At 40.5% G+C, this 142,571-nt stretch overlaps 2 protein-coding genes across 3 annotated transcripts; one reads left to right on the plus strand and one right to left on the minus strand.

Moving 5' to 3' along the window:
• Positions 1-23,273: 23,273 nt before the first annotated feature.
• Positions 23,274-85,339, plus strand: mad1l1 (mitotic arrest deficient 1 like 1). 2 transcript variants are annotated; one of them, XM_040045996.1, is made up of 19 exons: positions 23,274-23,406; positions 23,908-24,052; positions 24,154-24,294; positions 24,369-24,548; positions 24,645-24,769; positions 24,892-24,973; positions 25,970-26,100; positions 27,923-28,037; positions 28,793-28,854; positions 36,124-36,210; positions 36,961-37,105; positions 41,319-41,459; positions 42,310-42,366; positions 44,438-44,529; positions 44,726-44,816; positions 55,928-56,153; positions 63,020-63,213; positions 84,607-84,822; positions 85,027-85,339. In XM_040045996.1, the coding sequence occupies exons 2-18, from the start codon at positions 23,909-23,911 to the stop codon at positions 84,754-84,756; spliced, it is 2,163 nt and encodes a 720-aa protein (XP_039901930.1). In that variant the 5' UTR covers positions 23,274-23,406; position 23,908; the 3' UTR covers positions 84,757-84,822; positions 85,027-85,339. The 2 variants fall into 2 exon arrangements, with proteins under 2 accessions (XP_039901930.1, XP_039901998.1); XM_040046064.1 differs by having other exon boundaries at positions 44,444-44,529.
• A 23,908-nt stretch (positions 85,340-109,247) lies between these two features.
• On the minus strand, positions 109,248-119,011 carry LOC120742695 (protein ELFN1-like). Its single transcript, XM_040046161.1, has 4 exons — positions 118,704-119,011; positions 118,466-118,619; positions 115,810-115,976; positions 109,248-114,268 (listed from the first exon to the last, which is right to left on the minus strand). Exons 1-4 carry the CDS (start codon positions 118,991-118,993, stop codon positions 112,180-112,182), a joined length of 2,700 nt encoding a protein of 899 aa, XP_039902095.1. The 5' UTR covers positions 118,994-119,011; the 3' UTR covers positions 109,248-112,179.
• Between the last annotated feature and the right edge of the window lie 23,560 nt (positions 119,012-142,571).

Here is a 142,571-nt window from a genome sequence, read left to right on the forward strand (position 1 = left end):
AGCATGATTATAACAAATATGGCTGTGCTGTGCGATCATTTCAAGAAGAGGAAACATGATAAATGGACTGGTTTAGCTTTGAAATTATTAGATAATCTTAGCCAACTTTTCACAGATGACTAAAGAACTGGAAGATCTGGAAGGTTATGCACAATGGTACAGTGGACTGCTTTAATCCGATGAGGTGAAATATGATTCAATATAATATTTAATCTAATATAATCTGTGAACAATTACACTTTGCCCTGTTCTATAGGCCTTATGTGCACATAACTGTAAATAAAACCTAAATTATTACTAAATCCTTTGAATGCAATGGCTGCCCAAAGTCTGGAACCAAAACCCAATGAAGCATTTCCTCTTTTGTTTTTTGCCATGTGTTTTCTACAGCTGCCTTTGCTTGTTGTTTGTTTGTGGATCATTTTGTTTTATATATAGCAATTAAATTACAGCCTGATTGAGTTAAGATGAAGTCACAGCCGACTTGGCATATTTCAAGCCTTTTCCTTCAAAAACTCCAGGCTGGCTTTCCTCAGAATGTTTTGGGCCCGGGTCCATGTGGGTATTGAAGTGCCGCCCGATCAACTTTGGCTGAAAATGAACAGAAAGCTCTACACGCTCCATGCTCCACTTCATCTTCTGTATTCTGTTGTATCATAAATGAACACCAGCAATGTTCTGTGAAACCACGCATTCCTGTGCTTTACAGCTTCATCAGATGATATTGAATGCCTCGTTATGCGTCATTTACAAACCTTTTTCTTCCAATCAGTCTGGTACAGGTTGTGCTTAAAGAGCTGGACTCAGTTTAAAAAAACCTGCTGTTATTGAAACTGCTCAGTGGTTTGCAACTTGTGTTGAACCCCCCATTTTAGGTAAGCATATTATAATTAATGATGAACGTACCTACTGGAGACTTGTCGAGCTGTTTTTATTTAACACAGAAAGGATCCTGTAAGCAGTGTTGGGGAGTAACGGAATACATGTACCGCCGTTACATATTTAAAATACAAAATATGAGTAACTGTATTCCGTTACAGTTACCGTTTAAAAAGGTGGTATTTAGAATACAGTTACTTTGTTGAAATAAATGGATTACACTGCGGTACTTTCCTGTTTCATATTGTCGCGGGTCAGGACTGTTTGGGTTTTGTTTGACAGCTACGTTCTGTTGTTCCAGGCGGCAGCGTTACGGTTGCCATGGTTACAGGGCGACGCTCTCTCTCTCTCTCTCTGCGACTGTGTGTTTCCTGGGTGAGAGAGCGCCTTTTCTTGTTGTTGTTGTGCTAAGCTAACAGGCAGAATGCTACAAGCATAGCTCTAAAGAATGTAGCATCATGGGCAGTGTAGTCCGTGTTGCAGGGAGAATGGACTGCCATACACGTTATGTGTCTGTGAGCGAGGAGGGAGAAAAAGGGGAGTGGAAAGGCAAGGCAAGGCAAGGCAAATTTATTTGTATAGCACAATTCAACAACAAGGTGATTCAAAGTGCTTTACAGAGACATTAGAAACAAAAAAAGTATGATTTAAAATTGATTAAAACAAGCAAGCAAACAAACTAACTAAACACACACATTTCACACCTGTTCGCGCGATCTGAACCCTTATCGTAAGGGGAGCTACCAGTCCTTCTGTGGACGAGCTACTTTCTATTTTAAATTCCCTGAATTTAAAATACTCTCTAGACCCAGTCTAGACCCAGCTGGGGAGCTACCCAGAGCTCTAACAGGTACGAGTTGTCATCGAGCAAAAACGGGAGCTGGAAGCATGTAAATATAATAATAACCACTTCAGCCAAGAAGAGAGCCTGACGAGCCCAGTTGTAAGTAAGCTATTAAGACTCGACTGTACACCGTGTTCGTGTTTTCCTCCGAAAACAATAAGTTCCGTTGGAGCAGCCTTTCGACGCCTCTCTCTGTCTCTCGCAAGAAAAGTTGACCCACACAACAAAGTAAAGCTATTTTTCGGCTACGAGCCGACAGGGACCCCGCCGTATTAGTCAGAGGTCCCTTTACTACAGTTCGGAGTCGCGGACCTTCAGTAATAGTAATAAATCACACAGCAATAGTACATTCACGTTGTTGTAAAAAGCATGATAATATATTAAGTAATCTAAAGTATTCAGAATACGTTACTGTCATTGAGTAACGTAACGGAGTACGTTACAGAATACATTTTGGGGCATGTATTCTGTAATCTGTAATGGAATACATTTTAAAAGTAACCTTCCCAATACTGCCTGTAAGTATACCCCATTGTCGTCTTGTATGGACATCCTGACCTTGTTATGTTGCTAAGCTCATCATTCTGTTTGCTATTAACTGAAAGTATCAAGCATTTGATTTGGGTTTCCTTCAGTCTCGTTATTTCTCTTTTATTTTGTTCTTGCAGTCTAAAGATAGCCTGTTTTAACTTGTATTCAGCCTTTCTTTGGCCACATGCTTTCAATGACATGAGTGCAACACTCAGAACCAACTTCATGTAAGACCATGAAGACATGGGACTGCATTGGACATATAGAGCGGCCCTATTTTAACTTAAGAGCATAGCTGTTTCTGAAAGTCAGCCTCATATTAGATTTTGTGATTATGCTAAACTATTTCCATTTTTCATTGCTTCTTCTTTTTGTTTTTATTGGTTTTTGTCTTTAAACTTTTTTTTTTTTTTTAAAGCTGCAGATGATCATCAATACGTTGACAGAAAGGGGAGGGTGAGGACAGTCTTCGGACAGTCAAAGGACATTTCATTTGGTCTGCTGATCCTTCTGTGTGTGTGTGTGTGTGTGTGTGTGTGTGTGTGTGTGTGTGTGTGTGTGTGTGTGTGTGTGTGTGTGTGAAGGAAAAATGTCCTCCACCGAAGCTTGCAGCACTGCTCTGTGCTGGAGTGGAGTGATGATGAATGGACCCACTGCTGACTAGTAAAAGTGGTGTATTACTGAAAACCAAAGCTACATACATGGAGACAAAAGGTTAGCCACATAGAAAATGTGTGAGCAGCACTTGAAAAGATTATAAAATGTGAGCGAGTGTACTGCAAAAGAAAGCAATGCAAGAAATGACAGAATGTCCCCAGATGTGGAGAGCCTGTCAGCATATTTCAGCTGATTGAATTCACTGCATACAACATTGATGTTTTGATTCACTTTCACCACTCTGTTCTGCATTATTTTCAGCAGCTGGGTGATACATTGACCTGCATTTTATAACGTTCACTTTCTGGATAGCATGGCAAAGTCAAAAATGATAACATTAGATATTAGCAGCTGCTCTAGCTACTAAAATAACAAATTCATTAGCTGGGACCACATCCAGTGTTTCTAGTAGATATGGCAGATAGGTTGGGCATGAATTGAGGCTGCGGTTTGGGGAAGGCCTCTGAGGGGACTGGTGGTGGCTCCCGGGCAGGGCAGATACAAATGAGAAGTAAATGAATTGATTAAGGGAGGGTGGTTAAAGAACAGAAAGATAAATGATCTCCAACAGAGATATTTACAGTTATTTTGACAAGATGAAATTCCTATATGGTTCCTAAAAATACATCAGATGTCATTTGAACCTTTTTTGGTTATTGACAAGACTGAATTTATATTAAATATCTAGATGAAAGTTAGGACCTAAATATATACAAATTACTTACATGCATTTAGTGAATATTAGATTATCACTTTTTAATTAAATTGCCTGTTTTCATCTGCATGCTGTGAGTTTTCCTAGACGATAACCATTTATCTTCATTTTGGTCCCACATTTAATCAGAATCAGAATCAGAATCATGTTTATTGGCCAAGTACATGTGCAGACACATACAAGGAATTTGGTTCACACACACACACACACACACACACACACACACACACACACACACACACACACACACACACACACACACGTGTCTATATATACACATTACATATACATACACAACGCTGTGTAAACCAACTATAAATAACTAATCTAAACTTATATACATAAAATACAGAAATGAAATGAGGTGGAATGAATACTACAGAATGTAAATTAGGTGCAGTTGCAGTCTGGCAGTGGGAGCAGCGTGACAGGTCAACTGTTTAGAAGGGAGATGGCGAGGGGAAAGAAACTGTTCCTATGTCGGGTGGTCCTGGTCTGCAGGCTTCTGTACTGTCTGCCAGAGGGCAGCAGATCAAAAAGTCTGTGACCAGGGTGTGAGGGGTCTGCGATGATTTTCCCTGCCCGTTTCCTGGTTCTTGAGAGGTACAGATCCTGGATGGAGGGCAGGGGGGTGCCGATGATCCTTTCTGCTGCCCGTACAGTCCGCTGCAGTCTGCTCCTGTCCTGTTTAGTGGCTGCACCATACCAGACTGTGATGGAGGAGCACAGGACAGACTCAATGACCGCAGTGTAGAACTGGATCAGCAGCTCCTGTGGGAGACTGTACTTCCCCAGTTGTCTCAGGAAGTACATCCTCTGCTGGGTCTTTTTGAGGATGGAGTTGATGTTGGTCTCCCACTTCAGGTCCTGGGAGATGGTGGTACCCAGGAACTTCACAGTCGACACAGGGCTGTCTGATATGGTGAGGGGGAGCAGAGTTGAGGGATGTCTCCTGAAGTCCACTGTCATCTCTACAGTCTTAAGAGTGTTCAGCTCCAGATTGTGCTGACTGCACCAGAGTACCAGCTACTCAACTTCCTGCCGGTATGCAGACTCATCACCATGCTGAATGAGGCCAATGACAGTGGTGTCATCTGAAAACTTTAGGAGTTTGACAGCCGAGTTCTTGGAGGTGCAGTCGTTAGTGTAGAGGGAGAACAGTAGTGGTGAGAGGACACATCCTTGAGGGGCACCAATACTGAGGGACCGAGTTTCAGAGGTGATCTCCCCCAGCCTCACTTGTTGCTTTCTATCTGTCAGGAAGCTGGTGATCCATTGACCGGTAGCTGGTGACACGCTGAGCTGGGAGAGTTTGGAAGAGAGAAGTTCAGGCACGATGGTGTTAAAAGCCGAACTAAAGTCCACAAACAGGACCCTGGCATAAGTTCCCGGGCAGTCGAGGTGTTGCAGGATGTAATGCAGCCCCATGTTCACTGCATCATCCACCGACCTGTTTGCCCGGTAGGCAAACTGCAGAGGGTCCAGCTGGTGGCCTGTAATGTCCTTCAGATGGGCTAGCACCAGTCGTTCGAAGGATTTCATGACCACAGACGTCAAGGCGACAGGTCTGTAGTCATTCAGTCCTGTGATGGTGGGTTTCTTGGGAACAGGGATGATGGTGGAGCGTTTGAAGCAGGAGGGAACTTCACACAGCTCCAAGAATCTGTTGAAGATGCGAGTAAAGATGGGAGCCAGCTGTTCAGCACAGGTTTTGAGGCAGGAGGGTGAGACACCGTCTGGTCCGGGGGCTTTCCTGGGCTTCTGTTTCTGAAATAGTCTTCTCACATCCTCAGTGTGTATTCTGAGTTTCAGGGAGGAGGAAAGGGGGGTGAGAGGTGTGATGGAGGTTGTTGAGTCTGGATTGGAGAGGGCGGTGGTGGTCATTGAGTCTTGATTGGGGAGGGTGGTGGTCGTGGTCTGGATTGGGAGGGTGGGGTGGTCGTTGGGTCTGGATTGGGGAGGGTGGGGGTGGTCGTTGAGACTGGATTGGGGAGGGGGAGGGTGAAGGGGAGAAAGGTGGAAGGTGTGTTGGGGGTCAATGTCTGAAGCAATGTCTCTGGGGAGGGGAGGGTGAGGCGTGGGAGTCTGTCCGTCTCAAACCTGCAGTAGAAAGTGTTTAACTCGTTGGCCAGGTCTTTGTTTGCTTCAATAGTGGGTGGGGGTCGTCTGTAGCTGGTGATTTCCTGCAGGCCCCTCCACACTGACGCTGGGTTGTTGGCTGAAAGCCGTTCTTCCAGCTTCTGGGAGTAGATCCTTTTAGCTGCTTTGATCTCCTTGGTCAGTGTGTTCCTAGCTTGCTTGTACAGGGCCCCGTCACCACTTCTGTAGGCGTCCTCCTTGGCCTTACGAAGATGTTGGAGTTTAGAATTGAACCATGGTTTATTGTTGTTGTATGTGCAAAAGGTCTTTGTTGGCACACACCCGTCTTCACAGAAACTGATGTATGATGTCACAGTGTCCGTGAGCTCATCTAGGTTCTCAGATGCAGCTTCAAAAACAGTCCAATCAGTGGAGTCAAAACAGTCCTGCAGTTCCTGCTTTGCTGCGTTAGTCCACTTCTTCACAGTTTTGACTACAGGCTTTGCACAGTTGAGTTTTTGCCTATAAACTGGAATAAGATGGTCCATGCAGTGATCAGAATGTCCCAAAGCTGCCCGGGGCACAGAGCAATAGGCATCTTTTAGAGTGGTGTAACAGTGATCCAGTATGATGTTGTCCCTGGTGGGGCAGACTATATGCTGTCTGTATTTAGGGAGTTGGTGGTTTAGGTTTGCTCTGTTAAAATCCCCAAGAATAATTGTAAAGGAGTCCGGGAATTTCCTCTCCAGGGTAGTAATCTGGTCAGCCAGCTCGCACAGTGCGTTGTTCGCGTTGGCCTGTGGAGGGATGTAAACTCCAACCAGCATGAAGGAAGAAAACTCCCGCGGTGAATAAAACGGTTTACAATTGATGAAAAAACTTTCCAAGTGTGGGCTGCAGTGTTTCTGTAACACTGTGACGTCAGTACACCAACCTTCATTAATGTAGAAGCAGACTCCACCACCCTTTGTTTTCCCGGCAGATTTCAGGTTTCAGTGAAGCAGAGGGCAGCAGAGCGTGCAAAGTCCTTATTAGTCTGGTTTAAGAGCAGTAATTCGTCGACTTTGTTTGGAAGAGAGCGGAGATTCACGAGGTGAATGGAGGGGAGTGCCGTGCGGAATCCTCGCCGACGTAGTTTCACCAGCGCACCAGCGCGACTCCCCCGTCTACGTCTTCTCCAGGAGCCACAGAGAGCTGCTGCGCCTCCAACTAAAATCTCCAAAAAACTTTCCGGGTTTGTGAAAAATGGATAAGAACTATAGTGAGACGACTGCCTGATGTTTAGCAGTTGATGTGCAACTAACTCCAAAATGCTCCGTGAACTAACATCATCACCATTATTCATTCAAAGTTATTCATTGCCTTTGTAGGGCCTGTGACCACAGCTACTGTTTCATCTGCATGCAACACCCACATATAAACATTTAAGCAATGCAACGAAGGCCTTCTTTGGTGTAGAAGAAAACATTTTAAGCAGAGAAGGAGTAGAGTAAAAGTCTTTTCAGTGATCTGTATTTGAAGTTGGTCTTTCAACATTCCCTTACACCTCATTGTGTTGTGCTCTGACATGTCTACGAGTAAGAGCACATTGCTCTTCAGCCTCTATCTTCCATGCACCAAATTCAGTCAAAGGCATTGAATCTGCGTGGTTCATGGATGAGTCCTTCTCTACATAAACAGATCATGGAGCGCAACAGAAGAAACTTTGGAGGCGTCGCAAAGCAACATCCATTGAGTAAACTTGCTTGTCTAGTTCACCATATGTTCTAGACCACTGCAGGATCACACTAAAGCACTGAGGAATGGTTTTAATGCTATTTAGATTGCTGCAGATAAGCACTGACACATCTTTATGTGTCATACTAAAGTGTTCACCACTAGTGTTGGAACAAACATACTGGGGGGAACACTGTGAAAAAGTAAAGGCTACAAATTGACAATGATCCAGCCAACATACGGTTTGCAAACTGTGAGTACTCTGCACGTGGAGAGCAATTGAATTTCCTGTCACGTATATGCTACATATGAACATCAACATCTGGAAAATAACATTAAACCAAACGTGGCCTTAGGCCATGTAGATGCGCTGTGTTTAAAAGCAGGATTTGTTTCATTAAAATGGAGCTCAACTTCGGGTTGTCTCTGTGAGTGGATGTAAAACACTGCAAAGACCCTCAGAGAATATTTCTTTAGCGTACTTCTCTTTGGCTGCCTGATGGCTGTATTCGCCATCATTTTCAGACTAGTTATCCTTTTTTCCCCCCTTTTCAATATACATGTCCGCACACATACAAATGTATACTCACAAATCAAAGATTTTAACATGATTTACGTGCATGAAGCTTAATTGTGCTGTTTATGATCACAGCTGTAAAAACAACCTCCGCTAAAGCTTGCCAGATTTATTTTACCGTTGCAGTTTTTTTTTCAGTCTCTTCCTCCATCCAGCCGGTTGTACTTAGCTTGTTCCATCCCAGCCGAAGCTGTCCAGTCAAGGTGACTGAACGCAAACAAAGCCCGAAAAGGGATTACAAATAAGCTCACTGAATATTTATCAAATGTGTTTGCCATTTTTTTTGGAGATTGCTCTGCTGATTCTCAAATTCTTGTATCATGTCAACAGTTTGTGTTGAATGTACATTTCCCCCAAAATTACTTAGGGCCGAACACAGCAGATAAAGCTCCCCACAGGAAACCTCTGTGGGACTCCAGGGAACAAATGTTATGTATCTTTGTCTACAGTCTCTGAAAACAACATTCTTTCCTTTTGAGCTGAGTGAACAGGGAGCAATAATTCTGGTCTAATTTATATGCAGACCTCATTTTACACAATAACAAATATGCTCGTGTGACATATTACAGGGAACATATGGAATAAAAACTGCAGTAGTCCTTATTATTATTTTTCTGAGGACTTAGAGACTTATTTTACTGCAGATGGATGTGGTGGACTGAGGATGTAATTCATGATAGAACTGCACTGTTTGGTTACCTCTGAAGGAGCCTTCATAGCATGTGATAAGTTCAAGTCTCAGGTGCCTCCAGTGTCTTAACAGTGTGACTGTGGAAGTTGCCAAAAATCCTTTACATCCAATTTCCACAGGGCGGTCTTTTATTGGCTCCAGCTGCCAACTCTGCAGTATTCCCACCCACCTACCCGTCTCCTTCTACACACACACACACACACACTAAAATGCCCCCCCCCCCCCACCCACCCACCTCCTGCACTGTCTGTATTGCAATCTAGCTGATGCAGGCATCTTGAAGAACAGAGCAATAGGTCTGTGTGAGTGCAGAGGTTTCTTTGCATCCCTAAGTATGTATAGTTTGACAGAAAATAGAAAAAATAGAAAATAATCTTGATGTTTGATATTTTTAGATGTAGAAGTGGGACAGTACCAGACATCTCCGTTGTAGTTTTAATTAAATGTTTGTGATTATGTAAAATAACCCAAAACAAGTTCTTTTTTCTTTTCTTTTTTTAGTAAAGATGAGTGTGTGTGGTTTTTGATTGAAAAAAGGCCAATATGCTTTAGATGATGCAGTCTCATCCATCCATCGATTTTCTTCCACTTAAGGTTAAAACCTATCCCAGCTGTCATAGAGTGAGACGCAGGGTACATCCTGTACAGGTCCCCAGTCTATTACAGGGTAACACAGAAATAGACAACTATTCATGCCTACAATCAGTTAGCTTAGCGTGCATGTTTGCAGACTATGGGATGAAGCCATGCAGAGTACCAGTGCAGGTAGAGTTAACATTTGTTCCTCTATAAAAAAACAAATGTTGTTTCTGGGGATGTTTCAAACCCAGAAACATCTTGCTGTGAGCCGATGTTGCTAACCACTGCACCGATGTTTGTAGTTATTCATCACACGAATAGAAACTACAAGGACAAAGTCTCAAGTAATCTCAACTTTGAGCCTCACATTTTTTATCACCTAAAAAAAATCTGGTCTCAGTTTATAAAGCACTTAAATTTTGAAGTGCGTCACGCAAGGAACAAGACACTCAAACCCTTTAACAGCAAGTAGAAAATGAACCACCATACAAGACATAAAACCAATTTAGTATAAAATGATTTTAGACAACATAACACTCCGACAGGGAAGCATTTAAAGAGAATATAAGGGGATCAATAACTATTAAATAAAATCAGCAAAGGATCTCTGCTAAGTGTGTGTCTTGTACAAGAGGTCAAGAACTTATTTCATTTGATTTTCCCAAGTGGTTTGTGGTGTTGATTTAGTTGCACTTTTAGATGCAGTTTTTCTGCTGGAGGCTCTCAGGTTGCATGCAGTCTCCTGAGAGACAAGAGCTCTGATATAGGAGTCTTTAAAGTGACAAGCAAAAACCAAATTCAGCTCTGAAACATACTCGCAGTGCAAAAGCAAGTCTTGTTGGTCTAATATTGAAAGAATAGGAGTTGATTTCTGCCAGGATCACTTTCAATGGATAAATTCATGCTTACAAAGTGGCTACACTCGGAGGGAATCCAGCTTTAAAATTTCAGAATCAATTGGTCGTGTCCATCAAGCTGATTTGCAATAATTGTGATTAGAAGTGTCTTAAACCATTAAAAAAATCCAAATATGAATCTACAGCTATAAAAACGGTGGCCAAATTAAAATTACGAGAACTGTACACATGGTTAAACAAACTGATTTATAGACTGTTTTCAAACAGCTGCCACAGAACAAATAGTAACAACAATAATTAAAAAATAAATATGTCTGAAATGATGGCACACATGTACTAATGTATGTGAGGTTTAAAAATAAACCAGGCCTGAAGGCCGAGGTGAAAAAGGAAAAACACAAAAATGGTAAAGTTGAATGCTTGCATGTCTTCCCCCTGACTGGCAGCAGCTGTTACACTTGCACCGCTGGGTTAGGCAGGTAATGGGCTGTGGAGGGCAGTGATGACATGCAGGTGATGTGGGATAGTTTGATGCTCATGACCTCCTTAGGTCACTTAGCTGCAGTGGATGAGGAGGAAATCTGTAATGGTCAAAGGAGGAAAGTAAAACACAGGAGACAGTGTAAAAGTTCATCCAGGCCAAAAGCATGCACGAGTAGGCAGTCAACCAGGCAGACAAAGCAGCGAAGGAGCTGGCAGAAGGCAGAACACATAGACGAGTCCAGAAGTCATGCAGGAAAAGGTCAACTATCAAGAAAAATGAGGAGAAAATAAACGTAGAACACTTGGAAATGCCTGGAAGTCTGACTTGTGAAAAGAGAATCCAGGAAGTGACAGAAGGAAACCAGCATATTTATGGATGATCTGATATCGTGGTGTTGGTGTTGTTCCCAGATCATCGTGAAAATGTTGTTCCAGGTTCAACATTGCAAGTGACCAATCACATTGTTGTGACGTTATTCTTTTGCGCGCCACGCCATTCGTGCATTTATGAAATTCCAATGTTGCAAGGACAATATCAGTTCTGCTTACCGTTTATTAAAGGGTTACGGTTAGGGTCAGAGTCCGTTGATCGGCGGACAGAGGCGGTTTCTTGCAGCTTAAGTACAGTTTTTTGTTTTACGGCGGTTTTTCCCGAAGTCGCAAAAGTATGACATCACAACATTCTGATTGGTCACTTGCAATGTTGATCCTGGAACAACATTTAGTATGATGATCTGGAAACAACACCAACACCACGATATCAGATCGTGCCATATTTATTAGGGGTGCAACGATATTCGTATCGATATTGAACCGTTCGATACAGTGCTTTCGGTTCGGTACGCATATGTATCGAACAATACAAAATTTGTAATTTATTTTATCAACTTTCCTTCTGACGATGCTGTCTGTGTTGAGCGCTCAGTGAATCTGCGTTCGACTACTCCGCCTAGGCTGCACTGTCGAGCGCAGATCCACTGAGCGCTCAACACAGACAGCATAGTCAGAAGGAAGAGCGCAGGGCAAGCTAGCGAGACAGAAGTTAAGCTCTCCTTGCAACATGGCAAATTGAACCTCCCCCACCCTCATTCAGATCTGGCGTTTGGAATTATTTTGGTTTTCATGTGACGTATGACCCTGAAGGTAAGCGCGTCATGGACTAAAGTAAAACAGTATGTTGGATGTGCCATGCAATGCTTAATTACATGGATGGGAGCTAGTGTGTTAGCGCAGTTAGCTCGTTAACGTGTTGGCCGTCTAGCCCCATGCACGGGGCGATCAGGGGTAGCTCGTTAACAGAGATTTGCCGTGTTGTGGCGTTAAGGTCATTTCAACGAGATTAACCTGAAAGCACTAGTGGGAACACAACGAATATGACTGCACATTTACATCATCCTAGTGCAAAGACAAGTGGAAGCAGACAAAAACGACAAGCATGCATGCTACAAACTTTACCCGAGTCATTTAGACAGCCGTTAGCACATGATTCTCCTTATGGGGACCCGATATGTTTAATATGCTGCTGAGAATATAGCCCAGAAGAAGCGTATAGTATAGCTTTTATTTTGGAAAGAGACATTTCTCTGTAATAAACTCTCTTTTCCAAAGATGAGTGATTCCTCAAATCGCTAGCGATTTTTCCAGTCGGGCTACCAAAATCTATCTCTGCCCTGCCCGTCGGGCTATTGTAGGAAGGAAAAATATATGTCAATGCTTTTGCATTCTTTCGGAAATGTAGCTGGGTAATTATGTCATTGGCATCGGTGAGCCACTGTCAATATGTGACATATTGAAATCGCGTTTGAATTTGCGCTTGTTTTTTTGCTTTCACTTTGCAATCGCGCGAACTGTGTATAGAGAGCGACAGCACTGATTGGTGAGTGATGATAATTTGCGCACCAATTCCTCTGACATCGTCATATCAATCGTTAGCTTACTATGCAAACATGACAAGTGAAATCTCCCGCAGCAGCTTAAACATGTGAGAGGTTGATCGCGCAGAGAATCGCTGAGCTTATGTGAGTGCGTGTGTAAAAGCAGCAGGATATATATTTTAGTTCTGCTGAGCCAAATAAGACAAGTCAGGGTGAAGAAGTGACAGCCAAAGAAAAGCTTACCGCAAAATGGAAAAGTTATGACAAATCAGACTATAAGGCAAAAAGAAAGTGCAGCTTTATGGTTTCATGGACAAAATAATTTCTGTGGCTGCAATATGATGAGCTAAATAACCAGGGCTGCACATAAGTGGTCCGCAGGTGCGCATTCGCTGTCAAAATAAAAAACACGCACAAGGGTTAGGGTTAAATTTAAAAACTGTACTTTTGAGTTAAAATATATATTTATAATTTTAATAAATGACAAATTAAAAAGGCATGAACATTTTTTTTTGTATCAAAAAATATCGAACCGTGACACCAAAGTATCGAACCGAACCGAACCGTGAATTTTGTGTATCGTTGCACCCCTAATATATATATACCCACACTGGAGAAAGATCTGATTGGATAATTGAACACAAGTGATTGAATACAAGCAAATCCTAATGAGAGCAGCGTAGATTATTACAGGAGAGTGGGGTAGAGACTGAGTGGGGATTACAAAATAAAAATAGAATGATTTAAAACAAACTCAAAACCATGACAGACAGGTCAAAGAAACAAGCCAACCCAGGTTTTGGCTGTGGACGGATTAAAGGAAGACTTTTTAATGAGAGTACAGCTTCAAGTCATTGATGTGCTCACTTAAGTAGCAGTCGGAGTTGTTAATCAGTTTCAGCTGCTTTGTTGTTAAAGAAATTAACAACAAGGGCATAAGAGGGGCAACAATGAGGCAAGCACCAAAACAGGAATTGCTTTTTCATCTTTTCTGACTGTTCTTTTTTATTTATTTATTTTTTTTACTAATTTTGCATTTGATACGTGCAATTTCCAGAATGTTTGCTGTGTCTCCTGCACAGTCTCAAGAGCAGGGAGCAGATTGCAAGAGACACACGGTTGCTTTAGGAGCGCTGGACATCACCAGGCCCGGTGTCTGCTCCTTTGTTCAACTTAGGAACAGGATGAGCACTGCCAGAGCTACAAAATGACCTCCAGCAGGACACTGGTGTGAATGTCTCGAACCAAACAATCAGAAACAGACTTCATGAGAGTGGTCTGAGGGCCCGACATTCTCTAGTGGACACTTTAATCACAACCTGACACTGTAGAGCTCAATTGACATTTGCCATAAAATACCAGAACTGGCAGGTTCATCACTGACACACTGTGCTTTTCACAGATGAGAACAGGTTCACCCTGAGCACATGTGACAGGTGTGAAAGGGTCTGGAGAAGCCATGGAGGAAGTTATGCTGCCTGTAACATCGATCAGCATGACTGGTTTGGTGGTGGGTCAGTGATAGGAGTTATATACACAGACCTCTACAGAGTGAGGAACAGCAGCCTGACTGCCATTAGGTTTCAAGATGAAATTCTTGGACCCACTATCAGACCGTACACTGGTGCAGTGGGTCCTAGGTTCCTCCTGGTGCGGTACAGTGCCCGGCTTTATATGGCAAGAATATCCAGTCAATTCCTGGAGGATGAAGGAGCTGATACCATTGACCCCCATTTTCCCTGAACTAAATCCAATAAAACTCCTCAAAATGTACTAGCTCAGGGGTCAGCAACCTTTAACAACCAAAGAGCCATTTGGACCCAGTTTCTACGCAAAAGAAAACACTGGGAGCCGCAAATACTTGAAGATAACACTGTATATATTGTTTTTTCTACCTTTATGCTTTGTGTGAACAACTAAAGTGTGTTGCTTATGAAATCCATGAAGTGCTACAGAGAAAATTACATTTTATTTATGTAATGAACACATTTTGAACTCTTAAAGAAATATAACAAAAGGAAAGACACCCAGCTGAACTAAAATGATCCACGTAGCAAAGAAAAACTGTTGTGAGCTGCCAGCCTTATATCGCCTTTGGGCTTTTGGAGCACAGCAGAGCCTTGACCTGAATTTTAAAAAATAATTGGAAAAAAGCACTATGCTACAAAAAAAAAAAAGAAAAATAAATATTTGCAAAATTCTGCATAAATATTTGTTTATTTACTTATATTTATTTTACATGGTAAATGTGTGTGGCGGGGCTTGGTCTGCAGCGCCGCTGCAGGGGAGGCGTACGCACCTGAGCTGCACCCGCAATCACGCCTCGCCGCCTTAAAGTCTGTGCTCTCTTTGCTGTTGTGTTGTCGGGCTGTGAGCTGAAAAGCTACAGCCGACTGTATGCGCACAGCAACCGTGTGTGAAAAGTGGTCAATAAAGAGATGCCGAAAAGCGTGTTCATGGAAACATCGTCAGGTCTGCCGTGATATGTTTACAATGGGACTTCTGCTCCTGAACCTCTGCGCACAGTGAAGTCACTTTCATCTTTACGCAGGACTGTAAGCTGTCATCTGTGAGGCGGGAGCGGTGTTTGTTTTTAACATAGTTCGCGGTGGAGAATAGCTGCTCACATAATGTGGATCCGAAGATCCATAATTGGCCTACCTGGGGTTGAAAGTCTCGGTAAATGCACGGCGTTTCGGCGAGTATAGGGCTTTGGAGCATGATGTCACGGGAGGTGGCCCACGCCCCCTTCCGCCATGACAGTAGGCCAGATACAGGATACAGCTTCAGCTATGGTTCGTACGTGTTGTGTTGTCGGTTGCAACGTTAGATCACACGATCGTGAAGGCAAGAAACTGGATAATGGGTTCTCTTTTCATCGTTTTCCATCCTGGAGGCAACGTGAGGGATCCCATGTATCCGATATTACTAAACAAAGACGTCAGGCTTGGATTGCAGCGGTGAGACGAGCGGATATCGAATTCTCTGCAATCCCCAGCTTTTTGTTGGTTTGCTCGCCGCATTTTCTTTCCGGTGAGTTCTAAATGAATTCATATCACTATTAAAAGGCTTTTAGTGTTATTTGCAATGCGCTGAGGTCATAGATAATGAGATAAAACATGCTAATGTGTGATGCTGCAGAACCACGTCATGTCGTCATGTCGACTGAGTAGCTTATGATTTGGCATTATTGCAGGCAAACCAGCATATGAAATGCATGTAACAAATCCAGACTGGGCACCAACACTGCACATGGGCCTCTAAAAACATACTAAATTGCTATCGTTGTACACTAATCTGCACATAACTTCCATATGAATCACACACACCTGTCATTGGAATATTGGTGTACATTTACCTTATGTGTATGCACTAATTTTAACTTGCAGGCTTTCGTTAGGCAGCTGCAGAGTCTGAAGGTGTGCCCCGTGCAGAAGTGATCGATGAAGATCTGACAGAAGACCAACAACAAAATCACAATGTCATGGAGGCAGTGGACAGCAGTTGTGTTGGACAAGTGGAGGTTGAGGTACCAGCTGCAAATGTGGACAGTGGTGATCGGACAGACAGCGTCACGGAAGCTAAAGGGCATTGTGTGTGCAGTGAACAGGGCAGAAATAAACACAACACTGCTTGATAAGATTGTTAAGGTTTGCTGTGTTTTGGTGAATATGTGCCCCAGTGTGGTTGTCAAACCAGGGCCAAATGAAACTTGCTCTTGTTGAGTAGTCATAAAGCTGTTGTGTTGCATGTGTAGTTCACTGTAAATAATTGTACTTTGTGTGAAGTAGTTTCAATAAAACAGAAAAGAATAGTATATTTGTTTGTTTTTTATTCTTGATCTGTTCACATGTACTTAGCAAGTACATAAAAATGAAATGCAAACTATTTACATGGCAACACACAGCTGGCATCAATCTTGAACCACAACATGAAACGTTACAGGCTATTTAAGAAACTTTAGACAGTCCACCTGAAGATCAGGAAGGCCAAGGGACTCAGCGTCTTTGTTGTGTAAACACGCCAGGGATTGGGGTAATGTGGGTGACTGTGTAGTGTAGTTGGTGTAATAGTTTTCTATTCCAAACAAACTCACTGCTTTGCTGTGGTCCTGCAGTGTATCCAGTAATGGTGACAAATCCTCCAGCGTTGCAATAGGAATCCGCCTTTTTTGCAATCGCCTCCTTTTGCCTCTCGATGCAGAGGGTGTGTTTATGATTTCATCAAGACCACGTTTTTGGGCAGCTGCTGAGGAGAAGTCAATGTTATGTGCAACCCCGGGCTGTATCTTGGTCATATTTCCGGGCAATACCCAATATGCAGACTCGTCTGTTACAGTTCTGGTGCCTCTGATACACACTGTAGCCTCGACTTTAAACAAAAGAGCAGCGACATGGGTGCAGGCCTCTGCAACTCCGGCCATGCATGTGCAGTGAGCAGCCTCAACCCTCCCATTGGTGCTCACAATGACCCATGGCTGTAATGCAGTTTCATTCAGTCGTTGTGAGTGCAGTACCTGAAACACACAAAAGCCACTTTTAATAAAAGGTCTGTAATTGACCAAGGCTAAGATAGATGGGTTGGCTGTACGAGTGTACGTGCAAAGCAAAAACGGTAACAAGGAAGTTGTTTAGAAAGTTATCAAGTTCAAACCGACTTACCTTTGTCTTAACGACAACGTACTCGCAGCGTGGAGGCTTAAAGATGGACAAATCTTGCACCCAGCCGTTTGTGAATTGGATGTGGGCCTCCAGGGATTTATAATTCTTAAACTGGTTCGCTGTGTATGCGCTGACTCCACAGACAAGGTATGCGAAGATATCGGGATAGGACAACGGCGGTAGGTCGTCTGGGTTTCCACTCCACTTCCTTATTTCATACGGGTCCACATTACCGATGCACACAATTTTTTCAAAGTACCGTCTCTTGGCGTCTGGGCGCAATCGGTCGCGATACAGCCCTTTGTCTTTTGCGCTGATTTTGAGTATGGCCTATCTCTGGCCTACTGACATGGCGCCGTGACCCCACAATGCACTGCGGCGTGACGTCAACTCCAAAGCGAGTGTGACGCTTATTTTGAGCGACGAAAAATAATAAAATATAATTTTATTTTTATATTTCAATATCACAATAATCTTTCAATTTAGAACTACAAGTTTAAAAAGAACTAATACAAAAAAATACACTTCCGTTAAATACTTGTAATTTATTTTGCCAAACCACGCGGAGCCGCAGTATAAGGACTAAAGAGGCTCCGGAGCTGCATGTTGCCGACCCCTGTACTAGCCTGTAACATCATTTTTTCTCTATGATTTTCGGGGTGTCTTTTAATTCCTAACACATCCATATCAGTTTAGATATCTGGCATGATTTTTTTTCCCCAATTGTTACTTTAGTGCAGTATATAAACAGGACATTCACTCAAATTTTTGGAACAGAAATAAATGGTGTAAGATACTGAATAGCACTGCTGTCATGTTTTTGCAGTGACCAGACCCAAAGAGCAGACTCAGACCGTGGCTAAGGGTTTCAAAAGGTTTATTTATAGAATTCAGGGAATTAACAAAGGGCAGGCAGGCTATGGCGCTGAGCCATTTTCCATCAGCTAAACTCAGGAGGGCTCTGCAGACAGGGAGACAGATGAGCGCTGGCTGATTATGGCAATTTGTGAAGGAGAATAGTGAAAAGCCTCTGAGGCCTTACTTGCTAGACTGGATGATGACAGAGTTTGAAGAGTTACAGGTGGGCAGGCAGACTTCTAGGAGACTTGAGGTGTGTTCATGGGCAGGCAGGTAAACGATAGGTGAGCCTTAGTTTCCACAATGGCGAGTTAGTTCCAAAGACCCTGACAACTGGTAATCTCTTTGCTCCTAAAATAAAAAATAGTTAAATCCAAAAGTGTCTGCTTTAGTTCTTTGTGATAATAACAGGGGGAAAAGCACTAACTTAGCATGGACAGACTGCAGTAATACATTTATTATAGTGACTAATTTGTTACATTTTTATTCATTAATATTACATAGATATCTGCTGTTCTGGGACTGAACACACTGAAATAATAAACAACCACGTTAATATGCAGATACAAGGCAACAATACGTATGGCCTCTTTCTTTGTTTCCACAGTCCTCTGAGATTCTCCACCTTTTATTTGTTCCCTTCCTCTCCCTCCATCCCACCTGCCTGACATCACCGTCACGCTTTCTCTCCCTCCTCCCACAGAGCGTGTTTCATTTTGTTTTTTGTTTTTATTCCTATCCCTGTCTATTCACTTGGATCTCCCAAAGCAGTTTCTTGACGCTTTATGTTTGTGTGTCAATCAAACCACCCTGTGGATAGAACGCCTCTGTGACTGGTCATATCCCACCTGATGCCTCACATAAGTGGGCAGACAGCTCCATGGACACACACACACACACTCTTTCATATCACAGCAAGTGGAATACTGTGGTGCTTTATGGATTGAAGACATGTAAACTAGACTTTTTAAAAATACATTTCTTGTATGCGTCCATTGTGTGTGGGGTCTATCCCAACTCTTACTCTCTGTCTAGTGCGATAGGCTCCAGCAACCCTGAGCAAGTCGTGAAGAAAATGAATGCACGGATGGATTATATCCACACAGGCACCACACTTTTGTGAAATGACGATGTATTATACGCACAGTTAGCATCTATTTTGGGTTCCACATTAATAACTTAGTTTTTTCTTTGCTGATGATATTGCTGCTCTCTGCCCTGCAGACTGTTTTGAATGTTTTGAAACCTCGGGGGAGAGAATTCAGAAAATGATGTGACACACGCATCTCCTCCCCATCAGGCTTATCCCACAGAGACTGCTTATTTCATTAATTAGTAAGCACAATTTATTTTTAATTTCTCCTCTGATTGTGGCTTATTTATGCATAACTGGGTGCCTCTGCATCTTCTTTGTCCCCCCTCCACCCTTTGTGTGCACAAGCATGCACGCCTGTAAACTAATATTGTTCAACTATTCCCCGGGGCTCCAGAGCACTGAAAGCCTGAATCAGCTATTGGCTCTGTCCTCCTTCATTAGAAGGGTATGAAATCACTATCTTATTGATTCTTCTCATTAACCTTTCTCTCATCTGATCTGTAACGTTGTTTTCTGTCCCTCTCTGAGCCTTTTCTCTGCAGCTTTCCTCATTTCGCCTCCCATGCCTACGTCCCCCCCCCCCCCCCCATCACACTCTTCTTTGCACTTTATGAACCTGCCATGACCACAAATTTCCTTCTGCATTTCCTCATGCCTGCTCTTTCTGAGCTATTTCACCTTATCTTTCACCCACTCATAAAACCCACAATAGACACTGAGGTAACACACTATGTCTGGATGACCTTGAGGTGACCTCTTTTTGCCTACTGTGGTGTGACTAAATACAGTTATGTTTTCAATTATGTGAATTAATTCAAAAGGACGATGATGATGGTTACAGTGATGTCTTAAATAATGTGTTTAATGGACACTGAAAGCCTTCTATATGGCTCTTTGAATTACACCCGTTCATATCTTTCATTGTCATTAACAGCAAAGCTGTAAAAGCTGACATTGCTGCCAATCGGGTAACGACGCAAGAAAGAGATTTTTCTCGGTGTCAGCTTCCTAACCTTTTGCAGTTTGCATGACATCGTGTATGTTTTGATGTTTACAGCTGTGGGTGGAAAAAACACCCCACTGAATGTGAAACGGCTTCCTGTGAACTCCTATCACATTTCTCTCAACAGATGGCAATGAAGGGCACATCTGCGGGCACTTCTGCTGATTTACATCGTACGCCGTGTGTGTGTGTCCGTGTGCACGTGCAGGAGTCTGAACTTGAGCATTTGCGTCATCTCGCAGGGAAGGCTGCATCCACGGGTCGACTGCTGGAGGACCGACGCAGGTGGAGATGCTGAGGACGGCGACTGAATACCCAAGAGAGACTGGGAGGGACTGAGTCAGAGTATGACAGATAAAAAAAAGACAGTGAGGAGGGAGGGGAGGGGGAGAAAAAAAAGGTGTTCTCACCCGGTGAGAGAGGGGAGATTGTAGGACCATGAAAGGAAGGGATGAGGGAGGAAGAGAAGGAGGGAGCTAGGAGAGACAGTGGACCAAAACAGGCTGAATTCTCTTGGGGGTGAAAGGATGAAAAGGGAAGAGACAGTGACAGAGAGAAAGGGGAGCTCTTATGTCACTCTGAAGAGGAATTGTCTTCTGTTTGACCTTTTCAGACAAATTCACACCCTTTCATTCAATCCCTCTTGAATCTCACCCACGTACAAAAAAAGAAAATCATAAAAATCCCTCCGTGGACCCTCCTGTCTTTTATTTCATGTTTTCCAGCTCTTTTCTCACATAAATATGGACTGGGCACCGGGCCTCACCTCTTGTGCTCCTACTCTGCTCTCAGCCAAGTGATAGAGAGGTGATTTTGTAATTACAGCCTTTTCTTTTGTCAGATGATGACAGCATAGTCATTATTCTCTTGTGCGTCCGTTGCAGCTTGTTCCAACCATCTATGAGCTGCTTGTCTGCGTCTTTTTCATCCATGTATTCTGAAACTACAGAGATCAGCACTCTCAAGGTCTTGCCTGTGTTTTGCTGTAGATATTCTTACATAAATGCCCCAAGGTCTCACTTCCTTTACTTCACTCAGGAAGGGCATGAATGCAGGACAGTCGTAAAGAATTCCTTGGCCGTGACCTCAGACGGCACAGGGAGAACTGGAGTTGATTCTCAGCTGCTATGCTGTGACTGTCAAGTGCAGAGGTTTTTTCCACATGGGAATAAATGAAGTATTAATGAAGATGCAAACCGGATGCACAAGAATGAGCATCACCGTTGTTTGGATCAGGAGGATCGTTCAAGGCGACTTATGGCGATTTAATTAAACATGAATTAAAATGTTTTTGGACGTGACATTGTGGCACAAATGGTTGTAATTCACATCGTCCGTGGCACTGCTGCCATCTGTAAAGCTGTGCCATTAGTGCCTCCCTGTGAGTGATACGCCTTATGCTAGAGAAAAAAAAGCATCATTTCCATATCAGTGTGCTATGTAAGTACAATATCAAGATCTATCCACATTTGTGTGAGTTCTAGTAATGCGAAGCCAATCACAGCTTATTATTTGTACAAAGACGAGGCTTTACGCCGAGGCAGACCTCTGTGTCCACCAAAAGACCATGCTTTGTAAAATATAAACTGATAAATATAGCAGTGCTGCCCTCTGTTGGAACAACTATGCCAGTAAGGCCCCACAAATCCAAGCACATACAGGTGCTGGGCTAATGGGATACAAAAGTAAATACACTATATCATTTTTGGTCATTTCTAACAAAAGCACAGTAGTGCCATGTAGATCATCAAAAGCATATTTATAAACCTGGTTAACTGGTCAATGGTTTGCTCCTTCTAGCCAAATTCTTTAGTCTATAAATTAGGCTGAATCTACAAAACCCCCATAATGCAATACTGTGCTTTAATTTTGAGGCATGAAATAGCATGAGTTGCACTGATTCATTGTTTCAGGTATGTTATTTACCCACTGATTAATTAGGTAAATGTAAAAGAGTAACACATGCAATATTTATCAGCTATTTTCTGGTCTGATGATAAGGATGAGGAGGATTACTGCCTTTTAAAAAGTGACTTAGTATATGTGAGGGGGCAAAGTAACTGGGTCATTGCAGCAGATTTCAATGCAAGACACCCTACGAGACCACCCATCTCCCATGCTACAGTTAGCAAACTGCTAAGTTTCGTGAAACTGGTTCAGTGTTGGATTTTCCAAAATGTGGACGCAAGAAAACTGTCACTAATGAAGAAACATCAGTGGCTGTCCTAGCTTCATTCAGCAAGAGCCCACAGCGTAGCACTCGCCGCATGTCACTGGAGAGTGGCATTAGTCGAACAGATCGGCGCAGAGAATTTGCAGAATGGGCAAAACAAAATTGGAACAGGACCCTCAGTTCATGCAGAAGATTTTGTTCAGTGATGAGGCAAACTTTTATGTGAATGGTGAAGATTGGTCTGACACTAACCCACATTGGATGGATCCCTCCAAGACTGTTGGACCAACAAAAGTGATGGTTTGGTGTGGTATATGGGGTACAACGATAGTGGGTCCATTCGTCATCAATGGAAACCTCAAGGCCACTGGATATTTGAAATTGCTACATGATGATGTGTTTCCCTCTTTATGCACTGAAGCTGGCACGTTCCCTGAGTTTTTCCAGCAAGATTGATCAGACTGATCCAAAACCCTGCCGCCAGATAAGAATGCTTCATGAAATTATTCCTACCAATCTCTGTAAAACTGCAAAATAACTTTTGTTTATGTGATAGCTGAATCACGCTAGTCCCAAACATATTACACAGTGTATAGTATACATATTTATTAATGCAATTTGCGCTGATTATTATTAAACCTGGGTTATATGGTAAAGTGGAGGTGGTTGACCTCTAAGGGTAGGAGTGGTATGACAGAGGTTGTGCAAATGGTAAAATTCTGTCTAATACCAATTGTAAGAAAACAGCTCTACCTGAATACTGCCGGAGTTACCAGGCTTTTCCAAGCGTCATTGTATTTATTATTAGAAAACCAGAAATCAGAGGGGGAAAAAACAAACTAACAAAGAAACATTAAATCAAACTGATAACAGTGCACGATTTATTTTTCCTATTAAAACCAATGACTGTAGAAAGGTTTTCTACAGTCATTGATTAAAACCAAAACAAACAAAAAAGTTTGCTTTTGATACTCGCGATGTTACCAAATCTCGCGATACTACGTGCATCCCATTCGAGCTAAACTGGAGGGATTTCTGTAGTATTGAGCGAGCAGCTAACACGTTAGCAACACTGAGATAATCTATTTGCAAATAACTCGCTCCTTAAAAAAGGAAACCAAGCCGGCTCAGAGGTGAGGACGTATTCTTACAAGCGATGCCCATTTGTTAGCTACTTAAACGTAGCTTAGAGAGAATAGCTGTAGAAAACAGTCATGGTAAACTGAACTCTTGTGTAGCCTGTGGTGATACAGGAGTGAAGCAGTTTAAACCGTTCTTAACAAACCAGTGAATACCTTCTTGAGATAATTCTTGATAATTGCCAAATATGGCAACTAACGTAAACATTAGCTTTTGGTTAAGCTACTAAAGTTGTTTTCGTGTTTGTACAGCTGAGCAAAGAAGCTAATGCCACTTTTATCTTACTTCGCACTTTTACGTAGTTAATGCTAGGAACCTGTCTGCATATAACATTAACGTGTTAACACTTTTATCGTAAAGTTATAAAGCATGAAAATGGTGCACTTTAGAATTGCTTAGCTAAACTTTACATGGCCGCAGTGTAATCTTTTTTTTTTAATTTTTTTTTTTTTACTCGTACTGTGAGCCTGTCGTTTGTGTGCTGCATCTTCCAGGATGGATTTAGAAGACGACACGACCATTTTAACAACCCTGAAGTCCTTCAATTCCTTCATCAGCCGCCCCGAACATCCACAGCGGCTGTCAGAACACTCAGCAGGGAGTGGAATCCTGCAGAGTCAGTACAAGCGCAGCATGGAGGTACATACAGAAACTGTTTGCATCAACAGGGGGGCAAAAAAGCTGAACAAAAATAGCACCAGCATTCAGCCTCCGCACTTACTAGCATATCCTTCTTTTAGCTTTTAGAAGCAGCAGAGAGGGTTCACTCCAAGAATCGCTACCTGCAGTTGGACCAGGAAAAGAAACAGATGGAGCTGAGTCACAAACGGGCTCGTTTTGAACTGGAGAAGGCAGCCTCAGACAGCGCACGAGACTTGGAGGTACATGCCATACATACTCCTTTAATACCACATGAACAAAGCATCAGATAGCTCACCACCTTGTTATGTTGCAGCATGAGGTGGATCGGAACCAGGAGCTTTTGGGACAAATAAAGAAGCTGGAGGAGAGAGCGGAAGAGGCGAATAAGAAGCTAACAGAGCAGAAGGAAGCAAATGATGCTCTCCAGAAGAACCTGGAGGGTCTAAACGAGACACTGGAGGAAAGAGATGATAAGCTTGGCACAGCAAACCAGGTGCACGCATGCTTGTAGATTTGCACGCACAGTTATTTTGCCAGTCTGGTAGTGCCTCTTATCTTATGCTGGATTACCTCTGTTATCTGTTTGCAGACCATCAGCTCTTTGAAGGATGAGATCAGAGAGCTCAGGCAGAAGATTCAAAACCAAGACTCAAAAATTTCTGCTCAAATGCTCGAAAACCAGGAGTTACAGGAAAAGCTAGATTTGCAACAAAGGTACACACACACACACAAACAAGGACTGACACTTTGCTCTTTTTCATGCTAATAAATATTGAGCTGTACTGCTTAATATAAATGCTGACCATGCAGTTTTCTTTGATTGCTGTTATGATCAGGAAGTATCAGGAAGTCTCTCAACTTTGCCAAAGTCTCCAAGCTGCGCAGTCCTCATGCTCTGATCACATAATCAAGATTAAGGTACGAAATGCTGTCGCTTCTATTGGGCTCCTTATGGTTTCACTTCAGAGTTTAAATGGTGTACGGATTTGTCTGTAGTTCAGAACATTTCAGTGTCCACAGTTCATGGAGAGAAACTAGTTGAAATAGTTAAAAATAGCAGTTTGTACCTCTTTGCACTGATGTAGACGGTGTGGTTACACAGTGTTATGTAGCTCACTCTACAGCGAATGTAAACCTACTAAATATGATTACGATTTAGACATATAACCAATGCATGTGCAGTATATCAGTTCAATTTTCTACATATCAGCTTTTTTGTTCAAACTACCTTTCTCCTTCAAATTGCATAATATGAGTTTAAATGTATTTTTTCCCCTCATAACATAAACTTATCGATCATACCATTTTGCCTTCAGAACAGCCTTAATTTTCAGAGCATAGATTCAACAAGGTGTTGGAAACATGCCTCACAGATTTTGGTTCATATTGACATGATGGCATTACACAGTTGCTGCAGATTTGTCTGTCTGTTGGGCTGAGATCTGGGGACTGTGGAGTACAGTGAGTTCACTGTCATGTTCAAGAAACCAGTTTGAGGTGATTTGGAGTCTTGTGACATGTCACGTGATCTTGCCGGAAGCAGCCATCAGAAGTCGGGTACACTGTGTTCATAAAGAGATGGATATGGTCAGCTACAGTCGTCAGGTAGGGTGTAGGTTTAAATGATGCTTAGTTGGTACTAAAGCCCTTTTTCCATTAGTACCCACTCGGATCAGCTCGACATCAATCAGGCAACATTTTTTACTAATCTTCTGTTGTCCACTTTTGGATAATAAAAGATTGCTGAGTCGTTGCCACATGATTGGTGGGTAGATATTTACATTAATACAGGTGTGTGTGTGTGTGTGTGTGTGTGTGTGTTTGCTTGTTTGTTACAGGTATTTGTTTCCATAAAGTGTGTCATTAATCTGAAAACTGTATTACTGGTGAATTTCTCACTTTCTAATTTGGCAGGAGTTGGAAAGGCGGCTTGTGTTCCGGGAGCAGGACTTTGCCATTGTGAAGACTGTAAAGTCAGAGGTGGCCAGAGTTCCAGATCTGGAAAAGGAGCTGAAGCGCCTCAGAGATGATAATGCCTACCTCAGGTTAAATACATTTTTGAAGTTTCCTTAACATGTAAACTCTTTACACTGTAGTGGAGGGACCTTTCAATCCACAAGTTTCACACACATATACCACAAGCTCTCTTTTCTTTAACAAGTGTTTTTGGTATTTGTAATATGTGTTTGTGCCTGTGTCGTCTCTAAAACCTTACACTATATGTTTAGGTTGATTCTGTTTGTACCACGTAGTTTGGATGCTAACGGGCATTAATGAGCATACAAGCACTTTGAAAGATTAAGTCGGATAACAGAAGATCCATTTGTCAAGTAACACCCAAACAGCTTGTCAGACTAAGTGGAGAAATTTAGCAGTTGGTGTGTTTATCCACTTATCCTTTCTGTTGTATTACAGAAATCTCAATTTAAAGCATGAAACTCTTCATACTTTCTCAAGATAACAGATTAAGAATTTTGCTGAAGATGCCATAACTGTAACTAGGAATGTTCCTTATTCATAAGTCGATTAAATGGGAGGGGGAAAAAAAGACTGACCCTTCTAAAAGTACTCAGACAATCAAGTTGCATTTTAAATGCTGCTGAAATTTGTGACACTTTGTGCTGTGCATACACATTCACATTAGCTTGCAAAGTGTGCCAGTGTTTTGCAGCTATCTGTCCTTGCAGATAAACCTTTACACACTTACAGTATGCAGAAAGCAGTATTTTCTGGTCGAGTGTTTGTGTGTGTGTGTGTAACTGTCCTAAACAGGAACAAAGCTAATTAGCCAATTATTTTATTTTTTTAAATAATTTTTATTTGTTTATTTTTATTTTTTTAAGCGGAATGTTATATCAGTAGTGTGGGGAGGGTGTGTGTGGTGGGGGACATGCTCCACACACTCTCCCCATCTCTCATAAAAAATCAGTAAGGAAAACAAGGAAGGGATGTGCATAATGGAATGGGTCATCACACTAAGATTACTCTGGCCAGACGTAAATGGAATACTGCAGAGCTGCACTGCACTCCTTGTTTACATGTTCTGAGACAGAGGGTGACTGGGGGGCAAGGGGCTGCCATTTACTGAGAAATCCTGCTTAACATCTCAGGGCCAACAGTCAACTGGCATACATGAATGTAATCTCAATAAGTACTTGTTCATATTACTGAGTATTTCTGGTGCTGGATAGCAAGAGGAGCAAGTATTGCAGGTTTAGTCTGGGAAATGTGACTGAAAAGAAAGACCAGGTGGATCAATCAGGATTTGGTCTGATCTTCCAAGGCGAGTCCAGTGTCTGGTCTCCGATGGTTGGGAAGTCCTCAAACTGTGGGGAGATTCTTGTTTCACATTGCCTGAAACAATAGAAGGAAAATTCTTCTTTTATCTCCTAATCAGTCTCTGTTGTCTGGACCGAGCTCTTTTCCCTTATTCTTTCCTCCTCTGCAACCTTTGCATTTCCCCCCCCTAATTTCTACCGGCTTGTGTCAGCATAATCAGCTCCCTGGTGTAAACAATGTGAGCTGGGCAAAAATAGTGTTGTTGATTGAAGTGGGTAATAACATGGCCAAAACATATCAGATGTTTCTCAAGTAGAGTTCACAGAAAAGTCACCCTAATCCAACAAGTGTGACTAAAGTAAAGAAAACTTGAAAACTAGTGAGAGCAATGTATTATAGCTATAATGCACAGTTGGTACATTGTTACGTGCATTTGTCGTCAGTCACTGTAATCTTAATATATTTGAAAACGGTTTTCAAAATTGCATCCGAGTGTGACTGTAGCCAGGGATTGAAAGTTCCTCCATGTCTTGCATTAGACACTGAGCTATCAGTTTAATTTACCTTTTTTGTCTCTGTTCTGTCCAGGGAGAGCAGAGAAAATTGCAGCCTGTTGAAAGAGGAGGTGGAGGGTCTGCGGAAGAAGCTGGAGAGGATGGAGAAAACCAAAGAAGAGCTGATCAACATGGAACTGGAAAAAGAGGTAAAAGTGTGGGAAGTTAGAAATATATAAATATTAAGAGAATTAAGTAATAAGCAAAGCTTCAATGAGACATTTTTAGATAGATTAATGACTCTGGCTGCATCCTCGTGAAGGTTTTTGTGACTCCCTGTCCTCTATGTTTGTTTTTGCAAACTTTGAAGTTTAACTTTTAGAATTTACTATCAAATATATTTTTTAATTAATAATCTAAGCTTAGAATGTCCTCCAAAAAGCCCTATACACACTGGGAGCAGTTCGTAGTGATATGGTGGCAACAGACCATAGAAAACAACTACAAGTGGAAAAAGTGCTGCTGAAGTGGGCGGGACTTGCGATAAACTATTCTCAGCTTCACGTGAGCAACTGAGGTGGCTACCAATGAGAGTGAAGAATACAGTTGATTAACATATAAGCTGGTAGCAAATATGGGAATGTTCACTAGCATTCAGCGTCAGCTTCAAGCTGATGCTTGACAAAAGACTGACTTCCTGTGTGTAGGCAACTTGAGTAAACATTTCAGTCATTACTTTTTAAAAAGCTATTGTCAGAGATAATTGGTGAATTATAAAATATGTACAATAATAAGAGAAGAAAATAATGTATTTATACTGCTGTGGGATGTAAAGATGCCATATTTGCAAGGCTTCATACTGCATAAAAGTATTCTTTTTCTTCTGCTGCTGACTGTATTATATCAGCATCAACTTTTCCTGTACTCAAAAACAGTTATTTGCTTTGGTGTCATTAAAACTTAGAGGCTCACAGAGAAGCTCCACGCCTGGGAGAACCTTGGGCAATCTACTGGACTCAACATAAGGTCAGACACTATTTCAAAGTGTGTACGTTTGAATCACAAAGAGAAATATTTAAATAGACATTTGTGTATTTCTTTCTTTTTCTTTTTTCTTTTTTTTCCTGTTTTTAATCATGTATAAAGTGCCACTAGGTGGAGCTGTGGTCACTCCATACAAATGTGCCTCATCATTGTGGATTGATTCCACCATTGTGTATAGATGTCTGTTTGGTACCTGCTGTGAGTGCACCAAATGAGTCTCAATGCATTCACTCAAAGCTGGTAATGAGAGAATGATTGCATGTTTCCTCGTGAGCAATGAAGCTGATCTGACACATTATAAACACTGCAGACCTGCCGATGGCATGCATGCACGCACACATGCGCACCGTGTTTTTCTTTCTTTTGTGATTAACGTTGACTGTGAGGTAAACACAGCGCTTAATAAAAAGTGTGTGAGGATGTGTGTGTGGGTTTTTTTTTGTTTTTTAAAGTGTATGGGGTGAAAATGGGAGGAAAAAGTAAAAACTGCCATCTAATAAACTATGAAATTAAGTGAAATCAATATTTCCGTAAGGCTTAATTTTAGTCATATGTAATGTGTTATGTAACATTTTGAATCCTTAAAAAGTGAGATATTTAAAGTAAATTGTTGTAATTTTCTTCCTCAAAATCCACTGGATAAGGGGAATCTCATAGTTCTGTTATTGGCTTCATGTGTGATGCTGATGTAAAAGTGCAAAATATTAATGTTGCACACATGTTTAGCTCCTGATGATCAAAATAGCATCACAGTCACCTTTAGAAACTCCTTAAAGCTGTTATTCTGGTGTTTGATAAAAGCCCGAAATAAAATGTCAATGCGGTCAAGATGTTATTTTCTTGTCACAGTGTGTGTGACGTAGAGGCAGGTGGAAGTAAGTGTGTCTCATTCAGCAATTTGTTCACCTTTATTGCACTCGGTGTATCAGTGCTGTGCGAAAATTACTATTGATGTGGATTTGTGCATAAGTGGGATATTGTGATTGCCTTGTAGGCTATTAAACAGTCATTATTTCAGCATTTTACTGCTTGGAGTCTTGTCAGGTATATAATTGTCAAAGTTTTTATGAAGAAGTTTAAGAATCACAAAGTAAGTGAAAGTGAATTGGATATATGTCATATTCTTTTTGCGGTTAAGAATGATCAGGAGCTTTCAGAAGAAAGGAGAATTGATGGCACTGCAGTGACAGAATAATGATCATATCTCAGGGCCGTCAGTAATGTAACAGTGCCTGAATTAATGCTGACATGAAGTCGAAGCTGCTTGTTTAGGGCGGTTGTTGTTCTGTCATTAAATATGAAATGGCTCATAAGGGCTGCTGTGCTTTGACACTAAAGTTTGGATTTTCATTGTTGATTTTTCTATGGTTTGTTTTGTCATCTTGCGTTACTTAAAGCTAAATATAATTTATATTTATACTTAATAAACATTTTCTCTCACAAGATATATCAGGATATGAAGAGTATGTAGCTGAGTTGCGACTGAGGATTGAATAAATGTAATTTACTGTACTTGAAGAGTTGACCTCCATCACCCTGAGATTTAATTCTTACCAACAATGTTGGTCTTTTGCCAGGAAGAAATAACTTAAAGGGAAAAGAGAAAACTCCTAAGAACAATAAATGTGTTGAGAAGTAGACGCAAGCCTTAAAGCTGCAGCCTGGATTTGCTAGCAGCTGGCTGGTTGCTAGAAGTTATTTTCTTTCCTTCTGTTATGTGAGATGATAACATTGTGCTTGGTTATGTGCGTGCCAGTGGGGATGACAATTGAAAATAAAATTGGAAGAAACTAGAAAATGAAAATATCTTTATGCCTCCACGCTGGCGACAGCTGGGGCTGGAGGCATTTAAGTTTTGGATTTGTCCGTCGCTTTCTTTACATGATATCGCTCGAAAGTTTCACTTTGACTGGAGGATGAAGTGATTAGAATTTTGTGTGTTTAAAGTTCAAGACTTGATTTGGCCCTAATTCAAGAATCTCTAAATATCTGGAAAATGACATATATGATAAAAATGATCAGATAATGACATTTTTACACCAAAAGTTCACACGTTCTTTTTGTCATATCTAGTTGGATACTGAATTCGTGCAACTTGACTGGTTGCTGGAAGTGCTTCTGGTCTTGCCACTGAAGGACAGCTGAATGATTAAAATATATTGAAAGGTCTTCCAGAAAATGCCCCCCCCCCCCTTTATTATTGAAACTTTCACAAGCTACAGAAAGAACTGCAGCTATTTTGTGCATGTAAGTCCCAGACTGGTTTTTGTGTGATAGATGGTGTATTAAATTGAATTAACTACTTCATGGTAGTGTTTGTGTGTATGCTGAATCTTGATGCCACATTGAAGGCCATACAAACCTGATGCTGTTCCCTGTGGATTAAGACTTTATTTTAGCTCGTATGTGTCCATGATCCACCAGTGAAAAAAAGTTTAGTTGGAATGCTACCCAGTGTTCATAAATTGCTGGATTTTTATGCTAAATATTACTCCCAATTAAATAAAACCAATAAGAGTTTTGTTAACTTTGATAACAATTTCTGGAGAAATTGCAGTACAACTCCTGAACACTGTTTCACTTTACGTTGTTGTTGTTGTTGTTGTTGTTGGTTTAGATGGGCTAAAAATGTGTACAGATCCATTTCAGGAATACATAATCATACTGAAAGAGAGAGAAGTTCATCAAGTACATCAAAATCGGCCAGTTGATTCCACCTACGCTGGTTATAGAGGAGTTAAAATTAGCACGGTGATACCGTTCTATGTGCCAACATGCTAAATTTCATGCATGAAAGGTTTGGGGATTGTCATCACCCAGCAAAGAGGGTGACCGACTTTATATAACTCAAGAAAGACACAGCGTAAGATTTTCAAATTGATACCATGGGTGCGTTTAATACAAATCTTGTATAAGTTCTGGAGTGAATTTTGTCGAGGTCAGAGGTCAAGTTTCCTAAAAATCTTGTGAATGCATTAAGACCATGCTACATATTTGACGTAAAAATTTTCACACAGCTAATATACTAATAATTAGGGTTTTTTTTTTTTTCTTACAATTCCACAAAAATTACATCAAGAAAGTGTGTATCTTACAAATAACCTGGCCTAAAATGGGATGGGTGTCTGGATGCTGGATGTATATGTAATAGCTGATCTCTCATTAGTTACTCTAGTAACTCAGCTTCCAGTGTTATTTCCAGGTATTGAGTTGAGTAGTATATTGCTCAAAAAAATGCATGTTGTGGTCATAAAGTAATGTCCAACTGTAGGTCTTACCATAATAAAGCCAAACACAGAAAGTCACAGTGTTCTCAGTTATTTATATTTATTATGATTTTAGCATTTTTTACTCCCAGTTCTTACTTAACAGTTGAAAAGCAAATGGCTATGGTGAATAAAATCACTAAGGCTCATTCGCATCCATCCAGTGGGACAAATTGGACTATTTGCTACTATAGTTATGTTTGATATCTGGGCTTTGGACTAAATTTTACTTTTGGCCACGTTTCCCGATTCACTTATGTGCGTTTTGTAAGCAAGACTCGCTAATCTGACAGTTCATTTTGTAGACCAGGTTACACCCCATAGTTGTTCACAACATTGCACCCAATAATATGCAACCATCACGTTGTTTTCAACAGCATCCAACATGACTGACTCATGACCTGCAAAACAAAACAAACAAAAGGCAGAGGACAGAGAAATATCTGCTTGTGTGAGTTCAGGAAAAGGCTCATCCCTCTGTGCTCAGGGCAATGTTGAATTATCTACTTGGGATACCAAGGCCATTCCAGCTTATAATTCACAAACTCATATTTTAGTCATGAGTTTATTTCCATACCTGAAGTCACGCCTAGATAAATGTTAAGTGGTACAACCCACTTTCCTAGAAAAAGTTCCACATAACGGCTGAACATAACCCCCACACAGTGTCTCGCTTACAGATTATGCCTTTATTAAATGATGAAGTTTCAGTCCGACTGCCTTTCACCAGGTGCAAAGGCAACGTCTATGTATGGATATGTTATGTATATACTCGCATGTACATGTATAATAGTTGTGATAACCATGAAGTGATATCCAACTTGCATGGATATCACTTCAAAAATTGTTAACTATAGCTGCAATACCAAAAGGGATGATTAACATATCCCATAAATGATTAATATAGCAGAAATATGACAAAAAAAAGACATCAAATGGATGATTAAAATTGTGTGTGTGTGTGGACATTACTTTTGTACCTGATAAAGGTTGATTAGACTCAAACATTGTAATTTATGTTTTAAGGTAGACAATGTGCAGGAGTCACATTCAGTTATAACAGTTCAATTGTGAAAATGTGCTCAGCATTAAAGGTCCCTTGGGATGAGACCGTTTCGCATGCCTTGTACAATAATGCATTCCATCATGGACGCTTGCTTTTGAATTGTGTGCTGATAACAAGGAAGATACTGTATCTCCTCTTTGGCCTGAAGGCATTCAGGATTTGCAAAAGAATTTCAGATTTGAGTTCAGACCATGGAAAATGAGTTTACCATGGTCTGAATAAAGCAGCTAGTTTATTCATATAATAAGCACTATAGCTAGCGTTTGGGGATGCAGTAATCACCGATCACTTACAGTGGTTGTCATAAGTGCCATTCATTCATTTTGCGCTGCTTAACCATGTCTGAGTTGTGAGGTCAGCAGTCCAAGCAAACATGCCCAGACCTCCTTCTCCCTGCCCACTTCCAGCTCTTCTCTGGTGTTACCCAAGCCAGGTGAGAGATATAATCTCTCCAATATGTCCTGGGTCTGCATCCTCTTTGCAGGACATTCCCAAAATACTTCACCTAGAAGGCGCCCGCGAGGCGTCCTTATCAACCACATCACCTGGCTCCTTTCAATGTAGAGGAGAAGCAGCTGTACTCTGAAACCCTCAGAATGAAAAGGCTCGCATCCTATCTTCAAGAGTCAGTGTTGCTTCAATTGGTACAAATCTATGCATTTATTACTAACCATCATTACACAGTGTAATATCAGTTAACGCTGCTCCATGAGATTAAAAGAGTAAGAACCTAAAAACTAAAAACTTAGATGGGAGGTGATGTCAGTTTATTAGATCTCCCAGAATTGACAGTATTTGTCTTCAGACATGGGTAGTTTGCAAAGGATGGTCAAATGCAGTTTTTTCTTAACATCTCTCCAACAGTAAGTAATGATAATTTTTCATTAGAAACAAGTTCTAGCATAGGCCACCTAAATCTCACAACTGCAGTAACAGAGGCAACTTTAGCACGCTACCGTATATGTTTTTTGTTTTTTTGTTTTTCTTAAATGGACTTAATGCAGTAGTATGAATCAGGTGCTGAGTGGATAATCCAGCACCAGCTTCATATGTAAAATATATAAAACAACACACACAGTACCTGTGGATGAGAGACGAGATGACTGCTCGAGGCTGTGACTTATTTGTGTTCACATCATGACCTTGAAAAAAAGATTCATTCTTTCTCTGGCTCCTGTTCCAGCAGCTGTAATGTTGCTGAGGTCAATATGAACACGTGAGTATAAATTTGGTGTGGTGGTGAGCAATGTTGCCTCACAGCAAAGAGATCTTGGATTCAGATCCCCTTCGGCCAGCTGGGCCCTTCTGTGTGCAGCGTGCATGTTCTCCCTGTGCCTTCCCCTCTGGGCTCTGGCTTCCTCCCATAGTCCAAAGACGTGCATGTTAGGTTAATTGGTGATTCTAAATTGAGCATAGTTGTGAATGGTTGACTGTCTCTCTGTGCTAGTCCTGTGACAGAGTGGCAACATGCCCAGGGTGCACACGAGTCTTGTCCCTCAACAGCCGGGACCCTAACATGGATAAGCGGAAGAAAATGGATATGCGTGTGTATGTGAATGTGTATGCAGGTAGTCTTTGAGTTATTTTCATCATACTTACATTTAAGACATTATAGGCTCTAAATGATCGTTGTCATTGCCTCCAGTTTTCATGTACATTTTATATTTGTCTGAAGTTTTTTGAGCTTGAAATGCTGTTTGTAATAAATCCTCACCATCCAGTTTTCACATGGAATACTCTTGTCTGCCTTGAAGTTGGTGTGTACTCACAGTAGGGAATCCGTAGTGCGTCAAAGCACATTTGACCCCCAAAGTCCATTATGTTTAACTAGTGTGACCGTTTCAGTTAAGCACATCAAGCCTTGGCCCACTTTTTAGGATGTGAGCCCAGGCACGGTTCAGTTGGACTCATACAGGGTACACGTTGTAGTGTAATCACTAACCGTGTAACACTTCCTCACTAACACCCTCTCTTGTGAAAATCACCGTGCTAACTAATTAACAAATCTATAAGGTACGTGAGGACAACGTGTTATTGCTTAAAAAAAAAAAAGGTTACAACCAAAGCACATAAAATCATGAACCTCATTTGTTGTGCAAGAATGCGTTTCAAAAGCAAGTGTCTGCCTGAAAGAGGGAGAGAGAGTAAGCAGGGGATAAGATGCTGAGAAACTGAAGTGTACTCTGGCCCCGGATCGTTAAGTGTTAGCGCAGGCCAGCAGGCGAGGGGAGAGGGCGGACAGTCAAGCTTGGGCATGGTACAAAGCCATTGTGTGAGTACACCCTTAATCTGCCTGCTCAGCCTTTTCTGTTCATATCCCTAATTTGTCAGTAGATTGCCTAATCATGGCACACAAACCCAGGTCAGGTCTCTTGGTGCTAGTATGTGAAACATGTAAAGCAGATTGATTTCATCGAGGAAAAGCAACTAGCCTCCATCTGTTGATATTTCCAGGTTTGTTGGTTGAATTGCTTAACCTGGTAATCTTCAGTTGCTCTGAAGAGTAAGCTACATCCTCTGAAAGTCTCTAGTTTTGCACTAAAAGTGCTGTGGAGCTAAATTGCCCAATCTTAAGCCCATTTCACAAGAGGCGAGATGTTGGCTTTTAAACACATATGTGGCGCATGCATTGCTGCCTTTTCACCGTCTGTTTTGTAACCCGTCAGTCTCTTCCACCGAGTGAGTTTGTTTTGTAGAGCAGTGACCAGTATTTACCCCACTGTCCTCCTCTCATCTCCCCCCCTGCTCCTCGTGTCATTTTATTTCTGAGCTCCCTACTGACCGGCAAACAAAAGAAATGCCGTCGTGTTCATCTATTCTGCCCTTTCTGCTTTCTCAGTCGTATCAATTTTTCATTGCGGGAGTAAGTGTGTGTACACATCTGTATGCTAACTGTTCTGTGCTGTGTGTTGTCTGTAGGAAACCCGAGGATCTGTCCAGGGAGGTGATTCAGATCCAGCAGAGAGAAATTGCTCTGAAAGAGCAGAACTACACACTCAACAGCCGGTAATACACACACGCACTCGCTCGCACACAAAATCCCTTTCTCTCTCTTCAGACCTATTTCTCTCATTCTGTCTGCTTGCATGCCTCTCTTCCCCTCATGTATCTATTAGAGCATATCTCTGAGAAGTCCTTAATTGTCACAAAGTTAATTAAACTGGTCCTGATTCTGATAGCACTCCTGACAGTAACCACTGGTGTGTGAGTGTGTGTACGTGTGCGAGAGAAGGAATTCACTAATTAAACTTGTCCTGTTTAGACAGAGGTGATGTCTATAGGGAGGGCCGCACACGCGTGCTCTGGTATATTCGTGCTGCAACTCAGTCCAGCTAAGAAAGCTTTCATTAGCTAACAAGCATTCCTCTTCCGCTGAGCGTATTGGGCTCATTATGAAGTATTAGAAACAGCAGAATGGGAGAGTCGTGGGTGTGGGAGGGGATGGTGATGGGAGCTTGCGGTGTAATTATTGCCCTTCGGCGTAATTATTGTCCTATTGATCAGACCCGGCACAAATCTCTGCTGAAAATAATTTCTGGACCCTTGTCTGGGATTTTTTGGTGTCAGTCAGGTAAGTCGTCTGTGAGTCTTATTATAAATTGACTATAAATTGCCTTTCTCAAATTGTCAGACTGTTCTGCATTAATCAACCTCTTTCCTTCTTTCTCTCCCCTGTTATTAACAAACACACACATACGTATGCACGCGCACACATAAAAATTGCTTCCCACCAATTCATTTATTCTGCTCTGTCAGTGTGAGGAGTGTGGAGCGTTCACAGTCTGAGCTTCGTGCAGAGCTGACCCAGCAGCACAGCAAGACTCTGGAGGAGCAAAAGAAGAGAGAGGCACAGGACGCTCTTGTCCGTCGACTGCAGAAGCGGGTGCTGCTGTTAACCAAGGTACCTGGCGATCAGCCACGCACTCTCAAACACAGAGAAGTATTCATGCCGTCAAACATGACCTTTCAAACATCACCCAATGCGGTAATTTGACTCTAAACACTCAGTGAACACAGTAGCCAGGTAGACTTGCAAGGCCAGCATTGAATTCTTAATCTCGCCTTTACGCCTCTGTCCTGCTAATTGGCCACCGGGTGTCACATGACTCCTCCATCTGTCTGTCTTGCTCCCCCCCTTGCTCTGCAGTTCTTGAGAAGACCTCCCTGTAATATTGATTTCTTGATGTGTGTAATTCCCGACGTTATCATGCTCAGTCTCTCACCACACAAATCACACACATGCACACAGCACCACCATAACTAGGCAGGTTTAAAAGGATGCTAACATTATAGCTCGCTGAAAGAATTTTTTTGCATCAAGTTTTCACAAAAGTGAAATAAGTAATTTTTATTTCCCAGCCAGTCACAGCCTATTTAGAAAAAAAAAATCCATTATAGTTGGTGTTAAGTTCTGAGCTTTTAAACGTGAACTGTTTGAGCTGTTTATTTATTCAGGCGCAGTCGCAGAACAATTTGTTTCCAACAATGCAAATATGCCGAACACTCGAATTACCTTAATGATTGTAGTGAAGTATATTAATGACCGTGACTCCAACCATATCTCCAACTGCCCAAGTTTATTTTTATTCATAATTTTTTCTTTATGTTTTTTTAAAAATAATTTTAGGAAAACTGAGCTGTGATAATGGATTAAGTATGGTAGCGAATTAGCCAATACAGCTTATTTTTATGGCTTGTAATGTAGCCAGCAACCACTGATGTTATTCAGTTTCCTTCTTTCTCCTTTTTTTAAGCTTAATTTTAAGGTTTAAGGCATTTTATACACTTTAATGACAAACAACTGAAAATGCCTTTTTTACTCAAATGTGTTGTGGTTTTTAGTTTTTGAACTTTACTGAAAATTGAAAGGATCTTTTTGCTCACCTAAAATTAGGGTATGCGTCATATAGCCTGAAGTCTGCATTGCAAAAACAATGTGAATGGTTTTTCATTTATGTATTCAATACTTTTAAAATGAAAAATAATAGCTCATTGAGTGTGGATTCAGGGAAGAATACAAGCTATCTGAGGAATATGAAGAATATCTGAGCAGTTGTTTTTAAGTTTTTATAAAGGGAAAAAAAAAAAGATTAATCAGATCATGTTTATCCATTTTTGAACTTTCGTCCAGGTGTCTTAGATGGATTTGAAATGTCACCCAGCCCAACTAAGAAATAAAACTCAAGAGAAGCAGCAGGTCCTCCTATTTGTGTACGTGGAACCAACAAAGTGACTGACAAAATAACTAAATTGTTATTTGGTTTTGATTGTCGTCAGTAGTTTGTATATTGATCAGCTAACCAGTTCATCAAGTAAATGTTTGACCTTTGAAGAATTATTTGGAGAAGAGAACTAGTTAATTAACTAATTAACAAGAGTAGCACAAACCCTTGAGGTTCTTCTACTCTTTACTATGAAATGCAACATTTTGTCTTTGCCACAAGGCGGCATCTCCTTTAAGCCACCATTGGTCTGGTTACTTCTTTTACCTTCACATACTTTTGTGGGACAGACTCCGTGACCCATTAGAGGCATGGCCAGAGCTTCACGCACTGGATAAAACGGTTGACACAAAAGCAATTTCAAAAAAAAAAAAAAAGATGATGAAAACAGTAATGATAGTTTTATCATTCTGTCCACCCATTCTCTGTTTGTTTGTGTGTTAAATTGAGAGTTTTTATCAGAGAAGAGGTGACAGATTTTTGATTAAGATTGAGTGAATTTCTTGGCACATTAATGGAGAGTAAACAGCCAAAGGGCCTGCTGGTTAGTACTGGGAGTGAACACATGCACACTGACCTCTAAACGTACTCATGTGTGCCTTTTTTGTATTTACTTCTGTTCATTCTGTCTTCCTATTTATCTTCTTTTCTCCTCTAAAGAGAATCTTGTAGGATGTCTGAAGTCAATGGTTGTGTGTCGATGCTTAGCAAACTAAACTGCTGTAATGCATTTGACGGACTCATTTCTTAGCAGACTATCTTGATTTTGATCTGACTGGTTAGTTTTGCCATGGTTTGTTTGCAGGTAGTAACCAGTATGCTATTGTACAAGGATTATTATTGCTGCCCACTGTTGGGATTTGGGCAAAATTTGGGGTTAGGGTTATGGTCACAGGCGAGGGTTAAGATGCGTCCACACGCACGTCGCTTTGAAGCTGGTTCCCTAGGTGACCCTCTAATGTGTTACGTAGCAGGTCATATGCCAATCAACGGTATCCTTCACTCTTATTTGTAGTTGCTTCAGCCGCCGTCTGGAAGTTGAGAAACGTTTTTCTTCCACCTCATTCTCTTCCTTTTCTTCTCAACTGGACTGGAGTCAGTCACATCCATAAACACTCATTTATTCTCGATATTGTCACAGTGCTCATTGTCAGCAGATTTGACATGCGACCCTCTTGTCTCTGGACAGCTGACAACAAGTCAGCTAATCAACAGCTGGTTATAAGCTAGCATTATGCCAGCTAATCTTCGGCTAAAAAAAATCACACTTTCCTTCTGGTAAACAGTTTGATTACATTACACAGTGTACTTTAAAACTTATGACATTTATTGCCGTGTTACATTAGCAGCTTTCAAGTGATGAAATGTATTACACAAGTGTAAAGTCAGTCTGACTGGGTCAAAGCATCTCCATAATGGCTGGTCTTATGGGATGTTCCTGGTATGAAGTGGCCCACACAAAGGTCACAGAGTTCAGGATTCTGTCTCTGCCTTTTAATATGTAATTTCTGCTGCAGTGTCAGTGGCCACTCTAGAACAGATTTCATGTATTTGCACCTCCTGATTCACAGAGTCAGCCATTAGTGACTTCTCACAGAAATTTTGCTACGTAATGTTTGGCTCTTAACTTGATTATCATAAAATGCCACCTGCTTTGTTTATAGTGCACAGTGTACACTGACAGAGTCAGGAGGGGAGGAGTTGCATCATATGAACAGTGCTGACTGACAGTTCACTTCTAAGATAGCAAAGTGAACTGACAGCTGACCTCAGAGCGTTGTGCTCTTCCTTTCTCTCACAAGTATTCTTGACTGGAGTGGTTACAGGTCTCACAAAAATGTAGACGATGATTACCAATTATTATGAAGTGTTATTTAGATTAGCTTGTGTATTAAATTACTATAAATTAACAACGTTAACCTTTTTTCTTCTCTAAAATATGGGACAGTCAATAGTCTTTTACAATTTATATTATATTATTGTATCTATATATTATACCGTTATAATTCTGAACATTTAATACCTGTTTTTGAGTGATTTCATTTATATCTAATCCTATTATTATTGCCTTTTTGATCCTCTATACAATGATCGTGCATTCATTAGGTTCCATTCACACACCACAACAGGCCATTGCAGTTTATTTTCTCTTTGCTTATGACTTCAATTTCTTATATGAACAGTAAATGTAAAAATCTCTTTTTATATGGATTTTTTTTTTTTTTTGGGACTCCATGAGATTCCTGTGACAGCATGTGAAATATAAAATGAACCACTCAGACATGAAGCACACAGACCGACAACTTTGATAGCTATTTGGAAACTGTATGTCAGTCCTGTTGACGCTTTAAAAGAAATATTTTTCCTGTTGAAGAGAAGCAGGTATGCCTCTGACTCCATTTGTACAGAGGACAAAACTTTTACTATTCAGCACATTAAAGATGAGATGATGAGGAAGCATAAGAAAGGCAACACATGCTCTTTATTTATTCTTGTATTCTTTGTCTACAAAGGCATTTTTCTTTGATTTGATTCTTTCAGTTTTAGAAATACAGATGAGCATGGGCACAACCCTAAGCTTCTCTTATCACAGCTTGGATAAGAAAGCTGTAGCTGCCTCATACTGTGTTACTGACTTATACATGCGTTTGATGGTCACCTGAACACAGCAAACAAAAAGAAACAGTAACAATTAGAGAAAAAAGTAAGAAAGATGCTTTCTTATTTTGTTTTTTCATGCAGATACAGATAGACATTTACTATGTGATGCCACAAAATGTTAAAATTCCCACAACTTTTTCTTTTACTTTATTGGATACGGTGAAATTTGTTTATTAATCAGCAGATTTACCGTGTTATAGTGTTGTTAATGTGTAACGTTTTGTGTTGCAGGAGCGGGATGGAATGCGTGCCATATTAGAGTCCTATGACAGCGAGCTTGCGCCTACTGAGTACTCTCCTCAACTGAGCAAACGCCTCAGGGAGGCCGAGGAGATACTGCAGAAGACACAGAGCCATAATGCAGAGATGGAGGTGTGTCTGCAGGCGTGCATAAATATACTTTTTTTTTTGTCTTCTGCTCTTTGTTTTGTTTTTCAAAGTTGAATTTGAAAGTACTGACTTCCACTAAGCTGCCGACCAGATTATTATGCATGTAGCTGTTTGACACATGGCTCGTAGCTGAGGGCACAGTAATTGCATGCTGCTTAGCTTCAGCTGCTTGTTGTTTACATCCTCAATACTCTTGTTTAGCGGACAGACTGAAACACATCTACAGTGAAAATGGATAATACTGGACTTACGTTGCAGAGATTTTCACCCTTTTCTTTTAATTCCCTCAGTTTGACAGAATTGCCATGTTTAAGTGCAGAACCCCAGTTTGATTCTCTCCAGTTTTGCCCTTTTAAAGTTACTGCATTATGCTGTTTACACTGTGACTCACTTTTGAAAGAGATGGGCGAAATACCTTGAATTTCTCTACAAACCTTTTATTTTAATAATCAGCCAACAATCACTGTGAATTTGGCAGTTGCTGTGCTGAAACGGGAATCAGCACTAACCTAGCACCCCCTGCACTCGTAGTGTCACAGCTTGGCTAATCTAACATGAAGGTTAATAAAATGCAGCTTGATCTGTAAGAAAATGGAACAAACACAAAAGCTTCCACAACACACTGCCTTAGGACACTACAATACAAAATCATAACCCATGAAAGACCTAATATTTTGGTTGATAGCAACTCATTTCTCAACAGGGATGTTATTTTGAAGTACTAACTGGCTTCTTTCCTTTGCTTTTTGGAGGGCCATTACTGCATATCAGTAGGCTAGGGTCATTTTTCTTTTTGCTTCTACATTACATTTCTTTTGTCCTGTTAATTCAGGCTCAGCTGACCAAAGCGCAGGAGGAGACAGGGACACTAAAACTGCAGCTACAAACAGTAAGTGCACCTGCAATCCCGTTTTTTTTGGGGTGGTTTTTTTTTTTTTGTTTTTGTTGTTGTTGTTGCAACATGCCGTTTCTATAAAAGGCACTGGCATTTTTCACCAGTCAAGTAATTAGCAGCCAAAGTATAAGCAGTATCAACCAGTTTGGAGACATGGATCCAAGAGCACAATCAGTCTGTTTTTGCAAAAAGCGTTTGAGATGTAGCTAGCTAATTTCACATATAGCAGTTACAAAAAGATGATAAGAGCATAACCAGCATCTATGATTGTGCCATGTAGACTATGTGAAATTAAAGGAAAGTAGCATGTGTGTGCACCTTTGGGTGGCCACCAGTATCATGTGCCCACTGTCCTGGAGGCTCCAGGTTAATAATTGATATAATTAGAACAAGAGGGAAGGCAGACTTCAGTAGCAGGAGGTGGGAATCATGCATCTTTATGTACAATCTGTTGAAGTTACCTACACAACATGCATATATAACTCCATTTAATTAATTAAAGGACTTTGTGACTCTGTTCCAGTCTGTTGCAGTGAAGAGACAGCTGAGCGTCAGTGTGTAGCCATCGATTTACTGGTTGATTTACCTTTCTGCCGTCACTGAATACCCCAAGTTTTGGGCAGTGACTGAAAGAATAAAATCTCAGATACAGTGGCTTGCAAAAGTATTCGGCCCCCTTGAACTTTTCCACAATTTGTCACATTACAGCCACAAACATGAATCAATTTTATTGGAATTCCACGTGAAAGACCAATACAAAGTGGTGCACACGTGAGAAGTGGAACGAAAATCATACATGATTCCAAACATTTTTTACAAATAAATAACTGCAAAGTGGAGTGTGTGAAAAGTTCAAGGGGGCCGAATACTTTTGCAAGCCACTGTACAAGTGGAAATGAGCTTCATCCAAAGGTTTTCTGGGATCCCACTTAAAGATGAGGGCAGGGGCTCAGTCATTCAGCAGAGGCTCACAATAGTCTGTCTATACATCCTGACTAAGACTCCTCCTGGATACTTCTTAGGTGAGGTGTTTCAGGCATGTCCTACCAGGAGGACACCCAGGGGCACCCTGGAGAGATAATGTCTTATGTCTGGCTTGCCTCACTGTGCCCCTGGAAGAGCTGGAGGAGATGGCTGGGGAGAGAGAGAAATCCTGTTATCTTTGTTTAGACTCTGGTTCAAACAGCCCAGATTCATGTAAGTGGTAGAAAATTGATGAATATAACCACCCAACCAGCTAAATATAAGAAGAAAATGAAATATGGATGCAAAAGAATCTATGCATCTATCTATACATAGTAATCTTTTAATGACAGTGTAAAAAAAATGAAAACAGATGTAAACTTTAGCACATGTTCTTTTTTCAGTCCTGAGTGTGTCAGTACATTTAACAGGTTTATCTGTCAATCTTGGCATGTACATTTTTCTCAATTGAAGATTTTAGAAATGACAGAAAACTCTTACAGACAGAAGTATTCTGCTTTTAAATATAGTCCCGGATAACGTAGCGAGTTGGCAGGTGTGACCTGAAACCTTGAAACGCACCCTACGACTCTTTACTCATTCTATGATCTTCCTTCTTTTCTTGGCTCCTTGTTGCCGAGGTGACATCAACATAGCCATAGCAATGAGTATTGACGCGTGAAATCTACCTGTCTGGTATAGCAGTAATTACTTATCTGTCTTGGGAAGACTGGGAGTGGGGATGCACCGAGAGACGGGCAGATGCTGTCAGAGAAGGAGGAAAATTGGTGTGCAAATGGAAATGAGGGATAATTTTACAGACGAGAGAAAGATCAGAGGGAAAAAAAAACAACTATGAGACAGATGGAATAGAAACGAGTAAGAGGTAAAAAGATCAGGACGTTGTGAAACAGAAAATAAGTTAGTGGGCTAATGGTGTGTAAAGGGATATATCTGTTTGTCTTGATGTCTGTGTCAAAAAGATAGCAGCCCACTATAATACAGTCTTCAGGATTTATCTGCAGGCAGAAGGTTTCTGCCAGGCACATGGCCAAAGGTGGTCTGATGATAGTACACCAGGATCATTTTCTTTGTGTCCCAGGCGGAGCTGGAGCTGGAGTCTTTAAAGAAGCAGCAGGCCTCTGCTACTGACAGCAACTCTTTACTGACCAAAGAAGAGGTCACCATTCTCAGGTGTGTTGACCTCAACTTGTTGCAATGAAAAATTCATGACTATACATATAAAGGATTAAATCACTAATGCCTCACATGCATGCCTGAGCAGAGCTATACGCCTAAGATTAACCTGTTCACTCTGTGACATACATGGTCACATCTTTGCATGTTAGGCGTTATTAAACGGTGTATGTGCATGCATTTTTTTTCTCAGACAGAAAATTGAAGATTTAGAGAGAGAGCGGCAACGTTTGGAGGAGCAGAATAACATTCTGGAGATGAGACTGGAGAGACACAACCTACAGGTAGGCGCTTAAAGTTCCCTCCAACTGTTTTCTGTGATGGATTTACTCGTCTGGCAAAAAGGAACCAATTTAATAACCCCAAGGGCAGCAGACGAGCCCGCATGACACTACAGATTGATTCACACAAACGTTTCACATATCTGACAGTTTTTCAAACATAATTGGACCCAGGTGTGACTTGAGCAGCATCCAATGGAAAAATCGCACAACCTGTGGCTGATTTGAAATCCTTCCTTTGTTGGTGGAAAGGATTACAATACACAGAGCATTTCGTGGACCTCCCTAGTGTTAGCTGCGAATGACACTGGCTAAAATTAAATTGGTAGACAACATTTGTGAAACATAAACACAGACACACACACACACATTTGACTGTGTGCATCTAATCCAGCTGCTTTCATCTTCCAAAGTTATTTAACTCTCTTTTCCTGTTTTTTCTTTAAAAATGGTGTGTGTGTGTGTGTGTGTGTTTGTGTGCGTGCGTGCGTTTCATCTCAGTCAGCTTCTCTAACTCCCCTGACTCATACTGTGCCAAACTAAGCCAACAGGGCACTTTAATGAAACGTGTGTGGGCAAGCGTGTTGGTTCCATTTAGCAGTGGGTTGAATGAAATCCATGTTTTTTCAAGCATGACCACCACCTTTAAGGCAATTGACGTGTGTGTGTGTGTGTGTGTGTGTGTGTGGGTTTCAAGGTTACACAGTCAATGGATCAGGTCAGTTCTTAGGAGCTAATTTTTATGACTCTTTCATGGTCTAATGCACACCAAGAGACCTCTACATCAGACTGACTGAGGAGATGAGTGACTGAATGGAGAACTATTTGAAAGAAGAAGTGAATAGCTGAATAAGGATGAGTTAACAGAATTGATTGCTCAAATAAACTGACATTGCATTGATTTTCGTAGCCAGTCCCATTATTAGTGCCTTTATATTTAAATCGTACTGAAATACACAGGTGTCGATCGCTTGGATGACCAGTGCAGTGAGATTGCTTTTGAGCAATTTAGCTATAAAACTAGTGGTTGTACCTTTAAAATCTTGAAACCAGCGTAGTGATCATTGAACACCTAAAATTAACTCTGAGTAGATCAGTAGAAGTGAATGAATGTAATTTTATATCTTACAGTTAGTTAAAAACAAAGCAACAACTTTTTAAACTAGGAATCACATGACAGTGTATGAGCAGATATAATCCTTCTAAAAACGCCATACAAAGAGATTCTGGTTTTAGAAGTGCTATCGACGGAGTTATTATAGTCACCATCCTTCTCACTGTCACCAAGTGCTTGCTCATAGGAGGTTGTTTGAATGTTGGGGTTTTCTGTGTATTATTGTAGGGTCTCTCTACCATATTTATGTATTTATTTTTTTAAACATGTATTTTTTTCTTTATTTTGATAATCAAGATTAAATGATACTGGGTTATTTCAGTCAGGATTGAGATCAGAGTCATTTAATATAGTTACTTATTAAATTTAGAAACATGATGCAAACTGGAGAGGAAAAAAAACAAAAAAAAATGTTCTTCTAGAGGTAAATAAATGGGAAAGAAAATCAGGTGTTTGACACAGTGTTGTGTGGTTGGCAGTTGGGCTCAGACTAGAGGGTGTTTTTGACTGTGAAGTCAGTGTTGCTAGGCAAACACTCCAAGCTGCACACAGATCAGACAAGAGGCCCTAGCGACAGAGGACTTACACAAACTGGAAGACTTGCATTCAAACATCAGGGAGCGTGATGGAGTGTTGCATCCAGTTAAAGCTTTATATTACACCAAAAATACAGAAGCATCGATGAGAGTTGATAAATATTGGTCAGTATCAATGCTGATATCGATAGATGTCAATTTATCACAAAGTAGGCTTATTGTTTGCAGTTGCCAATTACACAGGCAAATAGAATCAAACTCTGTCCTCTCTGGACACAGCAGAGACTTTAAATGACACATACTTCCAGCCCATTTTCATTAAACCTAAAGTTAAAGTGTAACACTTAAAAACACTTCTGGTTTCTCTCTTTAGACATGCTGATTGATGGACTTAAAGAAAAGTACAGAAGGGTGTGCATGTACTTGCACAAGTACTGGTTAAATGCTCAACAGCAATATAAAGTGGGACAGATTTTTATAATAAAAACATATTGATTTCATGCATTTATGAGAACACAAGCTAAAAAACTTTTGATTGATCAGTTACTTGTTGTTTACTTGTTAACATCAATTTTCAGGATCATAACCCAATGGCACAGCTGTAATTGGCCCTCAAAATCCAGTTTTTGCAAGGACTGTAGTACATTCCATATCATTTAGGTTTTAATAACTTTTTCAGTATAACGGCCAAGATTAGCCATTTGCTGATGCTGGTATTTATAATGGTCGATAAATGAAAATTCAAACAGTTAACGAGATAGGAGAAACACTTTTCAGCGAATGTCGGGAGTGTTGATGTTGCATAGAAACTTAAAGAAGTCCAGTCGATATTTTTTTTTTTTTCTTCCCCCTACTACGATTACCATGACCTGAATGACTGAGAAGCTACACAGACTTGATGCTGCATAGTTTGTCCACCAGAGGGCACTCTGCAGCATCTTTGGTGGCAGAGAGCAGAGTCAGGCAGAACTTACATAATTGTTTAAACAACAGAGAACAAATGTTACGGAAATCTGTTTGTTTTGTGTGTCTGAAAAAAGGAAAAATCGCTGATATCACATTGTATTTATTTATTTATTTTTTGGCACATTTTCAACAAACTCGAGCACCTTGTGTTCTGTAGGGACACATACATACTTGGCAATGAGGGTGGATGTTATAGCTTCTGAATTAAACCATAATATTTCAAGAATATTTGCAATAATGATATCTATGACAATATAGCTAAAAGTCCCGAGCAACATTTTATCAGTGATTGCAGCTTGCAGGCAGCAGCATTTATTAGTGCAAACAAAATGAAGGGTATTTTCCATCCTTCTTTTCCAATGAGCTGCTGTCACTGATGACAGACTACATACTTCAAAGTGTGAATCTATTGTCACGAGGTGCCAGGAGCAGCAGCATTATTGTACAATAGCAGTGACACAGTATTGTATCCAGTGACACAGCATCAGTCAAATGTAGGCACAGAAGTAGCCAAGGTAATGTTTTCTCTGAAAACGAAGTAAAAGTGTAACAGAACTGCATAACACGGCTTAACCTTGTAACTTTTTGGGAGCTGCACCATATTGTTACAGAATTAACTTTAAATTAGAAAATAATTGCTAGCTGGGATGTTGCATTTTGGGATGAGCTTTTTAATTAGTTGTTTAAAGCCCTTCTTTTCCACAGTTTGGACTGTCATCATATCATTGACTAAACAATGTAAAATGCATTAGTAACCTCCACCCACTGTTTGCTGTTTCTGTCATATGGAGTGCAACTAGCAAATGCTTCAGCGATGGTTAGTTGAGTCATTTGTTTACATTTGGATCACACATCCCCAGGTGCTAATATCTCTTCCTGGTGTGCAATCACAGCCTGGTTGTACTTGACATGCATTTTGACTTAAAGTAAAATGTGTTGTTTATACCTTTTAGCAAAAGCAGTTTGTTTTTTTGTTTGTTTTTGTGCATATTTTGCAAGTATTGTGCTTTGGCGGAGGTTGCTTAAGTACAGTGCTGTGTGACGGTTTTCAGGTACCGCTAATTCTTTTCATATTTTGCTTGGAAAAATGGGAAATGGGTGCAGTGATTAATTTGCTATTAATTTGCTTTATCAAAACCTGACAGTACTTTTCTGCATTCAGGTCAGTTCTTGTGTAATTTGGCTGACGTCAGCCTTCTGTGGTTGCTGGTCTTGCTAACTAATGATTTTTCTCACTGATAAAAGAGCCACCTTTAAGAGAACACACTGGGAGAATAAGAACTGCTATGCTTTCATCTCTTTATTTTTGAACTGCATTCATTATTAATGACGGCAAAAATATAAACTGATTACGTTATGTGCACCAGTTTTTCCCCCAAACATGCTGGATCGTTCATAACAGTGACTGTAGAGGCTGTATGATTTTTAGATAACCACCTGATTTGGAAATGGAGAGGGGCAAAACATAAACTTGTTTACTATTTTATATTTCAGTATAGATTTAAAAAGAATGTGCTGGTTATTATTTCATTGACTTTCTTAAGCCTTATTTTAGTAACAGTAGTAGCTCTGAAATGTTCTAACAAAACCATCTCCAAGAACCTTCAGTGTTCAGTGCAGTTTTATTTTTAACATTAATGTTTTTCCAGAGAAGCTTTTAGTGTCCATGAAGGACTGTTTCACCCGGTGTGTTCTGTCTCATCTCGAGTTGGCCCTTTTGTGGTTTCAGGTCTTTATTCTTAATGGGGAAAAATGATGTTTATTACCGTGTAATTTTAATTTAGTTAATGACAACAACAAAAAGATCTGTGGTCTGTAATATGAATCTGTTCCTTAGTTTCCCTCACTTGTTTGTCTGCTAATATTTGTTCATCTCTCTCTTTTTCTTTTTTTCTCTTCTTTTTTTTTAATTGATACATCACAGATCATGGCAGTCGTAATGGTAGATTTGAAGGGTTGTACTTTATGCTTTGCTCTCATGCTAGTGTCTAAACAGAAATAATTGTTGCTATTGCATGAGGTTGCATCAACATAGTCTCTCTGTTGTGCACATGCTTACATCTGCGAGTGTAGTTGTACAATACACAGCCACAGAAACATGATGTTTAGTTGTATTGTGTTGTTTTGATTTTTTTTTTGTTTTGTTCTTTGGTGTGTGTGTGTGTGGGGGGGGGGGGGGTTGGTTTATTGAGGTGCTTCATTAACAATGTCTTTTTATTTATTAATTTAAACTGAATATAGGGTCTTACAGTGATGTTTTGACAGATGGACAGGAAATCTATTTAGAAATGCCTTTGGCCCATTTGTAAGACTTTCACAACTAATTTTCTTGATATTCTTCGTGAATTTACTAAAACAGTTTAAGCTTTGCTGTTACAAACCCTACTAAAGGTCACATTGATGATATAAGCACCAATAACCTGGTGCAAAAAAAAAAAAGGTTCTGGCACCAGATTATTCCCACATATAACATCAGTCTTGCCTACACTTTCATCTCATAAAAAGTTGTTTCTGGGTTCAAACCTCAGCTTGGATCCGTTCTCTGTTGCATTTCCCTGTTTTCCCTAAGCCCAGATGGGTTTCATCCAACTGCTTCAGCTTCTTCCCATAGTCCAAAGACATTGTTGAGATTGTGATTCTTTACTGGACATTGATGTGATATAAATAGTATTTAGGATAAAAGACTGTTAGAATGTATGGTTAAGTGTGTTCTTATAGTCTAAAGTGCTTTGAGTGGTCACTAAGATGAGAAAAGTGCTACATAAATGAATTATAGCCATTTCCTGTTATCAATAACTTAAACAGATTTGATCAAGAAATTCAAGAAAAGCCATCAGTTCAGTTCAGTTTTTTTAAGTAACAAAATAAATAAGAGCTGCAAGACACAAGAGTGGTCATGCAAAGACTTGGTTTATGCATGTGGCAGAAGAGAAGATGACATTGTGCATTCTAGTTATTCCTGACAGCATCATTTCTACTGATCTGTCTACATGTGGGAGGTTTGATACTAAGGAGGAGCCCGTAAAACTTGGTGTTCCATGTGACGTGGTACTGCTCTGCAGACCTTCATGCTTTGTAGGCAAGGCCCTCATCTCCTCTTGCTCATCCATGAATCCCTAAGGCCTGGGTCCCTATGGCATTGCCTGACAGTCATTCCTATATTAATATTACATAGAAAACTGCTGTGGGCCTGTGCACAGACCTGGTGGGTTTTTTTTGTTTTTTGTTTTTTGTTTTTTTAGACCTGCTCAAATCCAGCTGAAGATATAGATGTGAGGGTGCTCTCAATGATACACACTTAATATATTATGACACAGAAACCAAGGAATCTGAATCAGTATAAAATATGGATGTAGGGCCCTGATGGGGAGAGAGGACATGCCTTAAACCTGTGCTATTTTGCAACCAAGATGGGACGGTCTAAACGCTCATCTTGGGGCTTCAGAACAGGACTTTAAAAAGCAATGGGTGATGTCACAGTATTTACTTTCATATTCTACACTGTCGGTGGTTACCTCATGGACACCTGTGGTTCTTGGAGCCCTTGATCTGCAGCTTCCTGGCTCTTCAGAACGACGTAGAATCTGCTGTTTGTTCTTTTCATGTGTCTAACCGTAACTTAGGATTTTATCAAAGAATACCAGATTGTCCAAGCCTTACACTGGTAAGCCCATTACCAGTCAAAACATTCTTAGCGGAGACTGTGACTTTACTTCTCCTAACTCTGTCTTGAGCTTTCAGGCTCCACTTCATGTCTGCTTAACAACAGGGAGCCAATTTCAAGTCACTATCAGGACATCTGTGCTGCAGATAGCTCGTCATCCACAAATTTCACCCATTCAGGAATAACCATTGGAGTGGAACCTCCACAAAGATACAGCCCTAGTTCCCTCATTGCCTTTGAGACAGGGATATAGTACCTATTCAGCAACTGCTCTGAGTTTATCATAGCCTGCCTGTGCCACAGGAGGCCACACTAGGGTTTCTGCTTGCTGTGTTTGTTTGGCAGTTGACATCACACAGTTGTTCCATAGAAGCAGCAAGCCTATTTTGTTTATTCTCAAGTTACGTGCTTGTGCACTTTGTTTTACTTAAAACCAAAGCTGTCCACACGTTAGGCATAGGTCAGTGCAGTGTTAATGAAATTCAGTTTGTGGTGGCCCATGTGACTGAATGAGCCACATGGGCCAGTAAGCTGTTGGTTGACCGTTCAGTCTACTTTCCTACCCTCATCTATGGTCACAAGCTCTTGGTAGTGACTGGAAAAATGAGAATGCTGACGTGTCTGACTTGAGTCATTACTCGCACCGTGAAAGAGGCTGGTTGAGGTAGTTTCGACATATGACCAGGAGATGTTCAGGGCATCTCCCACTGGGAGGAGGTCACTGGGCACACACACACACTAAAGGGATCTCTTGAGAGCTTCTTGGAAGTGGTTAGAGATCTCTGCTTAGACTCCTGCCCCCAGGAGGCAGGGAGGGAGGGATGGATGGATGGAATTTTGAGATGTCAGCTATCAGACAAAGTGACTTGCATCTTTTAATAGTGATTGTCCCAACAGTGGTCACTGAAGAATTAAAGAGGCAAACATGGGACACACAAGTTACCAATTCTTGTGTCAAATCTCCAAACTATCCTGGGTGGGTAGTAGTCGTGTGTACTGGTGCTTGTCCATTGGCAAGCAGGTGTGAGAGTGGATGGTACCAGGCAGCTTCTAGGTGTGAATGGTGGGTAATGAGTATTAATATTTTCCTCTCACTAAAATCACACTAAAATAAAAGTAAAAAGAATAGAAATGGATAAGTGAAAACTGTTCCCTTTTTGTTCAAAAAATGTTAAAATTATTTCAAATAAAGTCTTGTTCCACTCTTGGCAGATGGGGTGAGTGTACATCACAGTTCAATTTGATCTGGTCCTTAAAATGCATCTGATCTTCTGGACAGATTTTTTTAAAGGACAGAGCCTTTAGCCTGCCAATATCTAGACAGCAGCTTCAATCTGTTTTCTGATAATGTCACTCAGTGGAAGAAGCCCGCCTCGCCAGCATCTCTGCTGTCTTTCCATCCAACCTCACTTTATCGGTTCGTGTGGTTTAAGGTTGATGGTACCCTCCACTCTCAGATTCATGCACACTCATCATTAATGTGTCACCTGTTCCATCAGTGACTCATGTGTCCCCTGTGGTTGGTGCTGTGTTGAGTGTATATAAGTGGATGTTTCAGCGCAATTTGTTCTGCATCTGTTAAAGAACAGAGACTGTTCTTTGGACTTCAACCTCCCCCCAAAACTCGTATTCTTGTCTTGTTCTCTTATTCATTCTTTCTTCCTCATACATTTGATCTTGCTCCGATGCTCCCTCTCTCCCTGCCTTTTGCTCTTTTTCTTTCTTTCTTTTTTTTTTTTTTTTAACAGACTGCACTCTGGTATTAGATGTGTTGTTATTGTTGTTCTATGAATAAGAGATATGTAGCCTCGAGCACTTAGAATGGCATTCCACCTTGCTGCACTGTAAATTATGTGTGGAAGAACAGGCTCTATAATATGCATGTAAATACGTCTACACACACACACACACACACACACACACACACCAACTTACAAAATCTGAAGAACTGTAATATTAAGAAGCTCACTTTGAAAAACTCAGGCAATTTGGCTGTTTTCTGTTCTTGCAGCAATAAACGTATTTATAATTTTTAATGAAATGGTGCACCTTTTTTCCTACTGAATGCAGACATGGATGCAGAATAAAGTGTAATATTACATTTGCTCATTTTGGAGATGATTGTCCTTTTTTTCAGGTGTTTTTTTTTGTTTTGTTTTGTTTTTTAGATCAGTGGATCACACTTATTCACTGTATTACTTTTGTTATGAAATGTGAAAATGGCAAATAGATTCAGACAAGCAAATGGATGCCTTTTTAAAGACTTTTCCATTTTTTTTTACTTTCAGTTCAATATAGGAGGAGAGTCAACCCAATTAAAAATAATTATGCCATTTGGCTTGCTTTGAAAGCAATGTGCTTGAAAGGCAAAGAGAAGTAACTTTGCTTTTGTTTTTTGTTTAGTTTAGTTTGTTTTTATTCTGTTGAGCAGTAAATTAAAACGATGCCCTTCAGCTCAGTCCAGACATCCTGAAAGTGAAATATGAATCCACAGCAAAATCTTTCTAATTTAATTTAGCTTGACCTAAATTTTTAAAGACGAAGATTTTTAATTGATTTTTTTTGCTTTTTGACAGCATGTAGCTTTTGACTGCGTTTTTCGAACTCTAATCTACATATCTGTCTCTTCCTTCCATTTTCTCTCTCTGGTTATCATAAGGCACATACAGATGCAGCTTTAAATAAACTCTCTGTAAACAGATGTAGAACTTCAAAAGACTGAAGTTGAAGAAAATGAAAGGGCACTTTGTTTGGCTGTGACTGTGTGTGTGCTGTGGAAAAACACTTGATGTTAAGTACACACATCTACTGTTACTCAGTTCGAGAAATGTAATCGTTTCTTATAAAGTACATGAAAGAGTTATTTATGAGCTTTTCTGTACGCTTCATCCACTCTGGTCTTTCTCGACGCTGAAGGCAGTGGTACCCGGACACCGTTTGTTTTTTACCATGTTCTTTTATTTGTCCTTCACCATTTCTCTTCCTCATATACTCTTTCTTCTTTTCTGTCTTTTACTCTGTAGTTTATTTGGCAACCGTCGCTTGGAGGCATATAGAATCTAATTTAGCCCGTAATCAAGAGCTCAGATAGGGGTGTGTACATGTTGTGAGCGTTCATGTTTGAGTGTGTCTCTCCTTATATTGGCATTAAGTGACTTTTATTTAGCCAGACCTTGCAGAGTGAGAAGAAAACACTGGGAAAGAATACTTTCTCTTTAATGTGTCTGTTTGATATAACTGAAAACATTATTTCCTTATAGGGAAAGCTCACGTGAACGTCAAGAGCTTTCGATCACACTGTCGAGTATTTTTTTTTTTTTTTATGCTAACCTCCTCTCCCAATCTGTAATGTGAGATCAGTTGTAACCATTTCTCTCCATGTATAGCAACTGAAATTGGTTATAAAAGGTTTGCAGGGTTTTTCTTGCATATGTTGGTCTCACACCAAAGGAACATTACCAGGATTGTATAGTAAAATGTTTTTAACTTGTTCAGTTAGGATTTGTGTGTTTCACTCAAGCATTAAATGCATGTATTTGGCAAGGGTAAGCAACATAACACAGCCTCACTACCTTAATTATACATGGACAAATTGTGCTTACTTGAGTAGCAACCCCATCTGAAAGGCTCATTTTTGCCAGGAACTTGAGAAAAGTTCATTAGCAGTAACCTTTTATAACAAGACATTTTCAAATCACATGATGGTGTCAGTATAGTGTTCAAAGACTTTGAAAGACTTTGACATTCAAAGACTTTTGGCTTCATAATGTTTTGGGGTGTTTTCGCGTGTTAGAACATGTGTGGAACATTATAATTACAATGAGTGTAAAACTGTAATGACCTGATCTGACATCCCAAGATGAGAGCCGAGTACAAGTCTTTTAATTAATGTAGTTTTCAAATGATCAGTATTTAAAAGTACGGTAGGATCATTATTGTACATTAAATATTTCTGACTTTTCGTCTTCTGTTTTGTTTGGCCTCTTTTGCAACTTGCTGGTTATATTTTGTATTCTCTTTTTTTTTTTTTTTTTTTTTTTTTTTTTTTTTGGTTGTTGCCTGTCCCATTTGGTTCTTTAACAGTCAGAATTGTTGTCTGAAGACCAACAAGGATACCCAATGGATTTACTTTGCCAAATGGATCATCATGGCCTTGCCGTATTGGTCCATTTGATCGACCTTTGTTGTTATTATTTATTTTATTTTATTTTCAGTTGTTACAGACGGGACAGACATGACTGAGGGATAAGAAAGGGAGAAAGAAAGATGAAGGAAAAGAAAATCAGAAGGGAAGAGAGAGACAGTGAGGAAGGGCACTTCAAAAGAGAAAGAAGAGAAAAATTGTGGCTCAGCTAAATTAAATGAATATTTGGTGTGGTAACTCTTTGGCATTAATAGAGCTATTGCTGCCAGTTTTCGTTTATCAAAGCTACAAAGCTGATCATGACTGGAAGTACACCGGGTTCCTTAAAGGCAGTCATTTTTAAGGAATCAGATTTTTCATGGGTGTTGCTGTCTGCTCATCTAGGGCACTCATCGAACAGAGAAGAGACTCAGGCAGGGGAATGCAACTTTCCACTCTTTGGTCATTACACTGCTGCATTTGTCACAAGGCATTCTTATTTTTCAGGGGAAAAGCGCTCTGTAAAAGAATATGAAAAGTCACTAAATCTGACAGAGTTGTTGAGTTGGCAACAGCGAGGTGAACTGAAGCGTGATGATCACTGCTGTGAGTGAGGAATGTGAGCCACCCTGGATGCTAAGATGAGATGGTGCATAAAAAATGTTCTGCTCTATAACTGATGGCTGTTTGATCTATGTCTCTGTGTCTCAGGGAGACTACGATCCAGTCAAAACCCGTGTTCTCCACCTCAAAGTGAACCCCACCGCCATTGCCAAACAAGAGCGCCAGCAGGAAGTGGAGGCTCTCCGGGAAGAAGTGACACGGCTCAGGGATCTTGTACGCTCTTTGCAGAGTGGAGGTGCTGTGGGGCATTCCCAGGATGACACGCACAACCCCAGCTTCAGCCTTAGTTTGGCTCCTTCAAAGGAAGTGTTGGGTAAGATGACACAGAAGTGTGACATCAGAATAAGAGTGAGCTATAATGTCATTCAACAGCAAACAGGGCTTAAAAAGTAATAGGTAATGTCTAGAAGTCAAAGGCAGCCAGTATACCATCATTAAGAGTGGAATAATATGATTGATGGCTGTTAAAAGACAATTACAGTAATCTGAGAGGAAATAAGAGCATGACTGATAGTATGGGTGTCACGAGAAGTCAGTATTATTCATATCCTCACAATATTCCTTAGGTGGTAGGAGGAGGACTGGGTGACCTTGTTTATATATTTTAAGGTGAAATTGCAGATCCAGGTTTCGGATAGCTGATGTTAGATGAATGGATAAGGGGCCAAGGGAGGGTTTGATCCATGGATGAAGCTTTTCTGATCCGATGACTAGATTTTCTCTTTTTAATTATATTGTTATATAATGTTATAGTTAACATTAGAGGGGAAGTGGATATTTAGACAACATAAAAAGTACAGATTTTAAAGGTTGTTAAAGGTCCTCTTTACATGTAGACTGATCCAAAAAATATGAAATGGCAAAAAAAGAGAAAAGCCATACCCAATAGTTGCTGCTTTCAAAAGGAACATGTTACTCTTGGGAACTGCTTCATTGATATTTTGGCTCAGAAAGTCTCTGTCCTCTTAAGTGTCTGTGTGACAGACTGTTAGAGGGAGGACGTGCAGTTATGACAGGGTTAAATATGCATTTGGAGCTCAGGACAGTTCACTGGTAAAAGTCTGTTGGCCAATTTGTGCACAGCGCTCTGTGCTCGCTCTGTCTGTCTGCTGCTCGCTCACGGTCTCAATTTTCTTGGCACTTCTTTTTTCCAACTCCCAGCCTTCTTATTTTTTTCTCATCTTTCACTCTGGTCTTTTCTGTCATCTTCTCCTGTTCCTGACATGTTCGGCTTCTCTGCCTTTTAATTTCTTATGATATGAAAATTGAGTTTGTAACAAGTAAGTTCAATTTAAACTCTGTATAGATAAAGCAGACCTAGTGTGTGATATCTGTCCTTATTGAAAGACCTGGGTCAGTGCAATAGAAAGTCTACAAACTTATCAGAGATCAACAGAAACGTTTTAATGTCTATAAAATTATTTAACGACATTTTACCCCATGTAGTGTGTGTCTTTAGCCTTCTGTCAGTAGTGGTTCAACTTCACTATAAGCTTTGTGTGTTCAGTTAAGAAATTACCTAAGCAACATTACAGGAACAATACTTCATGTAGCAATTAGCAGCAGGTAGAAAATGTTTTGCATTTTTAATTACATTTAATTAGTAACATTTACTGTCCAGTTTTATACACCAGCGGTTATTAGTTCTGCCGTGGGTGTTGATGATGAGTTTCCACATTTTTGCATTTTTCACACATTAATACTGGACAATTGTGATGCCAAAATTTAAAAGTAAGTTTAGAATTAGAAAAAAAATCAGGGCTTTAACTTTTTACTCTTGCTGTTACAAATTATTATTTCATTAAATACATGTTAGCTGGTAGGGCTGCACGATTAATCGTTAGAAAATCGCGATCTCGATTCATACTTATGTGCGATCTCATTTCCAAATGACAACGATTTTAAAAAAAAACAAACAAACAAACAAACAAACAAAAAAAAAACCCGACGACCACGATTGTACCGCATTTTGATCCGGGACGTAATCTGCATGAAAACAAGCGCTCACTCTTCCTGCTCAACAAATGACAAGGGCGGAGCCTTATACCACATGATACAGAAGCTGTGCCGTGTGATGCTAAAATTAGCAGGGAAAAAACAATAGAGAGCACGTCAGGGATGACGAGAAAGTGACAGGAGAAAATCCGTCCCGGTCAACCACCCAAACATCAATAACGGGAACCTTATACAGCGCTTCCCTATACACGTCGAACTCCCGCAGGCACAAAGAAATTACGGAGGCTATTACTTATCACCTGACCAAAGATATGGCTCCCATCAACACTGTGCAAAACGAGGGATTTAGGAAAATGATCAACACCCTAGACAAACGCTACACAGTGCCGTCCCGCAACTATTTTTCAAATGTTGCACTACCTGCTGTATACACGCAGTGTCGAGCAACGGTGGAGACGGAATTTCAAGCAGTACAACATTTTGCGGCAACAACAAAACGTGAGACATTTGTTGTTTTTATGTTTATTTATTGTTTTTATGTTCAGTCTCAACTGTTACGAAGTTGATGTGCAGTTAATAAGTGCAATAAATATTTATACTGGAAAAGAAAATCGTGATCTCAATTCTAAGCCAAAAAATCGTGATTCTCATTTTATGCAAAATCGTGCAGCCCTAATAGCTGGGAAATAAACTTTGATGATGATGATGATAATAATAATAAATAATCATCATCATCTTTTTTTATAAGTTGTCTTGAGCAGTAGTTCTAGGTCTTTACAGGTCTTTCAAAGTTTTTCTTTGGACTTCGGATGCTTTTTCATTCATTTTCAGTCCAGTCCTCGTACAATTTCAGATGAATGTTTTTTTTAAGTTTGTTTCTTTTTGGTTTCTTAAGCCACTTAACACTAACTGTGAATCATTAAAGCATTAAAAAGGCACCTAACTCGAGGGGTAAATCAGATAACTTTGCAAAGAAGCAGTTTTAAATTTACTTTGTTATTAGCAGCCTGTCGCAAAACACATTATTTGTACCCATTTCTTAATGAAAATCTTTAACAGTTTAAATATAACCTCAGCACACTGTCTCACTTAGCTTCATCAGGTACCTTTATCAGTCAGACTGAAACATTGTGATTTAATAAGTGTCGTAGTGGTTATCGAGACAGTATGCACGAGTTGCATTTTAATTGTTGTGGAACCTTTCTCTTGGTTCATGTGTGCAGAGATTTTTTTTACATTTTATTTCAAATCTATGAAAACTTTAAATATTACAGTTTGAGAGGTGTAAAATGTAGTTTTTTATGATTCTCAAAAATTATTAGCTGAAAACTTATCTCAGCAAAAAACAAGTGGAGGCCAGAAGAAGTGGCAGGCATAAAAGTATCATTATCTGAAAGCCACGTCTTTAGAAAAGGTAGTAAATGGGTAGGAAAGGCTGACGTATGGCAAATCATACAAGTGGGCAACTGGACAACTTTTCAGCATGATGATGATCCTGAATAGAAAAACACACAGTGGAAGACTATCAGTCATGGATGGGCCTCCCCAGAGGCCAGACCTCTACATTATTGAAGCAGTGTGGGATCATCCTGACAGAGAACAGTCCTTCAAGAAGCCTGGGGAAATATTCCTGAAGACTACTTAAAGAAATGACAAGAAAGCTTGACTAAGAGAGTTCAGGCTGTGTTGAAGAGTAGGGATGGGTACCGGTGTCGGTTCTGACATAAACGGTAGTAACCAGACCGAAAAGCAGCGCACATTTCGGTGCTTTATTTCGGTGCTTTTTTTTCCTGAGCTGTGATACACTTCTAGCCAATCATTTTACGTTTCCGAGGATAGTAGGCGGGGCCAGGTACGTACGTTCTGTTTAGAGCAGAGCTACAGATTAAAAATGTCCAAGGCGAAGCGGTCAAAAGTCTGGCTGTACTTCACAGCAAAATATGCAAACTCAGCAGCCTGCAACAAGTCCTTTAAGGTGATACTGTGATACTGTCAAAGGAGGTAACACCAAGAATCCGATTAAACAGCTGGCGACGCATAGCGTTTTTTTTAAAAGCCGAGAAATGTGCAGTATTTGATAGCTTGCTGCGAGACCTCACACCATGCACGTCGGGTGGGTTGCCAGTTATCGGACCCGGAGCAACATCCCCCAAAAACACGAAGAGGAGAGTCCTGGCCCCTAGCCCTGCCAGTGTAGCAGAAATGATGAGGATGATGATGCAGCAGCAGCCGTTCTTCTCTTCGTGAGTAGCTTAATGTTGTTCGTGTGTAATTTACGTTGAGTAGGCTAACCACGTTATTAAATTAATGTATGCAAGGTGAACTAGCAAACATCATCATAGCTACATGCGGCTGTCTTCTTGTTTGATGGCAGATACTCCCTTCACCCTGGCCAAAAAGGCTAAAATGACCAAAGAAAAAGAGGGAAACAGTTAAACATGAGAGGTTTTTGGACAAAGTTTGTGTTTTTTCCATTGTTTAAGCGCTGCTTCCAGCCAAGAGTGATACCATATATGCCCCATAGCTGCAGAAAAGGCTAACATTGTTATCTTTTTACAAAAAAAACCAGCTGAACATGAGAGGTTTTTGGACAAAGTGTGTGTTCTCCATTCTTTAAGCACCGGTTCGAGCACCGGTTCGAGCACCGTTTAAGCACCGGCACCGTTTCAAAAGTACCGATTTGGCACCGGTATCGGATAAAACCTAAACGATACCCATCCCTATTGAAGAGTAAGAATAAAAATGGTCGTACTAAATATTGATTATGCATGTTTGCACTTTTCAGTAAATCGCTGCTCCTATTTCCCATTTCCCCTATATAATGATGTGAGGGGTGGCTCAAGACTTTTGCAGATGTTTTGTGACACTACAGTTTAGTTTAGTTTTTGTTTGTTTTTGCTTCTGATACGAGTGCAAATTTTAGCAGTATTTTAGACTGAAAATGAGAGAAGAAAATATATAAATAAGACGCTCCCTATGCAGCTGACAGCTTTGGAGCCATTATGTACACAGACCTGTAGACACCAATCAAGACTGAAATACAGAAGTCACCAAAACTGTAAAAGTTTGTGTGAAAAGTATTCTAACGAATACTCGGATTTAGTAACTCAACACGTACGTTGACACATTTGTGTGCCCACTTGTACGTGTTTGTCTTTGCGATTGCACAGATAACGACATGTCCACATTCCTGTGTGTCCACTTGTCTGCACGGAGAAGGAAATGTATTGGTTGCTGCAGCCTGAGAATTCCCAACCATTTTCAGGGCATTTTGATGGCTGTCATAAAGTGACAGTTTTGTCACATTTCTGAAGTCTTGAAACAGTATTTAACCGCGGTGACTGACACTTGAGAGGAGCCCAGTCACCCAGGAGACAGACAGGCACGTAGACACTCACTGGCAGGCGCAGTCCCAGACTCTTAAGTTTATACTTTCTAGTCATTCACTTGTTTAATAATGACAGATAAAAATGTAATCGGCCAAGCTATATGCTATGAAGAGGGGAATGATGAGTAGAAATAATTATCAGTCGCAGCAGGGTTAGAAGTTATGGGAATAAAAACTCCCTGACTGCTCTTGAAACGACGCATTATGGTGTAAGAGAATAGAGAGTTTTGACTGACTGATGCTGACTGTAGAGAGAGAGGAAAAAAGTGAAAAGGACTGGTTGTTAAGTAAGGTATAACCCTGAACAATGTAGGTTCACATTTGAGCAGCAGAAATGCTTTTAACCTTTAAAAAAATCAGTAGCAAACACCAAGCTTTTCAGAGGCGTTAGGTAAGCATTTTCTTTGCCTGGTTACATCATTTCCCTCCATGTGTTTTTGTTTTTTTGGTTAATAGTCTTTACGGTGCTCCTGCCTGCACTGGTTTTTTTTTTTTTTTTTTTTTTTTTTTTTTTTTTGTTCGAGGTTTTTTTTTTTTTTTTTTTTTTTTTTTTTTTTTTTTTTTTTTTTTACATTTTCTTAGATTTGGATACATCACAGTGTTGAGAAGATCGGCACAAATATCTACAAAAAGTAAATATTTGCCTCTTTGTGGTTGTTCCTTTCCCAGCTCTCCTTTTACCACTTGTGTACTTACAAAATATTCATGGCTCCACATTTGCATCTATATCCTTTTAACTTTCTCTTCTGTGGTGATCACATTGTAAATAATTACCTCCACAACGACTCATTTTTTCCTCAGACAAACTAATTTCTCTGACTTCTCAAATCAAGTCTCCAAATTAAAGTAATTATCCCAAATTGATTTTCAACAAATTAAAGTCAAGCCCCATTCTGTTTCTCCCCTTCATGATTATCTCTGCTCCCAGCTAGGAGATGCAGCTGACTGCTTCAGACGCCACCGTGCTCTGCTTTATAGTAGTATGTAGACCCTGAGTGAGCAGAGGGATTGCTGTGGGGTAGAGATTGATATCATTCACAACTTTTTGATGCTGGTATCTAGGGGTGTCACGATATTTAGTAGTTGGTACCAAAAACACTAGATGAGTACATGATTCTCTACACCCAGTTTATGTTGCTAAACATAAACACCATAAACTCTTTAATAAAAAGTTATTTTAACGAACTGGGAAACTTCAAAATGGTAAAATTATATCATTGATGGGAGACAGGCAGCAGTGTTTGGATGATTAATGTAACTATGGCTGTAACATTAAATATTTATGCAACATTAGGCATTGCTAATATTTTAGCTTATGGTTCATCGATGATTTAATTCCATCCATCTCAAGGTAAATAGTAATGTATTTGTGCTCTATACCATGAGAAGGATAATACTCTGATACTCTGAATGTTCATGGATGTTAAATTGAAAAGCATTCGCAGATCTAATTGCACGTCTTCCTCTCTTGGTCTGAAAAGCAAAAATGGAAATGATTGAAATATTGCCTTTTGGGAATCAGTTATCACCCCCTGGTCATCGCCCTCAAATGTTAAGTACTTCCATGCTAGACTCTCCACTGGACTCTTTATCTGGTTCTCCACCCTGGTTTGAGCTTTTGTCTCCCACTTGTAGTCTTTTTCTTCTGTGCGTTCAGAATCCAGGTTTATTTAAATTGACTAAATCTTTATTTTTATGGCTTTGCTATTTAATAATATCAGGTCTTTGAGATGCTAATTTAAGTTGCTGGAGTTATTCCAGAAACTCTACATATTGATAGCATATAACTATGCTATCAAAATAACTGTGCTGTATAACTGATTTGTGTGTTGCAGATTTGCGTAAACAAATGGAGAGTTCAGAGCTGAGGAACCAGAGACTTAAAGAGGTGTTTCAGAGAAAAATACAGGAGTTTCGCACAGTGTGCTACGTCCTGACCGGCTACCAGATCGATATAACCACTGAGAACCAATACCGGCTCACGTCTGTCTACGCGGAGCACATGGATGACTCCTTGCTCTTCAAAAAGGTATGAAGAGTTCATCTAAGGTTGGGGATGCCATCAAATGCCACAATATTTTAAATTTAAATAAATAAGAACAATAATTAGAAGCTGAAACAAGACCTGAAATTTATACGTACACTGATAATCCAGCCTTGCGTACAAGTAACACGTTCTTTTGGGGGGGGTTTGTGTTATTTTACATCCTTCTTTATATACAGACCTGAACTGATCAGATATGGAAACATGTAGCTTTTAGCCACAGATCGTGTGCATCATTAAACAGCAGCGTGAAGTTAAAATGGGCACACTGTCAGCAAAACTCCTACAGGCTATGGCATCTGTGTAAGTGTTGATATCTGTCCCAGGGAGCTCTTTAAAAAGAAAAAAAAAACGCCTCGGGAAGTTTAGATTTGACCTTGCAAGGTGCCGCATCACTTTGCCACATTGTGCATCGGCTTAGCGATGCAGCGAGACGAGCACTATGCCAACAGAGACTCTTTGCTTTGTGGTTTAAATTTGTATGTGTGGGAGACTGGCAGCGTCTGTGTGGAAGAGAAGAAGAGAGTGATGACTGGGCAGTGTCACAGGGTGGGTTTTACATTAATCGATCACCACTCACTTATTGAATGGGCTAAATAAAAGCTGAATTTGTCATTATCCCTTAGCTTTTTAGAAAGCACTTTTTTTTAAGCTTTACAGAGAAAAATCCAGAGTTGTGCTCTCTTCACAGCTTTTTTTTTTTTTTTTTTTACTCTTTTACTTTCCTCTCATCTTTCCATCCTGGAGTTTTGTTTTTACCTCTGCTTATTGCTCAGTCTGTCTCTCTGTCTCTCTGTAGCTCAATTGTGTAGCATTAGCTAATTTCCATGTTGCTGCGGCTGTCGTGTTCTGATGGCAGCCCCTAGCTAGAGCAGAAACCCTGGAGAATCCGTAATGGCAAGGTGGCAGAGGGGTGGCTTTATTATCTTGGCAGGTAATTATTGCTGTCACATGCTAGTTTATTGTGACTGGTCATCAGTGCCTTGCTCAAGGACTCTCGAGAATTCTGCTGAAATTAAGAATAGCTGAAAAAGGAAAAATATAAAATAGGAGCGGTGTGTAAACGTGCACATGCACTTTTTTTTGTTTTTTCTTTTGATTTCTGTCCGGTCTGCTCCATCGAAACCACCTGCGACTCTGCCAGAAGAGATAATTCACTGTCAATATTTATTAACCTCAGAGTGTGTCCATAAAACACACACATATACAGACTCACACACAGTCATAATGCCCTCATGGCGCGCACTGTCACACTCAAATGCACACATACTCGTTCCAATCTCAACACTCTGTCACACCGCACAGCACTTGCTACCACCTCACCCTCCCACTGCTGGCTGCACGTGCATAGAGATGTACAAAGCCACACATGCATACCCAAAACAAATGCTAACACCCTCTGTATTAGTATTCAAAGTATGCACCATTGCGAGCGTGTATGACAAACACTTAGTGGCTTATGGGAGCAGAAAGGCCTGTACTATTATTGGAATACAAAAATCAAAACCCGCACATACACACATAAACACACAGTGACATTCATGTTTTAAAGAGGATACACACTAGGACACATAAATACAGTATGTGTATATATTCTGCTTTTTAAGCATGTGTGTGACTTTAATCTGGGGTATGAGAATGTAAAGTGGACTAATTGTACTATGAAGCAAGAGAGAAGGGAGATAAAATGGGGGGATTTGGGACAGGAAGCATAGAAGTCTTTACAAATAGGATTCTAATGTTATTCACCTCAGCAACAGGGTTGCCAGATAATCCTGCTAATATCCCCCTCTAGAAGAGGCACCCAAATCCCCCTCCTATAGCGTAAGCTGTTTAACCTGCAGTAGTCACGTTCCCCTGCCCTCGCTCTTGTCTCATGCATTCATTACTGTATGTCACACTCATTAAAATGTATTTTCATTGTTTGTCAGCCCTGTAACCTTACTGTAGTTTGGTGTTTTAAATGGTTAATGAGGCTACATGTTGCTCATTTACAGTTTTATGTTTTGGTTCTACTAGAATATGCTTACATGTTTTTGATATTCAAAACTTATTTTTTCTGGATTTCCCTAAAAGAATTTTGTCAGTTGAATCTTTTAAACACAGCAGTTCAGATATTTGCTCTAGTTTGTGGTTGATGTCTGATGTATGGCTATCATGTGGAGCAGAAAAATGATTCGATGATACAGGGACAACATATATACTGTTGTTCAGATCAAGCTTCTTTCCACTCATTTTACTTAGAACATGGAAATGCATTAACATAAGAACTAAAACCATAAAATGAAATTCACAGCACCCAAAAGGATTTGCTGCCAGTGTCCTATTGCCAGATACCCCAGTACACCCCCAGAGATCTATGTGCCTATTCCCTGATTTCCTCTGTATTATCACAGCTATTATTTTGCAGTAAAACTGATTAGCATAGCAAAAAAGTCCTTTTTTTAATTATTTAAATTATTTCCTCATAGGATTCAGGATGAATGCCATCCAAGTTGCATGGCTGTAGGGTTTGTGTTTATCTGCCATCGACTCAGGCCAAGAGTGTGTAATTTCAAGAAATAATAGTTGATAAACACTGAGAAACATCTTTCTGTTGGGGTTTTTTTTTGTTGTTGTTGTTGTTGTTGTTTTGTGTTGGGTTTTTTTGTTTGTTTGTTTTTTGCCACTTATGGTAGGGATTCACCGAGCCAATATTTGGACTGGATATCAGTCCAATACTGACCCAAAACGGTCAGTGGATTGAATACCTGGATTGAATATCGGTGACAATGAGCCAGTTCAGTCCAGTTCAGTTTATGTTCTTTGTTTACTTGGCCACGGGACAGCATCAGCAGCTAGCGGTAGAGCTAATGTAACATGGAGGTAGCTAACAGCAGAGGGAGGGCAGTTTAGAAGCATTTCCCACTGCTACACTGACAGCTCCTGTTTGTATGTTTATGTTTGTTTAAGTGCAAACTGGGGAAAAAGTGAGTTGTCATGAGTGAAATGATCCAGGGATGATGGTGCTTTCTTTCACTCGTTTGTTTACTTCCACTTTATGTTCCATCGGAGACCTTTTCAAAGAAGGTAGGACGTTGGCCCAGTGTTACACAGCTACCGTAACATAATGTGTTGTTGTCTGTCTGATTAAACATTGTTTCACTTAAGCTGTCTCCTGTCAGCTCCCCACTTATGTGTGAGAAGGAAATCTGAGAAACTACTGTGGCTCTAAATGACAGCAGTTAACAGCCTAATGACTCTCACTTTGATCCCAAATAAGACCTGGATCCTATTCCAGGAGGTATGTTCAACAAACACCACTCTGAGTTTCCTGATCAGAGAAAGTTCAATCAACTTTGAGCATGTTCAATCTCAGTTTCACCACATTTCACCATGGCAACAGGTAAATACAGAGCAGAGCCTTCATTTTATGCAGTTGACCGAGGAATATAAATATATGTCTGTGCTGATCATGATATTTATCTCCCCCCCCCCCCCCCCCCAAAAAAAAAAACAAAACAACAACAACAAAAAAAACGCAGGGGAATGAAAAGAGTAATATTAATAAGTTTGGTCCATTACGTGTCTGTGGTGGTGACCAAGATTGACATAAAATCATCTGATATAAAACGTTTTATGGGGTCTGCTTTAATAATTTACAAACTTCATTTAAACCAAAATGTAAAAATTGACTATAAATCTAATTATCCAGCCATAATCAGCTGAACTTTGCAATTTACCTAAAAAAGGAAAATAAAAGGTTTATCGACTTGGAGTCTACTTTGAGATTAGGAAATTACTTGTGTGGTTTTCATGGTAAAGTTCTGCATTAATAAAATGATAGGTTTGATGTGCTGTGGTACAATTGTTATATTATCATCCATAATAGTTATAGACCTGTACAGCATTTGTATTGTAGCTTGTGCATGTGCTTTATATTTTTAGCTCACTCCTAGGTGAGCAATCTGATTAGCATCAGTGATTAGATATTTATGAGGCTCTGCTAATCAGAGAGATAAACACCTTAGGAATGTGAGTGATTGACTTATTTTAGCATTTTTCTTCATGAAGCTTCAAGGAGAAGATGCCGAATGAGTGCTATATTAACATTTGTGAATTTAAGAGTTCACATAAGCCCATAAGTTAAAAAAGCAAAATAAAAAAAAAAAAAAAAACAAATATATTGAAAAATGACTGGAAAAGGTTGTTTATTTATGCATAAACACTTTTGACCTTGCTGCAAATCTTGCTGTAGATTTTTCTGTATTCATTTCCTCTATGGTATTAGAAATAGAATTTTATTTTTAAACGGTTATTAATTTTTGTTTTATACAATCAAACTGTGCAGTTGCTTAAATAAAATGGTAGATTTGACACAATGTGATTCACATTGAGATTGAGGTTTATATTGTCCTGACTTGTGCCTGAGAAACCTGAGATGAGCAACTTTAGTCTAGTCAGGCCAGTTTAAAAATAAGAGAAGAACATTGTAGATAAACAAGTCTTCCAAGTTGTGCGTCTTTGTAAGTAATCTCCCAAAGCAGACCCACTGCTGGGCTTACACACCTCTGCTATTGATTAGCTCATTAACAAATAAACAAACACGCACAGAGCTCTCCACAGCACTTACTAAAAACTTCTCGATGTTCTCTATTCACTGACATTTTTTCCTCTTGTTTCATTCCTTGCCTCCTTTACTGTCTCTCCCTCTTCCTTCACTTCCTTGACACGCTCTCCCCTGTCTTCCCTTCCTAATGAAAGGAGAAGATAAAATCTCAGGGCCAGCTCATTAAAACACACTCCCAATTAACTGTCAGCCCTCTCACAAAAGAGAGATGGAGCGGAAGAAAAACGTATGAGGGAACAGTTGAGGATAGGTGATACGCAGACAGAGTAGAAGCAATGAAAAAGTGCCTTTTAAAAAAGCAAAATAATTTGTGTCTGTGTGTGTCAGTGGGCGAAAGAAGAGGACAGTTAATAAAGTACAGTTTATGAACACTGTCGAGACTTAATGACCTGTCTTTGTTTTATCAGCCACTGGGGAATGATTAACGCCACACAAATGTGTGTTTGCCTGTGAGGGTGTGTAAGACGGATTGTAAGCCATCACAGCTTGAACAGTTTATTCATTTGTCTGTTATAGCTTAATTTTGAAATAACTTAAAGCAGAGCTTGACTGCCAGGGAAGCTGGTTGCAACAGCTGTAAGGAGCTCAAAAGGTTACTGGTGTCAACATCGCCTCCCTCCCAAAGGGAAAGGAGGTTTTATGTATTCATCCTCTACTACAGTGCTATTGAATATATCTATTAAAATATCGACACAGCTGATGTTAAAAAGGAGGACAGTTATAGAACAGTCTTATTTATAATGTATGCTTACATTAGTCCCTTTCCTGTATCAGTTCTTTGCCGTTCCACGTTTTTGGACGGTGATTGTCTTTTGTAATTTTACCTCTGTACATCACCACAGTGAATTTTACATGAAATCACGTTTTTTATTGAAATGCTGACTGTCAGCTTTTAATTCAAGTGATTTAACACTATAGCGTTAACAAGTTAGGAATGAAAGGCATTTCTATACGCATCCCTCTGTTTTCAGAGGATCAAAATTAATTGGACAATTGACTGATAAGCAGATTAATGGCCAGGCAAAGCCTGCTTCTTTGTTACTTTATGACAAATTAAGTTGATAAAAGATCTGGAGGCGGTGTTCAACTAGCTGCTCACTAGAACTAAATATGAGATTAAAAATCAACAATGAACGCAGCAATATAAAAAGGCCTGAAGATCCACAGAAGGAAACTGAATTTAAAGATCACAAAATCATTTCCATGGTTAAGAATCCTCTACAACAATTAACCAAATAGAGAACCTTTTCGAAGAGCCAGGCTTGTCATTCTCAAAGTCTACACCAAGAGACAGCAGGTCATAAAAGAATCCAGAAACTTCTAAAGAACTGCAGACTCACTGGCCTCAGATAAGGTCAGAGTTCATGATTAAACAATAAGAAAGATACAAATATGGCATCCATGGGAGAGTTCAAGGAGAAACGACTGCTGACCTAGAATAACACAAAGGCTCGTCTCATGATTGCCAAAACATTTGGGAAATGATTCTGTGGACCGATGAATCAAAAGTAAAGCTTTTAGAAGGTTTGGGTCTGATCACATCTGACAAAACATTTCATAGAAAGAACATCGTGGCTGAGCAGGTCATCTGCTAATTGGAAGGTTGGTGGTTCGATCCCTGTTCCAGTCTGCAGTCGGCAAGTTACTAACCCCAATGTAAGAACCAGTCCATTTATAATTTACCTTGCTCGAATCTTTATTATTATTTGGGAAATGTAGGCTTATTTATTTATTTTTACTTTCTTATTATTTTTCCTCTGCAGTAGAGCTGGGCGATATAACGATAACGATATGTATCGCGATATAACTTTTACTCGATAGAGAAATTAAGCTATCGCGATAGACCTCGCCGCTCTTGTCCTCTTAAAAAAAAAAAAAAAAGAAGAAGAAAAAAAAGGTCAGCCAATCCAAATTAAGAAGCGCAGAGCCGAACCAATCACAGCCGCAGTGTCACGTCGCGTGACTTGTTACGTACAGCACAAGTGCCAAGCCGCACGTGTGTTTGTTTGGGAAGCAGCCAGCGGGTAATGGAGCCAGCGGGTAATGGAGGAAATGAGTGTGCCGACTAGAAAAATCAACCGAGCGTGACCGAAGAGAAAAACAGAGTAGCGTGCACTGTAAATTGTGCCGAAAGCAAGTCTGGAAATACAATAAACTCGTGCATGCGTCACACTGTGCGCCACGTTATTGTTTCGGTGAAATGAATTTCTACAATAGTGTTAATTGTTCTCTCTGCAGTGTTTAAATGCTTACATATACACACAGTTACTGTCCCTCCACACATACGACTCGGTTCTGCTTCTATGCCCCAGCTTTGTTTACTTTTTCCCACCGAGGCTTCTAGACTTCTGATTGGCCAACATTTCTGCACGGTTAGGAATCTAGCGCCACCTGCTGCTTTGGCATGTTCATAGCAGCGTTTTCCTTCATTTCTGCCTTTATGTGTGGACGGGATTATTTTTTAAAACGAAAACGGAAAATCTCCGTTTTCAAAAATACCCGTGTACGTGTGGACGTAGCCTCAGTCTCTGACTGGAAGCGCTAATTCGTCATTCGGCTTTTGTCAGACTAAAGTAACTGTTAAAACTGTTTGAAAAGCTCAGCTATACAACAAGGAGAGATTGAGAATTTCCTTTTAGTTCTCAGTTTATTTGATATTGACAAAAGTTAGTCAGTTTTGTCTGCTGTTCTGTAAAACAAACTAAGATTTATTTTTATAATTAATATTTTGTTTCTAAGTGGAATTGACAGTTTAGTAGTCTGTTTCGTTTGTTCTATTTTGAAACTTAAACGCTTTAGCAGCTGCCTTTTGTGTAGTTTGCAATATTTGCCTTTATTTATCTGAAAAAGTCTCATGTTCCTTAAGTACATCTACCCTGTTGAACTTATTATGGGAAATAAATATTTAAATAAAAACAAGCTGCTGATTATTTCACATTTTACTTGTGAGCAACGGCACATTTAAATCTTACAAATATAGTTATTTGGCTTATATCGTGATATATATCGTTATCGCCTGAAATGGAAAAAAAAAACCATATCGTGATATGAAAAAATCTCATATCGCCCAGCTCTACTCTGCAGTATTAAAAATGGCATTGAGCCTTTCCCCAGGTATCAGTATAAAGATTGAAATTGTAGTTTCATGACAGCCCTACTACTACAAACTTCTTTGAATTGACACTGAAGGTTTGCACTTCAATCACATATTGATTGTTTAATCTGAATTCCACTGTGGTGTTGATTATGGACCTCACACCTTTTTTTTTTTTTCTTTGTTGTAAATCAAGTTAATATGTATACCCCCATGATGATAAGGGATTAAGTATTTATTAGGCCTAAAAAAAAAGTATGTTTGGAGACATGGACAGCTTGGCTGACATGACTTGTCTGGAGTGATTGAGTTGACATGTGGGTGAAGCAGGCCAGGTGAGTCATTCAGCAGAGATTTAAAGTCACATGGATGTAGTTTTTCTTTAGTTGTGGTTTGTAACTTTCTTGCATTTGTCAGTGAAATTGGCAGTACACTTTAGTAGTTTTCGAGTGTTTTTAAACTTGTTTTAATTTGTTTTTTTTAGTTCATTATGATTATGGATCGTTCTACAGGTAGTAGTACTAACAGACCCTCAGGAGGTTACAATATGCTGTTTGTTTGGTAACATTTATTTATTTTCTCAGTGGCTTCCAATTTTAGTTTTAAGTAGAATGTACAATGCCTCTAGTTTGCTATCTAGCAAACCAATGATGCGTAACGCATTGATTTTTGTAAAACAATCAGGTTGCAGGTCTCAATCCTCTTGGTTTCCAGAGGAGGAATAATATAATATACAGTGCGCTGTACATAGCAGTTAATGCCATTTCCACATTGATGCTAGAGTAATCTAAAGTACATTAATGTTTTATAATTCAATGCATAATTAAATAAAAACCCTAAAAGACCGATACCTTTAATTTGAAGCTGTGTGTGGAACTTGCTCTGTGGATTATTAATATTAATTAATATTCAGCTTAAGCCCATTCAGCCTTACGAAAAATACTGAAAAGTTGGAAGAATGGGACTGCAGTACAACTTCAATAAATATCCTGCCTAAATTCCAGCAGTTATGTCCAACTTATTGCAAATTTAATTTGCCACCTTTAGGTTATCCGATTTGTTCAGTGAACACTTCGCCATCAGTACTCATTCATCTGTAGCTGCTATAGCATTGTAGCATATCTATTTTTAGCTGAATCTGATCAAACAAGGTCATTTTTTTCAAACCGGTAATGTAGTTATTAAAAACAGTCTTTCAGGATATTGTTGAGCCACTGTTTGTGTGTACTGTGCAGTCAGATAATTCCCTTTGTACAGTGGAATAACAGCACATTGTGTGTTTTATTCCACTCTTTTTTTTTTTCTTCATTAAAATCTCAGAGCGCATGTACACACAATAGCCTCTTGCTCATGTGTACAAGATGAAGTTGAGAGCCATAAAAATGAATATGAAAGTGAAAAAGAGATGAGTGGGTGTTTGAAATATTTTGGGAGAAGAAGGCTTACTGGGACTGAATTTCACTTTGCTCACTGACTGAAACAAAACACTCAATGATGTATCGCTGATAGCAATAAAGATAAACATGAGCAAAGCACTAATAAACAGTAAACACAAAGGCTGGTGGGAATACAAGAGAGAATAAATTAAGTACTTCTTCAGTGGATAGGACTGTATGTACTTAAGCCTTCAGAGAGCGGTCTCGGAGTGAAAACTCCCAGAGAAAGAGGAGAATGTTGACTCTGATTCCTCCTGACAGTTTCCTGTCCTGCTTGCCCTCGGGGTGTGTATGTGAATATGCGGGCGCGCGTGTGTCTGTGCGTGCACTTTCGCGTGCCTGCTCTTGTCGGCGTCACTGCCTCCTCTGGTCGATGTTCGGAACATATGTCTGCTGTCTCCATGGTAACATGATACATCACACCCACACATAAGTCCACCTGAGGTCATGAATATTCCCGAGCCGGAGAAGGCTGCTTCGTCTCTGCCATGGACTCAAGGAAAGATGACACATTAATGCCGGTGCTAAGTGGTCATCAGTTAATCACATTTGTATTAATAAAAAAACATTTTTGGGGGGAAAAATAATATCAATTATTTATCCACTTCTGATCAACAGGGCTGCTGAGTCTCAGAAGTAGTTTACGTGTGCGCACAAACTCACGGATTGAGAACGCTACGTACACATCGGCCCCATTGATATGTCCGTTTGCAGTTATGGTGTAGCTTACAGGACTTAGTCGGTCACCCATCATATAGTACAGCTGCTGAATTAGCCACTGCTAGCAGAACACTCTAGAATTTCTAACTGAGCTATCATCAGTCCAGTTCCAATGTGAGAAATGTAGGCTAATGTAAGCTTTGAGGTTTGTGCTGTAAATATTCTCCATGCTGCTGTTTGGCAATAAAAGGTTACCTATCTTTTCTGCTTTCTCTTATGTATCTGTGACTCTTACTTTTTTGCTTTACAGAACCTGTAATTATCCACCTACACGGAAGAGAAATCCACTTAAGAGACAGATAGCTTTGTCGAAGTAATGTTTGTAAATGTGATTTAGACGCTCAATCTAGAATTGTTTTTATTGCCAAGTCAGTTTATAAGCCATCCTTTTCTTATTTCCAAATTTTCTTATTTTTTCCTATCCTTATTTGCAAATTAAATCAGGAGAAGCATGTTCATTATGCTAACAATCTTGAGATTCCACATCACAAATCCCTGAGGCTGAGGAGTCCTACGGGAACCTGTGTTTCAGGGCTAAATGAATTTACGGAAAATGTATAAATGTTAAGAAATGACTAATAGATCTCTGCATATTTAAGAACAAGGGTTCAGTTAGAGAAAAGTTTAATTACACGTAAACTGTGAAACTCTTCTACTGAGAATCAGATGCAAAGCCAACAAACCGTGCACATAATATTTCATAATATTAGCTTTCTAACTGTGAATTGTAACACACAGCAACTTTGGTGCATTACAGCAAATTAAGTTGAAATAGGCTGTAAATCTCACCTTCATAGGGAATTCTGATAATCAGGTCTGTTTTTAACACACAGTATTAATATTTACTAAATATTTTGTGGAAATAGTGCCATGTAAAATCTTACACTAGGAATCCAATTTGTTTTGTTAGCAGTAGTGGTGTTATGAGTTTGCAACTGGTCACAGACTGACTTCAACTGATTGCAATGTGTTTGCAATCTGTCTCCATTTGTAAATTAGACTATGATTATTCGTAAACTTTGCCAATCTGTCTGAGAGTGAGTCTGTGTGTGTGTCTGACATTTATTGGCATTAATTTTGTGAGCTCATATAGTATACTATAAACAGATTTTGTCTGAATATGGTCAGCAAACTGGTGCAGTGGTGAGCGCCATTCAAGAAAGTTCATGGTTTAAACCTGCTGGCTCGAGTCTTTCTGTGTGGGGTTTGCACGTTCCTGGTACTCCATCTTCCTCACACATTCCAAAGACATGTTAGATTAACTGGTGATTCTGAATTGGCCAGTCAAACTGGTGACCTGTCCAGGGTGTGCCCCACTGTTTGCTTATAATGAGTGCTAGGATAGTCTCCGCCCACTCTGCAAGCCTGAGTTTAAAAATGATTAAAAAGTCAAATAGATGAGTGCTCCCAATACAGTCATATTAAGACATTTCTAATAATGTAATATGTTTTCAGGGCTTGCAAAATTTCAAAATCCCTGGTAGCCCTGCCGCTCTCTATACACAGTTCGCGCGATCGCAAAGTGAAAGTGAAAGTGAAAGCAAAAAGCAAGCGCAAATTCAAACGCGATTTCAATATGTCACATATTGACAGTGGCTCATCGATGCCGATGACATAATTACTCAGCTACATTTGCGAAAGAATGCAAAAGCATTGACATATCTTTCTTTCCTATGATAGCCCGACGGGCAGTGCTGAGATGGATTTTGGTAGCCCGACTGGAAAAATCGCTAGCCCCGGGACGTCGGGCTAGCGATTTTGCGAGCCCTGGTTTTTATTGTTCTGTCACAGTTTTAAAAGTTTCACTGTCAAATTTCATTTTCAAAATAAATGACTACATTTTATACACAGCGTACATCACTCCACTCTTAACTGATTTTACATCGAGACAGTGTTACTGAACCTGGACTGAGCCAAACATTTTTGAGTTGATACAATGTCTGTATACACAAATACAGTGTTACATGTGTTACATAAAATTCACAAGTAAATGGGAAGATAACGTCTGGGCAGTATTAACTGTGTGTGCATGTGAGGCAAAGAGAGACGCTTTAACGATTCCAACAAGCTGCATTAGTACAGTGTCCACCCAGCCGTAAGTGTATCCACGTGACAAACCCAGCATCACTGCCAGTTTCTATATTATAATGTAGAGAAAAGCTCGGAACTGCTCAGAATTCCAAACAGCAAAATCTTGTTTACCCAGTTTGTTTTCTTTGCGTCTTATCGGGAATGCTTGCTGCATATAATGTTTTGCTTTGGGATTAGCTCATTGTCACTGCATATAAATACCCTTGCTCTTCCTCACTTGGCATTCATTACTTGGTATTTTAATGGTAAAAACAACTGGCCAGTTCATACTTTCTTTCAGTTTATATATTTAAGTCATGAATCATGAGAACTCTAAGTTGGTGATTAGTGGCCAGCTAATCACACATTAAAGCTGGTGACCGAGGCAGAGCGGTGTTTTGTATCTCTGATTACAGATTGATGGGACCAAAGGCAACGATGAGAGAAATCTAAAATGACAAATACAAACAAACAAACAAACAAACCCGCCTGTCCTTATGAATGTTCATCTTAGGTGTCTTCTACTAACATCTGTAACTGACTCCATGTTTTATGTATTTGTGCTCCTGAGAGTCAGGTTAATCACATTTATTAAGCTGAGGTCTTTCTCATAGCACTCACTAAATCATTTCGTCAGATGTATGTGGCCATTAGTTGTTCAGCGCTCAGTCACATTAGTAGCGTTTTTTTTTAAATGTGTAAACAAAAAGCTGATTAGAATATAAATATGTATTGAATTGTTGCTGATTCAGTTTTGGTGGGAACTCCACACAATGTTTCTTTCCCTCTCTCCTTTTCATCCTCTTCCCGACTCTGGAAAAATGCCAAAATCTGCATTTAAATTGCAAGCTATTAATCTGCATATTTCTGATTATTCAATTAATTTGTCTTCTGTTTTTCACCCGCACCCATCAACAGCTATGACATCCTTTGGAATTTCTCGTGTGTGTGTAAAGAGGCAAAGGTATAAATGATAATGAAATGTTTTCAAATGCACTGAATTCTATTCGAATGATCTAATCGCGGCAAGAAAGATGCAGTGAAACAGAGGGAGGAAAGAACTACACAGAGAAGGATGGAGAAGAAAAGTCTACTCATTAGCGGTGGAGAGTAGAGGCAGAGGTCAGCTGATTTGTGAACTGCATGTCACCACCTCAATATAGAGCCATCTATCACATCCACACATGTGCAGCCAGATTCAGGACTCTGAGTTTAATGTGCAGTTGAAAAAGACCAGTGCAAAGCGGCATGCCTTGTCCAAGAACAGTGAAATTTTCTGTAAGTATTTCAGGCGTTACTGATTTAGGGAAGTGGAAAATGATTTGCTGAAGAGCACTGATTAATCATCATCTTTCCCCTCCACAATCTAAACTTCCAAACAGCTGTGCCAATCAGTTGTAATAACACAAACAGCTCATCAAATGGAAATGAGAAGCCAGAGAGCTTCACTTCTGCTAAAGAAATAACGTTTGTTGTATTGTGGCGTGAAACGGTGATTCCAAAATCCCAAGTGTTGCCCTTTTTAAAGGTGAATTTAAGCACGTGGAGTTGCCATGTTTTTTATTTTTGTAGCACAATAAGCCACCTAATGATATTGGTGATAGCTGCACTAAATGAGAGCTTGGAAATAGTAACAATTACATGCAACATTAATATTACCCCGTGAATACTTTAATAAAGTCATTTAATGGGCTTCATTCAGAAAGTTTCCAATATGACTAAAAAAATAAACCTCTACAATTGAGTTTTGTTTTTTGTTTTCTTTCCGTTGTAAAGAGAGAGAGCTTATTTTCTCAATACTTTTTAAAATCATTAAAAGAACCATTTTCACCCAAATTCACCCTCACATCATGTCACAATACAACAGAAAAGAAAACTTTAAATTGGCGAAGGGGGCATTACAATTATGAGTGGTTGTAACCTGGAGACAAATGAGTTATTTTTAGGCTTTGGCCACACAGAAAATCAATTTTATACAATCGTTTCCATCTGACTTGCTTATATCACCTTAAATTAAGCTCTTACATCTAACTGCTGACATTTTTCAGTATTTTCTTGCTCATCAGATAGACGGCATCATGTACAACGGTGCAAAAAATTGTGTCACAGTGTAAAATGTAAATAAAAACACAATCCCACAATCCCTTAAATCCATATTTTATTCACAATAGAAAATATGGAAATCTGTAAAATATTTAGAGAAAATAAGAACATTTTGAATTTGATGCTCAAAAATGTTGGGACAGAGCCATGTTTACTATTGTGCAGCTTTTGAAGCTTGGGTCAAGAGTAGACGGCCATTTCTGGTTCAAAGATGATGGTGATAATAACTTATTATATAAATCACTTAAAAAAAAAAAAAAAGGATAAAGGAATAAAAGCAAATTTTAAAAAACAGATAAATTAAAGGGAACAGCAATAAGAATGAGTAAAAACTCTAGGCACAGAGCTAAGACATGCAAGATAGGATGAACAAGTGGGTCTTTAACTTGGCTTTGAAAGCCCCCACAGAGCAGGCCTGCCTAATATCTTGCAGGAGGTTGTTTCACAAAGATGTGGCATGAAAAGAAAAAAGCACGATCACAAGCAGCCAATACTGATTTTCAGCCTTCTTGATTGTACACCAATTTTTCCAAATTATCAGGACCCTTTCATTATGATATGTTTACTAGATCAGGAGATATTTGAAGTCTTTGCAATTTGACATTGAAGAACATTATTGTGAAAATTCCCAACAATTTATGAATGAACTTTTTCTATCCAGTCATGTTGCTAACCTAGCTGGCTGTAAAATGTTCCTCCACTTAATTTTCCAGCTTTTTTTTTTTCTTATCCCATCCCAATTTTTGAGGCATTTTTCTGACACCAAAGTCATTTTGAATTAAATATAAATTTGAGATTTTCAAATTATTGCTTTCTGTTTTCTTTACATTTTACACTTTCCTGAGCTTTTTGAAGTTGGGGTTGGAAATGTTTGCAAAATCCCAAAATCTCTATCGAGAGAAACCTTTTCAAGGTCAGAAAAATAATAGCGTTGATTATTGTGCTGCTGATCTTTTTATTGGCATGACAACAGAGGGTTTTGTCTTTGCATTGTTGTCTTTCATGTGTCTGATGGCGTAGGTGTAAACCTTTTACTCTGACCCATTCTGCATTCAGAGAGGAGCATTATTGTCATTCAGGAAGTATGCAGCTCCTTGCTTGGATGAGGTCACTATAAAGCCCCACCCTGCATCTCAAGCCAGGAAGCATCGATTTCCTTTAATTGGATAGACAAATGAAAAGATGAATGGGATAGCACTTCTCCTCTCCATTGTTGAGTTGTCCTTAGTTTTTGTGCACAAGTTTGTCTTTTTAGATTCTTAGCCCTGATCTTGAGGAAACAAACAGAAGTTTTCCTTCATTTCTGCCTGCTTTCATGCTGGGTGAGGTCGAAGTCACCTTGTTGGAGGAACCTGTGATATTTGTGTTTACGGCACGTTGATGTCACCTTGGTTGTTTCCTACACGTTTTCAAACGTAAACAGAACCTTGTTGTTTTCATAAAGGTCAGATATAGTTAAAAACACTTCTTAGCGACGCGTGAATATGCAAATAGGGATTGATAAGGTCAGTATTTGAATAAAGCTGATTTAAAGGAAAAAAATCTCCCCTGACCTTTGATTAACTTGGTTTGAATTTTCTGTGCACGTGGAAAGAGAAATGTGAAAATAAATGTAACAAGTGGCGCTAAGCCTATGGCCCGTTGGGTCATGTTCATTTAAAATATGAGTCTCTTTTAGCCATTAAAAAAAAATAATTTTATAGCACAGCTTTGACGTGTAATTAAAATCTGTAATCACAGGTTAGCCTGTGTTAACAAGCAAAAATGGCTCCTCCCCTTCATCTGTACTTAAACAGAATTGTTTGAGTGCATCCGATATCAGTTTGCAACCTACTCAGTACAAGTCCAGTTTGGAGACCTGTTGATTTACTCAGGCAGATATGTGACCTTCTTGGACATTAAAAGAACCAAAAAGCGTCTTTCATTCATTTATTAATTTAAACAGTTCTTCATATAGTAACAGTTTGTTCATCAGTGCTTTGGTCTTTTTTTAGCCTTTATCAGAGTTTTATGTTATCAGACTATGTGCAGAGGTTGAGCCACAGTTCACTTTCACTTCAGCTTTTTCCCCCCTTTTTCTTAAACCTTCAGTTTGCCTCAAAAACGTCAAAGCTAATACATTATAACACACTGTTACACAGACGCAGCACATTTAGCTGTGATTGAGGGGAAAAGCTGTTTTTGATGGCCCATTTCTGTGTCACTGCATTTCTTTTTATGAATAATTGGCTGAGGGTCAGTACTCTCGCTGTTTTGGCAGGAGAAATATTCTTTCAGCTTGCTCCAACATCCCTTGCTTGACGGCCACTAATGCATAACTAGCTGGGTGTAGCAGCTGGAGAGTAAATACACAAAGAAAATGACAGCATCATAACAAACATCATGAATAAACCCTTGATCTGATTCACAATCATATCAACTAAACGATGTCTATTAGTGTGTTAAGATTAGTTTCCCCTGAAAACAAGAGTTCATGTTATGTCAATGATCCTCATACGGAGCACTGGAGGGACTGTAAACCTGACAAATGGCAGCATTCAGTCTTTTTACTTCAGGTGATATTTTTCTTTCTACTAGAAACATAAACGCAACAAGGTTATGACAGCCCCATTTACTGTTAGACGTATTGGCACTTGCGAGGTGGAGGGAAACATACCTGGAAAAGTTGATGGTCAACATCAGTGTGAAAAGGTAATAACTGAATACAGAGAAGATGTACATCTTGTTAAGTAACACAAGAAAAAACAGGACTATTTATAAAAAAAAAAAAAAAAAAAAAACAAATTGAAAGTTACCAACTTGAAGATTAAAACCACCACTATTGCAGAGCAAAATCTGTGTAGATCGCTCAGAACTTTCCAGTGTCCAACATGCCCAGAGGATTGATGTGAATATCTTCGGCGAGCCCTAAGATTCCTGGTCAAAATTTAGCCAGTGATGTGATGCTGCCATATCTGTCAGCCAGTGAGTCCATTGCACTTATCTAGACTTTAACAAATATGTGGACAGAAATTCGGGGTCTTAAAAGACGACCCCTGACGACCTTGCTGAAATAGTTACACGTCTGCTGGCTCAATCATCTGGACGCAAGTGCAGGTCGTCCGGTAATTTGGTTTATGGTCAAATATTTGCTTAACTAATGACCCTCACATCAGCCCGAGCTGTACTGTGTGTTTAGCCCTAATTAGCAAATGTTAGTGTTACAGAGGTAGTGTCGTGACATTGTCAGTGTGAGCATGTTAGCAGGGTGATGTCAGCAGTCGGCTCCAGGCACCACCACTGTGCAGCCTCACAGAGCTTGTAGCATGGGTGCTGCAAATGGCCGAACTGAAATCGAAAATGGTGAGCTTAATATAGCCTCAAAAATGAACTGTAGAGTTGAAAGTTTTCAGACTGTAAAGTTATAAATTACATAATGGGAGCGGTGCTGAAGCAAGGCAGTTTGTGTGCAAACATTGCTGGAGTCTGGCTCTTCACCGCCTTATTCATTGTGCCCTCTTACCGTGTCTCCATGTTGCTCTGCCTCAGTCCCAGAGCACTGCTGTTTTTTGTATCTATAACCTTTAGTAATCTTTGTAAATCTCTGTAACCTTAGTTCAGGTGTGTGTGTGTGTGTGTCTGATTCCACGTTTGGCCACTTAAAACAATTGTTTTGTTCAGTGCTGTACTGTTTCGCCTCACGTTGAGGCTGGTATCTCAGTTTTCCTTTCTAGACGACCGTGAGCGTCCTCGCAGTCTTCGGACCCCAGAGGCCTCCATCAGCTTGTCCACTCTGTGTCTCTAACACCCACTCTTACGTGTCTCTCACACACAGACTGCCAAAGACAAACACACAGATCTCCATGGTAACTAGTCCCAGTGTTTTCTCTTTGATCTATGCGTTTCATGTTCTCCAAGCCACGGCGTTTTTTAAAACCGCGTGCGTGCACACGTGTTTGTATGTGCGTGTCTGTGATTTGAGTCGCAGCTTGAGGATATGGTGTAGCTTTGAGACTGCAACGCAGAGGGAAAAAAATCTCACCAGGGATTGTCAGGCAGTTAGATGAAGTGATGGGAAGTAGTCAGAGAAAAGATGGTGCGATTAGAAAAGCCTTTGAACTGTTGTACTGCGGTGTCTGGGGCAGTGATGCACAGATTATTTTAGAGGGAAATCAAGACTACATGTGAAGACTTTTTTTTTTTTTTTTGAAGAAGTGACCAAAGCCACATTTCTTTCAGGTGTCCTAATTACACACAACTATGATCAGGATCAGCTAAGCTGGTTTTCAGAGTTAAACTTGTTCACTACTTGTAAAGTAGTATATCCTGCTGGCATCGCTATTTAATTGAGTGGGAAGAGAGGATCAACGCAGCATAGTATCAAAATATCTTTGCATGGCCATATTGTATTCAATGAACAAAAAAGAAACAAGACAAAACACAACACATAAACCTCAATAAAAAATGTTAAATATTTGTAAAAATATAAAACCATAATATACATAAAATACAAAATTACTTGGAAGAAATCAATGAATACACAAACACTTCAGCCAGTGCTTCCTCAGACTGGATGAGTAACGGGAACACTCACTGTCGGATCAGTGAGTACTTTCTTAAAAGTGCTTTAAAAGTTTAAACACCCACAGCTACAAACATCTGACTGGGCATAGGTAGGCTTCTCATTGCATCATTGTATGCAACATGCAGCTTCTGCGTGCTACATTATTTGTAAGATGACCACAAGGGGGCAGTGTACAGCACTGTGCGATACGCTTTAAATAAAGCCAGTGTAACTGGAAGTGAACAAAAGTTGAATTTGCATGCAATAGTATTTGCCTGCACATAGAGCTTACATCGTTATCTGTATATGTCATCATCATTGTTCATTTGCTCAGTAATAACGTGCCCGAGGTATTTCACCTTTTTATGAACGTCAAGAGTATTTTGGGACAGTTTAAACAAAGTTTAAAATTTAGCTGTTTATCCTGCTTGATTCTACATATCACGATTGCGCTTTTAACAGCATTGTACAGGGTGGGCCATTTATATGGATACACCGTAATAACATTGGAATGGTTGGTGATATTAAAGTCCTGTTTGTGGCACATTAATATATGTGAGGGGGCAAACTCCTCAAGATGGGTGGTGACCATGGTGGCCATTTAGAAGTCGGCCATCTTGGATACAACTTTTGTTTTTTCAATAGGAAGAGGGCCATGTGACACATCAAATGTGCAATACTTATCTTAGTTTCAAAAGACCTGCCAATGGCCCAAACACACACACACACCACACACACACACACAACACACACACACACACTACACACACACACACACACACACACACACTGTGTGTGTATAAAATTGTCTGTAATTTCTAAACAATTAATACAATCTGCACTTCGTGATTGTTTGATTTAATATCCACTCTGGTGCTGTACAGAGACTGAATCACCATAAAAATTAAACAAAATAAAAAATACACCAACACCCAATTCTAATGACATGGTGGGAGTAAAATTACTCTTACATTAGAATTGGACTTATTACATATATGTTACAAGTGTCTTTGAAAAAACAGAAGCACACATATGACTTGATTTAGTTTAGCTTGTCTTTTGAAGCAGAACGTCTCTAAGGCTACGTTCACACTGCAGGCGAAAGCGCATCAAATCTGATTTTTTTTTTTTTTTTGACCCTATGCGACCCATATCCGATCATGCTATGACAGTGTGAACAGGACAAATCCGATATTTTCAAATCCGATCTGGGTCACTTTCGTATGTGGTGCTGAATCCGATACATATTCGATGTTTTAGAAAGCGACTGCTGTTTGAACGGTCATGTCGCATTAAATCCGTCTTTTACGTCACTGACACAAGACAGACGCCAATTATCAGCGCCGGAGAAGACATCGTGAACGCTTCCTGGCCATCCAGTGTAGATGTCAGTGAAACTGTTGGGAAGACAACGTTGGAGAAACGTGAACATTTTATTTGTACTGTATAATCTGCAGATTCTGACAGAAATCTGCAACTATCCTTTGAAGCACCGCTCCTCTAAAACAGCAATAAGGATAATTATTAGGTTATTTACATTATTATGTAAATAACAAAATAACTTAAAGCAAAAATTGGGAAACGTAAAGTCCGAAGTCTTTATATTAAGGGCCATCAGTCAAACAATATTGTTTGGTCTGGGTCTAAACAGAGCGCGTTGTGTGTGACGTCTTTTTGTGCGCATGCGGGCCACTGCGTTTGCTGTCGCATTTTATTTGTAGTGTGAACAAGCAGACAAAAAAATCGGATTTGATCAAAAAATCTGAATTGAGCATTAAGACCTGCAGTGTGAACGTAGCCTGACAGACTTTGCGGCTCTGACTATAAACTTTTCATTCATATTTCCAAAGAATGACATTGAAACAGCAGGTCAGTATATCTGCGTTTCCTGAGCGCGCTCCATACTGCGTTTAGCCTCACTTAGGCATTGTGCAGTCAGCTAGCAAATGCCATTAGTTCAGGTATCCACTCCTCTCAGCCATTAGAGATTTGTGACTCTTCACACAGAAATGAACAGTTCACTTCAGGTTGTTGTGTGAGAGGAAGCGCACTAATTAGTTTATCAAATAATACTTTTTACAACACAGTCATGCACTACCTTGCAATTTCCAGCTGTTTTGTTCAGTCTTAGAAATAATGATGCTCAAACAGGATCCGTTTGTCAAATCATTAATTATCAGTTTTTTTCCTAATGTGTTTTTAACTCCAGGTGTCACACAGTGAGAGGGCATTTATAGAGTTGCTCCTTCAATAAAAGTGCTCCTGTTGGAAATGATTTAGCGCGGGATTAAATCTTTGTCTGTTAATACCCTTTGATTTATTCTTTTCTCGACTTCTGGACTTCTGTTTCTGATTAAATGCCATTCTTCAGTATTTTCCCTTTGCCCTTCGTTTTATGAGCCTTCTCGTGACACTTGTCAAATCAGAGATTTGTGTGTCTGACACACATTGACACGGGGCATTTCTAAGATGTCTCAATATCTTCTCTGTATGCCATGGGACTCTGCTGCTCACTGCTTTCCCCCTCCCTGCGATGCTTTAATTACTTTATCCCTTGTTTCACTCATCCCTTTCTCCTTCACTTCATCGCCCCGAGCTGCTCCTCATTCCTTTTAATTAATCCACACAGATTTAGACACCTTCACCCTGCTGTGAATGCACACACACGCACACACACTAATTCCTAGTAGAGAATAACAACTTTTAAGTGAGCTTGCTTCACTTTGAAAGTTTTTTTTTGTGTGTGTGGAAACAAATGCAGTGGGTCTGATTGCTTGTTATTGTGTGTTATGTTTTGGTTCAGGGCTCCAACGGAAGCATGCAGCTTATGGAAACAGAGTTCTCCAAAACTCTGGGAGAGATGGTGGCTCTTCATCTGCATCACCAGAAGAGCATCCCAGCGTTCCTCTCCGCCGTGACCCTCGACCTCTTCAGCCGACAGACCACAGTCTGACAGAACTGCACACCATCTCACACACTCGTGTAAAAATTCAAGATGAGCTTAACTTTTATTTTGACTCCCCCCACCCCCCCCCCCCCCCCCCCCCCCCCCCCCCCCCCCCCCCCCCCCCCCCCCCCCCCCCCCCCCCCCCCCCCCCCCCCCCCCCCCCCCCCCCCCCCCCCCCCCCCCCCCCCCCCCCCCCCCCCCCCCCCCCCCCCCCCCCCCCCCCCCCCCCCCCCCCCCCCCCCCCCCCCCCCCCCCCCCCCCCCCCCCCCCCCCCCCCCCCCCCCCCCCTCGCCCCTCTATATACTTCACTTTTCCCCTCGCCTCATACAATATTCATAAATTGTTTTGATTGTGCCGGTATGTTTCAGCAGCTCTGTTGTATGAATAGATCAGCGAGTGCTGTTTTTGTGGCGGATGAGCACCTGCTTTGATAGAATTTCTTTCATTGAAAAGCAGCTTGGTGCGCCTATTTGTACAATGAATATTTCATCAATAAAGTCTCGAGGAAACCATTTTTTTCCCTAGTCATCATGAAAATGATCCATAAAAATCACTTATATTTGTATTTAGAGCCTTCTTTTAAAAAAAACAAAAAATACTGGATGTTGGAAACACACTTCCTCTAAGTTTGTTCTTTTCTCTAGGGCAGCGGTCCCCAACCCCCGGGCCTCAGACCGGTTCCGGTCCGTGAGTCGTTTGGTACCTGGCCGCGAGAGTTGAGGCTCAGGTGTGAAATGTATGGTTTTAGCGTTATTTTGTTATCATTTTTATCGTTAACTCTGTTTTCCTGGGTCTTTTCACGTGTGTTATGAATAAATCTTATTTTTTTCGGTACTGGTACTAGTTTTATTTTGTTGTATTTATCCGCGACACCTTAAAGGCTGGTCCGTGAAAATATTATCAGGCATAAACCGGTCCGTGGCGCAAAAACTGTTGTGGACCGCTGCTCTAGGGGCCCTATACAAGAGAAAAGAAGCGGTTGTAGTTCCACTCTGTCCGAGCCAATCTGAGCCGGTGTCAAAGCAATCGCTGAATCCTGCTTAGTTCAGTTTGTAATTCAGATTTGTTTTTCCCCTCACAAGATTTTTAAAGGTTGGAAGTCAGGAGGCGGTGCAGGGTAATCACACGGGGAGTATTTGTGCGTTTCCACTGTCAGCAGGATCACTAAGCTTGACTGACACTGAAACACTGAAGGAGTAAGCGTGTGCAGTCATTTTAGATGTAATAGATGGAAAAATCATGGATATGGGTAATTTAAAAATTTGTGTCACCTATCAGCCTGTCACCCAGGAGAAACGGAGCAGGCGCGAATGAAAGGAACAGTGTCATACAGTATAATATTAGTTCAGGACTCTGAATTTCAATTGAGAAATTATGTATTTGCTCTCTCTTACTTTTTCCTGTGCACCAGCTTTACAGAAGAATTACAGTGTGTGGTGTGCCATGTGCAGGGAAGCTGTAATGTTTAGTGCTTGTAACACAGTCATTGTCCATGAGTTTGAGTTTGATGAATTGCGATTTATCCCCTTTATGGCTTCAGTTAACGATTGCATCTTTGTGTGTGTGAACACAACACAAGTGGAATTTCTTGGTAACAATAAAGTGAAAATGGCAGAAATAAACACGCTGAAGAGGGGAAATGAGGAAGCCGTCCAATAAAACCGAGAAACAAAAGGAAGTAAACTGAGGATGAAGCCACTCATCACAGCAACGATATAAGGACTCCAGCTGGCGCAGCCATATGCCTCATGAGGCAACATATTCTGCACAGTACATGCCACATACTGTCCTTGTTTTGTTTCTGTTTTTTACACACATTCTTTTTCACAGCGCAGCACATCTGAACACCCACCGCCCCGATGAGGTCATGTGTTTGAGGGTTTTGCATAAGCTGTGCAGCACACGCTGCGATCTGCTGTACCTTTGTTGTTTTTGTCTTAAATTTGAAATGAAAATGTTAATAAAACACATTGGACTGTTGATCGAGTGAGATTTAATGAGTCACTGTGTTAATAAATACCCAGACCGCAGGCATTAGGAGACACTTGGATTTGGAGCTAGCACTCGAATGACTGGTGTCCGGGCTCGCACCCATGGGTCTAATTTGCCTCAGACTATGTCCAGATTGACAGATTGGCTACACAGAAGGTGTAGTGTGAGCAGCATGTCAGTGGAGCAGCAACAGCCGCTCTGCCCCTTTCCAGAATTAGGAAGGGGGGGGGATCCATCCTTGTGTTATTATAAAGCACTCTAAGTGTTTTGGTGTTTAATAAACCTTCACACTAATGGAACTGTTACCCAAACTGCACTTTCTGGATCACATTGTTTGTCATGGATAATTGAAGAAACACATTTTGTTTTGTGTGTGTTTTTTCTTTCTGAATGCTGATTACATGTAAATTAGTCTCTACTGAACAGTGTCTATAAATGTGCAAGCTCAACCAAAGAGGTTACGAGAAGTAGCCACTGAATATGTTCTAGTGGACAGCTCGGGTGTATTGCTTCTTGCATGATAGACACTGTATTAACTTAATATTTTTTTTATTTATTTATATTTTGGGGTGTTCAAACTCCTTATTACTATAGCAGCAGGTTGTGTGCTTAGAGGGCCAAGCATTACCAACTGGATATAGTTAAGACTACGTCTAAGCACGGCTCTCTTTCTGGAGTCAAACTCCCACCAGGGCTGGAGTTGCTCTGAGTCAAAGTTGCTGCCAGCGCTCCTGTCTGACAACCCAATAACATGGTGCTGGATGCCGAAGGAATCTGTCAAACCAAAGTACAAGGATTTCTGGGCTTAGCTGACAAATAAAACAGGTGAGGAAAAAAGAGAGCCTGCTAGTGCTACTGTAGAACAGACTGTAAGAAGAGTCTACGGGGTTATTAAATGAGAGTTAACCTACACACTGTACGTTTCCATTTTGCAATAGAGGAAAAATGTCTGGCACATTATGGTTCTCTTGTCATTTCTAGCTCATTTCTAGTTCATTTTTGAACAGTGACTTTTTCTTTTTTGTTTTTTTGCTATTACCTTCATCACCAAATGCTGTTTCCTGTCTTGAGATGCTCTGTCAGGCCTTTACTGCAGCTTCAGTAGCTGCTTGTTTGAGTCCTGTAGACCTTCCCCTCCATATTAGACAAGCGTCATCAGTGCAGGTCTTTAAGTCCAGATTGAAAACCTATTTTTATTCCCTGGCTTTAAACTCTGTAGGAAACGGACACCTTTCTTATTAATTTTATTGTATTTTTAATTATTTTATTGTATTTTTAATTTCGCTAGTTGTTTTTGATCTGATGATGATGATGAGTCTCTGCCTCCGATTTTGTATTTGTGTTTCTAAGACTGAACTGTGCACACTCCAGATTTCAGTTCCTGAAGCCATCTCTTGGTTGTAGACAGCAACATGCCTCCTGCAGTTCTTTTTCAGCCTAATGATGACATCTCCTTGGGTCTCTTCTTGATACCAAATACAAGTTCAGCACTTGGAATCACCGACAGATCTTTTATCATTGTATTTTTGTACTTAGTACACAATACCTTTGAATTTTGTTACAATAAAATATAGATTTGTGTAGAAAATAAATTAGAAAAATCAAGTTGACTCCACATGCATTTAGTCTTATTTAAATACTTTGGCATAGATTAAGCTGTGTTAATTCACCAGATTTCAACCTCGTGGGACAGATTTACACAATAAAATCAAGCAAAAGCACAAAACTCATTTTCAGTTGATTGACTTCACAGATCTTTTGTCTGAAATAATGGGGAGCAGGCTTCACCTCGCCTGTTTTTCAATTATAAGTCCAATTCCCTTTGAGCCTATAAAAATGGGGGACTATGCAAAAAAGTAATGTTACTTATTAAATGCCTTGAATTAAAGCTGAAAGCCTATTTACAATTGATTTGGAATGCACTGCGGTAGTGCACAGAAGTAAAACTACCAAACTTGTCATTTTTCAAAAACTTGTGTATGTCCCAGTAGGTCCACTGTTGCATTGGGGGACACTTATATGAAACCTGTCCAAAGTTTCAGATCATTTTAGTCCAAATCTAAGTGTTCAGACTCCCCTAATCACCGTTTTCCTTACATGGGTCTCTCTTTTTCAGCTTTCCTGGGCTCGCCACCGGCACACACCTGTTGACTCTGCATGTACGTTTGAATGAATCAAATAGGAGGGATATTTTTTTTCTCCGACACAGCCACTGTGGACAAAGAACAGTTTCATTTCTGTCTTTGAATTTTAATTTCTGTTGTTTTTTCAGTCACGATGTCATTAGTAGCCTTCAGAGTGTTGTTGTGCTTAAACAATGGCTTTTTGCTCCAGGCAAAAAAGAGAAGATATGTTTAAAACTGTCCCTTTTTTTAGGTTTTGTTTGCTTGTAATCAGCTGGAACCATGGTTAGCTCTAGTTTACCACAGAGAATTACCTGAAACACAGCTAATAAAAGAATAATTGCTTCCTAATCCTTAGTGCATCGCTACAACCTTAAGTGTACATCAGAATAAAAGAAAAACAGCAAAAGCAGTGAACATCTCAATCGACCACATTATTTCCATTATTATTATAATCCTTCGCTACCTGCTAAACTACAACCCCCTCACACTCTTTCATCTTCCTGCTCCCCTACGCTCTTTTATTCATTCCTTTATCTTTATTTCATCAGCCCATCATCTCAGAGTCGAAAAACAATTAGCACAACCCTTGATATCTCATTAACTATAAATGAGATGGTGGAGTGAGGTTAAAAATTCCATAGCTGAGCTGTGCGCCGTGCATCAGATTGCACTGGCGCACCAAACCTCATCAGACAGTAAACAATCCATTTGAAAGGTGTATTTTTAAAAGAAAATACGCAGTGGAAATCATCTCAAGGCAGCACTAAATCTTTAAAAGCAATTCTTGTGCATGATTAATTTATCTTTAAAAAAATTTTTTTAAAGTAAAGGAGTGGTACTTCAACTTCATCTTTTCAGCTTTATTTTTTGTAAACCACAGAGAAATATTGATGAGACCCGCTGAGGAGAGACATGCCCGCTACAGAGGGGAGTCTCAGCTGGAAACTAGAGGGAGGCTTATGGGACAGTAAAAGAGGGGAGAGAGAAAGAAGCTGCCACTTTGTTCTTTCATCTCATCCCTCTTCCCTCTCTCTCTCTCTGTCTCTCTGTCTATACCTTCCTCACTAAACTCTCCATCTGCCAGCTTCCACTCGCACAGGAAGCTCTGCATCATTTTCTCTGAAGTGAGTCTTTCTCCCAGTGCTTCCTCCAGTCTCCAGCTCTCTCCTTCACTGTAGTCCCAGCAGAGAGAGAGAGAGAGACAGTGCAGCTGTCATGCTTTAGTTCAGATCTGAGCTTCTTCTCCTCGGGTTCCCCCCTAGAGTAGAAACAGCAGGATACTGTATTCACTGAATAAGGTGTGTGTGTGTGTGTGTGTGTGTGTGTGTGCGAGGGCATTCATGTATTCTTACAGTATTGTGCCCCAGAACAGCAGTAAAAAGCTCTTTGCTATGTAACTGTTTTACGTGAAGGAACCCAGTCCAATATTTAACTGGTCGTAACAGATGCTGAACTTTTACAGCGGTGCCTTTTCCAGCTGAAATGAAATTCTTGGTACCGACTTGGATTTAGAGATCCCGCGAACGTGAACGTTCAACACAGCAGGAGGCGTGAGGTTTATCGTACAGGCTTAACGTTTAAAATCGAAAGAAAACCTCAGCAGAGGAAGTAAAAGAGAATTCAACTCTGACCTACTGCCAGCAGTAGGCGCGTGCCAGATTTTCTTTTGAAATTATAAATGCTGAGATTATTGTAATGGGAATGCCTACCTGAAAGACAAAACAAGGCTTTATTGGGTACTGTTGCATGATTTAAGCTCACCCTGGAAATAGGTCTTAGCTCTTTAAGACATCGCAGCAGCTTGCAAACATGATCAAGTCAACTTGCTAAAGTTCAAACTGAGCATATGAATGAGGAAGAGAGGTGATTTAAGTGACTGTGAACATGGCGTGGTTTGTTGGGCTGATCTGCTGGGATTCTCTCACACAGCCATCCCAAGGGTTTACAAAGACTGAGCTGAAAAAAGAAAAAAAGGAGTGGAGACGTGAGCTATTATCTACACAAAACAACATGTTGCTGTCTTAACATTACAACTCTAGAACTCAGTGACACTGAAACACCCGACTCATAGACGGTTATTAGGTAGCTCATCAACACCAAGCTTTGCTTTGACAATGAAGAATTTCTCATCCTTCACCTCCTGAACAACATTATTGACCCACCAAGATAGAAAATACACACGGGCTGTGTTACATGCTTTGATGCTGGTGTAAATAAAGGGATTTTCCACAAGCTGCACTATACAGCTACAGCACAACATTAATACCACCTGTCTTATATTGTTTATTATGCTCTTCTTACCCATTGTGGTGTGAATGCAGGATCTCTGTTGGTGTCCTGTCAGCTTTGAAATGTTAGCAGTAGATCCACTGGGTCCTGTGGGTTGTCTTGTGGGGTCCCCATGAATCAGATGTATTCTGGATGCTTAATCCAGTTGGGATATGGGGAGTTGGGATGATTTGGAATCTCTCTTGGGTTCTTTCTCACGTTCTTTGAGCCTTCGGGAGACTTGTGGAATTTGCAGGGTGTTGGGGATGTTTCAGCTCATCTGCAACACTGATTAATTGGGTGGAAAGTGTTGAGGAAAAATCCACATGAATGCCAGGACTCCACTGGACTTTGCTTTTGCACTGTTGTCAAAGCACTTTCTAAGCCCTGCTTTTAAAGATGCTATTATATTATCATCGCAGAGCTCTGGCAGGGGGTTTATTGATCGAAATACTGCAGCTGGTGCTGCATACAGATTGGTGATGCACCAAAGAAACATTCCTCAGGGATTTTACTCCATATTGACATGATAGTATCACACAGTAGCCGCAGATTTGTCCAGGATGTAAAGCTCCCATTGGTGCTAAGGGGTCCAAGGTGTGCCAGGAAAATATCCCCCACACCATTACATCATTACACCACCAGTATCCTAAACATGGCATCAGTTCACAACATCACTCGCCTCATGGAGCTTTATATTGTAAGCTAGAGACCTTACGTTAATACAGAAAACCTTTTAAAACAATCAGATGGCAACCTATGAGGAAGCATTTGGTAACAGTGGGAAGGAAAAACTCCCTTTCAACAGGAAGAAACCTCCAGCAGAACCAGGCTCAGGGATGGGCAGGCTAAATGTAGCAATGTTTAGCCTGAGTTTCCTGTTTTTAGCTGGCAGAAGTGGCACTGAGTGTGATCCTCTGCTGTTGGTCACCTGCTTCAAAGTTCAGTGTGTTTTATGCGCAGAGATGCTCTTCTCCATATCTTGGTTGATCTGAGTGGTTATTTAAGTTACTCTTGTCTTTCACAAATATTTTCACTCCACGCTGAAAGTCACTTGAGTCAGGTGTCTTCCCCATTCTTATGCTTGGTTTGAGCTCACCTTGACCATGTCTTCAGCCTAAATGTGCTGGGTTACTGCCATATAATTGGGCGATTAAACAAGTGTACGCTAATAAAATTTCTGGTGAGTGTATTTGCTGCATGTAAAGCAGTTTTCCTGATTATCTGGCTGTTAACATATCAACATTGCCTTAACATTAGATCTCAGCAGCTGACAATTCAGCCTTTTGACAGATAGAAATACAACTGAAGAGACTGTATCATGTTCAAAATTACATGGTCATGACTAAAACTGATTTAGCTGAATTTTCATTTAACAGAAATGATCTTTCAAACATCACCTTACGCACTGGTTTTCACTGGTTTTCCCAAACTTTCAGGGCAAGGAACACTTTAGTGAAGGAATATCTGCTTTGTGAAGCTTCGCCACAATTATAGCCCTTAATGTGGAAATGACTTGTGATTCTTTTCTTCTGTCTCTTTTGATGAGACAAAAGTAAGGTGACGTAGAGGAGAGAGTATAATTTATTCTAATCAGAAGTCTGAAAATTGAATCACAAGCTGGTCAAACGTAATTGATGTTCTTTCTCAACTCTCCAGTTATGTCTTATCCTCAGATTCATAACAGGAAATGATTCATCTCATTAAATGTTTCCTACTTTGCTGCATGCTGACAAGTTCCCAAACATTGCTTTCCTGTGTTTGAGACAGCTTTTATTTTCCAGCATCCCTCTGTGAGTTTACACAGACATGAGAGAACGCTCTTGTGTGTTTGTCCTTCTTTATTCCCAGTACCCTTCCAACTTCACATCCCCTCTAGAAGCCCCCCAAACTGCCCCTACCTGATTAATCTGTTAATGATGGGGTTACAACACCAGACATTTATCCACAATATATCATATTTGCCTAATTGAATTTGTTCAGTGCACGGTAGCGTTGATGTAGCTGTTTATTATCATTATTTGAGTTTTAAAAATTGTCAAAAATGTCATTAATGACCTACTGGAGTTGTCTAGCTGCAACTTCTGTTCAGTTCATTCCCATTTATTTGAGAAGCTCCACCATAAAGGCTTTTATTTATAACTTAATGTAATGTGTTTATATAATATATGAGGTTATATTCAGAGGTTAAATTGGGATTTGGGGAAACCTTAAAACCTGGTACCTGTTCAACCAGTGTAGAAATACTTCACATTGTCACTCCTTCTGTCAGGGTGTGATCAGCGACCCTGGGCTGCTACTCTGCTCTTTATTGATTTAGCCACCTGAATTCAACAAAATATAAGTAGATGTTACTCGAACTGCTAGTTTTCAGCTCCTTTGCACTTTAAAACCATTTTTAAAGTTATAATTTGATGACCGGATCAGAAACACTGACCAATACCACCATGTCTGCTCTGTACCGTTCCAAATTACTGTGCAGAAGCCGTTCGTGTTCGCCACCTGCATCTAACAGTACTGGTAGTTTCTGACTGCAACCACAATTTTACATTTGCACCATGAACACATCACAGCATTGAGCATTAAGGATGTGTCGATGGTAAAAGCGAGTCCTTGGATGTCATTATTTTCTTATTACCATGCAAGTATCTCCATGCTGTCACTGGAAGTGACGCCGTGCTGCAGCACATGAAAAATGAACTCATTTGACAGTAATATGCAATAACCTACCTATCAGATTTAATTGTTCATTAACAGAAGGTGCTGGAACGCTGTTTCAGATTATTCCAGCCCACTTTCATCCCTCTTTATGTTTCCTACAAAAGTCATAATAATTTTGCTCTCTTTGGCTGCCTGTTTTCAACGTTCGTTCTGCTGCTCTTAACCCCATATATATGTATATATATATATATATATATATATATATATATATATATATATATTAGGGGTGCAACGATATTCGTATCGATATTGAACCGTTCGATACAGTGCTTTCGGTTCGGTACGCATATGTATCGAACAATACAACATTTGTAATTTATTTTATCAATTTTCCTTCTGACGATGCTGTCTGTGTTGAGCGCTCAGTGAATCTGTGTTCGACTACTCCGCCTAGGCTGCACTGTCGAGCACAGATCCACTGAGCGCTCAACACAGACAGCATAGTCAGAAGGAAGAGCGCAGGGCAAGCTAGCGAGACAGAAGTTAAGCTCTACTTGCAACAGGCAAATTGAACCTCATTCAGATCTGGCGTTTGGAATTATTTTGGTTTTCATGTGACGTATGACCCTGAAGGTAAGCGAGTCATGGACTAAAGTAAAACAGTAAGTTGGATGTGCCATGCAATGCTCAATTACATTGGTGTGAACTAGTGTGTTAGCGCAGTTAGCTCGTTAACGTGTTTGCCGTCTAGCCCCATGCACGGAGCGATCGGCGGTAGCTCATTAACGGAGATTTGCCGTGTTGTGGCGTTAAGGTCATTTCAACGAGATTAACCTGAAAGCACTAGTGGGAACACAACGAATATGACTGCACATTTACGCCGACATCATCCTAGTGCAAAGACAAGTGGAAGCAGACAAAAAAAGCAAGCATGCTACTAACTTTAGCCGAGTCATTTAGACAGCTGTTAGCACATGATTCTCCTTATGCTGCTGAGAATATAGCCCAGAAGAAGCGGATAGTATAGCTTTTATTTTGGAAAGAGCCATTTCTCTGTAATAAACTCTCTTTTCCAAAGATGAGTGATTCCTCAATCAGATACAGGGCTTGCAATATCGCTAGCCCGACGTCCCGGAGCTAGCGATTTTTTCAGTCGGGCTACCAAAATCTATCTCTGCCCTGCCCGTCGGGCTATTGTAGGAAAAATATATGTCAATGCTTTTGCATTCTTTCAGAAATGTAGCTGGGTAATTATGTCATTGGCATCGGTGAGCCACTGTCAATATGTGACATATTGAAATCGCGTTTGAATTTGCGCTTGTTTTTTTGCTTTCACTTTGCAATCATGCGAACTGTGTATAGAGAGCGACAGCACTGATCTGTGAGTGATGATAATTTGTGCACCAATTCCTCTGACATCGTCTTATTAATCGTTAGCTTACTATGCAAACATGACAAGTGAAATCTCGCGCAGCTTAAACATGTGAGAGGTTGATCACGCAGAGAATCGCTGAGCTTATGTGAGTGCGTGTGTAAAAGCATTTCAGTTCTGTTGAGCCAAATAAGACAGGTCAGGGTGAAGAAGTGACAGCCAAAGAAAAGATTACCACAAAACGGAGAAGTTATGACAAATCAGACTATAAGGCAAAAAGAAAGTGCAGCTTTATGGTTTCATGGACAAAATAATTTCTGTGGCTGCAATATGATGAGCTAAATAACCAGGGCTGCACATAAGTGGTCCGCAGGTGCGCATTCGCTGTCAAAATAAAAAACACGCACAAGGGTTAGGGTTAAATTTAAAACTGTACCTTTGAGTTAAAATATATATTTATAATTTTAATAAATGACAAATTAAAAATGCATGAACATTTTTTTGTATCGAAAAAATATCGAACCGTGACACCAAAGTATTGAACCGAACCGAACCGTGAATTTTGTGTATCGTTGCACCCCTAATATATATGTATATATATATATATATATATATATATATATATATATATATATATATATATATATATATATATATATATATATATATGTATATATATATATATATATATATATATACATATATATATATATGGAAAAGGACAACAAGCAAGCACAGACGGTTTGAAAAGCATAATGTCATCGCTTGTATGAGCCAAGTTGCTGTTCTGACTCTGAAATACTAAAATGTCAGTGGGTGACAGAAACACCAACAGAAAACACGGCTCTCTGTGCCCCCTTCCTCATGACAATAACATAACTCTGACAAAACCTTACGCTAAGGAAATGCTCTCAGTGATGGATTACCAAACTGGACAACATTTCAAGCTTTTCCAAATTGATTTTCATGCTTCCCTGGCGTGGTATGGTATCACTGGCTCTCATGGTGGAAAATCTCTCTGAAAGATTGGTAGTAAAATTGTAACCGCAGTGTATAGTTTTAATACACTCAGCAGAACTGCATCTTTGTGCTAGTGCTAGGTTGGGCATCCTTTATTTCCTCGAGAACTGCCTTAATTCTTCATGCTACAGATTCAATGAGATGCTGGAAATATTCCTCAGAGATTTTAATCCATATTTACATGACAGCATCACACAGTTGCTGCAGATGGATCCATGACAAGAATCTCCCATTCCAGCACATTCCAAAGGTGCTGGACCGGGATCTGGTGGCTGTGGAGGGCATCGAACTCATCGTCATGTTCAAGTATCGAATTTTGATGTCATGAGAGGATGGCCACACTGTGGTCATGAAGGTTGCAAACTGGACACCATTCTGATGTCCAGTTTGAACTTCAGCAGGTCGTCTTGACCACGTCAAAGTCCATGGTTATGTGCTCTGAGTTTAACTGGTTAATTAGATATTTGCCTTAGCGAGCAGTTGAACAGGTACAGTAACAAGTAACAAGCTTCTGAGCTAAAAGCCATGAATGTGTGTGCTTTAGAAATGTATCATTAAAGTTCTTAGTAAAAGCTGGCCCACTCATTTGAAATTTCTGATATTTTCCATCGTTACTACGGGCAAGTTGGTGATCATCCTCTGGCATAACAGTTGGTCTAGACTGATATACACTCAGTACTGATGCCAGATCAAGAGAGCCTATTTGCAGGAGCTGTCAGGGGGCATACATTATGAACTTCCACAGAGCAGATTCATTTACAGATTTCTCTCCATTAATTTCTGTAGTTTGGAGCAGTTGCTCTGCCTAAAGTCTAAACATCCACTAATCCTCAGACCCATACAGTATATAATATATAGTTGAGAGGGCCAGTGGAAATGTGCAGGCAGGCAAGTCGCCAGGCACAGTCCAGTGTGGCTGCCAGAGAATGAGAGTGACAGTTTGGCTAATTAGAGCACTTTTAATATGCACTGCCTCGATCTCTCGTCTTAGCTCCCTTCAGTCTGTGTATGTGCGGGAACACGTGCTGGTGCGTGTTCGTGTATTTTGAGCTGATTCGCTGTCACCTTGTGTGGTAATTTAGAAAGGTGAGAGAGTGTGAAGAAGTCTAAGAAACCAAATATCCGCCAAACTTTGTTTGTCCTCTGCTTATCTGCTAATTCTTTGGGTTTTTAATCCAAACTCATTTTCTTTGTGGTGCACGTTCTATGATTTGATTTTTAATTAATTATTTTTGTTAAATTATTTATTTATTTTGTATTTATTGGATTTAACCCCAAATTTCTCCAAATATACTTGCTCTCGACACTCAGTACAGTAGTTTGTGTGTGCCAAGTGGCAACGCACAGGCCAAAAAAAAAAGTTAAAGCGTGTAAAACTGCAGTTCCTCTACTGGCCGGCTCCAAACGTGAGTCAATCCCATTTACTGTTAAAAATGACCAACTTTAGATAATTAAAAGCATGTTTATGGCCTGGTATAACAACCAGTTTTGGGCTCTGGTGATCGTTTCTCTTTCTTAACAGTCCTGTAGCTGATTTTCATTTAATAGCTCATCTATTTGGATACCGGCTGGATTTATTTGCAGCTGTCTGGTCGCTTTGATTGAGAGTTGTGCTGACCCAGATCACCTATGGCTCGTAGGTGATCTGTCTTCTAATTCCAGAGGTGGCAAAACTACAGACTTTCTGTATTTAAGTAGAAGTACAGATCATAGTGTTAAGAAATACTTCAGCTCTGATTCATCTTCTTTACTCAAGTAAAAGTGAAAAAATACCGGCTCTGAAATGTACTCAGAGTAAGAAAGAAAAAAGTCTTTGGAGTTTGTGTGTTTGCTGATGCTTGTTGAGCTAATGGAAACACTGCATTTGTGCTACAACATGTCACACCTTTATGCTCGCTCTTCTTTGCTATCTAGAAGTACCGCAACTCGTGGGCACCTGCAGTCATTAAGGTGTGCCCCCCCCCCCTCCCTCCCCGTCCTCCCCCACCCATCCATGACTGTGGCACATAGTTTTGCATCTTTCATCTTTTTTGACATGAACAGGACTGTCTTTCATGTGTTACTGTTTAGGCATCGGTTTGATGTTTGGAGGCTGTCAGTGATGTGAAATAATAACTCCCCTCTAATGCATTAAACCAAAAGTAACAAGCCTGTTTTGAAGATGTAGGGAGTAAAAAGTAAAGGTATTTGTTTAAAAATGTAGGGAGTAAAGCACAGAAAATTGTACTTAAGTACAGTAACGAAGTATTTTATTTGTACTTTTTACTTCACACCTCTGTCAAGTCATTTAACCTCTTGGAACTGTTGACTATCTTGACAGCATTAATTTGATTCATTTTTCATGGAGTTACCTGATAAATAACGTGTTCCTGTGAGGCCACGCGAGCAGTCTTCTGCTTTAGTTTTGGTAGGTGAAATTCTAGACCTTTGTTTGTATGTAAGATAGTAGATGTGTGTCTGTACATTGCAGCTGTACAGTCTGTGCATGCAGCGTGCTATCCAAGCAAAACAAGCTAAATAAAGCTCACTTGTAATGCCAGCAACTCCACTGACACTCCCCACTATCACTTAACTATAGGAACTTCTTTCTCTAAAACTGCTGAGATGTTTATCTCAAGAATGATTGGCCTCATAAGATATTTAACCAGCACCAGGTTGGATATATACCTCCTGTCAAACAGAAGATAACAGCGTAACCACTGACCTAATAACTCCTAAGTCATGTTGTTTGCCTCTCAGCCAGCCTCGACCTTTCCACAGTGTTCTCTTAGTTAGACTGTACATTATTAATGCTGCTTGGCCTCTATGTGTGGCTGCCTGTGTATTGAAGTAAGAAGTGGGGCCCTCCCTTTAGCGGGTTGATTTTAATATGTATTAATACAGTGGTGAGAATGTTTCTCATTATTGCCCTTATCATCATGCTCTATCAAGCCGCCTCCTTCTACAGGCTGGCCCACATTAGGCCGTGATCTTTGAGAGAGACAGCGAGTCTAATTCTCATTTTTAAAAGAAGGTTATTTCACAAAGACAACCCCCGGGGCTCTGTGAGAAATCAAAACCGAAAATGAGCGAAGAACTCCTTCTTTTTTCGCTCTTTTATCTTCCTTAGCCCCTTATTCTTAATTCCATTTCCTTCCCCTTTCTGTTTTTCTTTTTTCCCCCCCTTCTCTTCCTTTCCTCATATCTCTGCCACCCTCCATCCCTGCCGGAGGCGTCACTGTAAATGCCAATGTGGAGAATGAAGGAGGGTGGTTATTGTTTGTGCCTGGGGAGGGTTCCTTTTGTTACTTGGGCAGGCATAGAGTGATGGGGGAGACAGGCGGCGCGTGCGCACACACACAGGCACATAGAAAGACGGTTATTTTGGTCACTGCAGTGTTGGCTGTGACAAGCCTGACAACTACTTGTGTTCCAAACTCTGATGCCGGGTCAAGCTGGAGGCTCCTTCTCCGCTCTGCGTCAGACTGCTTTGATAATACCACATCTAGAAAGGGCAGCTCTCAAGCACAGCGCTTCAAAACTACACTTAATGTAGGTTCCTTTCCACTGTGCAGCAGCAGTAATACCAGGAGTTGTTTGGCTGCCCTTTTCAACTGGCCCACCGGGTACAGGAGCAAAATCTTTCATTCTCCTGGCCGGGAGTGCTCTTTAATAAACCACCCCCACATCTACGGGTGCGTTTTTGTGCATTTCTGTAAATATCATGTGCAAATTTTAAAAGTTCAGCAATAAAGTTAAATCTCCAAAAGCTCCAAATTAAAATCGTTTAATGACCTGGCACAAAAAAGTGTGTTTTACCCTCCCCGGGTGTTCCGATTCGCAGAAAAAAAATCACATGTGCTTGCAACTACAGACTACGTCTGTCTCTGGGAGTTTGAGAGTGAGCAAGAGATCTGAGATGTCACAAAGGGAGGGAAATGAGGCTGGGGAGGCAGATGATGTAAGCACAGAGACATACCACACTCACCTGCCCTCGGTAAAAATCACACAGGAGAGATGGGAGATGGAAGGATAATGAAAAGGCTCTGCCAGAGCAGGTTCCCTTCTCACTGTCTTGATAGAAGCCGCCCACTGTCGAGCCCCTAAGCCAATTGTACCACTGCAGTTTAAAGATAAGGAGTAATGAACCTTGCTGGTGATGTACTGAAGTCACAATTTCCAGACAGTCATTTCAGGATAGAACAGTATTGTGCTCCAGAACGTGAATTACACCACTGCTATGAATCCAAAGAGCTTTTTCACCTGCAGCGATAAGCTCCCGGTACAGGCTTAGTGGCGGTTTAGTCATTAACTATATGTGCACTTAATTCTTCTTCACCATTAAAACATGCATACTGAAAGTCTGCACAAAAATGACAACATGAGACCTGAAAATAGGGAGCTCAATATCGTGTTTTAAAATGAAACAATTACATGTCCCTGTCTTGTTTTGAGATGATGTTCTTTATTATTATTTTTTGTCATTTTGCCTAAATGTAAATGCACAATCATAGTCATAGTGCAGACGTCAGCTTTAATTCAATAAGCTTTACAGAAATTTTCCATGAGCTGCTTAGAAATTACAGCCATTTTTATGCATGGTCATCCATTTTTAGAGGCTCAAAATTAATCGGACAAACCAAAATAACTTTAAATATGAAGTCGAGGACCTTTAGTCCTCTCCCTTGAGATGCTCTGGCAGGTCTTTACTGTAGCCAACCTCTGTGAGCATGCTCTGTTGAGTTGAGATCAGGTGGCCGAGTCTTCCCATCTTCCTGTCACATAAGTTCATCTTTGTGTCATCTGTTCCAGTAAATGACCAGGTGCAGCAAGTTCAGAACTTCAACTCCAGAACTTTTTATCAAAATAATCAAAGAGGCCTCACCTGGCTGTGAAACTGCATGTCAGTCAAGTGTTGAGTTATTTTTGAGCTTGTGTATGGAGATTGACTTTTGGAAAATGGCAGTGAATGCAAAAACTAAAAAAAAAAAAAGCAAAACTGTAAAACTTGTAATCTGTACAGATACCTTTGTGGATTTTGTGAGTTACTAAACAAGGCATATACAGAAGCCATATTGTGTACGGTGGCCCTGAGGGGTCAAACACACTGAAACTTCAGAAAACACCAGCAAATAGAAAAATGCTGCAAAAGTACACAAAACATAATTGAGTTTGAATAAAATGCAACAGAAGTAGAGGCTGATGTTTTCTTAACTTGCAGTGCGTTTGACCTTTGAGGGCCACCGTATGAACATACTGCAGTCCATGCGCTCAAGTTACTGACATGCAACATTGGACCTCTGAGGCGAATGGAACGCGTCATTTTGTGCTAGCTTGCTGATTGAGTAAAGTAACACGCCGTTTAGTGATGAAGAAAAAAAACTACTGGGAAGTAAAATACTGCCGTAAACAGGTGGATATTTAAAGATTTAAATAGTGCTAATGTTGAATGAGCAAGAAAGCTCTTTCATCATGTTTGTTAGACTGCGAGGATCCATGTGGTTCATTTTTAGTGAGGAACACTGAAGGTAAACATCGCTCTACAGGGTGCCTTTGAAGTACTGAGCTGGAGTTGGGAGGTGATTAGCTTAGCTATACACACTTCAAATTAGGTGTTTGTCACTCTTTATAGCAGGAGGAACAGTTAAAAAAAGAGCCTGCCTACTAGCACCTGTAAAGCTCACTAAATTACTAAATCTCAATTGTTAAGTCCCCAAACTCTCTGCTCTTGTCCTTTTGATTGTACAAGTGAAGGGTTCACTACATTATCTAATATTAGTTAAGCGGTAAGTGGGCTAACGGCTTACTAACCACACCTCCTGCAAGTGCAGCATCTGTTTTCTGCTCAGAGAGAGAAACCTCATCATACCTACAAATATGAGTTCCATCTGGTTATTTCAGAATGACTACTTTAGTAATAAAATTAAATAAAAAATTAAAATAATGGCTTCCGTTAATGTAAACTGAGCAAAAAAAGTACGATAATTTTTGTTTGCTTTATTATCTCTTTGTTGCAACTATGTATTTTTTTTTTTTAGCAATAAATGTAAAACAAGTGGAAAACCTGTCTATCTACCCTTAACCTCACAGGACCTGGTGTCCACATGAGGACATCACATTTTGGGTTATTTAGACCAAAATACTCAATTTTGCTCTACAAGGGCCTGATATCCACTTACGAGGACATTATACTGCTACTGTTCTATCGAAATTTTAAACGAATATCCTCATAAGTGGCTTTCATTTTTCTTAGAAACAAAAATTAGGTAAAAAGAGAGAAATTAAAAATGCATGCTGTGGAAGGGTTCGGATCTTAGGAGGTTAAACTGTAACATATTTCTAAGGAAAATGTATTTCTGAGTTGAGCAGCAGAGTTGAGTATCTGAGCTGCACTCATCAAATGAAAAACTCATCAAATCTTCTCTGCCAGTGCCAAACAGCTTATTCCACTAGTGACTCTTGGTTTGAGCTTCTGGTGCCCCAGGTCTTGACACTCACGCCAGTTGGTGTCTGCTCCAAGCATGCCACGTTTGACTGATCTGAATAGGGCTCATGCCACAGGGAAACTTCAAGCTGGTGTTCAGTTTGCAGTGTTATTTGAAAGAAGCCCTGGTACCATCTCCACATTGAAAAGCAAATTCCCTATAATGGGGGAGCAGAGACAGGCCACAAATTGGACTACCCAAGAACCAACACCACAAGAAGACTGTTTCCTCATCCTGTCAGCACTAAGGAAACGATTTGCATTCAAGGTTTGTAGGATGATATGGCTGAACGCTCTCTACCCAGCCTGACTGCACACAGCCAATCTCTGGTATCACAGGGCTGACAGTCAAGCCCGTTTACACTGGTGTCACCAACATGTGCACTGGAACCTGAACCTGTGGAGGAACTTTATGTTCAGTGATGAGTTCAGATTCTGCTCATGGTGTCAAAATGTGGAGAAGACCGAGAGAAGGCTATGCTGATTGCAGCACTGATAGAATAACAGATCTCAGTGGAGGCAATGTAACAGTGTGTGGCAGCATCTCCCTCACTGGAAAATAGGGCTCGTCTTTACTGGAGGCAATCTCAATGCAGATACATATCAAGATGAGATTCTGCAACCAGTGGCCATACCACATCTCCACAGTCTGACACTCAACTCTGTCCTCTAAAATGAGAAAAACCTGTCTCAACAGGGTGGGGTTTATCAGAGACTACAGAATTTGGGAGTGGAGAGGATGGAATGGAGCGACCTCAACCCCACTGAACACTTGTGGGATCAGCTTGGACATGCTGTTTTTGCCACAGTGATTAACACAACCACAATGGGTGATGCGACAAATGTGCGTTGAAGAATGGGACAGCAGTGTGTGACCAAGTAAAATCAATACCCACATACTCCACTCTGTAGCTCAACCCACAAATGCATTTTGCTTACATTTTTTTTTACCATTTAGGGGGAAATAAACAGGCTTTCCAATGGTACAAGATTTATTGCCAAGAAGCATTGTTACAACAACGAGGTAATCGACCAAAAACACAAACGTCCTTACTTCTTGTGCTAAGTTTACATATATGGCAGTTTCTTGTATTTGAAGGCAAACTCTATAAAATGTCATCTTGCTGCAGTCATTGTAAGTAACTATAAAAACAATATACTGGAATACATGTTGTCAAACACATAACACAACCGTGTCAGTAAGAAGTCATTAGCTGATCACTGTTTCAAGGTGAGACCCATCCCTTCTTGTCACATCCAGTATGTTGCATACGAAGTAGCAATGTCGGAGACGCTCACCTCGAGGCTTCAAAACAGGACTTCAGAAACCAGCCGGTGACATCATCACAGCCATCTTTTATACTCTCTGTGATTGTAGCTATTTATGTACTTTATTATTGTATTCTTTTTTTATTGGCGTTATAAAAGCTAATGACAGAAGACAAAAAGGAAGAAACAACTGAATGCAGAACAGAAGACACATTTTTGATTGTAATACATCCACGTTATAACAGTGTAAATCGGCATGGATGCTGATTTTAAGTTACTTTCTGGTTCTGTAGAAGAACAAGGATTTTCCAAAGCTTGCCAATGTATCCGTGCCGTACCCCTCAACTAAGAGACCCTCCACAACAGCACACCAAGTTGAAGGGGCTAGACTGGAAACGAGCACAGCTGTTTCCCCTCACAGCTCGGAGCCACTTTAAGTCCCTACACTTTGCAAACTTTAACTTGATTTTGTCTTGTTATTAGCCCTTACCTGCCATAGTAATGGTTAAAAACACATTCTCTTTCAATAACCTGGTCTGTAACCAGGATTTGTGTTCAGAGTGTGCGTTCTGCAGACCAGCTCAGGTGCTGTCGCTCAAGTGCTTTCCTCAGATGTGACAGAGCTCCTCCTGCTTTCACAGCTTGAATACTTTTAACGGTACCAGTAAATTCACCTTGTATAAAAGAAATAAATAAATGCATGAAAAGCAGTGAAGTAGTGGAGTACAGTCACTTACAATCACCGAATGTGACATAACCATCCATGTGATGTAAAACGACCAGCATTTGTAAAAGAACTGATTTAGAATTTCTCTTGTAACCCCATCATTGCACAGCATTAAAACGTCTGCCTTGTATTGCATTGATGTCTGTTATCAGTGCACTCACCTGCTTCACGCACAGCAAAGCCTCTGAGAGAAAATTGTATCGCCTAACTATGTGGAAAATTTCCTGTGTTGTTTGAGAAAGTTAAAATTCCCTTGTGTATGTACAGGTAGCCCAGATTTTGCACTATTATTTAAGCTGCTGGCAGTTCAATCTCCAGCCACGTCAAATTATTTTTTGTTGTTTTGTTTTGCACAAAACAGCCCGAGAAGTGGGATACATCAGCAGCGCCGTATGCGCAAACGCCGATTGTTCCCTGCACAAAGAAGGAGAATGTCTAGTTTTCTTAAATCTGTCAAAGTTGCTTTTAATGCTGCATATTTGTCAGCATATAAAACACAAAATTTCAAAATATGTTTTGACACATACTGAGCAGAAATACTTACTGTCAATAAAGTTTTCATTAGACAGGTTCATTTGGTCCATTCAACTCCTATCTGTCAAATTAAAATCGAGCAAAGTGAGCATCCCATCCCAACCGTGCTGTCAATCCAAAGTGCGATCTTTATCGAGGGCGTCGTAGATTTGTCAGTATCCATATCCATCCACGTTTTCTTAAGGGGAAATGTTCACCTTCAAGTGGTGTGTAGGTTTGTCAAAACTGATTTATTTTATTTACATATGTTATGCAGTTTATTTAATAGTAATATATTTAAGTACAAGACAAAAACTTTTTACAAGCATCAGTTAGTCAGAGATTAACCAGTTTTCATTACTGTGATGTCTCCATGTTTTTTACAAACTGGCCTCAGGCTCTAGGTCAAAACTAAATATAAATACCTCTGTATGATTTGTCAGCCAGTCTTAACTACATATCAGATGGCAGGACACTGTTCAAGTACCTAAGTAGTGGCTCCATAGTGTTTACGCATTCACCTAACAAATGAAAGATCCCTGCTTTAATCCAAGGAGGAGACACAAATCCTTTGAGGGTTGCATCAGGAAGAGTATAAAAATCTGCCAAATCACATCTCAGAGCAACCTGCTGTGAATAAGGAAGCAGCTGAAAGCAGCTTTTTAAACTTTCCTTTGGGATTAATAAGTATCTATGTAATTATTTTGTATCAATATGTGTCAGTTGGTGTAACCCTCAATCACCTGTAATGTGTCAAGTTGCTTGCTTCTAGCTATAAAGATCGTTTAGCTTTGTTTATCGGTTTGAGATGCTGTATTTGTCTCTCAGATTTCTGCCTACACAGTGAGGGTGGCTGCAGGTTTATTGGTTGTTTTGCATTATAAAAATGGTCCCAGTTGAACATTTCAAAATAATAAAGTAAGTGATTTCTTCACAGACACTCTGTGATGCTGGCATGATCGTGGCTCTTTGTGCAGAGGTTTGCCCATTTCCATACTTAACCATGAGATGCATTATTATTACATGTTGTACAGACATTCATGGTCCCCAGAGGTAGGATCCTGGTGATTTTGGTGAGTTAGATTTCAAATTCAAATCAATGTCTTATCCATGAGCTTCACCTGCTCTTTATGCTAAGTTTTAATTAGTACATGTTTGGATGCTAACGAAAGAAACGCAGGTGGTGACCATAATGAATATTCTATTTGCTAACCATTATTTAAGCAACAGACAGCATAAAATATGTATCTGGAAGCCACCAGATGGTGATAGCTGTGATTTCTATTACTGTGATTGTTAGGGTGCGCCAGTTCTCTTCTAACATTACTGTGGGGTTCTGCAGGGTTCAGTCCTGGGTCCATTATTATTTTCTTTCTGCATTCTTTTGCTCACATACAGACAATTAAACAAACTTCCTGCAGACTATGTATTCCAGCTTGCCACTAAACACGCTTGTGCTCACAGTCTTTGTTTACAAGCTCAGAATTTGCTAGTTGTCCATCATATAAGGTTGAAGAAGAGGGGGAAACAGAGCCTTTAAGTCTGTGGCACCAAGATTTTGGAACATCTCCCACAACATCTAGCTGACTCTGTGGACTTTAAAAAACATTTAAAAAGTTTGTTTAACCCGAGTTTGTATTAAATATTCTCTGATTTAATTTTATTTGTTTTGCAGTCAATGACACTTTAATTATTATTATTTTTATCATATTTTACTGTGATTCTTCGCAGTTTATATTTATTTTAAACTTCACTTAATTATCGTAGAGCTCTATTGGAATTGTTTTCTGTCTTGACTTCTATAAACACTTTCCTGTTCGAGTCAGCAGTTTTGATCATATTGAATAAAACATTAAACTTTTTTGTAAATATTGGTTATATTATGTTTAAAAAAATGATGGATTATCTGTGGTTTGCTTATGGGCTAACAACTTGACCAAGCAGTTTCACAGTTAGACCCACCCCTCCTTATCCCGTTGGATTTTTCAAAACCAAGATGTCAAAAACTCAGCTAATTCTAGCCTCTGAGCCTTATTACTCATGTATGTTTTAGGCTATTTTTAATGCAAATACGTAACAATAAAATGACTTGCTAGCACCTCTACTCAAGAGGAATGTCCTCCAGTCTTAGTGAGTGAAGTCCTGGTATTTTCTTAGTCTGATACTTAGAACTAATGAGCTAGTATCTATAGGCTAGCTGTGAGTACGTCTTGCTAACCAAGCTTGTTAGCCTTAGCTGAAAACTTGGGACTCTACCCCTTCTTGTAAATATGGTCACTTCTGGATCCCAAAAGACAGAAATGACCAGCCGCAAAGCAGAAGTCAAAGACAGGACTTCAGAAACACTAGGACGTCATCACAGGGGCCTCATCCATCTTTTAAATGCAGTCTCTGAATACATACCTTAGTTCTTAGCATTTCTGTGTGCGCCCTACTTCTTCAAAGGTCAGACTGTTATTACTGTAGCAGCTGATGTGATGCAAGTTTATGAATTTCCCCCAAACACCCGTTTTTCTGTTAAATAATTTATTTTGGATTTTAATCTCCTGCCTGTGTGGTTTGAGTCTGTGCTGATGTTCTCCGGTCACAGTGTTTTCCAATAAGGCTGGAGGTAGGTTACCATGCAGTTGCACTCTGTTGATAAAAGTTGTTAAATCCATTACTTGCAATTTGAATAAGACCAAACTGCTGTATGCTGTTCTATTCTTCCTGTGTGAATCCTGCAGAGATTTGATTTCACTAACTAAAGTTTTTAACGATCCAGGTTACAAATTTGAATTTATTTGCCTGATTAATTGTTTAATTCAAGTCAGTGATGGACCAGTTTATGTTTTTAGTTTATCACATTACTATGTTATTCAGGCCTCGCAGGCGCCCAGCACACACAACTCATGGTTTTCAGTATTTCTGTATTTCATTCGGTTGAAACTAAAGAACCAGAGATCCCGTCTCATTATTTCAAAACAGAACATAACACAGACAAAAACAGGTGTAACACACGCACACACGGGTTACAGTAGCACCACAAATAATGTCATTTCCCTCCACTATATAAGGAGGCAGAAATCTGAGAGATAAAATATCCTAAAGCTGAAGAACATTTATTTATTTGTGTTAAAGGATCCAAAGGTTTCACCATCAGCTTTTTTGAGTATAACTATTTTAAAACTTCCCACAAGATCTTTTGTGTATTTTGCAGAGTAACTGGTATCGTTTTGTGGAAAAAGATGTCTCCTGAAATGTTCAGCACTGAGAACCACAAACGGTTTCTTTTTGGCCTCTGCCTTGAGATAAAAGCAAAAATGTCCACAACCTTGTCACAAACATATGAGACCAGAATTATCTATGGCTATACAAGTAAAGGTTTATCCCAGCAAATGTAATCCATCAAACATCTTTTAAATGTGAAATGAAAGTCCTGTGATACTTCTGGCACTTGTGGCATTTGTATGGTTTCTCCAGGGAAAGGAGACAGTGAAAGGAAGGCTATTTTTATTGTGCTCATTTTAATTTTTTTTGACAATAAAATAAAGAAAGCCTCTGAGAGATCCTATGGTAGAGCTTTCTCTCTCTCTCTCTCTCTCTCTCTCTCTCGCTCTCGCTCACTCTCTCTCTCTCACTTCCTCTCTTGCTCCTGAGTCATTCACTAGAAGAATATAACACAACCTTCCACTGAGGATTTCCTTGCAGCATGCTCCATTGTCATTTCTCTCTGTTAGTAGGACCTCGGTTTATTTCCACTTTCTAGGCATTGTTGTTTCAAAAACACAGTTTCACTTCATCACGGTTCAAAGAATAGCAGCGCTGATTGGGGTCACCGCCGCCTGGTCGCCTTGACCATCAGCTCGTTTGTGTCTTACTCGAGGTGAGCTCTGCTACTCTCTGACACATGATAAGTTCAGGCCATTACTGTTTATAAAACATAATGAAAAAAAGAAAAACAAACCAAAAACAGTAATAGAATACATCGCTACATTGATATTACTGTTACTAAAAGAATGCTCAAGTGAGGCTTCAGAATCAAGCAATTATAAAATTGCAGTCGGGTGAAGTATCTGTTAAGAAATCAGGATTATTTTTGTTTTCAATTCTCAAAGCAACACTAAAGTTAAAAAGATGAAAAAAAAGAATGTTTTAAGGCTATTGTTTGGTTAAAGCCACAATCTGGAACGTGTAACGCAGCAACAGCCACGGCTCATCAGTTTCCTTTTAGATCAGAGTTGGATTGTTTGCTGCAGCAGCAGAGGAACCATGTCATAGCCGCTGCAGTGTCGGGGAAGAAGAAAAACATTTTAAAAAATTTGCCTTTTTTTTCTTTTCCAGCCACACAAATGAATGTGCTTTTTGCGGTGCTACAGACAGCTGTGATGATTTTACTCACACGCGATTATGGCTTTAACCGGCTTAATGACTTGAGCATTCTGAACTCATTATAGCAGAGAAAAAAGTTTGTTTTTGTTTTGTTTTTTTTACAGTGTTTCCACTCAACAATAAACTTGTCATTGTTTGCCATCTCTGTTGTGTTCTCTGTAGATTTTCAGTGTCATCGTTTCAAGGTTGGAGTCAACTCTGTTTCAAATCATGTCGCAAAACTGGTTAACGTTAAATTCAAAATGCATTGATATGAAACTCTGTTGACTCCACCCCTGGTTTACAGTCTCATTAAATGACTTGTTGTAGCACAGTTCTGTGTAAAGTATATTATCACATTTTTTCTCCTATTTTCCACCTCCAGTGTTTAAATCCTGCAGATATTTCAGATATACACAAAGTCTCTGTTCACCACATAAGTGATACTAATCACATTTTACCATAACACTTCATATATTTAAAAAAAGAAACAACCAACTGCGAGTACTTAAATAGAACCTCTTTAGCAACTGCTTTGGGCTTCCGGGACAAACTGGTCAACTGTGTGCACCAATTTGGTCACATTTGATTCTATAGGAAGCCGATCGCTTCTTATTGATCTCCCAATTCTTGGTCTCACAATTGGCCATCTCAAAGAGAGTTTCCTCTCAGACAATGGGCACAAAGACTGAATGCAGCTCGTTCATCAGAATCCAGCTGCTGAACAGTATTAACTTCTCGAAGAATACATTCATCTGTGTGTTGGTTGCGAGTGCATGAGTACACTTGAAGTTGCATGTATGCATGTGCTAGAGTCATTAACTGTGAGGATGATGGTGGGTCAACAGTTGGGTCCTGGCTTTGAGAGGGCGGGTTGGGGAGGGTAAGGTGTCAATTTACTACCACAGTACTTTGGTCTTAAAAATGATTGGAGGCGGGGAAGCAGTGAGCCAATGGTGGTGGATCATTTTGTGCAAATCGTAGTTCTGTTTGGCACACTGACAAGTATTGATGCGAAGGTAAGAGGTCTGTAAATAGTAGTACTTAAAATCGTCTCAAATGTGTTGCGATTTGTCAAGTTAGCACGATGGCACCACAGTGGAACCAGAAGAATTCAAAAAAAGGTCAAACGTTAAAACCCTGGGAGATGGGACGAGGGAGGGGAAGGTGAGGGAGGCGGGGCGATGGGCTTGAGGGTTGGGATTGGGGGGGTGAATTGTCGATAAAAACACAGTGGCGCTACAGTGTATCGGGAAGGAAGCTGAGAGTTTTAGGTCTTTTTTCCTTTTTTTCTAAGAGTCGTTTTTTGATTTTGAACAGTGCAGATATGCTTTCCCTACGGGAATTGAAGACATTCATTTGAAGATTAGAATTGTTTTTCTTTTTTTTTGAAGTTCGATTTCAAAATCAAAAACGTACCATTTGTAAGTGATCCGGCAGGTGACTAACTCGGGATTCTGGTTTCTGAAAAGTCTGAAAGATTTCAAAACCCATGTTGTACAAACAAAACAGTCACCTCTGTTTGCAAATATAGAACTTCTCTCTCTCATCTGTACAACGTTCTCCTCTTTAGGAGGATTAGGGTGGGGTGCGGGCGGGATGGGGTTCACCAAGAGAAAAGGTGGGCTTGTTTCTGGCTTGGCGAGGAGCACATTCCTCTTGGTAGAAAAAGGAGAACTCAAAAGTCTTGTCCATCGACTGTTTGTGTCTCTGTTGGTGTACACTCCTCAGCTGAGAGTTTCAAAACAGTCAAAAAAACACAGTCACACGATAGAGCCATGCCATATTCAAATAATAGAATATTAATGATGAGGATCATAGGAATAATAGAAGACCAGTAATGATAATAAGAATAATGAATAGTAATAACAACATATCATATTAGCAGTTTTTTCCCCCTTTTTTTTTAAAATCCTGTATATAAAAACAGTGGTGAGGAGAAGTTGATACACAGTAGGGCTCTACTATCCCCTTGGTTGATTTGGCACATTATATTCACTCTCTGATGAGAGCTACCTACTCATTCTCAGCACAGTTAAATATTACTGTAGCCCGGCGACCCATCCAGAATTTGTTGCTTTTGATGTTTTCAATCTCCGAAATCACAGAAGTTTAAAAAAATAAATAAAATAAAATTTAAAAAGTCTACTCATGTGGCAGCATCGCAGGACGCGATGCAAAAACAACCTCTCTGGAAAAGCAAAGTCTTTATTATACACCGCTGCGACGAGATTGAAAGCATCCCTGGACTGTTCAGGATGGCCCGCCCAGCAACATTTAAGGTTTCTATTCTTAATGATGATTCTGCTTTTCTTCATTCAAAACTTAGTACAAATAGCTACATAACTCTGAGCTATAACTTCCATTACATTACAAAAAGTAACTCAGTCTCTATATGTTATAATTTTTGTCGTTCAGTATAATATATTAGTTTGGTCCTCCTCCGTGCTCTCAGAAGAAAAGGCTTAGTTTGTGTAAAGTATGTCCGTGTGTGTGTGTCTGTGTGTACACGTATGTGCAATCTGATTCTGTTGCTCCTGTAAGATGTGTGCATTTGTGTGTATTTACAGCTCTTTGTTGAATAAGTCACTGTGTATCAGTATGGCATGGATGCACTTTTGTTAATTTTCCATCTTCGGATGGTTTGGGGGGATCTCCACACGTGGGATCAGGCCTTCTGCTGGGCGGACACGCCCTTCCAGTAGTCCAGTATGTCATGGAGATCTTCATCCTTGGCAAACTGAACTTTTCGCCTCAGCGCATGTCCGGCTGCCACGTAGCCTTCATCCTCCATAGATGCCTGCCTGTGCCTCTTGCGATGCAGTTTGAACCGCTCCCACAGCCCCAGGGTCGGGGTGCAGAGGAGCCCTTCCTCCTCCTCGTCTTCCTCGGGGCTGGAGCAGTAGCTCAGGTTGTGGTACTGTGGCGAAAGCGGGTAGTGTGGCGAAAGCTGGGAGTAGGCTAACTCCCTCTGCTTGGCCTGCCTGCTGAGAGTGAGGGGGTCTAACATCGAGGGCTTGCGGCCCCCTGGGTGGTGGTGGAGTTCCTGCAGGATCTGGGGGTGGTGCTGCAGCTCCTGGAGATGCTGCTGGGAGCCGGGGTAGGAGTGACGGTGCTCGTTGTACTGGCGGATTCTCTGGGCTTCAGCTCGTAAGATGGCTGCAGCCGGGGTGACTGTGCGGATGGGCTCACCTCCCCCGCCCCCCCTTTCCCCTCGATCTCCTGGTGAGGCTCGCTCAATGTAGCGGGACTCTGATGAGTGGTACCCTCCCTCTGAGCGGAAGGAGCGAGGGCTCCGGGCGGAGCCGGGAGAGGAGGACGTGCTGGGCCTTTTAGATGTTGGAGGAGCCTCCATGCTGTGGTGTCGCTGTAATGAATGATGATAACTTCTCCCCCTCTCTTCTCTTCCTCCTCTCCCTCCTTTGTACACCGGGGAGAGGAACTCACCTCCTCGTTCCCTTTCTCCTTGCTCAGACAGAAGCACCAGCTGTGGCTCTGCTGTTGAAACAGCTCCTCCACCTGCAGAAGAGGGGGATTTGATCCCCTGTTGAAAGGAGGTAGATTCAGATTTGAGAGCATCTATACAATTGTTGATGATCTGGTTAACTTTATCTACTTCCTTGGCAATGGTAGAGATCTCTGCTACTGAGCCTTGGGGATTTGCTTGCGGTGACATCTCCCTTTCTCTCTCTCGTTCTCTCTCCCTTTCAATGTCCGACCCTCTCACCTCCATATAGTTGAGTTTAGGGGGCTTGTGGGCCGGTGTCTCTATCACCTCCTGAAGCTTGTATGGATCTATCTCACCACCCTGAGGTAGGTAGGGCATTCTGGACAGACTGTCCCCAGCACCAAGCTTCTGGGAAACGGTTCCTCCACTCCCTCCCTCTATATCCCCTTCTCCACCATACTTTAGCTCTATCAGTGTTCTCTGGATCCTGCTCATCTTCCTTTCCTTTTCCTCCATGATCCTCTTTCTTCTCAGGCAGTGGACAACAAAGCCAAGGAACACAAGCATTCCAAACAGGCATCCCAAAATTGTCATAATGTAATGGGTTGCTGATGACTGATTGGGTAATCTCTCTGTTCCGACTTGACGGACTGTTGAGATGGTCAGACAGGTGTGGTTGAAGCGAAGGGAGTTTCGTATAGAAGCCACACAGTAGGTGTAGTCAGTGTTTGGTTTTAAGTTCTTTAGCTCAATATCTTCTCTTTTATCTTTCAAATTCTGAATATCCGTGAAGAAGCTATTGTTATAAAGCATCAGGATGTACATTTTCTTGTACGGATCGGGAATCTGAACCGTTATCACAGCGCTCGAATGTAGCACTTGCTTTAATGTCATAATGGGTTTGGCATCGGGGAAAATGGGACTCAAGCTGATCACCTCACCCCCATCAGGAGGGGTCCCGGAAGCGCAATCATCCAGTCCGCAGGGAGAGGCGAAATCTGGCGGAGGAGTTGTGGAATCAATACCATAGAAGGATGTTGCGCTACTGCTGTCATCTGTGCACACGTGACTGAGCGCATACAGAGCACTGCGTTGGTTAAGCATGCGGGGATTTTGGTTGAGAAGGTTGTACCCCGAGAATCCATGAGGGGAGTCACACACCATCCTCTCACTGGTCCTGTTGGGGAAGGCTGCAAGCCAGCGAAGGAAACCCAGCAACTCGCAAGAGCAATTGAAGGGGTTAGTGTAAAGTTCACAGGTGGTCAGCTTAGAGAGTCCAGAGAATAAACTGCCATCCAACACCTGAATCCTGGAAAAAGATCAGTAAGAAAGTATAAATTTATTGGCAAGTTACCCCTTTAGATGTGTTCTTTCACATTTAATGCACATGTTTCCTCCATTTAATAGATTTCAGCTTATGGTCAAAAACATCTTCTGCAATACAATTTTCAACAAGTCCAAAAGAGCAGTTAAGCTTATTTCATTTAGCTGTTGCTATACATTTAGGTCAACAGATCAATACCAATTACCAAAACCAATAGTAAGAACAAGACAGTTATTTCCACTGAGAAAAAAAGTGAGTAGCGTAGGGATCTGCTGAGGATACCGTCACAGGAGAAAATTAGTATCACTGAATTGTCAGTAGCACATTTTTCCATCATCAGTGCAAATAGGTGAATTTAGAAAACAAGCATAGCTAAAATGCCTGGCATTTTTATTTTTGTTTGTTCTCCAGTGTACATGTGCTGCAATTATTACAATTACAATTTCACCATCTATATATATCAACAATGATCAGGAATAACATTATGAGCACTAACAAGCGACATTTGAAATGAATAACACTGATTATCTCTTCATCATGGCACCTGTTAGTGGGTGGGGTATATTAGGGAGCAAGTGAAGATTTTGTCCTCACATTTACTGTGCAGGAAAAATGGGCAAGCATAAAGATTTGAGTGAGTTTGACAAGGGCTAAATTGTGAAAACCACAGATTTTGTGGGGTGTTCCCACTCTGCAGTGGTCAGTATCTTATCAAAAAGTTGTCCAAGGAAGGAAGAGTGGTGAACCAGCAACAAGGTCATGGGGAGCCAAGGCTCACTGTTGCATGTGGGGAGCAAAGGCTGGTCTGTGTGGTCTGATCCATCAGATACTGAAACCAAAGTTTCTGAAAAAAGTTAACGCTAGTTCTGATAGAAAGCTGTCAGAATACAGAGTGCATAATGATGGGGCTGCCCATGCTGACCCCTGTCCACCGTCCAAAGCACCAACAATGGACACGTGTGAGAGATGCACTATGAGAAGAAGGCAAGCTGGCAGAAGCAGTGTGATGCTATGTTGGAAAAACTTGGGTCCTGCTATCCCTGTGGATATTCTGTTTTGACATGTACCACCTACCTAAGCACTGTTGGAGACCATCTACACGGGCATGTTATTCCCTAATGGCTGGAGCCATTTTTAGCATGCACCCTGCCACAAAGCAAATATGATTCAGCAATGATTTGCACATCAACAAGTTTGAGGTGTTAACCTGGCCTCCAAACTCCTCAGAATTTCACTATAATCAAGCATCTGTGGGCTGTACTAGACAAACAAGTCCGATCCATGGTTGCACCACATTGCAACTTAAGGGACCTAAAGTATCTGTTGCTCATTTCCAGATACCACAGCTTCAGGGGTCTAGCTAGGGGAGTCTTTGCCTCGATGGGTTAGGGCTGTTTTGGCAGCAAAAGGGGCACCAAAACAAGAGTCACGATGTTATGCCTGATTGGTGTACATATATTATGGCTGAAAAAGCAGCAATTTCCAACATTTAAGCAGTTTCACCTAGTAAGCATGATTTTCAATACCTGTTCATGGAGAGGTCTATATTCTCTATATTTGGACATTCCCAGAAGGTGTTGGGTGTAACAGTCTCAATGAGGTTGGCTTGCAGGTAAAGGTACTGCAGCTTGCCCAGGCCTCGCAACATGCCCTCTGTCAGGTTCCTCAACTTGTTAAAGCCCATCTGGAGAACCTGGGGAGGCAAAGACAAGTGGGATTAGTCTAATCTCTGAAGACCTAGCCTGTGCCAGGCATCACTCACCACAAGCTGGAAACATACGGAACAAACAGATGACGATTCAAACAATTCGTGTTTCACACCGTGATCTAAGCCTGTGTGCTGCGCTGAATTTACTGAGATCTTTCTTGTTCACATTTTACCTCCTGGCTTAGCTCCAGCAGCCGGATAGATGTGTAAGCATGCCAGCTCATTATGGATGTGTTGAGATCGGTTTGGTGAAACACTTTGCTTGAATATTCCTGGAAGCTATAATGAGCGGGTGTTGTCATTCTCATGTCTGTGTCCATCTGTGCGTATATCGATGGAAGAATTTCGATCTCTTTAGATCCCTGTTTTGGTTTACATATTATTCTAAATAGAACAGCTTAAACTTGTAATATATGATAAATACAGTTTGAATAAGTCTATGTTTATTGTATAAGAATGAATAAATAAAGAAATGGATAGTTTGATTCTAAACTATTTGTCTCTGTGCACTCCTCAGGACTGTTTTATTGTGATTACTTTCACATAAGATTGACAATTTCACCATATAAATGAAACATTAAACTCTATGTCAAAACAACCCAAGTTTGATATCAACGATCATCACTAGTGTAATGTGAGGGTTCGTCATAGGCTACTAAATTTCTCTGAGCTGCTATAAACATCAAGATGGACACAGATTGTCATGGTCCTGGGTCATTTTGACCCAGCGTTTTGTGTTTCCTTGAAGTTCATTTTTGTGCCTTGTGTTTATTCTGATTTTGTATTAGTTTAGGGTTGAACCTGAAGTTAGTGTTTTATCAGCCCTACTTGTGTCTGTCCTCGGTGCTCTGTTCTTGTCCCCGTGTTGTGTTGTAAATCAGTCTGTGTGTTTCCTGCTTTACTTTGAAGGCTCGTGTTCTGGATTTCCTGTTCTGTTCTGAAGGTCTGAAGGTCTGAAGGTCGTCATTGTGTTCAGCTTGTCTCCTCCGCTCATCATGTGTATTGGGTTCAGCTGTTCTTCCCTCCTGTGTGTGATTACCCGATTACCTTGTGTGTGTATATTTAGTGGGTGTCGGTCTGTGTTCGTTGTCGGCTCGTCTGCGTTCATCTGTGTATCTCTGTGTTTCTTGGTATCCTGTTCCTTAGTCTGCGTCTCTCTGCTCCGCTCTCCGTTTCGTTAAGATTTCAGGTTTGCTCTTTAGTTTCTCCCAGTTTAGGTTTCCGTTAGTAATTTCTCACGCTTCGTTGCCTGTTTCTGCCACTGCCACCTTGTAAATAAACGTCACTCATATCATGAGTCGGCTGCCTGCATTTTGGGTCCTCCTTTCATTCCACAACACGACTGCTGCCCCAGCCGTGACACAGATAACTTTTCCAGCACTAACTTCAGAATTCATAGTACTACTTCTATCAGCAGTCACATCATCAATAAAGACTAGTAAACGGTTCCAAGAGCAGCCATAGCTGCACATTCCATAACATTACCTCCACCATGTTTCGCAGATGTGCTATGCTGTGGATCAGAAGCTGTTCCTAACAATGCCTTGTTGTAGACACTCTGCATTTCCATTCATGAAGGCATTTCTGCATTGTAGACTTCACGAGTGATGCACCAACCTCCCGGAGAGTATTTTTGAATTGGTTAGATGGTGTGAAGTTCTTTTTCTTTACCAAGGAAAGAATTTACGATGATCCACTTTGGTTGTCTTCTGTGGTTTTTGAGGCTTTTTGGCATGGTCGAACTGCATTCATTATTTGTTAGAAAGTACCAGATTTGGTCACTCCTAAAGTTTTTGTGGCCTCACTGACAGGCCTGCTTATATTTAATCTCCCTTAAAATAACAAAGAACCTGGCCTCAAGTGGCCATGAAACTGCTTGTCAGTCAATTGTCCAATCAAAACCTGTCCCATTGTCTAAATACTTATGGACCTGACTGTAAAATGGCAGCCACATGGACGAACTGCATGGACGAAAACCACCTTGAGGAGGGGATCAGATTACTAGAAATGAGATAAGGCATTTGCTTTTTACAGGGAAAGTGGCAGAACTGTAGTTTTATTGCATACACATACACATACATACTACTACTAATAATAATAAGAAAAAAATATATATATTCGGTTGGTACATAATAGTATAGTAATTTGATACCAAGTGTTAAGTATATATTGTGTAATTGGATTATTAGTCCTCTGGTGCACTGTGGGATTAAACAGCAGTTTAATGTTGGATATGCACTCTCATATGCATAAACACTTTGTTTACATTGAGACTGATGGATTGCATTTAGTTACTGTGTATACTGTAAAATTATGGAGCACTTTTTACATTATCCAAATACATCCAAATAGTTTGAAGAGTGTATTTCATGTACCCAAATAATACTGTAATTTTCCACTGCTGTATGTATGTGCATTGATGAATGTGCACCTATATGGAAAAACCTATGAATGCATATTGTGTCAGGACGCACCTGCAGATTAAATTGTGCTGAAAACGCTCCATCTTCCACGTAACTGATATCGTTCTTGGTCAGGTTCAGATAGGTGAGATTGCTGAAGCGACTCAGTGAAGAATAATGGACCGCCCGTATCTTGTTCTCGTTCAGCCTCAGATCCACAATAGTGCTGTGGAGAGATGTGTGAGATCTCTCAGCATCCAGCAACTCGGGAAAATACTGTGGAAATAAGTTTCATTGTAAATTTTCGTACCTGTTAATGTGGGAGGGGATGGCCTCGTAGGGAGGCTGGTTCATACTGCAGATAGCCAGCCACACGAAGCCTTTCTCCCCTTCAATAAGCCAGCAGTCCGCCTTAACCACTGGCAGCCGCATCATTGAAAGCAGTGCAAGGAAACAGAAGAAGGAGCTGGCTGTAGACAAGACCACTGATGAAGACCCTCCCGTCGTGTTATGTCGCTGCCGTCCCTGTTCAGTGTTCTGGGCCATTTGGGATGTCATTGCAGTATCCGCTGGAGAAAGCCGACCAGAGTTGCTCGCCATCTAACATTTATTCTTGTAGACTGGAGCCATTGGGAAGGGAGGGTGGGTGTGTTTTTTAATGGTTATATTTTCATGAACAGGGATTTGCTTTTCTTGAGAATTGTGACTGTTCTACGAGCGGCAAATGTGCCAAACCGAGGAATTGCTAAAAGCTTGAAGAAATAGAGTGCATGAATGGGATGTAACACTTCATTGGTAGTATGTGTGTCTAGGTAAACTGTATAAGTCGATTAATTAGCGGGGTCACATTTGATTTATGTATGATTTGGCAAGTGGAAGTCGTCCTAGTGCCAGATTGGCTGGTATTCATGTCTTCTGTGGCCATCTGCACCTCTGATTGGACAAGCACCTCTTTTCTTTCTTCCTCATTGCGTGCTGCTCTGTACTTGGTGTGAGAACCGGTCCCTGGAGGGAAAAGGAGAGAGAGCGAGAAATGGGAGGAGGGCGTAAGAACGGGATTGCCAGTAAAACACAGTGGTTTGTTTGTGAGCTGCAACAAAAACAACCCTGTTACCAGCACGATGAGATAAAGGTGCTTATTTTTTTTCTTATATAACAGTCTGACGTGTGCACATGCATACTCAAACTTAGGCATGCGTACACACACAATTTTTATATACAGTGACATTTCTTGACAAGTCCAATTAGTGTACACACTGGCGCAGATACACAAGCACCTGCAGATCTGAAAAATACACACAGCTTGCTGCTGCTGCGAAAAACAACACAAACAGACACACACACACGCATACACACACACACACACACACGCACACGCACGCACGCACGCACGCACGCACGCACGCACGCACGCACGCACATGTTTTCTGCAGTTCCATTAGCCTCTGGGCCTTGATGGCCAGGGCTAAGAATGGCCATGGCTCTGATACTGTATCTAATTAATTAATCTGCTCTAAATAAAACACTTCCTGGGAAAAACAGCTGACGTATGACGGAATAGGAGAGACAGGGAGGCGGGAAAGTGAAAGAGGCTCTCACAGGGCTGTGCAGAGCAGGAGGAAGAAAAAGTGGGTGCAAGGGAGCTGCAAGGAAAGATGCTTGGGGGAGGGGGGAGAGAGATGGTGAGATGGAGAAGAGGTTGAGGTAGAAGGAGGAATAAAGCAGTCGGTGGTGAAAGAGACAGCGGTTCTGTGGGGAGAAAGAGGAGGCTGAGAGGGGAAAAAGGGATGTGGTGGGACTCTGTTCAGGGAAATTGCGAGAATAGTGGCTCCCTCTTCTCTCTTCTAAGCCTTTTTCTCTCAGCTGCGAGAGCAACAAACAGGAAGTGACATCACCGAGGTGAAGGAGAAGGAGTAGGAAGGAGCAAAAGGTTGGGCCTTCCTGACAAGCATCTCCTGGCTGCTGTTGACACATTATTGATTACGGCGAAGCAGAGCGGTGCTGATGTGTCACCTCTGATCTGAGGAGGAGGGTAAATGAGAACGGCGTACTTGTGGGGAATAGGATACAGTTCCCTTCGACTTTTTGTGTCCTTTTAGAGAGCTGGCTTCTGGAAACATTCACATATAGCTTGTTAGTAATGCATTCACATAATGAGTAATGGCAATGACATTTTTCACTTTTAATGACACATGAGTTTGTGTTGATACCCTCCGTGTTCCCTCTCATAGCTCATCAGTCATCTGGCCTTGGTCAAGTAGCTAGCACTAAACCTGCAGTGGTTTGGAGCTCGTTGGATATTGTGTTAAATGGAGATTAAAAAAAACAAAACAATAGGAGTAATCTTTCACGCACAACCATCATGTCTAGACAAAGATATTGAACGGCACAGCAATTGTAAGGCACAACTGTGCTCCAAGTTTTCTTTGTCATTTGATTTATCACAAATGCTATGTGTTTTTCAGTGAGGGGTTTTTGAACTTCTAGACTTGCAGGGATTGATGGCTTTAACTTCTCCAGTATGCAGTTTGTCCCTTTTCCTCTTTGTCCTCTCTCCCCTCTGTACCTTTTCTCATGCATGTCTGACTCCAGAGCTGCATGTTTCTGATGCACGGTGACTGTCCCCACCAACCTGCTGAGTGTTTACTGTTATATTGTTTGTGATTTGTTGCTCCTCTTTTCTCTCTTTGCTTTCGCCTCACCCCAACCGGCTGAGGCAGATGGCCGCCCTCCTCGAGCTCGGTTTACGTCGGCGGTTTCTTCCTGTCAAAACAGAGTCCGACCGCCTGCCGTTACAATGTAAAGTTCCCCGCAATAATCGCTGTTGTGAATTGGCACTTTAGAAATAGAAATGAATTGAGGGGAAAAACCCCCCCCGGAAGCCTTCTTCATAAATGTGACTAATGTACGCTGGCATGCATGAGTGTTTACCGGTGTGTAGCCATATGCATGGGCTTTCCCACCCAGTCAGCATAATCTATAATTGATGGTGAGACTTCCTCCCACGTTGCATGAGACAAACTACCTAGATGGGACACGAGAGAAAGTGTAGGAACTGCTTCCAGCAACACACACTCTGACAGGAGATGTCCATTTTGCTGACCAGATAAACTCGAGTAAAGAAACTGTTGAGAGGGAACAATATGGTGGTGTAGCAGGGGGTGCAGTGTGTGCGTGTGTGTGTGTGTGGTGTGCTAATTTCCACCTGACCTCTTTCTTTTCATACTGAGGCAAGTACAAGGGTCCAGGAGAGAGAACAAGAGTGCAGGTTACCAGAAAGAGAGATCCAGTAGCAGTTACTAGCTTTCACTTGACCTTCTTTGTAGTAAAAAGTGTAGTAAATACACTTGTAGTAGCTAACGTGATATGCACAGAAGGAACTGTTAAGAGCCTGTCGGCCTCTTTTCCATTTTGCATCATTCATCGCATTCCCCGACCTCGCCCGCACTCTCCGCGTGTACGCACGCTCGACGCTGCCTCAGCTGTCGAGAACAGGCATGTGGAATATTTCAGCACTCAGCATCGTGACCGCCTCACTTTTCAGTCATGTCACACTCAAAGATTTATAGGGTACAAACCGTCATCCTGAGAAAGACTGAGACTCTAACCTTGCTTTGACCACGGTGGTGTCATGGCTGCTGTACTTTAAGGTAATGTTGTGTAGATGCGCATGTTCTCTGAAACTCTGGAAAAACAAGCCACCCGGGGAAAGATTCATATAGCTGTGTGTGCACAAAAGCAGAAAAATGCATACACTGTCTTGTTGAGAGATTTAGAAAGCCACATGTATGCGCTGTCGTCTTTTAAAAACACAAATCTCAGTCACTGTGAGATTTTACGCACATGGCCGAGCCAACTCTTTGCTCGCATCTTTAGCCACGAGTGGACACAGATGCTTTCTTATTGCATCAGTTCCATATAAAATTGCTGTTTGCAACTCAGGTTAATGAAGAAGTGCAATTTACTTTGGGGAGGATGTGGAGAAAGTGGAGAAAGGGAAATGTGGCTTTGATTGTTTTTGGAATTATAAAGAAAAGAAAAACAGAACGGGGATAAAAAAGAGCAAAAGACCCTGGAAAAAAAACAAAATGTTAGACTACAAACAAAAGGAAAAAAAGAGAAAGCAGACCATTACACATGGTCACAGCTATTTATAGCATCAGTGATGACAGACCATCGTAAAAGCACTGGCTGTTTTTCTTCATGCTAGTTATTTCTCACCTTAATTTTCATCTTTAGGCTATTGGACTTGGCCTTCTCTAGAGGCATTTTTACAGTTAATTTTTACATTATAAAACACTTTGCATTCGGGGAAAGTCATATTATATGCATGTTTCTTTGTACATACACAGTTTATGCACACAACCTCTGTAAACACCCCTAAAACTGGTCTTTGTTACACCTTCCTCACATGATTATCAGATTATTGAGTCTCGCTGATTTTCACCATGATTTTTATATTGTGTCTGTAATATGGAGACATAGTTCTGACTGAATCTCCCCTTTAGACCCTCTTGAGCACTGGAGCACTCTCCTTTGAGAGTCACTATTTTTTATTTACTCTTGTTTCCATTTCAGATTCTGTTACTCTCCCTTTTCATCATGATTTTTTTTCTTTTTTTGGTCAGGCATAGCCACAGTCTCCTTCCTTTTTTGAGCGTTTGTTTTCCTGGGAGATTTTTAGTATCCAGACAGAATTGCATAATAAAAGCGAGGATTGTAGTTAGCCAATCTAAATGCAGACCGCATCATTATTTTTATTTTACCTGTTACTCTGTGCAGTAAAAAATAAGTGCGTCATCTTTAACAAGGCAATAAATGTACAGTCCAGTTTCCTTTGATTTAATGAATCTAAATAACCTCAAATCACAAACATCCATCATCATACGCTCATTTGCAAGAAAGGAGCTTGTGTAAAACAGCAGCAAGTGGCCCGTAAAAAAAATAATAAACTATTTTCAATCAAAACACATATTAAAACATTTTAAACTATCAACAAAATGTTTAGTAGCGCCTTTATTGTATTTCTGATTTTCGCTCTTCTTCTCGCTCCCTGCGTCAGCGCTACCCCGAACAAGTGGGAAAGATCCACAGCATGACTCAGAAAAATCTAAAAGAGTCAAGCAGAGAAAGTAGATTGCAGATGATGTATCCTGTTTACAAAGCTAAAGGCTGTTCTTTCTATCTCTGCTGAGAAAGCTACAGAGTTGCAGTCCTGTTGGTTTGATATTTTACACATTTCAGAGACACCTGTTTTTAGGTTACGCCCTGAGGCTAAAGAGAAAGAAACAAGTTTTCTGGTGCAGATCCCTGAAGGTTTTATTTTATATGCTCTCATTTAAATGGATCAAGGAATATTTAGTCGGTGTTTGTCAGCTGCATATAGAGAGGTTCACGTCAAAGGAAAATCCTGAACCCTTGACTCCTGAAAGGTGTCCATTAAGTCTCTTGTGCTGTAATGGGCATTTTGTCCCCCTATAGGGAAGGGTTGCATCTCATCAATGCAGTATTGTCCTGAGTGATCACCTTTAACCCTAATGGGAGTGGTCTCTCAATCCAAAGGCCACAAGGAGTCACCAAGTGAAAATAACTGAGCTCATTTACTGTGAATCTTCAAGTCACCAGATGGAAAAGTCTGCGCTGACAGGTTGTACAGCTCTCTGCTTCACGGTCATGAAAGTACCAAGTGAGGGAATATATATTTTATTTTATTCCAGGTTTCAAGTAGCCCTCAGTTTTCTTTTCCTTTGGGTGATAACTTCATTTTATCATGCAAACACTCACCTGTTTATTCCTGCAATTACCTAGTCACACAATGTACCAGCAGTACTAAGCATAAGATCCAGCACACAAGTCCGGGGCTTCAGCTAATGTCCACATGAAACATCAGAATCAAGACAAAAAGCGGTCTCCGTCACTGCAGCCGTGATGTGAGTGTTGATGCCAGATGGGTGAGTTTGAGTATTTCTCAGACTGCTGATCTCCTGAGATTTTCACAACATGAAAGTATGGCTGACGAATCTGCAGAAACCACGCGATCCAATCATGTCAGCATGGACCAGCATTTCAAATGGATGTTTCCAACATCTTGTAGAATCTATGGCATAAAACATTTAGGTTGTTTTGACAGCAGATGGGACTGGTCGATGTAATGACGGTTTTCATAATAAAGTGCTTGGAGTTCCTACTTTGGGATAAACTGGAAGTTTGATTAAAAACCTGCATGATCATTAAAAAGATCAGCAGTTTTTACCGCTGCAAAAAAATTGTGTAAATGTAAATTAAAAGTAAATGTTCTTACTAGTAGAACTGAATTGTCTATTTTTTAACATCTTCTACATCATTTTTCACTTTTTTTCCCCCCATGTGACCGATGAGCAACACTTAGGAGATGAGTTGCACTCCTGGACAGGCTGTGAATGAGGCTAAAATATGAGCGCATTAATAACAGGGATACTGTCATATACCCACATACATAAGGAGATGTAGATCCCCATTTCTGTGTGTAGTGGTGCATCTCAACTCATGCCAGTGCTTTCATTACCATTCAAAAGCAATGTGGAAAGCAGCAGCGGCACAAAGCGGCTGGAAGCCATGAACGGAAAAATGATGAAGAAAGTGAGGCAGAATGAGGAAGACAAATGACCTATATTGCCCATATACCTGTATATGTATGTGTGTGTATGTGTGCATTTACTGTGAAGTCGTACTATGTTTAAATGTAAGTAGAAGTCCTGTCAGAATAGGTTTAACTGGTATGCCTGTAATAATAGCATAATAATAGCATATTAATGCAAAGGTTTCATCTGGAGTTTAAAATTGTATACCTCTTTTCTTTTCAGAATAGTTTTTTTCTATAACAAATAGTGGAATCTGGCCATCTCCACCCTGAAACTCATCAGACTGCCTGATGCATGCATTTATTGCAGCAGTACTTCTCACTGATAAGAACCTCACTGTTAACTGTTGCTGTGTTACGGCTTATGCAAACCTAACATTTCCACCTGACTCTACTTTACTTTAAAAGCTTTCAATGAGAGGACATGGTGGAGTTTTTTGTGAACCACTGACTGTACATCTGTGCTTGGGTTTCCTCATAAACTGTAAGAGATGAACATGTCTGCCATGACATCAGTCTGTGCTTTTTCGATGCCTCGTTTGAGACTTTGAGTGTGGATGTTGCTGTCTTGTATTGTTAACTTAGTCCACAATTAGCTTCACTTACGATTGAAAACCACATGTGCACATCTGCAAATTAGCAATTACACATTAGGCCAGGTGTAAGCACTTAATTTCCCCAACAGGTCAAATGAGAAACTGGGACTGCTGTGGAGGGTCACACCAACAGGTTTATGAGGATATAACATTTCTGCTTATTGGTGCAGCCCTCCACAACAGTCCCAGTGCAAAGGTCCACGTGCGGTGTTCAATCATAAATGAGGCTAACAGCTAACTAAGCAAGCTTTAAAATGATTTTTCCCATGCATTATGTCTAAAACTACATCCGCTCTGAAATGTCTTAAAAGAAAGTCATACCCCCTAGGTGTTCAAAAACATTTCTGCCTCCCACAGAGTACAACTGCAAAAGTGTCAGTAAAAAAAAGAACCCACACTTTTAAAGTAAAGTCACAGCGTAAAGTACAAAACGCAGATGCAAGAGAAGCTGTGGAGAGTTTCTACAGCGACATAGCTTCCTCACATCTTTCAGTGTGACATTAAGAAACCATTATAGCTAGCTTTTACTTCAGTGTAACATAAACTTACAATGGGTCCTACCAAATGAATGACAAGTGTTTTAAAGTTATTGGGCTTGTTGTCTGCACCTACTAAATGTTGTTCACGCAGTCTTATGAAAGAACGATGGCCCAGAAGGTTAGCTTAGCTTAAATTCTGAATCCAAAAATACTTAATAGCCAAAAAAGGGTTTCATCCTCTGGAATAGTATTAAAAATAACTACTAATTGCTTAAGTTAGTATTCTCTTACAAAAACAGTCTGAAGAATTTCAGTTCAACTTTGTTTTCTGGGTGTGGTGTTTAGCACTGTCACGTCAGAGCAGCTCGGTCCTGGGTTTGAGTCCGCCAGTTGACCGGGACCTTCCAGTGAGGAGTTTGTTCTCCCTGTGCCTGTGCAGGTCATCACCGCGAACTCCAGCTTCCTCCCACACCCCAAAGACAAGCATGTCAGGTTAACTGATGATCCTAAATTGGCTATAGGTGTAAATAGGTGTAAATGGTTATCAGTCTCTCGGTGACCCCCTGAATTAGAGTTTTCGCCTTGTACTTGATTTTTTCTTACACCCTCTAGACGTTCTACAAATACTGTCACATGCATCTTCTCTTAATGCTGTATGTTGATTTGCAAGGCTATTTTGGGATTGCTCTCAAATTATTTGGGTATTTATGTAACCAGCACAAATATATGGACGTTAGCAGTGTACAGTTTTCCCTTTGTAGCTTCAAGCCCTGACAGAGATGTTCTAGACAGTCTTTATGATGCTTTGAGTGCATCGTGTAAATTTGTCTTCTTAAAGGCTCGAAAATTCAGAAACTCATTTCTCTGGCAGAGTTCAAAGCATTCATTGCAGCTGTGTGAGATGAATCCTTGGGAGTTGTCATTGCTTTGAATAAGTTTTTTTTTCTCTTTTTTCTTTTTTTGGGGGGATGCTAGGCCTGTGTCTCTCTGTCGTTCTGCCTGTCTGTCCCCAGAACTTTTTACGCTGTATTATTTATCTAAGACCTCTATCTACAGAATATAGCTGTCTTATTGGTGAGGACTCCCTTGCAGATTTTGGATCCCAAAAGGTGCAATCTGGTTAAATATAGATTTAGCGTTAAAATGGAGCATAAGTGAATCCCTTTCCTGTGTTTTGATTATGTACGATGCTTATTGATTTCCCAGGACATGGAGATGTCAAACGGTGGACAAGCTTGTGAAGAATTCATCTTTTCTCAGTATCTTGGGACCTCACAACAAACCGTATCACACAGTCAGCTCTGGGCAGTACAAAAGTCCTCACACACACACACACACACACACAAACACACACACAGACTTTGCACATTTGTGCAATCGATGAAAGTGAGTCATCTGGATTAGGTTAGATTACAGAGCAAGAAAAGGCAAAGAGGAATGGAGAACGAGAGAGAAAGAGAAGAAAGGAGGAACGGGAGTTTAAGGAAGTCAGATCAAAACGCGCCACGCTCTGAGGCAAGTTCTACTACATCTCTCACAACCGGGAGGCGCAGCGCGAGTGTGCGTCTGCCTGTCGTCCGCGTGATTCAAAGACATCTGTGAGAATGTAATTTGTTTTGACTCTCAGTCTCACCCATCCCTCCCCACTCTCCCCCCACCACAGTGATTGACTATTACGGATATAAGGCTTCAACATCACACAACATCACACGTCCTTGAGGGAGGAATGAAAGCAAAAGCGTCTTCTCTCCCCCTCTCTACTCAGTCACGAGGGTAAGGGGTTTAAAAAGTGGGGGCGGGCCGAGGAGTGAGCGATGGATGGAGCGAGGGGTAGAGGAGTTTGGGGGTTAAGCTGACGTCCAGACTTGGCATGATGGACGTTTCTATAAGAGATATGGAAACACGGAGCGTGACGGACATTTCTATTATAGAAATTTTATGCTGCTTGCTACCCAGCAGTTGGGAGCGAGAGAGAGAGAGAGAGACTTCTATGCAGTAAGGCATGCCAGACAGGACAAAATGTGGAGAATAATGCTATTGATACAAGCTTGTACTTTTCTCATCCTGATCTAATATCTGTGTCGTATCCGTCTCTGTCTTTTTCTCCATCACAGAGTGTCTTCCTGTCTGTCTTTCGCTGTCTTTGCAGTGAGAGGGTTATGCCAGAATAATAGGCAGTGCTGATATATATCTCCTCCACGGGCCCTGCGGTGCTACACTTGTCACTCCCCTGTAGAGAGATGTGGACATGTGAGATGCCGTGGATGATCCTCTGTGGCGAAACATTGTACGGTTACGTAATGCATTTGGTATTCAGAGAGGAGAACAAGAGGAAGGAGGAAAGATGGGAAGCAGAGGTGGAAAGAGTCACACGGCTCAGTAAATGAGGGCGAGGAGCTGACTGGAAACATGCCACGTAGTTCATTTTGCCTTAGAATTAAATCTCCCATTTCTTACTCTTAGTATGGAGTGCTGAGTGTGCTACCTGAAAACAATCACATCTGGAGGTCTCTTTAAATATCAGTTGTAATCTTGTTTTTACTTGTATTCTTTTAGCATTTGAAGAACAACAACTACCAGAAGACAGAAAAAAACCCTCATCATAAAAAATTAATTAACAGTTTTAAGCTACTCATCGAACATCTTTGAACATTCAGCCAGTGCAGATAAACGCAGAGAAACTTGAGCTTCCAGCTACAAGCAAGCTCGCTTGACTGATATCAATAAAGCAAGCTCATACTGGAATGCCTCCAAAAGAAACATAAAGTGCCACTCTGCTAACATTTAATATTGTGCAAACGTATTTAGCCGCCCCTCATTTCTTTAGATTTTTCTGGGAAAATGGAAAATATGCGCAGTGATTTATTGAATGTGCAAACATACTTGGAAATACAGAACAGTAGGCAAAAACAGAGTTTGTACAATTTCAACAACTTTGAAAGTCAATATTTGGTATGACCACCTTTATTCTTTAACACAGTGCTGCTGCAGTAAAAATACTATTTTATGCCTGTCAGACAGAGATTTATTTTTATCTTTGTTCTTGTAGATTCAACTGAAGGAATGGAAACAAATTACTGTGAATGTTTTGAGACAAAGTGCCTAAAGATGCCATTGATAATTGGATCTTTCTGTGGACACAACACTGATTCATCTGTTGAACCAGTGCTATCAATATAGTTACCTTTTGTCACCAAAAGCTGATTCTGTTCATCTGGACGTAGCGTTTCAGTGGGAGAAACGTTTCGTCACTCATCCAAGTGATTCTTCTGTCTCAGCTGACTGCAGGTTTCCCCAATCTTATGAACAGTACATTACATAATGACTGAAACCAGCCCACTGAATGAACAATGGGCTGTGAGGTCAGTTCATTGATCATTAATATGGAAATTCTCATTACCATTGTTCAACAACCACTAATCAAAGCCCATTGATGAAAGACCATTGATCAATGACCATGACTCCATAGAGAGTTGAGGAATGGCTGCAATCACAGCACTGTAAGATGGCAAAAGATGTACCCTTAGCCCCCCTCCTCAATTGGGGAAACATGCAGTCAGTTGAGACTGAAGAATCACTTGGATGAGTGACGAAACATTTCTCCCACAAAACACTACGTCCAGATGAACAGAATCAACTTTTGGAGATTTACTTACCTGTATGATTGAGCAAGCATCAAGAAGTTACCTTTTGTACACACACACACACACACACACACACACACACACACACACACACACACACACACACACACACACACACACACACAAAGACTTTGAAAATGGTCAGGTACAAGAAGTGGACTGAAAAGGAGTGAAAAAGCAGTCAAAGAACAACTTAGGCAGGAGAACTATTGCTCAAGACCACTTTTGAAATGTTTGAGAAAATGTGGGTGTTTGGAAGCAAAATATAAAGAAATAACGGTCGGTTCAAGAGTTTTGCACAGTATTATATAGAATTTATTCAAACGTTTCCAAAGTTCTTCTTCTTTTTTAACTTTGTTTAATCTTTCGAAAATGAATGTAACTGTTCACATCTCAGTTCCATTTAGAAGTAAGGAGACTGCCAAACATTTGCAGTGTAGCATATTTTCACAAAGTGAATTCAAAGTTGAATCAAAGAACTGTTTATTTTGTCAATTTAAAGGTAATTTAAATGAAGGAAGTTTCCCACATGTCATGCCAAATGTTCGTCACTGCAGTCAGGAGCAATCTCAACTCACATTTAAAACTCATTTCAGATAATGAAAGTTTGGAGTTGTCGTGTATGCAGAGTAGGACGTAGCTCAGGACAGAAGTGATGGTTAACTGCTCGATGCTGCGTATTCACAGTGGCTGATGACACAGATCTGACCACAGATCAGTTGTAGTGTTCAAATCTGATTCCCATCTCGCTGTCTCTCTGTAGATTTGTGAAAACGTAGCACAAAGCCCTTTATTCAACAATGATAGATATATTTTAGAACTCGGTTTATATGGGCGTCCCTCAAAAAGCAATTTTTCCTCAGCAGTCAGCACAGTTAAGGTCATTTCTGGGTCCTGGCTGGTTCTAAGAAAAAGACCTTAACTGAAGGTGAGAGAAAAGAAAAGTCCTGGCTGAATGGATTCATGTTTTCTCGTCAGTGGTTCAAAAGGAATAAAGAGCTTGTCTTCATAACAGTCTTCCAAATATTAGATTTCTTTATGACGCCAGGGTCTTATTGTTTAAAGTATGAGTTTATTTTTTCTCAGACATGTTTTTGTTGACAGACTGAGATCTCTGAGTCACATACACAATTTTAATACTTTAAGATACATTTACTTCATTTTTGAGTAGATGAAGGGCACAGTTGCCATAAACAGACCTTGAGGTGAGATTATTTTGTCAATTGTTTCGTTGCCAAGGTCAAGAATAGACTCTGAGCCACAGCCTCACTCCCTCCTACTGCTTATTTCAAAGCAGCTAATGAAGTGCTCTTAAATTATGCATTAAAAACTAAGTAAAGTAATTAATGATTTGCGTTAATTGCTTTGGTTCTAATTAAGAGAATTCTCTCAAAAAATTATGTAATCTCGCACAGCCCTGCGCAACCGTGTAATGATACCAGCTCGTAAACATCTGACCACTTGTTACGGACCATCCATCTATCCATGGTTTTATCATCTAGTAACCTCATAAGGCATCGTAGGAAGCACAGATAGTTTACTTCCAACTCTGACATGTCAGTGCCCCTGTGAAGAAAGGCAAGTCCAGAAAAATAGCTTTTCTAGTGTGGTGCTAGAGAATGACTGCCACAGAGCTCTGACCTAAAACCAACAAATAAAAAACAAGAGAGTGAGCCAGCTTTTATCACCACGGACATTAAAAGAGAAAGCCGTGGCACTCTAGCAATTGGGAAAAGGTCTTTATTGAAGTATTCTCGAAAGCCAAACGGAGCCTGTCATTCCAAAGAATCAGCCAGCAGCTGCGATCTTGCTGCACTGGCACACATTCGTATTAAAATGTTCAATTTCAGCTGTGTGGTGGGCACGTGTGCTTCAAATTGAATAGTATTTGGAATTTTTCAGATTCCCTAAACCTTGACTGAATTCCCAGATAAACAGCCTCAAAGCATGACACAACCACCGCCATGCTCGACAGTGGGCAGTGGTGTTGTTTTGATGAATATGTAGTATATTAGTGCTGTTTTTGTGTCAAAGATACCATTTACATCAGAGCACAACACATTTTGGAAGACTTGGTGTATCTTGTTTCAAAATTTAGCCAGGCTTGAATGTTTTTCTTTAGTTTCAGCTCCTTAACGAAAGATCCAACGATGAGACACCCCCCAGAAAAGGAATGCATTTACAGGTTAAGGCCACTGACATTTTTTCCTATAGAGGGGTGCAGAGGAGATTTAGGAGACAGGCAGTTACTCTAGGAGACTGTAGAACATCCTTAACTCATCAGCAGGTCTGGAGAAGCCGTGGAGATTTCAGGCTTTCTGAAGAACTTTTACAAACATTATAACGACTCTATTTTTGTCTTACACGTATGTTTGCACATTTCAATAAGCCACTGAGTCTATTTTCTATTTTTCTAGCATCATACAAAGAAATAAGTGGAAGCTAAAGACTTGTGAAGTCCCAAGCTTTCACCTTGCTTTTCAAAGGAATTGTACAGATTACACATTAAATTGTGGTTATATGTAGTATGCAGACTTTTTGAGTTTGTGACATATTCATGGTTCCAAAGCTTCTAGATACCAACGAGACCTTGAACCCACATTAGATTCACAAACGCTATTTTTGGTAGAAAATATTCACCTGAAAATTACCATCACACGATATAGCTCTTCTCCAAAAGCCGATGCGCATCCATATCCGCACGCAGAAACATACACAGATGCCTGCGTAACAAAACAAACACACATACAGGTGTGACAACTGCGAGCGTGTCTGTGTGTAGGGCGTCTGCCTCTCCAAACAGGCAGTAGGCCAGAGAGGGGTTTTAACACACTTAATGGGATTTCACACTCTGAAGTACACACGTGTACACACTCTCGGACACACACTAATGTTGAAGATAAACATGTCTGAAAGCTATGTGTGATCCCAGACAAATAAACACACACACACCCACACATGCACACTCTCTGATATAAAAGGATTTGTCAGGCTCCCACATTGTACACATGGAAAATTAATGGACTCCAATATCCACACACAAACACGACTGTTACTCAGTCATTTACAAAAGAGATGTGGCTTCACACACCTGACAGAGTGAAGACGCAGAAACACAGACGCTATACAAATCTTCCATTATGTGTCAGCCCAGGATTGTTGGGGCTTTACCGGTGCTGTGGTCATGGTGACCTCTTATTCTTCAGGGAGTGTTTAAAGAGTGCTCTACTGAAAATCTATATTTTCAATCATCTGGTACTTGGTGTCTCAAAACTTGCTGAATGCTGCACCGAAAAGTTTGTAGCTCGCCTTTTTGCAGAGAACAACAGGTGTGGTAGGGTTGCTTTGACCGCAGTTAGAGCAGAAATTGAATCATAAGTCATTATTTTTTGATCTGTGCATTTATGTTTTTTTCTGTCTTGTCACATGAGCGGTTGAGCAACTTTTTTTCCATCCCTCTTGATTGCTATTAGAAACCATGTAAGGATCGACTTAAACAGATTAAAGGAACAGTTCAAACCAAAAGCAATTTATGCAAAAATTTGGCTCAGTTCTTGGAGTTCTGGTTTCTCCTGCCATCCTAAACATGCTGGTTTATTTCTCAAGCATGTACTAATATGAGCGTAGCAACTCTGGTTAAATTGTGACTGATAACAATGAATGTATTTCCATCCAGACTGTCAAAAATGTGCACACATACACAGGCCAAGGTGTACTAATGTGTGCACACAAAAACCGCCATAAAACATAGGTAAAATCATGTGTGAAATGCATTCATTAAACACACTAAAAACATCAACTGTGTGGAGTTATAAAGACCCGGAAAGCTTCTCAAAGTAGCAAGCAACAAACTTTCCAGAGCCACTTATCAAGCCTGTGCGGTGAGAATTTAGCACTCCAATAAAATTGATTTTCTTCAGATTTATTTCTCTAAGAATACATCTGTTTGGGACTAATGCTCAAAAACAGGTGTGTTTGGGGATCAATTTAATATTTCTCAAGAAGACAGGCTCCAGACTTCTCTCAAAGTGGATGGCATTTTTTATTTTTTTTTTATTTTCCCCAAACAAGAAACTCTGCGGTAGTTATCTGTTGTCTTCAGAGCATGCAATAAAATATGGGACCTCTACGCTGAGAGAGTGAGTGAGAGCGAGAGAGAAATTTCTTAGTAATAGAGCTTATGTGCTCTGGTAGGTGGACCGTGTTATGGCCTGTCTGAAAACTTTTGCAAAGTTTGGCATTAGAACTTCACCAGACAAATGACCCGGGCCACATACCATAAGTCATGGAGGAAAGCATCTTTCTCTCTCTTCCTCTTTTTCTCCCTCGCTTTCTAGTTCTATCTGTCTCTCTCACTTAGGTGCACACACACACACACACACACACACACACACACACACACACACACACACACACACACACACACACACACACACACAGCTAGCGGCAGCTGAAGCAGCATCACTCAGACACCTCAAGCTGTTAATTTCCTTCCTGTCTTGATACATGCAGCCAAGTGGAAAATATTATAGAAGCAACAGCAGTATGTCCGCTGAGCGCTCACACAAGCACCCCAATCTCTTTTCACCTTCTGACAAACACGTGGTTAAAAGAATCTGTGCGACTGTGCCAGGAGTGCCTGCTGGCTGCTGTTTGCTTTGTGTGTGTTACTGTGTGGCACACACTGGTGAGCTGGGAGGTCGGACGTAATGGAAATGCGGCTCACCTGCTTTCCTGGTTGCTGACGTGCCGACTGATGGAGAGGCGACCTCTGCTGTGATGGTGGGGACAGAAATTGAGATAAATGATGGAAATAATGGCACACCATGGTACAAACTTTGTTTTTCTCTTTCAGCTATGCATAACTGGCATTCAGTTTTGATACTGTGCAGAAGGCTTCAGGGAGCCAGACATTCTTGCAATTTTATAGAAAGTGGTCTTGAGCAATAGTTCTCCAGGCTTCCTGGAGGTCTTTCAAAGTTTTTCTTTGGACATGGGACTGATTTTCAATCATTTTCACTTCAGTCGTTGTACCTGACCGTTAACACTGACCTGTGAATTATTGAAACATAAAATGCACCTAACTAAAAGTAGGAATCAGTGTTGTGTCTACACATGACAGATGACTTAGCAAAATTGTATTTAATTGTATCTTTAGGCTCTTTTTTTATTAGTCAGTTGTAAATGCACATAATTTGTTGCCACTTCTTTTGTTGCATCTATCGTAGCATGGTGTGCAGTTTGCACTTAAAATTTTGAGGAAACTGGAAAAGAAGCCACAGAAACTGGTGTTGGGGAACTTGTTGAAGTACCATCAGAGTTTGGTCCACCATCTAATACAACCTGGAAAACATCTGATTTGGAACAGCTTCATTTTTCAGCATGACAGTGATCCCCAAAAAACTGCTAGTGTTGTAAAAGCATACATCAGCTGTGGATTGCCCTTTTCTGAGCCTGCACCTCAATGTTATTAAAGCAGTGTGGGATCATTTTGACTTATTTTGGGTCCAGTTTGTATGCCATTTGGCATACCTCAGCCTTTTCTCCCTGTTTTCCTTCCTTAAGACTGACTTGACAACCACCCTTCTACTGAGACTATTTCTGATGGGGCTTTAGTGAACACAGTGGCCAAACTGAACAGCCAGATCCATCTCCCAGGTCATCTTTGCTGAAGGAAATCTGCTTGAAATGGTCAGATACAATGACTAAACTAAAAATGTGTGGAAAAAGGTAGCTAAAGCCCAAAAGAAAATGACCTTCAGAAGACCTGGAGAACGCTCAAGACCACATAAAAAATTACAAGAAAGTCTGGCTTCTTGGAAGCAAAATATAAAGAAATGACAGATCTAACCGCTCTCATTTAGTCGTTATTCCTCTTGCTTATATTGGCCGTTGTTGCTGCTGTTACACTTTCTTTGCCACTTTTTCCTACACTCTCATAATAACCTTGTTCAAAATCTCTCTTGCCCAATGACCACTCCGCCAGTTTAAGCCAACCTGCCCCTTTTCCCTGTTCTTTAAATCCACTGCGATCTGTCACTGTGTATTTCAGGCTCTGTATTGGTACATTTGGACTGTTCAGGCTGGATGTGTGTCATCCAAACTCTGATCCAAAGTCTTTACCTCAACACCACCATCCTAGCCGTCCAAACGATCCCTCCTTATTAAAATGGTATATTGTCAATATTTTACAAGAAGCTCGATGACAAAATGAGAATATAATATTGTGTAACTGAACATACTTTTAAGCAAAGCTTCACCTGCTCTCAGCACAAAAAGTCTTGTTTCACCGGAACTCTAAATTTCATGCAAATATAATTTTACTTCCTTGATATAAAGAGGCACAGTTCCTCCTTCATTTTATCAACAATAAATGCCTTTATAGAGTCGTTTGTAAATGCTGGCTAATCACCCTTAGTTTGTGTATGTGGGGATATACCCACATACACAATGCTAAGTGCCCAGAGTGAGGGACAAAAACAATATCCATGTGCAAAGTATTTGAAAATGAAAGTGCATGACCCAAATTGGGACCGATGGTCCGTTGCCCTGCTACAATTTGTCTGGCTTATTTCCAAACACTGTTGTTATTTGCTCAGACTTGGCAGTAGTTCATAATTCTTCAAAAAAAGGGAAAGTCAGCAAATGCAGATGCCGTGAACAAAGTGGATTATGTATTATGATTAAAGTCTCTGGGTCCACCTGTCACAGGATATTGTTGTGGGCCAACTGCTGGTAAAATTAATTATAGATTTAAAGTAGTGCAATTCTGCAGAAAAAAAAAACAGGAAGAGCTGCTAGCTTCTGAAAGAAGGTCATTTTTTTTCTTTTCTTGGATGATATCTGTTCAGTGAGAGGCATTCGTGATCTCAAGACTCTTCTTTGGTACTAAAAACATGAAAACAACGTGAGTTATCAAGATGACAGTGCACTTGGGTTGATTTGATAAGTAGCTATTGGCTCACCAAGACACACTAAGTGGATAACAGGCAAAGGTGAAAACTTTCTCTGCTTTAAAGAAGAAGAAAAAAGCGGTGTGCTGCAATAATTCACCTGGTGCAGATGATAGGATTTAACAGCAGAAGTGCTGGGGGCAACTTTGCTGATTTTATTTATCCGTCCTAAATTCAGTAAGACTTTCTCTGTTTTGTGACTGTAAGATTGCAGTCCAGGTCCTGCAATTTGGCTTCAATATTGGATCTTAACAATTTCGTCCCACCTTTTTTTTGTCATAATGCACCTCCATCAACTTTGCCCCGGAGCTCGGACACAGCCGCTGCAGCTGCCGTCTCTGCCTCGCTGCCATTAACTCATCTGTAATCTTTAGTGCTTGGTCCAAAGTTGCAGTAAACAGTTTTGCTTGCTTGCAACTTCGAGTTTTATTATCCAGTAATCATGTAACACATTGCCAGTAAACTGCACACAGCTGGACGATAAATTCTCTGCCGAGCTTTCACTCGACAGAGTTTGCACTTTTGTTTTTAACCTTTTCTATCTAAAACAGCTGTTTTGTTTGAACCCCTGGTACATTAATAAGATCTCCAGGTTACCATGTAATAAAGAAGGTCACAATTACTGAACATAGTGAACCTTCAGTTGTTATTTAACAATCTCAGCTGGATCGATTGCTCAAATACTTAGCTGTTGCACTTTAAACAGGATACAAAGTGACAACAGCACTGATATGTGTATCACGTTTCCCGCTGATACAGACACAGATCAAATCATCTGTGTTGCATCTGGTTTGCCCGTGTTTTTTTTTTTTTTGGTTGTTGTTTCCTCTAATGTTGCTCTACTTTGTCATCCTGGCTGATGAAATGTTTGTAGTTTTACATAAAAAGCCCGCGCTGGGCTCCTTTGACAGTGCAATCAAACATTTTTAAACTCTCAGATCAAGAAAATTCCAGCAGCATCCTTCATCAGCTCTGCTGGGTGCTTTAAATTCAGTCTTGTCTCAAGTATGAAGCAGTTCGTCTTTCTTAAAATTCGAGTAGTGCATCGCTGCCCGTTCTGGACTAAACTGCTGCTGAAATTTCCAAAGCAAATCTGCAGGACAGTCTCAATGGCACCACAGCACAATGGATCAAATACTCTGTCTCTGTGTGTAAGAATAAACATGTCGTTAAACAGAGCTTAATTTGAACAATCTGAACTCATTCGAGAAAGTTAAATCACCTGGAAACATTTCATATTTCCTATAAGTTTACTTACTCTTGATTGATAACTTAATTGATTCGCTCAGACTGACTGACATATCTTCCTAGTAACCATCCTCAGATTCTGAATATGTTTCTAGAAGGTATTTTGATGTAAACACTGCAGACCTGCCACTGAGGTACAGCCTGTTCATACTGAATGGTATTTGTGATTGTTTTGAACGAATTAGGTTTATCCTGGCACATTTTCTTTTTACCGTTGTGTCTTCTAGTGTGTGCCACTGTGTGTCTCTCTCTGTCCATGTGTGCTTTCCTTGTCACCTTTTGCAAGGATAGTTTATGAAAAACCAACCTGGGATTTGTTGCATATTTCTGCTAACACACAAACAGACAGGGAAACAGAGAGAAAATATCCCATTTATAGTCTTCTAGTTCCTGTCCCCCACAGCTTGATGCCTCCACTGCCGTGTTTGACTGTAGGGGTGGTATTAATGAGGTGATGCTCAGCGCCTAGTTTCCTCTAAACATGCCACTGGAAATTGCGGCCAAATGGTTGAATCATCATTTCATCAGACCAATGGATTTCCCCTTCTAGTTGTCGTTCAGGTGGCCTCTGGCAAAACTCCCAGCATGTTGTGATGTGCCTGTTAGTGAGGAATGAAGTCCATCTGGCCACTCCACCATTAAGGTATAATTGGTGCTGCACTGAAGGCTGTCCTTGTAGAAGGTTCTCCTATAGCCAACAAGGAACCACAGTATGGCTCTCATCCATCCCTTATTACTCATTTTGACTGGGTTTTCAGTTTGACTGTTGGTTGCTTCACACTTCTGTTCAAAGTAACTTTGTTAGAAATTCCTTTCAATGCTTAAAGTATTGTCTTGTATCGATCCCCAGATCTGTGCCTTGACACAGTCCTGTCTTGCAGGCCTGTGGACTGCTGACTTGACCTAACAGCTCTCATGATAATGTCCAATATTTTATCCACCCTTAGGAACCCAGAGTTTTTAGGTTTTTTTCTCCTGTACATCACCACAGTGGATTTTAGGTCAAACACTCACCATGTGGCAGACTTTCAACTTTAATTCAAAGGGTTTAATCAAAGTACTGCATGAACTGTTCATGAATTAAAGCCATTTTTATACACGTCCCACATTTCAGAGGCTCAAAAATAATTGGACAATTGACTGATACAATAGCTTCATGGCCAAGTGAGGCCTGTTCCTTCAGTAGATCACAGCAAATTAGGCAAATAAAAGATCTGGAGTTGATTCAAAGAGTTGAATTTGGAGCTCTGGTAGTCATGAAACTGTTCATCAAACAATTGTCCTGTTACTTTCGATCCTCTGAGAATGAGGGACTGGATATAAAACTGGCTGTAATTCCAAAACGTTTTTATTATTATTATTATTTTAAAGCATAAAGCATTGTTTCTGAACTAAAGCCAAAAGTTTGGATTTCAACCACATCTTGATTGTTTAACTTAAGATCCACTGTGGTGACACACAGCGACAAAAACTTACAAAAACTATGTCATTTTTCAAACATACTCCCAAGAACCCAGCTATAGTATTTGAGGTTACATAACTGTAGCATTAAATACACCATATCTGTTCTTTAATATATGTGTGAAATACTTCCTGTGGCCACTGGAAGGTGCTGTCACAATAAAAGGGGTCGGATTAACACAGAATTCATTGTTATCAGTTTCACTATTTCATTCCATACACAGAGTGAGTGATTGTTGGTTGTGCAACCAACACAGAGTGATTGTGGACAGTTCATCAGCTTGATGGTGATGACACTACAGGGAGGTAAAAATACTGATTTGTTGAAAAGTTGGCTTGAATTGAAAAAGGAGTGACAGCACGCTGACAGGTATAAAACATTCATCAAAGCACATCAATGCAATTCAATTCATTTCAATTCAGTTTTATTTATATAGCGCCAAATCACAACAACAGTCGCCTCAAGGTGCTTTATATTGCAAGGTAGACCCCACAATAATACATACAGAGAAAAACCCAACAATCACATGACCTCCTATGAGCAAGCACTTTGGCGACAGTGGGAAGGAAAAACTCCCTTTTAACGGGAAGAAACCTCCAGCAGAACCAGGCTCAGGGAGGGGCGGGGCCATCTGCAGCAACCAATTGGGGTGAGAGAAGGAAGGATAAAAGCCAATGGCTGCAGTTAAAATTTTTAATGGCTTCTTACGCTCACTTCATAATGAAGAAGTGTTATGTATGTTCTCCGTGAGTAGCTATGCTAAAGGAACAAAAGTAGTGCGACCACAAACAAAAGTTGCCAATGTCCCCTGGTGAGAATACACAGCTACAACACGTAGACGATAATCTGCAAAGCTCCATGTAGGAGCGCTGCCATAACCGCGCCAGTCACTTAAGCTGCTTGAACAAACATCTTACTGGGGCTGGGAGGGATCCGTCTATTTATGTTTTTTGAAAAATCTATACACGCCTCAGTTTCTGGCACAAAAAACATTGAGGATAAAAACTGGAATTTCTTATTTCATCTGTTTCATGAATTTGTTGATGCTCTCACTAAGTGCGAGTGAGAATCGGCGAGTGCCTGCTTTGTAAATGTGTGTCTGGATAATGGAGAGTCCAGTGATTGATGGAAAGGTTAATCATTCTAGACAGATGGTATGTGCTGCTAAATCAGCATGAGGTGAAGTCAGTGAGTGTGTATGTGTGTGCGTGTATATCAAGGCGTTCATGTCCGCTTAAGCTGTAATGAGCCGGTTTTCTCTGTGAGGGAAGGAGGACCGGGCCATTCAGGCATCATGGGAACCAGCAGCCTCATTATTTTCAGAGAACGTAGACAAGGAGAAAACAGCGTATTCATTTCCTAGCTTGTGTGTGGGGAAGGTGTTTGGCGACTGAAAACATAAAGCAAGCCGAGTTCAACAGCTCATTGCACCAGAGCTTCATAGAAATCTACAGTAATGCTACCAAGGTTACTTCATAGAAACTGTGAATCCAGACGTGTGATTGGAATGACCTGATATGAAGGGGTCGAGTGCATCTGTGCGTGTGTGTGTGTAATGAATCCGATGAGGCTCATGCAACCTTTTTGTCTAGACCTCATAAAGATCTGTTGACCTAAGCTGACTTTCACGCTAACACATGCACACTTTCACTGCACACGTTGCTGATCAGCTTAGACATGCTCAATGCAGCTGCAACATTTCCATGCCTTTCATACATAAAACATGGCTTCTGTGTAAACAGAATACCTTCACATGAGTAAACTAAAGCACAGCCTCCCCCGACGTGAGTGCACACACGAACGCATTCACACATACGCTTGAAAGGATGGAGGAGGCAGCGGCAGGCCATAGCTAGGAGCTAGGGCAATGTGATAAATGTGTTTGTACGTCTCATATAGGCTCAAGAATGTGGATACACACAGTGGAGGCGAGGAAGGAGAGGGAAGGAGGAGGAGGAGGAGTGAGTGGGTGGCCGAAGGAGGTTGTGAATGAGGAGAGAAAAGCAAAAGATTTTTGTCATCTCAGTCACAACTTGAGGGTGATATTTTATTAATGTTGCTAATATCAATATTGCTACTGCCAATAATATATTAAAGACTAGAATGAGTTATTAACACCATAACAAGACAGCAATCAAATTACTCAGTGACAGTAGACTGTTGAGGTCAGGCAATGATAACACCCGGATAATTGCAATATGGTCTTCTTGAGCTATTCAGTGACAGAATGGAAAGGTTGAAGATCGATATTTCAAACAAAACAAACAAAACAACTGAGACGTCATTCTCTGCTGCCGCTCTTTAAATGCTTTGTGGAGAATCGCATGCTCTACGCGGTTTGACAGACATCTCCGAGGTGCCGCATCAGAGCTTCATTTCCATGGCTCCACTCAGGCACAAATAATCAGTTTGACCAGTGTCATATTTCAACACTGCTTCCTTCTTTGTTATGCCAACCTCCTCACATTCTCTGTATTATGCTACTGCCTTCGAATACTTGGCAGAGGTGCTCATATTAAAAGGTCCTTTCAGCACCAATCAGATGCATTGAAATGCCTGCTGCTCTTTTTATATCTCTGTTGAACATGAAGTACAGCCGTAAAATTAGAGGCCACCGAGTGCGCAAACTACCAAAAAGAGACGGAGAATATTTCAGACAAATGATCAGACAGGAAAGGAAAAAAAACAAGAAAAGAAAAAGATGCTGTTTATAAAACTCGCTAGGATCATATTCTACGCTTTTGTCGTTTATTTCCAATGACCAACTGTTTGTTTTATTTTGCTCATACTTCAACAAAAAGCATTTATTCATTGTAAAAACAACAAAACAAAAGCAAAAAGGTTGGTATAAATCCCAGACAGAGGTCAAAGTTCACATCATATTTTTTATAGAATAATAACTTCATGAAAATCTGGCTGTAACCTTTGTGGTGTAACATTTTCCACAAAACATAAAACACTACAGCAAATTTTTCAAAGCTGAGTGTAACCAAATCATCTAACTACACTGACATGCACTGATGGCAAACCAGGGTAGTGGATACAGCTGGGCAACAAGAAACAAGTGACGACAATCAAGACAGAAATGAACTGAACTGAAAAATAAAGTGGAGAACACAAGATGAAGATGAAGACTGAATTTTTTTCTTTTTTATTGGAGTGCATCATGTTATAACA

Source organism: Simochromis diagramma, unplaced genomic scaffold, assembly GCF_900408965.1.
Source record: "Simochromis diagramma unplaced genomic scaffold, fSimDia1.1 OVJJ01000798.1, whole genome shotgun sequence".
Taxonomy (NCBI): Eukaryota; Metazoa; Chordata; class Actinopteri; order Cichliformes; family Cichlidae; genus Simochromis; species Simochromis diagramma.

Coding starts and splice junctions, on each gene's coding strand:
- LOC120742695 (XM_040046161.1), bottom strand. CDS start 118,993: ATGGCGAGCAACTCTGGTCGGCTTTCTCCAGCGGATACTGCAATGACA. Junction 118,620..118,703: donor ATCCCCTCCCACATTAACAG/GTACGAAAATTT, acceptor ATCTCTCCACAG/CACTATTGTGGATCTGAGGC. Junction 115,977..118,465: donor CAGCACAATTTAATCTGCAG/GTGCGTCCTGAC, acceptor TTGCCTCCCCAG/GTTCTCCAGATGGGCTTTAA.
- mad1l1 (XM_040045996.1), top strand. CDS start 23,909: ATGGATTTAGAAGACGACACGACCATTTTAACAACCCTGAAGTCCTTC. Junction 26,101..27,922: donor GATGATAATGCCTACCTCAG/GTTAAATACATT, acceptor TGTTCTGTCCAG/GGAGAGCAGAGAAAATTGCA. Junction 41,460..42,309: donor GCCATAATGCAGAGATGGAG/GTGTGTCTGCAG, acceptor CTGTTAATTCAG/GCTCAGCTGACCAAAGCGCA.